We start from the raw sequence: 144,179 nt of genomic DNA, 5'->3' as shown, positions 1-144,179 counted from the left end.
CCTAGAATACATGGATGTATTTAGTAATGTACACCCTCTAGGTATACTCAGATTCGCTAAAAATGTTATCTTTATTAAAGTCATAGGTCAATGCAGCTTATTCATAATTTGGTGCACTTTCAATATCTTATAGATTCTCAACAACTCATTGCTCATACTTGATTGATATCGTTTACATGCATATTTTTCATGCCTTATAGTACAATGATATCACATGGCTTTATATACATTCATGCACACATAGCACTTCATTGGTTTCTTAAACTGCAAATTCATTTATCAATATATGTATGCATGTCTCTTCATGTCTTACCGTACATCATATATAAATATATGCAACACAATAAATTTGTGCTCTCATAGTACTAAATCGGTTTCTTAAATCATGAGCTTATACATGAGAATTCACATGTACAAGCATGCATTTCATTACTCATAGTGCATAGCAACACATAAATCATCATAATGCATACCATAACATCATATTACATGTCATAATCTCATGATACATGCCATATCATCATGTTGCATATCATTATTCATTCAAGCATATAAACACAATATGCAATCCATTAGCCTTGTAGTAGAAAATTATACCATATGAATCAACTCACTAGTTCATTTTTGGAACCATGACATAACCCAAACAAGAGTTCCAAATTCTTAACTGCATTGACAGGATTTATCAACCAATGCAAATACTGTCATGGCCAGTATACAATGAATTTAAATCTTAGAATTTTACTGTAGATGCACATATGTGTTAGTTGTCTACCAGCATTAACCTAGATCCAAACTCATTCTAAATCAGAAAATAACAAATCTTTTATTGAAACCTATTTTCTGTTCATAGAATAGTCTTATCTTGTTTGGCCTTACCGAAGAAACATCAAGCAACAAATTTTAAAATGAAATAAAATTTATAAATTATATTGTAGTTAGTTAGGTGTGTCTGATACAAGGTTCAAAAGAAATCAGGTCAAAACTCCATACCAGTTGGGAACTAAAATTCATGCACTACATCCTATTCTTGTTCTTGGAGAGATTGTTCCAAAAATTTTAGGTTTTGGAACAAATTTTTATGTTTTTTAATTCCTAAACAATAATAAATCAATACATAAAATTTTTATCTTGTGTTGCTCAATATATAAAATAAAAATATAAAAATATTGTCCATAAACATTAAACGGTTTGAGAGAAATAAAATTAGCAAAATCATGCAAACTTTATAGATTTTTATCAGGACAAAAATCTTGTCCTCACTTGGAAATGTCGAATCTCTCAATCCGGACCTCAAACAAACCCATTTTTTTTAAACTACTCCTACATGTCTAAAACAACTTTTTAAAATTTAAGAATTTTTAGTTTTATTATTTTGGAGAACTATAAATTTCTTTCAGACTGGTTGGATTAGAAATAATTGGATGTAATACATTTTCAAAAAATATATAAATAATTCTATATTTTTTATAAAGAAAATACCATAATCATGTATTTCATGATTTTGATTCAATATAAACACATCCTATACATGCATGTACACATCCAAGTATACTGTAATAACATAAATAAAATTCATAATATGAATCAAATGCAAGATCCAATGTATTTGTATAAAAAAACATAATTTTCTAAAAAAGAATCAGTTTCACATACATGGATCATATTCCTGGATTTTTAAATCAATCATAAACAATGAATATCAAATCTAACATAAGCCTAATATATATGTGTTGTACATGAATAAATCTAATGTAAAACATAGAACATAAATCATATAAAATGTTTTTTCAAAAGAAACCTTTGAATCAAGCTATACACCAAAAATGATTTTTTGGTAAAAATGGTTTTAAAGGTTTTAATGCCCCATGGACTGTATAATATCAATCCCTACCTCAAACATGGTTGATTTACATGTTAATATGCATATAAGGATCTTATCCCAACATGCACATAGTCTTTAGCATCATACATATACTCATAATTAGAGTGCACCTACCTCAAAAGTTAAAAACTAAAAACCAAAAACTGAAATTATAAAACTAGTGAATCACCCTACTTGATGACCACCATCTTCTTCTAGTTGCACCAGCAATGAAAGAACAATTACACCAGCTCCAAAAACATCCAAGAGGGGCATAAAATAGGGAGAAGAAGAAAGAAAAGAGAGAGAAGTAGGGAGAGAGAGAAAGAGAGATAGCTAAATACCCCCATAGGGGTGGGGGAGGGAGGCAAGACCTCTTTATATGGTCTTTCCTCATAAGACCCTAGTTCAAAGAGAAAATCCCAATGAAACATCTCAGCCAATTGAGATTCCAATAAGATTAGGTAACCATAAATGATCTAATTAAGAAATAATGAAGTTATTCCAAGTTTCATAACTAAGGTAATTAGTTAGGTAGTTTGACTTTGAGCTACTTATATTGAAATATAGAAAATAGGTGGGGACAGCCTACCCTTATTTGAGTTGGGCATGAACTCCACCCTCTAAGGGGCCCACCCAAAGGGCGTCCCACCCTATGGGTCTCACCTTGAATTCAAATACCAAATTAATTCCATTTTTATTCTAAATTAAATCTCCAACTTAAATTCAAGTTAAATTGAAATTTCAATTTAACTTTCAAGTCAAATCCAAATTCAATACCACATTCAAATTCATTCAAATCCCAAATTTAAATTCACATTCAATTCAAATCCAAATTAAATTAAATGTCATATCCAAGTTTACATTTAATTAAATCCAAATTCAATTAAACTCTAAATTCAAATTCATGTTTAATTAATTTCGAATCCAATTAAGTTCCATTATAATTGAAATTCACATTAAAATTAAAATTAAAATTGAAATTAACTCTTGAATTAAAATTCAATTCTAATGAAATTAAATTATAAATTAATTTAACTAAGTAGGACACCTAATTAATTGGGTTAAGTAGGATTCCTTTTTCAATATCTGTGGTTCATTTAGAATATCTAAGATCCATTTCATATGAAGTCCAAATTCTAATTCTATATAAACTCCTAAAATAAATTTCAATTCAAATAGCATTTCAACCCAATTTTGAGACATGAAAATTCATCTTTATTTATTTAATAATTGTAGAAAATTTATAAGTATTACACAAACTCTAAGAACTTCTTCAAATCAAACTACCACTCCCATGTGGTAGTGTCCTTACCCCTACTGTCCCACTCTACAAGATGTTTCTACATCATATAATTGTACTTGCAGAGTCTCTTGGTCTTCAAAATTATAATGGGTCGGGGCTTTCTATCCTTATCATAGGGAGAATCTAATACCATTGGCGACTCACCATGGAACAACTTGAGGAAAGAAATATGAAAGACAGGCTACCGCTTTATTCACAATCTTCGTCTGTGAGTGTTGAACGATACTATAATTCAATTTTCTCCCACTAAGCTTAAAATAGGTGGTCTAAAATTGACTCAAGAAGATCAAGTTTTGATCACTCATAATGCTTCTTATCATCCCTTAGAGCTTCACCCTGTGGCTTACAAACTATTTGGCCGCAACCCAATGAAATAAGCGTACTTGAAAATTTTGCCCATCACTACCATGATGACTTCTTTTCACTCACATGAAGGTAGAGCTTCTACAAAATTCATGAAAATATCTTGTCACTCTTGCTCAGAAATCAACAACGACCATAATAACCTGGATAGTTTTATCGCCTCATACTTATTGGCTTGACAAACTACACATTGTCGTACATATTCACATACACAAGCCTTCATGCCCAGCCAATAAAAGAGGGTCGTCATCTTCTAGTACATCTTGAACATGCCCCAAAGTCCGCCACTATGGGTATCATACATTTTATGCAATAAAGTTTGCATCATGTCACATTTCGATGGAAGGTAGATTCGTCCTTTATAGAACAAGATCTCACCTCTAACCATATAGTTAGGGTGACTATTCAGGTTTATACCTAACTCACACACAGTCTTATGGATCCCACTAGGCTCGTTTGGACATTACATGTCTAACTCCATACATTACGTTCAATGGTGATAAGTATGTGTAAAAGCATTGATTCCGTAAAACACCAAGAAATAGCATCAATGACTTTGTTTTCCATGCATTTCTTGTATTGAACCTCGAAGTCATTTCCCATGAGCTTTGCAACCCATCTCTGCTAGCTGACGGTGGTGATATGCTGCTCCAATAAGTATTTGACTGTCACGTGGCGATAATGCGAGCTTGGCGTATGTCTAACTTCAACTTCTCAAAATTATCGGTGGCTTTGTCGGTCCATGCAAAGCTATCCTTCAAGAAGGAGGTAAGGGGCTAGACTATAATACCATAGTCTCTCACAAATCTTTGATAGTACCCAATCCGCCCAAGGAAACCCCAAAGTGCCCGCATGATTTGTGACTTGGGTCATGCTTGCATTGCATCTAATTTGTCTAGATTGGCTTATACACCTTCGATGGAGACAATATGGCCAAGGTAGCTCACTTGTTCTTGTCCAAAGAGGCACTTGAACATCTTAGAATATAAGTGATACTCTCGTAGGGTGTTGAAAAGCTCACACACATGCTTCATATATGTGTCCTAAGAATGACTATACACCAATATGTCATTGAAAAGAACAAGCACAAACTTTCATAGCATGCATTTGAAAACATCGTTCATGATAGCTTAAAAAGTTATAGGTATATTGGTCAATCCAAAGGGCATGAATAGGAACTCATAGAGACCTCATGAGTATTAAAAACTATCTTATGAATGTCATCATAGAACATATGCACTTGATGGTACCCTTAATGGAGATCTAGCTTAGTGAAATAAGCGGTCTCATACAATTCGTCAAGTAGTTACTCGTTGATCAGGATTGGGAACTTGTCTTTTACAGTGATGTTATTTAAGGCCTTATAGTCAACACAAAACTTTCATGTGTCATTCTTCTTCTTTACCACGAGCAACGGTGAGGAGAAAAAAACTCACACTAGGATGAATGATTCCTTGGCCCAATATCTCTCCCACAAGCTTTGTTGATCTCATCTTTTGGGGAGTGGGTGTACTGACAAGGTCACACGTTCATAGGTCTTGTGCCCTCCTTCAAGGGTATATGATGGTCTTGGGACTGTTTAGGAGGCATCCCATATGGTTCGACAAATAAATTAGAAAATTCAGTCAACAAATCTACCATCTCGTAAAAAATGTCTAAGGGGACCGAGGTGTTTTTCAGCTCCATCATTTAGGCGACGAGCAAGTAGGCATGATCATGCATATATTTTGCATTTTATTCATCTTTATTTATGTATGATCTATGATAAAATCACATTCAAAACCCATCTTTATCATTATTTTCAAGGTTTTGTTTTAAATTAATTTTTTCAAGAAAACACCACATTTTCTAATTCACTCCTGCATTTTTAGTGTTTTTATTAGTTTTAGAACTCGCTTAATTGTAGTTTAGCTAGATTAGGTTGTAATTAGGTAGTTTTAATTAGTTTAAGAAGTGTTGACTTTTAGAGAAATATGTTTTTAATAAGAGCCTCTCTTTGGAAATTATTAAAAATTTATCAGACTCTTTTTAAAAATTTATGTTTTAACCTAATTATATTAGTATAAATAGTTGGTTTTCATTATGAGAAAATGTTTTTCCCTCTTCTAAAAAAATCCCCCCTTTGCTCCCTCTCTCTCTTCCTTCTCTCCCTTGTTCTCTCTCCTTGCTGATTTCTCCCTCTCTCTTCTTCTTCTTGCTTCTCTCATCCAATCCATCGTCGACAACCTTTTATTTTTGTCGGAGAGGCGTGCATTCAGCTGGGATTAACCATCTTCTCTTCTAATCCAATTTGTCGAAAGCGGATCATCTGGTTTGTTTCTTCTCCCCTGTTTCATCGTAGTTTAGTTTTACATAGCATAAAGGATAGCATTACATGTAGTTTTAGTTGATTCTTGCATATTTTGCATATTCATATGATTTAATCTAGATAGTTTAGTTTTCTTGTGTCTGAAAAAAGTATATATATATATATATTGTTTTGATATAGGTTAGCCATTTTATTGATTTAAGCATTGAATAATCTTGATTTAGGTAGATCATTAGTTTAACATAGTTTTTTTTATTTGTTTCTTGATTCTTGAGTAGTTCTTGATTAGTTTTTGGTTAGATCTAGTTTAGAATAAGCCTGCTTTATGTTTTTTATATATTATGTTTTTCTTTATATCCATTAAATAAAGTTGTCTTTTTTTTTCTTTTTTAGTCGATTTGCTTTTCTTGATTCAGTTATCATTTTTTAGTAGCTCAGATTAAAGTTTGTTTGCTTTCTTTTATTAGTTAAATAGTTAGTTTTCTTTTAATTTCAAAAATTTTCTTTTCATTAATTAGATTAGAAATAATGGTTTTCATTCATTTACCATTTTTAGTTACTGTGTTTAAATTTAGTTAATTTGGTTAGTTGCGGTTTTTAGTTTCAATTCACGTTAAATTTCATTTTCTCAGTCATTAGATTAGGATTATTTCTTTAGTTAATGTTAGTATAGAATAAATAGATTCACATTAATTAATTTAATTAGCTTGTTAAAGTAGTTTAGCTGATTTCCATCTTTTTGCAATTCTTGATTTTGCCTAATAGTTAATATTGTTTTTTTGTTTTTATTTTATGTATTGTTTTGGCTGTAGCTTAGCATAGTTCTGGATTATTTTAGTTAGTTTAAATCATATTGAATTCATATTATTTGTTTTAGAGTTAAGTAATTCTTAGTTAGCATGCATATTTAGTTAAATTAGGATAGCTAATTTTCACTTTTCTTATTGCATTTGATTTTTTACAATAGCTTAGGTTAATTTTATGTTTTAGTTTTATTTATTAGTTCTGAAAAATCATACAATATTTAGTTCATGTTAATTTAGTTCAAATTTGTTATCAGTTAGTTTCATGAATTAGTTAATCTATAGTTCTTAGAAGTTAGTTTTTTTATTGTTAGTTAGGTTGTTTTGCTATTTTGTCATCTAGTGCTTTAGGTTGTTATTAGTGGTTAATAGTTAGTTCATGTAGTTAGTTTGTTTCATGTTAGTCATATTCATTTTTTGTGATTTTTCCTCATATTTACATTTGATTTTCTCATAGATTTCTTTTTCTACTTTGTGTTTTGTAGGGAAACATTTAAACATGCAGTGAGCCCCTTTTCATACCTTCAAAGTGCTCTATGAGGTCCTTTCAAGCCCTCAGAGAACAAAAAGAAAATATGACCTACACATAGAAGGGGCAAGGAAAAGATGGACTAAAGACTCAAATACTAAAAACACTTTCTTTTATTTTTAGAATAGGCTTTTATTTTATTCAATTTAATTCATTTAGGGTTGTAATAAGGCATTTATTTGTATTTGTTTAAGCCCTCTGCAAAGGCAACACTCTCTTATTTATTTAATTAATTAATTTTTATTTTTTAAGGCAATAGAGAGTAGTTTAGATTGTGTGCTTGAATACAAAGTATTTCCTATTCTCTGAGTTCGACCAGAACTTCACCACTTGTGTGAGCCAATTTTTATGATTTGATGCACGATTTGCATAAACATTTTTACTGAAAATATCTTTTTAAAATACTCTATTAAAAAAGCTGCATCAAATTTTTGCCACCATTGTCGGGGATTGAACTCGAGTCACCTGCGTGACAGGCGAGAATACACGTTTGCCCCAAGATCGAGCATTGCACACTCGATAGTCATGTTTCCTATAACACATAAGATAATTGATGCCCTAGGATCTTTGAGCTTAGGTGGGGCTTGGTGCCAAAACACGGAGCTCACCTGCTCATTCAATAAGATTGTTTTAGGCTACAACTTCGATTTCCTCTTCTACGTGCAAAGTTCTTTGAGGAACTTTGCATAGTTAGGCAACTGTTGGATGGCATCAAGCATGGGAATGTTTATGTGAACTGGCTTGAACATGTCAAGCATCTCGTGCATGTGCGCCCCCTGCTTGCCAAAATCATGCAGTTTGGCCAAGGCCTTAGGAAAAAGGGGCTCTGAGAATATACAGAGAAGGCACAAACCATGGGCCCGCCTGTTCTCCTTGAGCCTGGTGGAGGAGATCGACTGGTCAGTAGGTGTGGCAGTGGTCTCGCCAACCGACTCCAGAGTAGGGTGTAATGTCTTCCCACTCTGAAGGGTTATAACAGAGTTGACCTGCTCTTGGTGGGACTCTGTGAGGTGCAGGTCGTGATACATGGGTTTCTTACCCTTTGAGTTGATGACAGACTGACAAGGGAGGCTTCCCTCGCTTCATCTGCTCAAGGCCTCAGCCAACTATTCCATCTGGGTCTCTAGCTTTGCTATCGATTGTGTGTGAGAACTGAGGTTGACTTTAATGTCAGAAAAGGCATCGAGCAACTTCTCCTAAAAAGATGGGCCATATGTGAGCTTTTGAGGAAAAGGCAAGCTAAGCTAGGGATGGGCCTGTAAAAATGTGGGATGCGGGTAACCTTGTGGGAGGTTACCCTGTTTGTCCTGTGTCTGAGGAGGCATATGGGGTGGTTCTTGTTGATTTCTCCACGTAAAGTTAGGATAGTTTTGTCATCCTGAGTTATAGGTAGATGCATAAGGGTCGTGCACCAGTCTGACAAAACCTTGGGCATCATTCAATTGTTCTTGAACAAATTTAGGATAGAGTGGTGTTGTTGGACACTCAAAAACAAAGTATGTAGGACTAGCACATAGCTCACACTTTTCCTATTGGATTTAGCGAAGTTGGGTTGGCCAATAATTGATCTACTTTCTTGGTCAACTAGCCCACTTTGATTTGCAGATCATGTTCGGACCCAACTTCATAAATCCTTCTCTTCTTAGGACCACTAAAAACGGGTGTGGTCCTATCATGTCACGAGGACCGAGCATGGTGCATGGTATTTTTGCTCAATATATCAAATAGGACACATTCCCCATCCTCTCTATTAAGCATGAACATGCCCCCACACGAAGAATCAAGCATTTGCTTGTCCTTCTCGTTCAGGCCATTGTAAAAGTATTATACCAGTTGCCAATGGGGCACCTGGTGGTGAGAGCACTTCTAGAAAAAATCTTTCATCCTCTTCCAAGTCTCATAGAACTGTTCTCCTTCAATCTAAGAGAAACTGGTAATAGCCTTACGAAACTAGTTCATCTTACCAATTGAGAAACTCACACAGCATGCATTTCTAAGTGGTAATCTGAACAGTATCGAGGGCCTTCAACTAGTGCTTGGCTTTGTCCTTGAGAGAGAACAAGAACAACGTCAACCTCAACACGTTATCCCCAAAATTATTGATCTGCACCGTAGAGCGGATCTTGAGGAACTTGCCAAGATGATGGTAGGACTCTTTGTTGTTTAGGCCATAAAAAGATAAAAGCATTTAGATTATGTTGGCTTTTATTTCAAAATGATTGTCTCCTACATCAGGTCTAGTGATGTAGGAGGTGGGAGTGTAAGCATTGGGAGTGAAGTACTCCCTCAAAGGAAAGGATAATTGTTGATCCCGAGCCATGAGGCCGAATCAATGGGCTCTCTTAATAAGGGATTCAGGCTCCTCAACTATCTAAGCAAGCTCAGAGTCAAGCAAGTGTCGCCCTTGCATGCACTTGGGGGTAGACTCGTGCAACAACCATCCTAAAAAAATGGTTTTCTACCTACCTAACGTGTAAAGCGGCCAAACCACAACAAACCATAAAACAGGTAAAATAAAAATAACTAGAAAGCAGTAAACAAGCACCATGCACTTGCACTCAAACATATATTATGCAAAAAATAAACTATGAGCACAGTACCAATCATGCGCAGTCACCACTAAGAATATCCTAATAGGTAGGTCATGCAAGAAAGGTAAGCTGATATCTAAGGTGTGCAAACATGTGGTTCTAAACCTAAATAATGAAAAAAAACTAAATAATCCTAAATAAGCAACAAGTAAACTAAATAGTCCTAACTAAAGAACATAAAGTAAACTAACAACCTAAGTAAAACGAGAACAAACAATGGCAATAAAGTGAATACTCATATTAATTGTCGTTCCTCGACAATGATGCCAAAAATTTGATGCAGCTTTTTAAATAGAGTATTTTAAAAAAGATGTTTTCAATAAAAATATTTGTGCAAATCGTGCATCAAATCATAAAAATTGGCTCGCACGAGTGGTGGAGTCTCGGTCGAACTCAGGGAATGGAAAATACTTTGTATTCAAGCACATAATCTAAACTACTCTTTATTGCCTTAAAAAATAAAAAGTAATTAATTAAATAAACAAGAGAGTGCTGCCTCTTCAGAGGGCTTAAACAAATAAAAATAAGTCCCTTATTACAACCCCAAATGAATTAAATTAAAGCATATTCTAAAAATAAAAGAAAGTGCCTTCAGTGCTTGAGTCTTTAGTCTATCTCTTCCTTGCTCCTTATATGTGTAGGTCATGTTTTATTTTTGTTCTTTGAGGGCTCCCTAAGGACAGTTTTGAGGGCTTGAAAGGACCTCATAGGGCACTTCAAGGGTATGAAAAGGGGTTCACTGCACGTTTAAACGCTTCCCTGCAAAACAATAAATCACAAAACACAAAGAAGAAAAAGAAATCTACTAAAAAATCAAATGTAAATATGAAGAAAAATCACAAAAAATGAATATGACTAACATGAAACAAACTAACTATGAACCACTAATAACAACCTAAAGCACTAGATGACAAAATAGCAAAACAACCTAACTAACAATAAAAAAACTAACTTCTAAGAACTATAGATTAACTAATTCAAGAAACTAACTAATAACAAATTTGAACTAAATGTTGTATGGTTTTTCAGAACTAATAAATAAAACTGAAATATAAAATTAACCTAAGCTATTGTAAAAAATCAAATGCAATAAGAAAAGTGAAAATTAGCTATCCTAATTTAACTAAATATGCATGCTAACTAAGAATTACTTAACTCTAAAACAAATAATATGAATTCAATATGATTTAAACTAACTAAAATAATCCAGAACTATGCTAAGCTACAGCCAAAACAATACATAAAATAAAAACAAAAAAACAATATTAACTATTAGGCAAAATCAAGAATTGCAAAAAGATGGAAATCAGCTAAACTACTTTAACAAGCTAATTAAATTAATTAACATGAATCTATCCATTCTATACTAACATTAACTAAAGAAATAATCCTAATCTAATGATTGAGAAAATTAGATTTAACGTGAATTGAAACTAAAAACCACAACTAACCAAATTAGCTCAATTTAAACACAGTAACTAAAAATGGTAATTGAATAAAAACCACTATTTCTAATATAATTAATGAAAAGAATTTTTTTTGAATTAAAAGAAAACTAACTATTTAAGTGATAAAAGAAAGCAAACAAACTTTAATCTAAGCTATTAAAAAAATGATAACTGAATCAAGAAAAGCAAATTGATTAAAAAAGAAAAAAAAGACAACTTTATTTATTGGATATAAAGAAAAACCTAATATATAAAAAACGTAAAGCAGGCTTATTCTAAAGTAGATCTAACCTAAAACTAATCAATAACTACTCAGGAATCAAGAAACAAATAAAAAAAACTATGTTAAACTAACGATCTACCTAAATCAAGATTATTCAATACTTAAATCAAGAAAATGGCTAACCTATATTTTTTTTCAGATGTAAGAAAACTAAACTATCTAGAGTAAATCATATGAATATGCAAAATATGCAAGAATCAACTAAAACTACACGTAATGCTATGCTTTATGCTATGCAAAACTAAACTATGGTGAAACAAGAGAGAATAAATGAACCGGACGATCCGCTTCTGACGGATTGGATGAGAAGAGAAGATGGTTAATGCCAGCTGAATGCATGCCTCTCCGATGAAAAGAAAAGGTTGTCGGCGATAGATTGGATGAGAGAAGCAAAAAGAAAAAGAAGAAGAAGAAGAAGAAAAGAGAGGGAGAAATCGGCAAGGAGAGAAAATAAGGGAGAGAAGGAAGAGAGAGAGGGAGCAGAGGGGGCATTTTTCAAAAGAGGGAAAAACGTCTTCTCATAATGAAAACCTACTATTTATACTAATATAATTAGGTTAAAACACTGATTTTCAAAAAGAGTCTGATAAATTTTTAATAATTTCCAAAAAGTGGCTCTTATTAAAAGCGTGTTTCTATAAAAGTCAACACTTCCTAAATTAATTAAAATTAGTTAATTACAACCTAATCTAGCTAAACTACAATTAAGAGAGATCTAAAACTAATAAAAACACTAAAAATACAGAAGTGGATCAGAAAATGCGATGTTTTCTAAAAAAATAATTTAAAACAAAACCTCAAAAACAATGATAAAGATGGGTTGTTAATGCGATTTTATCATGGACCATGCAAGGTACTTTGAGTACCTCATATAAACTTCAATACCCCCTTATGTTGTACTTTATCTACTATAGAAAGTCTGATAGCAGTAAGTCTCATCTTCCCTCCACCCTTTTGACATCTTCATATTGGAGAAGTCTGAGGCTACTTTTCTCAAAAGTTTGTAGCCAATGCTTTCTAAGGATCATGTCCACACCTTGGATATGTAAGACGTATAGGTCCACCATAAATTTTAACTCTTGGAGATACAAACACACATTGGGATAGATGTCTACACACTTAAAGTTAGTCTCGTTACCAAACATAACATCAAAGGAAGGGTGTTCCTTGAATTTGCACCTAAGTTCCCAAACTATGCTCTCACAGATGAAATTATGAGTACTATGGGTGTCGATGAGAACATTTACCTCCGACGAGCTAAGGCAGTCATGGATCCTCATGGATTTGTGTGTGGAGATGCTCGAGAGTGCATGGTAGGAGATGTTGTGGTTGGGCTCCTCCTCACTATCTATCTCATCAAGTGGTTAGTCATTTGATGGTTCTTCATCTTTGAAGTATGATTCTACCACTTGGAAGATGTGGTAGTTCATGAAAGTGTGGCCTTTGAACTACTACTCATTGCAGTTAAAGAAAAACTTTGTCTTCATGTTGTGCTCATGAAATGGGCTCCACTTTACAAGCTTACATCACCCTCTTGAACGAACCAGGCTTGTTTTGGCCTCCCAAAGAATGACCGCAACTATCAGTAGGTCGGTTCGGCCTTCGCATAGCTCGGAGTCTCTTTTGCTTCTCATCATGAAGCTTGGCCACCCTATAGGTCTTGTCAAGACTTCTTACGGTTATAGCTAGGACCTCAATACAAAGCCTTATGCAGCCTAATGACATAATACCTAAGCAAAGTCTCATTGTCGACTTAGGGCAAAAGTGTGCACAAATTCTCAAATTTCACTTGGTACTCCTCCAAACTGCCCTATTGCTTAAGATTTTTGAGCTCTATATAGTGATTCACCAAAACTGTGGGCCCAAACCTCTCTATAATATGATCGATAAACTCCTCCCAAGAGGGGCTTTCCGTGTACAAGATTCAACCATTTATACCATCGAAGGGCTTCACCTTCAAGGTGAGCGACCACTTCGGTAATGCATACCTCGGGGGGAACGTTGTAACATATGAAAAAGTGCTTGAGTTTAAAAAATAGTCACACATATTCTTACCAGCAAAAGATGGTACTTTGAAGCGAGGTTTCTTATCCATGCCTTGCATGAAGTTGTGAGGCAGCTCACTAAGAATCAAGTAGTTTGGTCCTTCCCTGTGCCCACCAGCAAATATGAAGCCCTAGGGCCCTTGTTTTCCCTGTATATTGAGTGGAGGGCCTCGATGCAACCTATGATCTCTGCAATTGACTGCTCTATACATTTCAAATGGTTACCTTGCTCCATGCTCATTTGTTGTTTCCAAAAAAGTTTGCCTTGAGTTTGTTAAAAAATCTCTTGAACTTATTCCTAATGCTAGTGGATTTTTTGTCTTATCAAGATTGAAGGGCGGAGGCTTCATTTGGATGTGTTCACTCTTATACCACTCTATAAAACCTTCAGAACTTCTGAAGTTGATAATTCGAAAGAAGGCTCAAAGGGTAAGTCTAGATTTTTAACGGATATATATTGTAATTTTAGCTCGATAGACTTAAGATGATCGAACCTAAGATTCTTTGATCGTGGGACCTACTGAAAATGGTGGGGAAGAGGTTTAAGGTTTTTTATAGTTGTAGATTGGCCAAAACAATAAAAATAGGGTTAAATGACTAAAACAGGTAGGTGCAATTTAGACTCGATAAGTGTTTCATTGTAGTTTTAGTCCAAAACTGAGAGGCTTTGGTCCATGGATTCTAGGTATACCTAGGAACGTGTGTGAGGGTTCGAGATATGAACTAAATACAAGGAAAGGCTGTTGATGGTCAAGGGTTATTGGCTTAAAAAATTTAGGTATTTTAGGTACTCGACAATATACAGTTTTGGGTTTTGAGGTTTAGTAAGTCAATGAAAGCTATTCTAAGGCTAAAGAAGGGTTATAGAGGTACCTTGGAGGTCTATAGCAGGCTGGGATGGGGTTTTCTATGTTTTGGAACTCGAACCCATGATGTGCAATGCGGAGACACCACTTGGTTCACCGAAAAAGCAAAAAGAAATGGTTTGGGACACTAGGGAAGCTCAAGTACCCTTGGGGGCCTAGTTCGCTAAGGTCATGAGAGAGGACAGAGTGTAATGCCTCTGATATATGACTAGAATTTTAAAGTAAATGTTTTTTTATGTATGGCTTTATATATGGCATTGCTTCAACCAAACTAAGCTCTAGAGAGTCAGCTAGTGCACAAGTGCTAGCATTTAATAGCCCTTTAAAACCAAGTTCGAGAAAGAGATATTCAATGACAAGAACCATTTATCAAGAAAATAGAAAGAGCATGGAAAACGTGAAATCGAGAATGCTACATACACAATATCAAACCAGCAAGTAATCCAATAAATTTTATAAATTTAAAAATCATCATTCACACTGAATTAAATTAAATTATTCATAATAGGCAGTCTCGAAACCAATGAGTCAATCTTAGAGTCTAGTGCCAAACACCCATAGCATCCCAAAACAAGGTCCAACTAGTCCAGTTGTCAAGTTTGAAAAAAAAATTATCCAATCAAGTCTCCTAACCTAAAAAGGCTATTTGAGGGTGAAAACAATGTCCCCAAGTATGAAAAATTCATGCAAATAGTGCACAGACTAAGATATCATCAAATAATTTTAGTTATTAATTTCTTAACTATGATATGAATTAATCACAGCTAGATACAATTTTGATAACTAACACATGTACATTTAAATAATATCATTTATGAAATATTTAACAATTCATACATTTATATCACATTTATGCATGAACTTACGAGAATAATTAAAACAACTCTTTTATGCATAATTTCTTATCTTTATTATTACCTTTTTTACTTAAATGATGTATGCAATGCTTTTAATTATATGTACAACACAAGATTGTTTTTCTATTAAAACACATTATATGGGTACTACACAAATCCTTACAAGATCAGAAGCAACAACCCAAAATATATTTTCAACCAATTTTTAACTTATTAACCTGACATTGCACATCTTCATCAATACCGAAGTATGGGGCGATCCATTATCGATAGAGTCTCCAACCCGCTAACCTAATATATCATTTTTTTCTTCAACTTAAGTCCATACATACCACCCTGTGTTTATAGTAGTAGCCTAGTCTCATTTCTCTGTGGTAGAGAAAAACAACATTTTATGCTATAAACAACTTTTACGGAGCCTAGAGTACCACTTACACTCTCTTTGTAAACCCCAAGAGAATTAATAAAATTTTTTTATTTATTTAATTGTCTTGCTAATCATGTCTAATCACAGTTAACCACTCACAGGGTTAATAGCCACCATTCGAGTATAAGCATAGACACCTTTTTAGCACAAGCATGCAGAACTTCAATTAGGCCTCATTCAATAGTTAATCAAGTTTAATCAAATTCTCATAAATGCAATTTATACATGCATTCTCATGCTCAGATAAGTCAAACAAAAAAAAATTACACATGAAATAATTCAAACTTTGCATCAACACCTAAGTCACCGCCCGTATGCATTACAAGATTCATTCAATCATACATTCAATGCACATAAGTATATTATCATGCTTCACATATTCTATGTCTTATTGCATATAAGCATATCATAACATACTATGCAACACATTTTAGTATTATAAGAGAAAATTACAACATAACAATCAAATTATTACTCAGATTATAGAAAAATAAATTTTTTATATTTTTAATTTATTTTATTACCCAAATTTTGCACAAAGAATATGATATTTTCGTTTTCTCAAGAGGTTTTGTCTATTGATATTTTGTTTCTTTTCTCATGCACGACACTTTATCTGATGATTGGGCATCCACTGTTACACCCAATCGTGTGTGTGTATACAAAAATAGAAACCTATAAAATACAAAACCTATTAAATAAAATATGATAGTAAATTTTTGGTGTTTTTTTTTAAATTCTGACCCCATAGATGTGTTCAACACAATTGATTTACTAGAAATTGACACTTAGATCATGCATTTTGGATACAAAAAAATGGTATTTTGAGCCTAAAAAATTTATGAAAATTATAGGCTTTAGACTTTTTAAACCTTATAAAAATCTATCCATGCATTAGAATCAAATGTTCCAAGAAGTGATTCCGATAAAAATAAACATATAAATCACATCTTGAGAGAATTTCGAAAAGATACTAGAAATTCATGAAAATCCAATAACATGATTCATTTAGTAAGTTTTGTATTTTGTAGGTTTACATTTTCCTATATATAGTCACTAGAAAATGAGAAATAGAAATATGGGCATTTTCAACATTTTTTTGCAAATCCAACCATATGTATGTGCTTAACATGGTGAATTTGCTAGGAATCAACCATTGGAACATGTATTTTTGATAAAAAAAATGTAACTTTTGAATGCTTGAATATTTATAAAGATTATGAGTTGTTGATATTAAAACCTTAAAAAGAACTTGTTTATGCATCAAAATCAGATGATTTAAGAGCTGGTTCTTTATAAAACCACATATGATTAGATTCAAGAGAAAAGAAAAAAAAATCCATGAAAATCATGTTTCACACATTAGTTCTCATATTCTAGTGACTTTCTCTCTATATATAGTGTAATACATTTGTGCTAAATGAAATATGCTCAATAGGTTTTTCAGTTTTTCAGTGCTTTTTTCACTGTTCTGGCCCCATAAATGAGTTGGACATGGTCAACTTACTAGGAATCCACACCTGGATCATGTGTTTTCGATAAAAAAAATGATATTTGGAGCCTCCAATTTTTTATAAAAATTTTGGACCATTGACTTTTTGAACCTTATAAAAACCACCCATGTATCGGAATCGAATGGTTCAAGAGCTGATCTCTATAAAATCAAGTACATATATCACATTTGTACGATCATAATTCAAAAATAAAAGAAAAAACCCATATATATGTGTGTGTGAAAATGAAAACGTGTACAATGGGCATGGTGCTAAATAAAACATGCTAATCAATTTTTTATGTTTTTTATGAAATTTTGACCCCATAGATGTGTCAACATGATTAATTTACTAGAAATCGACACTTGAATCATGCATTTTTTATGAAAAAAATGGTATTGGGAGCCTAAATTTTTTATAAAAGTTATAGGCCATTCATTTTTGGAAACTTTATAAAAACCTATCCATGCATCAGAATCAAATGCTCTACGAAGTGATTCCATTAAGAACAAGCATATAGATCACATTTATACAGTCGGAATTTTAAAAAAAAAACATAAAAAATTATCATGTTTCATTTAGCACTGTGCCCATTTTGTAGGTTTTCATTTCTCTCTCTCTATATATATATATACACACACAAGAGAGAGATAGAGAGGTGTGCACTTGTTTGCACCAACCTTGAATTGTCCAATCAATAATTGTTGAAGAAAACTAGAAATATGATCTCTATATCATAGTTAGGGATGCACAAGGAGCTGAGCTAGTTTGGGCTTGGCTCAAGCTTGATCCATTTAAGCTCAGCTTGAACTCGTTCAAAAAATAAATGAGCCGAGCTTGAACACAAATCCAGCCTCGACGTGGCTAAACGAGTCGAGCTTGATCAAGTCGTTGAGCTCGATTAACCTCAAAAACCTTCATAAAGCTCACATAAGGTATCTATAAAGTATGTTTGCAAAGTAAGGCTCAAGAGTCACTGCTTCCTTAATGGGTATGGCGTTAGTCAGTTTCTGAAAAGGTGATTCACACCTTGTAACTTTTTCTGCTAGATAATCTAGCAGTTTTTAGTCTATGTAAATTTTCTGGGTCATAACAATGACAACACATAGTGTGGCATAATGGTGCATCATTTGTGAATTGTTTTGAGTGATCGAGCTTGAACATAGGCATCTTGATGCAAGCCTAATCACAGTGACAAATCTTGCGAGATTTATGAAAATCTCGTGAAAATATCATGAGAAATTATCCGAAAGTTAAAAACGGTAATTTCTCATGATATTTTCAATTTCTCGCTAGTTTTTTGTAACGGCCATTTTATAGGGAAAAACTGTGGTTTTTATTTGTAAATATTTTTTATTTATATTTTTTGTAAAAAATATTTTTTTGTATTTTCAATTTATTTTATTACCCAGGTTTTGCACAAAGAATGTGATATTTTCATTTTCTCACGAGGTTTTGGCTGCATGTATTTTGCCGTTTATCTTTTGTCACTATGCTCTATATATGCTCTACAGGGTTTGCTTCACAAAAAATAGTTTTGAATAATAATTAAGATGTGTAAGAAGGGAATAGACGTTTTTGATTTTTCAAATTTCAATTTTTTGTTTTTTTATTCTAACCCCTTATATGTGTGATTTATATGAACCGTTTAATAGGATTCAGTTCTTGAATCATCCGATTATGTAATTGAAGCAAGTTTTTATAAGGGTTCGAAGTCAACAGTATAAAATCTGCATAAAGTATAAGTTTAAGGCTTATAAAATCACAATTTTGTACTTAAAAATACGATCCAACACCCCCGATTGCAAATAAATCATGCTGAACATATGTAATTCATATTTGAAAAAAGGAACTTGAAAAATCCATAAGTGTCCACCATATGGATGGCAGGAGAACCAATTTTCATATATAATAAAATATCAAAAACAGTTTTTAAACAAATCTACGTCCTCATGTCCTGTTTTGAAGTTACATCTCGTGTTTCTATCAGGTCCCGGCTAGTATGTCTAAAAAAAAATAAAATTAAAAAAGTTTATGTTTATCATAAATACAATAATAATCATGTCATCCATTTTTTATATTTTGTGCTCATGTATGGGCAATTGCGTAATTTACGGAGTTAGGAAAAGGAACTGTCTCGTCCTCGTCCTTCACCGAAAAATCAGCTTACATGTTGGAGTTTGTCTTATATAAAGAGAGAGAGAGAGAGAGTTTTGAGGGAGAAGGGAGAGGGCAGGGCGTGGTGAAAAGTACACAATAAAACAAGTGGCAGAAGATGAAGCTTTTCTCTTTCTTCTCTCTTTTTGCAGAACTGACCACAGTGTAGGTAACCATTTCACTCATAAATTACATGGTACTGGAACGCATCCATGCATGAACCAACGCCAAGCATCCACACACACAAAGTAAACAACTCTCTCTCTCTCTCTCTCTCTCTACGAATTTCTTTTGTATCAATATAGGAATAGGACTGCTAGAAATAGCTATGACAAAGGGAATGGAATGAATGAGGTGATGAGAGAATGTAATCTTCGTTGGAAGAAATATAATAGCATTTGCACTTGCTTGAGTCATAATTGCACCATGTATGTCAAAGTCTCCCAGTGTCTGTCCTCCACTTTGGCTTCTCTCTCATCAACCATCTTATACCTGTTACTACTGGTTGAATGCATGCATTAGTTCTCTCTCTCTCTCTCTCTCTCTCTCTAGAGTGACACTCTTAGGGGGCACTCCTTTTGTCCATTGGGCCTTGGCTCATAGTCGAACAACTGCTTCCCTTTGTCAATAGGCTGAACTCTGAACTCGTACATATGGCTCGACCATTTGGGCGCACGAAGGCTTGGTTAATTGTGACGAAACTCCATATTTTTTTTGAAAGAATAATATTATTGAAACAATAAAAGGCAACCAAACGATGAGATATCATTTGGTTGTCAGAACAGTACAGCGAAGAGAGAAGAGAGAAGCAGATGGTCGATTTTCAATCCACTACATGTTGTAAAGCTCCTACTTGATAACCAACTTGGATTAATGAACTTCAAATAGTTGAGTTTTACAATAATAATCATTCTTGTATTATAATAGTCATGATGCGTAGTGCTTTTTGCTTTATTTTTGTAGCTGTAGTTCATGTAATGAGACAGCGGGGCTCTTGTGATGGAAATTGTACCAGGCAGTGGCAGTAAGAAAAAGGGAAAATAAAAAAATTATTTTACGTATTCCTAGGAGAACATGATGACTGGGATCATAACTTCCGCAACAATAAAGTTGCTTGCATATAGCTCATCTACATACATGAAGGTGGAGTGATGGCGTTTAAGATGTGTATCAAGTGGTTGCTTTATGGATGGTCAGAAACTTTGTCCCGCACCAAAATAGAAGTTTTTTCAAATAGTTCATACTAAAGGTTTTATTATTGCAATTATTGATGAATAGTCACTTTAGACGATGAGAGAGAGAGAGAGAGAGAGAGAGAGAGAGAGAGAGAGATTAAAAAAAAATGGAGGTGATCTTTTCAAAATCTAAACTTATGATTAGGTTGACTCTTCCCCATTTCAAAATCTATCAAAGCATCAGGTTAATTTATTATTACTGCAATTAATGATGCATAATCACTTCATAGCACGTGCGAGCATGAGAGAGAGAGAGTGAGACTAGTTGAAGGATGGATGAACCAACTTGGCTTTGGTACCCATTTACCAGCTTACAAAGAGCTTGTTAAATAATCATTAAAGATCTTGCAACCACCAGTGCGATAATTCTAAAACATTTTTTTTTTTGAATTCTGGAATTCAGTAAAGTCTTATCGTGACTTAATACTGTGTATAAACTTCCCTCTTAAAATAATCTAGATCCTTATTCTAACAGCAATTGTGAAAGCTCCCAATAATGAAATCATGTGAAAATTAAAATTGAGGAACTTCTCTTTCTCTCTCATACATTACGCCTATGCACATGCATGCATGTCATTCCAATCGAACGAGAATTGGGCCATTTTGAAATGAAAATTGCCAAATGGCTGTGCTAACCATAAAAAGAATGAATAATCCCATTCAAATTTGTACCTTTATTCATCACTGCACAAAACTAATAGATGCTACAGTCCTATCTAGGAGAGCAGATCCAGTGATTGGCAAGGTACTGACACATGCAGAGGAATGGGGCAGAGGACAAGGCATCCACCCCCACCTCATTTCAAAATGTTGCCCTCCATCCTCGCCTTCATCCCCACATAAGTTTTGATTTTAACCTCCATTCCTGGTTCATTCTCTTTTTCATGTCCTCCATCATGGGTCCAAATGGGGTGAGGCGGGGCTTCATTTCCTCGATTCTTCTTTTGTTGTCGTCTTCTATCGTTAGAGGAAGGAGAAGAGAGAAATGGGAACTCGTGTGACTTGTTAGAGAAAGAAAAGAAGAGATTCAAGAAAGGATTTTATGATAGGGTTATATATATATATATATATATATATATATATATATATATATATATATATATATATATATATATTAATGAGAATGGGGGATGGGGTGGGGGAAGAGTAGGTCCATCCCCGCACCGGTTTTGATTTTAACCTCCATTTTTAGTTTCATATCCTTCATCCCCATTCCAAATGGGGGCAAGGGCCTCGTTTTCCCCAATCTACTGCCATCCCTATCATTTTAATAAATTAACATACCAACAATTTTCCAAATTTGCCGGTATGTTTTAGAGATTTTGGGAGTAAATCACCCTTATTGTTATGCAAACCAAAAACAAAAACAAAACAAAACCACATAAAAAATAGAGAAGAACAAGGAAAAGGTGGTGGTTTAGCACTGAAGCCTACCTCGATAGGCAAAAGAAGAGCGGAAATCTACTAACCAATGTTAGGAACATAAAGGTAAGATACAAAAACTCTGAAAATCCCAAAGCCTTAATATACTCAATAATGTTCTTTCCAACCTCAAAGACAGCTGGCTCTCCCCCAAAAGAAAGAAAACCTTAAAGTGATATGTGAAAAAATTACCAAAACAGAGCATATATCAAGTCTTTCGCTGCCACCACAAACCTCAATGAAATTCTCATTGCACATCTTTAGAATATTTGTCCGATTAAGTCATGGATCGGAGTGGGTGTATAATTCAGTCTTTGAGTATCAACAGTTTATTAATACCAGCAATTTTTTGTTGATGCCAACTTTTTATGCATAAGCCAAAGCTTGGTGACTTCATGGGTTGAGGGGTAACCTTTGAAGTTTTATGATTTGCAAGTACAGCAGGATAAACCAGCACATCATTATTCATGCCTTGGAGACACGTGTCACATTTTTTTTTGGGTCTGAGTACCTGAGAAACGTCTTCATTGAATTTTTTTATGTTAGTTGTCCTTACTTGAGAAGCCAAATGTCATAACCCTCGGATTTAGTGGAGATTTGGTCATTTGTCTTAAAGCAACCCAGACAAGCAATCATTTTGATACATAGCTTTCATCAGTTATAACTAAAACGTCATCAAAGTAGAAAAATAGAAAAAGCTGTCAGATTAATAAAAACCCCAACTCAACTCAAAAAAATGTTTGCCAACAGACGTAATTCAGGCACATTTACAGGGTTATGAAAATCTGCAAGGAGCAACTGAGTGCATTGTATGTGGAAATTGCCATCTGGCTAACAAGGCTATGGATATTGAATTTCTAAGAGAGACTAATCAGAACCCCATTTTGCTAAACCAGAAAAAAAAAATTACTTATTTCAAGATAAGTTTTGGTTTTTTCAACTGTAACGACTACGACATTTGCAAAAGAGCAGATCAGGGTTGAACGTGAGCCGTTATGCACAGGAATCACCACATAAAAATAATTTCTCATAACCTCTTGCCTTTCCTTGGTTTCTTGTTTTTGAGAAATATGTGACTGTATGTACTTACATGAATTTCTCATCATTCTTAGAACTGGCCCTAGGGCTATTCTTATATTCCTAAAAGAAAAATGGAATATTGGTAGATGTCCAATGGAAAAGTTCCTTAAACCCTAAGGGTCACAACCCTTGACACTAAATTGTTAAGGCCTTGGATAAGGATGCAACCATTGGAGTGGCCTCCCAATGGTTCTTATATCCACATCTTTACCTCTCTCACTTGACCATAACGGACATTATGTGTTACCAAGCTTGCTCCCACTTTTGAGTTTTGCATTGGTATAATTTGTAGGCTTGTCACACATTATGAGGATTTTCCATGCATACATCATAAGGCTTTTATTACCCGTATGCTAGTCACATATTCCTTGTGAGATTTTTATTCATAGTTAATTGAGACTTTTTTTGACTCACATGCCTTAAAAACCATTTACTTTCAGTCTTACGCAATCACTTTTTATATCATATAGAGGTAAACAATATACTTGCTATTTGTTTTTCATTTTCATATCATGCACCATAGTGTTAATTTTCAAATTATGTGACGTAACCTACATGCCATAGAATTGTGATATTAGTTGTTACACATCATCAATATACTTCTCATGAACATGCAAAATTTTACACTCATCCCAAACTTGTCATTCTATGAATAAAACATATTTTTCATTATATCCTCAAGATATATGAGTTCTCATATTAACATGCATATTAAGGATTAAAACTTATTCATATATAATATAATTTTTTATGACATCTTGAGGTCTTTTTGCTAGCATTTCACCATCATGATCTAAGTCATGTTTATCTCACATAGATATATGAAATTTTTAATCATCCTTTTATCATAACCCTTAGTGCAAATACTGTATCAAACTTATGTATTTTAATAAAGCAAACATGCACATAATTTTTTTTAGAGTACCACTATGATGAATTTTCAGCATTATTTTGCTAATACATCATATATCAACAATATTGTCTTATATCATATAAGCTCATATGTGTAAACTGGTCAACTGGGGTTTCTTATGACTCTTCCATGACCTACAAATATCTTGTGATAACATTTTTATATAGTTTGTATTAAGTTATATTCTGACTTACATATCACAGTTACAAGCACGTTAGTGGGAAACATTCATCACTTTCATGGATCCATGACAAATATACATACAATTTTGCTGGTAAACCAAACTCTCATTATCCATATGTATCATTCAAAACAACAACAAAAAATCAACATTGTGTGCATTTCCAAACATGTATTTTTATTTATCACATATTTGCAAAATATATTCTAATCAGGTCTATCACTTCCTAATCATTTTGGACCAATAAATATTCAGATCCAAATCATTAAGAATTGGACTATCCAATTCATATCGTACACAATGCATTAGCCTTATGATATTCAATTAGCTTTTTATATAACAAATCATTTAAGGAGCTTAATCTACGATGATTATTTATCATCATTATTCACGTAAAAAAGCAAAACTTAATCGTGCTCCTACTTTTTTCATGCATATCACTTTATCAATACAAAGCATCACATGTCAAACACATATATTACTTTTTAGGACAAACCACAAGTACTTTAATAAATTTGATATGAATTAAACCAAACCCGATGGGACACTACAACAAACCAGCGGATTAGCGATGACCTAAATTCGTCGTTAATCCATCGCTAAACAGCTTAGCAACGGATTAACGTCAGATTAGCGATGGATAGCTTCCATCACGAATTTTTCAATGCTAATAAGCGACGACATATATCTGTCGCCCATTCCGTCGCTAAGTAGCGACAAACTGTATTTGTCGCCAGTTCCATCACTAAATTACGACAGAATAACGAATCACAAAATTCATCGCAAGGCCGTCATCACTAAACGATGACTTCGGTTTGGCGACTGATTTATAGTCGTCGCTACATTCAACGGTAATATTAAATAGCGACGGTCATATCTATCGCTAATCCGTCGCAAAAAAATATATATATATATATATTTGAAAATTAAATATCGAGATAAAATTTCTCGTGATACAATTTATATTTTCTGTACAATTTATATTTCCTGTAAATAAAAAATAAAGTACACATCAAAATACATATAAAAGAAAACTGAAACAATTAATCGATCCACCATAGAATTCGCAAGTTCTAATTATTTACAATTTCACATTTACATTTTTAAAACAAAAAAAAGGTAGAACAAATTCAACACATAAATCTAATCATCGCCAAGATTTTGTGCGTTCACTTGTTCAGTGTCTCGATCTGTCCCTTCAGCTCCACTACGCTGATTATCGCCAGCAACCTACACAAGAAAAGAAATGTCAGTATTGATAAACAAAATATACTGAAATATAGCCTACTCTATATGTGATTATATCATGCGCATATGTGTTCTAAGGCAGTAAAAAAACTTTATACATGATTCTATCATGCGCATATGTATTATAAAGCAGTAAAAAAACTTCATATGTGATTCTATCATGCTCATATGTGTTCTAAAAGAGTAAAAAAACTGTATATGTGATTCTACCATGCTCATATGTGCTCTAAGGCAGTCAAAAAGTTGTATATGTGATTCTACTATACTCATATGTATTCTAAGGCAGGTAAAAAACTGTATATATGATTTTATCATGCTCATATGTACTCTAAGGCAGTAAAAAAACTGTATATGTGATTCTACTATGCTCATGTGTGCTCTAAGGCAGTAAAAAAATTGTATATGAGATTATACTATGCTCATATGTGCTCTAAGGCAGTAAAAAAACTGTATATGTAATTCTACCATGCTCATATGTGTTCTGAGGCAGGCAAAAAACTGTATATGTGATTTTATCATGCTCATATGTACTCTAAGGCAGTAAAAAAACTGTATATGTGATTCTACTATGCTCATATGTGCTCTAAGGTAGTAAAAAAACTATATATGTGATTCTATCATGCTTATATATGTTATAAGGTAGTAAAAAAACTTTATATGTGATTCTATCATGGTCATATGTGCTCTAAGGCAGTAAAAAAACTTTATATGTGATTCTACCATGCTCATATGTGCTCTAAGGCAGTCAAAAAGTTGTATATGTGATTCTACCATGCTCATATGTGTTCTAAGGCAGGCAAAAAACTGTATATGTGATTTTATCATGCTCATATATACTCTAAGGCAGTAAAAAACAGTATATGTGATTCTACTATGCTCATATGTGCTCTAAGGCAGTAAAAAATTTGTATATGTGATTCTATTATGCTTATATGTGTTATAAGGTAGTAAAAAAACTTTATATGTGATTCTATCATGCTCATATGTGCTCTAAGGCAGTAAAAAACTTTATATGTGATTCTATCATGCTCATATGTGTTCTAAGACAGTAAAAAAACTTTATACGTGATTCTATCATGCTCATATGTGTTATAAAGCAATAAAAAAACTTCATACGTGATTCTATCATGCTCATATGTGTTATAAAGCAATAAAAAAACTTTATATGTGATGCTATCATGCTCATATGTGCTCTAAGGCAGTAAAAAAACTTCATACGTGATTCTATCATGCTCATATGTGTTCTAAGGCAGTAAAAAAACTTTATATGTTATTCTATCATGCTAATATGTGTTCTAAGGCAGTAAAATAACTTTATACATGATTCTATCATGCTCATATGTGTTATAAAACAGTAAAAAAACTTCATATGTGATTCTATCATGCTCATATGTGTTCTAAGGCAGTAAAAAAATTATATACCTGACGGGCTCCGAAGCTCATGTTGAATACAGACGAAGTTCTTTTGTCCTGAAAAAAGTTGTGCAACTCATTACAGACAATCTTGGGAATGACTTCATTTAAAAAGTTCTGCATTTTGTCCTCAAGACGCTGACAGACACCATCCCAAGACATAGCAGGGTCATTAGGACGTTGAGAGTTGATGCTGGCGGGAGAACTCTGTGGGCCCGGGCTGCAGGAGACAACAACTGGTGTGGTGTTCATGTTACTCCCAAACCCGAACACACGACCCTTTTTGGGTTCACCGGTTGCAGTCACCCATGCTGCAGGATCAAAAGGCGGATGTTGAGTGGAGTCATCGCCATATCGTTGTACCATTTGCTGCTCGTATGACTCGTACAATATAATGATTAGAATATGAATTAATAATTAAGAATTACAATATTTGTGATAACATAATTTATAGTAACTTGTTTATTACAATGTTTATTAATAAAATAAATACATACCGATGTCCCTCTCGCCTTCTCTGATACAAACTCTCCCGTGGTCTTACGCTTATGTATTTCAATAAACACATCCTTGTATGGCACAATGCCTCATTTTTCTGCTTCCTGCGAAGTGAAATGATAAAAGATTTAGTTAACAGGTTTGCAACAATACTTATAAAATTGACAATATATATATATATATATATATATATATATATATATATATATATTGATGAGTTACCATTTTCTTCTGGTGGCTCCCAAAAGTCCTAGATCCACCTGTGTGTAGATGGGCTTCAGGCATTTTCGCCTGGTTTTGTGCAGCCTTCGCTGAGCGGTTTCAAAATGTATCTCCAGCCCACTTGTCACGCATTCCCTCCCAATAATCTCAACTGATAGTAATAGGGTCATGACCCTTCCACTGTAGTGGATCATCTATTCCGCCAGATGTTTTTTTTTGTTGCAGTCTTCATATTGTGCAGCATGTCTGCAAATCGATTGGCCACCTTCTGCCACACCTTCCTTGCATCATGTTCTTCCATCGTAGTCGCGAAGCGATTCGAAGCCTATATATATTTTCAGAAAGTTAGTAGACATAACTATAACAAAAAATTAAATATAAAACACATTAACTATAACAAACAATTATATACCGTGAATGAGGACCACAATCTGTCTATCACTTCTTTTGGATACTCTTTTCATTGAGCGATCGATCTTGATAGATGTTGAAGTAGTGAATTCCTAATATCGCGTACTACTTCTTGTGGCTTAAACCTCATGCTGCACATGAATTGGTACACAGTAAATATCAATATATAATATTTATAAGATATGCAATAAGTGAAAATGAAATACTTACGGTCGATTATCGATATACATTATTCGAATGAGTCTTCTTGTGCCAGACTGAGAATACCCTGCATCCTGTGTTGGCTCCTGACTTGTATGATCAATTGGTGTAGGTGGGTCATGTACAGGCGAAACATCATCTGTAAAAAAATACGTTAGAAAATCTCAGAATGCACATTTTAACTAATCAAGTATCCAATTAGTTAAATGATATACCTATCAAAGGAGCCCGTGAAGATGAAGGCTGAGACTGGATACCACTAGATGAACGACTACTGTAATCTCCACGAACCATATCCTAACAAATAAAAAATGTCATGCAATACATTCAAAGTGTTTCAAATCATTCACATCAAGTATTTCAATACATTCAAATAATTCAAATCAAGTATTGTAATACATTCAAATCATTCAAATTATTCACATCAAGTATTGCAATAATACATTCAAAACATTCAAATCATTCACATCATGTATTGTAATAATACATTCAAAACATTCAAATCATGCAAATCAAGTATTGCAATAATACATTCAAAATGTTTAAATCATTGCAATACATTTTTATATATTCAAAACATTCAAATCATTCACATCAAGTATTGCAATAATACATTCAAATCATTGCAATACATTTCTATACATTCAAATCATTCACATCAAGTATTGCAATAATACATTCAAAACATTTAAATCATTGCAATACATTTCTATACATTCAAATCATTCAAATTATTCACATCAAGTATTGCAATAATAAATTCAAAACATTCAAATCATTCACATCAAGTATTGCAATAATAAATTCAAAACATTCAAATCATTCACATCAAGTATTGCAATAATAAATTCAAAGCATTCAAATCATTCACATCAAGTATTGCAATAATAAATTCAAAGCATTCAAATCATTCACATCAAGTATTGCAATAATACATTCAAGACATTTAAATCATTGTAATACATTTTTATACATCCAAATCATTCACATCAAGTATTGCAATACATTAAAAACATTGTAATACATTCAAATAGAGGTTTGTATTACAAGATTTTGCTCACTAGCTCAAGAATTCTTCCTTATCACTTGTTTGACTTTCATATTCTTCTTCTTTTTTTTCTTCTTCATGATCTTCTTCTTCATTGTTTGCCCATCTACTTAGTATATCATTTGAATCACATTCTTCTATGAATGTTTCATCGACCAATGGCGATATAACATGCATATCATGCACAACATTGTGACCATAAGAGAAGTCATAGATATCATCAGATTGATAGTAATCACTCTCTTCAGTTAACTTGTCTTCTTGTAACTGATCATACTCAGGGTATAGTTTGGACTTCACCGTGCAAACTGCCCACCATTCATTTCTATCTGACTTTTTTGTACTCGAATATGAAGTATAATAAACTTGTTGAGCTTGTGAGGTTAATATGAATGGTTCATATGTTCCAAACCTTGATTTATGATTCACTTCCATAATGCCTAAGGCTTTGTCGACACTTGTTGTAGTTGGATCAAACCAATGACACTTGAATAAAGTTACCCTATTATTTATGCCTAAGTAAGTCAACTTCATTATTTCCTCTATAACACCGTAGTAATCATGTTCATTTTTATCGTAGCTACTACCCTTGACACACACGCCACTATTCATCATTGATTTGTTTATACCGTAGTCTTTTGTATAGAATCAATAACTATTTATGATGTACTCGTTGTAACATTACACAACTTTGGTTGGACCATTTTGTAAATCATATATTCCTTGATCTTTAACATCACCATGGCGGACCTACACACAAACATAAACAATGATTGTGATCACGACCAATTAAGTAACTTAGTGTTGTTTACAAGTACATAATTTATGTGAGCGTCCTTACCAACTATTTCAACAACTCCACAAACTTAGTTTCATGTTCTTTTTGTACTTCTGCATCAATGAGATGCGAAACTTCTTTTCGCAACTCCATATCAAATCGTATGCAAACCACAAATACTTATATTACTGAACCATGCATGCATGTATAGCACATAAAAGGATTTAGAATTATGTTGCGTCTACATATACTTACTCGATGTATGGGTCGATCGCTGAGCAATTAAAAAGAATATAGATGTGTGCTGCGTCTTGCTCTCGATCTGTCAAGAGTCTTGATCGGCAACTACCAAATGCATGCCCAAGTAGTTGAAATATCGACAGTTTGTCAGCTACAGTTACTTGTTCTTCATCATTATTATGAGGCGAGCATGTGTAACGTGTTGGAATGTGAGGTTCAAAGTACATAGATGAGAAATTTGAAATCTCTTCTAAAGTGTACGCCTCACAAATAGAGCCTTCTACTCTTGCTTTATTGCGAACCTTCTTTTTGAGGTCAAACATGTATCTATCAAAAATATATATTTCAAATTTGAAATATCTGTTATTGAAGAGACAAATATAAGAAAACATATACCTTTCAAATGGGTACATCCACTGATATTGCACAGGACCACCAACTCTTAGTTCATATGGCAAATGTATGATCAACATCCGAAGACTTTGGTCCCATTCAGATAGTCACCAAGTCTCTTTCCAACAATTATGATTGTCATGAAATTAGCCCAATATGCATAATTTGTCTCATCTAATCTCACGGGGACAATCTGAATTCCTTATCCTTTCTCCATACCTCATATAACCCACAACTACATATTAATGTTGCACACAAAACAAGTACAACAAATACAGTAACGACCCCAAACTAACCCTAAAAAAAATACAGAATTTTTTTTAACGAATAAATAACTTTAAAATATTACAAAAAAGACATCCCAGAGATTCAGAGTACATTAAAAATTTCATATCCACAAACCACCATACATTGCAAACATAAATTTATTCAAACTATAAATTTAAATTGAATGTAATTTAACTAAGTAATCCAATTTCAAGTTCAATAGGTTCCAAAAAATAATAAACTCTTATAACAGTCAGAATCTGCTCCACCAAATCATAAATCATCACTCCCTCCAGCAAGCTAATTCTGCCATTACTGAGTCTCAATACCTAAAAAAGGTTTTAAAAAAAATAGGGTAAGAACCAAAGTTCTCATACAAGACCGTCTAAAAATTCAGCAGTAAGGAAAGTAACATAAACCAAATCAAACATATGTTTAAGAAGGCCCTAACATTCAATTTACATCTCCTCCCTCTTTTCCTTTTTAAATATGCATGGGGCGATTAAATGCTCATATCTATAAAAAATGGAAAAACTTCAGAATGAAATAAAACAATGTTGTTTATATGAAACTTACCTTTAGACCTAACTAGAAAAGCTGATGTGAATGATACTGCAACCTTATCAGAATATAGCAAAAACAATTTATGGGAATTGTCGGAAGGGAAAGGAAAAAATGTTGAGGGTTCTAAAAGGAAAAGGGTTAGGATTATTTTCAGAAATAAATAATAAAAAGAAACAAAATGAACATAAATGACTTTATATATGATTCAACAAGAATGCGAATATACAAAAATTTATAATTCAAAAATTCATGCAAGTCATATATTTGTTTATCTCTTTGAGAATCAGTTACTAAAAGATGTAAAATCCATTAAAAAAATGGACCTGAGTCGGATCTGAATTTGACCCAGATCCAAACCCCATTAAACACCCTTCATGCCTTTAAAAAGGCACAAAGGGCCTCTGCCTCCCTCTTCTCTCTCTCTCTCTGAATTTGCCTTCCCTCTCACCCTCGCCCGACCCTCCACTTCCGGTTGGCGACCTCCGACGAAGCCCCGCCTGGCAGACCCCCCTTTCGGCAGCTCTCTCTCTCTCTCCCTCTGCTACACTCTCTCTCCCTTACTCCTTGTGTGTGACAACGATGCCCAGCCACTGCACCCAGCCTCGCTAGAACCCCGTCTCACCAATGACCTCGAGCCATCTTCGACCTCCATACAGGTAGCCTCTCTCTCCCATCTTTGCTGTCTTTTCTTCTTCTTCTTCTTCTTTTGCTTCTTTTTCTTCTGTCTTCTATTTTTTGGCCAGCCGGTAGGGGTGATGCCCCTACCACCTCGCTTGTTTCAGGCAGGCAGAGGCAAAGCCCTTGCCTCCTTGATTACTGGCAGGCAGGGATGAGGCCCCTATCGCTTGCACTTTCTGGCATGTAGGGGCGTCACCATGCCTTCGCTTTTTTTTTGGGGGGGGGGGGGGGGGGGCAGGGGCAAATCCCCCTACCATTTTCGAATTTCTGTTAGGCAGAGGCTTTTCCTCTATCGCTCTATGTTGCATTAAGCAAGGGTGAAGCCTCTACTGTCGAAACATTTCGGCAGGTAGGGGCAAGGCCCCTGTCTCCTCTGATATTTCGGCAGACAGGGGCAAGGTCCCTGCTTTCGCTAACTTTATCGGCAGGCAGAGGCTCACCCCCTACCTCTTCTGAACTTCTCAACAGGCAAGGGCTTCGCCCCCTGCCTCCTGTTTTTTGGCAGGCAGGGGAAAGCCCCTGTCTACTTTCATTTTTCTCTGCAAGGAAGGGTGCGCCACCCTCCCTTTGTCCCTTTTACCAAAGGGAGATTGCTACTACACCCTCCCCCTTTGTCAAGCCGATGGCTGGCAGACAGGGTTGTGCCCCTCCTCCCTGCCCCTTTTTGCTTTCAGTAGGTTGGCAGAGGTGTGCCCCTGCCCCTACTTCTTTTGTAGACTGGACAGCGGGCAGGGGCTGCGCCCCTATGTGATCATCGCAAAATTTTTTCTCTCGTAATATTCTCTCTCTTCCTTCTCTTTTCCTTTCCAACCTCTTATTTTCCTCCTTTTGAAGGGAGAAAGATAAAAGACAGAAAGAGAGAGAGAAGAGAAAAGAAAGAAGAGAAGAGAAGAGAAGAGAAGAGGAATTCTTTTGCGGATTTCACTTGACCTTAATTTTGAAGAATTTTTAAATAACTCGCCTCCGTTTTTGAAATATTTGCGGGAAAACTGGGAGACGGGATCCGCTCGTCGGTACGAGATTCGACCATTCCTGGCGCCTTTACCAGGGGTAATCGAACCAAGGGTCGAATTAATGCCTTTTGCTTTGCTAAGAAATTATCTAAGTATTTATCCTAGGTCAAAAAATGCACAATGAATCATGCTTGTGCAAATGCAAAGATGTATGCTCTTTTTGAAAATGTTTTGAAAAATCCCAAGTGAATCCGATAAAGTGAAGAAATGTTTTCTAACTTAGAACTTAAGATTAAAGTTCTAAGTTTTTAGAATAATCAGGAGCTTGGGAAAAATAAATCTGGCATTTGGAAATTGATCTTGAAGTCTTGAAATAAAAAGAGAATGAAGGAAATTTTCAAAGTCATAAATGGACTTTGAATTTAGAAGTTTGAACTTGGATGAATATTTGGAATGGAATTGAATTCCACTTTTGAAGTTTTGATTTTAGAAGGAAATGTGGGAAATCTAAAGGAATTGAGGAATGGGATTTGTAACAGTTGGAATTTCAAGATGAAATCCGAATCCAAGTTCTGGATTCTGAATAGAGTTTTGAGTTTATTTTTGGATTTAGGATCTGAAATGGGAACTTGATCTGAAATCTGGAATGAAATGGAATTGGTTTTAAGAATTGGAATTTAAAGTGAAATTTGGATTTTTGAATTTTGAATGGAATCGGATTCAAGATTTGGAATCCAAGATGACATTTGGATCCGAAATCTGAGATCCAAGATAGGGTTGGACTCTGGATCCCAAGATGGAATTGGATCTGAAGTCTGAGATCCAATGTAGGATTGGGTTCTGGATCCTAGAATGGATTTGGATCTAAAGTCTGAGATCCAATGTAGAATTGGTTTCTGGATCCTAAGAATTGGAATTTGGATCTGAATCTGAGATCCAATGGTAGAATGAGGATCTGGATCCTAGAAGAAATTTGGACCTATGATTGGAGATCCAAAGTGGAATAAGGATTTGGATGGAATTTGGATCTGTGATGGGAGATCCAAGGTGGAATAAGGATTTGGACCCTAAAATGGAATTTGGATCTGTGATGGGAGATCCAAAAATGGGATAAGGATTTGGATCCTAAATGAAATTTGGATCTGTAATTGGAGATCCAAAGCAGAGTTGGATTCTGGATCCTAAGAATTGGAATTTGGATCTGAATCTGAGATCCAAAGCAGAGTTGGATTCTGGATCCTAAGAATTGGATGTTAGATCTGAATATGAGATCCAATGGAATGAGGATCTGTATCCTAAATGGAATTTGGATCTGTAACTGGAGATCCAAATGGGATAAGGATTTGGATCCTAAATGGAATTTGGATCTGTAATTGAAGATTCAAAGTGGAATGGAGTTTTATACTTGGAAATCTGGATCCAAGTTGAGAGTAGGATTTGATCTTGGATTTGGTTTATAAAAAATCTAAATGGGACTTTTGAAGATGAATCTGGGTCTTGAAAACCCAGATTGAACTTAGGAATGTTTGGATTTTGAGATTCAGAGTCAATCTCAACTTTGATTTGAAACTTGAAGAAAACTTGATTTTGAATCAGAAGATGGATTAGAAATTTCAAAGTTATATTGAACTTTGAAATTGGATGTTGAATTTTGAGTTGGAATTTTGGAATTTCAAAATTGATTGGAGAATTCAAATTTATAAATGAACTTCAAAGTCAATTTGAACTTTGAATTTTGGAGTTTGGATTTGGAATGAATCAAGAAATATAAAGATTGAATTTTGAAATTTCAAAGTCAATTTGGACTTTGAACTTGAAATTTAAATCTTTGAAATAAGATAGAAGAATGAATTAAACTATAGACTTTAAGAAAGATATTTGAGATCACTTGGATTTTGGAAAAGGATTTTGAAAAATATGATGTAATTCTATCCTATATGATGAATGAATTTGAATAAGTTTGAAATTGGAATTTGAAAAGCTATTTCATTCTTTTAAATGAATTAAAATAAGATTGAAAATATAATACATCCTTGACTATGGTCATTGAATGTATTATATGATAATCTATATTTAAATTCAAAAGAAGAATAAAATACATTCTAGTGCTCTTATAGAATTTAAGATGAAATTAACCCTCAATATACCCTGACTATGGTCATTGGTATATATGTTGAATTAATTTTTAAATTAAACCATGATAAAAGAGGAAAATATTTTAGGAAGATATGATGAATTTCGAAAAATGGATCCAGTGTGGATCCGGTGTTATTTTGTAAAAGATAAGAATGCTAAGTTTTGTCCACACCCTGACTATGGCCATTGATGTGGATCATCAACTTAGTATTAATTACCTCTTACGAAATGGTGCACGTGCCATTCGTGTTTCACCATTGTGAGAATTTGAGAAATAAAGGAAAAATGTATGAGAACAAGCAATTTATAATGTCTATAATGCTCATCCATTCTATCTAGAACTGGAAATATAAATATTTTCATTATATCTAACTATTACATTATAAGGATGAATTCTGAAGAGATGGAAAACATCTATCTTGAAATAGGGAAATCCATAATCCTGCAAAATAAAGTTAGCTGAGAGATTCATATATAAAGGGACATCATGCTGTAGGCACATGATGGAATAGATACTAAGATGCACACTGAGCTAACTAAGCTTTATGATGCATATAGAGATTTTGCAGGACCTTTAAGATGCCTATGGGAAAGTGTAAATGCTTAATGGAAAAGGCTCTATGTATGCTTGGAAGACTACAACAGTATTGAGAAGGTAAGCCACGGACTGTCATGAATATATGAGGTGGAGATGCAAAGGAGCTATGTTTGAAGCGTGACTATGAGACTGCTGGGCACTGCTAAAAAGGGGTGGCAGCAGACATTATGATGTATGCACAGGGGATATAATGTGTGAAGTAGTGATGCTGGGTATAACACAGGGCTATAGGGCATGGAAGCATGGAAGTATAGGTGTAGATTGTGTGTGATATGGTGAAGTAATGAGGGAGGAATCTGGTAAGGTGCTAAGGCTTCAATTGAATGACCTTATCAGTCGTACCCTTTTTTTAGTGTATTTCCAGGGAGCTGCTCCATAAAAAAAATATATATCTATTGACAAGGTTAGGCCTACAAACAGAAATCAAGGAGCTTCGCACGGATGTCTAGCTTTATATTCAATGCTGGTTGTCTAGGGATGGATCCGAGTACCCATATGACAGTATTCTGTTTCAACACATGCAGTTAGGAACATAGTTTAATGTGGCATCATCCCTTTCAATCTTGTATTTGACAAAATAAAATTGCAATTTTAACAGCACAGTCATGAGAAAGCATGACCAATGATATTCCCTTTTTTTTTCTTTTTTTCTTTTTTTATTTGTCCAAGGTATTAAAACCTGGGACTCATGCTTTGAGTTCAGTATCATCATCATTGGCATGAGTAGATATGTTTGTAAACCCATCCTTTATCATCATCCCCTGACTCCAACTTTACCAACTAGAATATGAACTGCCATTTCTCACAATTTTCACCAACAAGGCTAGCTATGATAGATATCAGAATATGGATCATGGTCGATATAGATTTCATTGAAGCTTTTACAATTTATGCAATGAAATCAAAATGTCAATCAAAACAAAATCCTTCTCTATCATTCGATTGAAGGATGAGATCTTTCAAGCCAGAAATGGATGCTAACTAAAAATTACGGGAAAGTCAATTCCTCACCTGTGATAGTGAAATGGATCGGCAGGCATCAAGGGTGCGTACCTTTTGTATTTTTGGTTGTCCTCCTGGTAATCAAAGGACCCTACTTCAACTTTGGAGATGAAGTTCTTCACTTCGTACCTATAACCAGATAAAACAGTTAGGATGTTTATGATGAACTGTGGTTTTTGCCTTCGCCCTAATGACGAATGACCTCAATGGCAACATATTTGCCCCTCGCTCGCAGTCAGAATGCTAACTCTTGCAAGTCTCGGCATGAACAGATTTGACCGACAGCAGGTTGGATACACAAAACCTTTATTGGTGAACCTTTATTGGTGAAGGCATCCTAACAGAGTTCAGGTAAAATTTTAAAGTTATCCTACCAGCTGGGGATAGGTAATCTCAGATTACTAAGAAATGAATGATATCATACAGTTTCTGCAGGAAATTGATTCATCGACCCCTTGTTCTGATTCTAAACTCACCATCCGATGTGTAGATTAGCAACTGATAAAGTGCGAAGGAGCATATACTGTTACCAACGCATGCTGAATCAAATCAACCTGACTAAAGATGAACTTATACATCCCAAACCAAACCATGAATTCAATAATAATTCTACCACGAATAATTTTTAGAAGAATTTAAACCTCATTGGAACATTTTTTTTTATAAGCAACTGATCTTTGGAATAAGACATTCAAAATGGAATACAAGATGACGATGCATTAAGAATTTCCGATCAAAGCTTTAGAAAGGGCCGAGTTCCAGGTTTCAATCATTATCAAATATATGATTAACAGACTTATCACTAGGAACAAGAGGGTATTAGATCTAAAATGGCAAAGCATGCCTAGGATGAAGGTGATGAAATTAAACTCAGAGAGAAAATGATATGTCATGAACTCAAAGGAGAGATGAACAGAGAGTCGGATGTAATTTGAAAATGCAGATAAAAAAAGAAAAAGAAAAAGAAAAAGAAAAAGAATAAAATAAGACTTACTGTGTACATTGATGCAACTTGCGAAATGTAAGGGATGCCCCGAGAAAGAAAAAAAAAATGATGCAGGGGAGCTCGTGCTCTGTAAAGTATGATATTACACTGTTGCTGCTGATGTGTGAATAAACACCTATTTAATGAGAATGAATCATGAAATAACTGGCTTCTCTGGATGGCTAGATGGTAAAACCCTATGACGTGGCTCCCTCTGATGGAACCAGAACCAGATGAACCGTATCAACCTTACCCTTTGAAGTCATTGATAGTCATGACCTTAAGCAGACTTGGGATTTTGACATGGCAGGCTTGAACTATCGATTTGCAGGTAAGGGTATATACAGAGACATTTAGTTGCAGAAAATGAGCTGACTGCAAGAGCCTTTGTAATCCTCGGAGATGCCCAAATCGATACACCACCATCAGAGACACCTATCAAGATGGCTCCAACGAAGATTTCATTATCATCATTGTTAGGCATTGGCACTAACAGGGGCTCAGAACCGACGAAATGAAGACATAAGAGGCGATGGGTTATATTTCGCAAGAACATAACCATAACCGTATCTCATCAATTCCAAAGGTTCTAACACAAATTAGTAAAAGAACGAACACAATGAAACGAAAGGGGAGCACCAAAATAAAATTATAATAAACAAGATAAGTTAGGCAAAGTTATTTGATGAAACAAATCATTGCAATGAATCGAAATAGCCACAAGCAATGAAATTCAATGACAGGTAGATCGATAGGAAAATCAAGTTAAGATTCAAACAAGCTACATGCAACCAATGAATCTCGATGGCCTAAGGAAAACGAAAATGGACAATTATAAACAAAAAAATGTTGGAATACAATGATTCCATTGATGTTGCACCGTGCAAATCGATTGGCTATATGCCAATCGGGTTTTACAATATGTGCGATTGTTGAGATAAAATATGAAATCGAAAAAGGAGAACAGGATCAGAGGGGAAAAGCATTCTTACCTGGATTGCTGTTATTGCTAAGATAGGAAACCTTTCAGTCAATCAAAGGAGAAGCGTAGATGAGGCTGACTTTGCTGCAGGGTTGATTCTCCTTCGGTAATGCTCAAAAAGAAGAAACAGAAAGGTGTGAAGAATGAAGCAGGAGTTCTTCAGCCGATCCCTGCGAGGATACAGACTAATGGGAGGTCTGGCTTTTACATGGTATTGTCACTATCCCTCCGATATCCTTAACATCCTATGATTCTGCTGAGATTTTCAGAAGGTGGGGTTTCCTTCAAGCCCTACGCAGAAGGAGCCCTGATTGTAGCAGGGAGTTTTGAGATGGATACTGCGCTCGACTGTAAGGCTTCCTGTAGCTTTGTTACCGGAATAATCAACCAAATGACAGAAGAAGAAGAGGAAAAAGGGAAGAAAGAAGCAGAGGAAGAAGGAAAGGCCGGGTGGAGGGGTGAAGCGTGATCCCTAGGGTTTCCTCATCGTGCCCCTCTTAAGGAGGGGGACGAAGGTTCGGGAGGGATTCGGTTAGAGATCGACGGGAGGAAAGGGGGGCGATCGGTGGAAACGGAAGGTGGAGATGGAGAGAAAGAGCAGAGAAAGAGAAAGGCGATAAAGAAGGGTGCGGCCATCCTCTTTCCGAGGTTTTCCCCAAGAGAAACCCTAAGAAGGCTCCTTTTGTGAAAAAAATTTGGTTTTTCCAAAAAGAGGCTCTGTTTAAAAAGATTTTTCATAAAACGTTTTTAAATTGATTTTTTTGGCAAAATTGATTTTAAAAAGCTTAAACCCATTTGTTTTTCTCATAACTTTCCTAATTTTTTTGGTTTTTTGCATTATCTTTCAATTTTATATATATATATATATATTTTTTTTAAGTAAAAATCCTAAGATTTGCGAGAAAACAAAGATTAAAACTAAATTTTTGTGTTTTTGCAAAAATATTTATAAAAGGGAATTTTTCTGAGAATTTAAAAGCTATTTTGAGAAAATTTCTTCAGAAATGGGTTTGGATCCGGTTTTTTGAGGAAATACGGATTTAAAACACTGGATTCGGATCCGGAATTAATTTTGAATATATCAATATGAAATTTAATTCAAAAAATCTGAAGAATGACTGAAATTTGGCTTTGAAATCGCTTTGATTTTCTCAGAAGACGGGGTTAGGGGCAAAAAGGGTCATTTTGCAAATCTTTGAAAAATTTGGGGTGTTCACACCCTACCCCCTCCCTTTTTGTTTGTTGTCAGGTTTGCAGGCAAGGGTTGCACCCTTGCCCCTTCCCTCTCTATTGCTTTGTTTCCTTCTTCCTTATGTCATACTAAGTGTATTTACTTTCGCAACTTGCATGATGAATACCGCTAGCGCCCCGCGGCCCGAGTCCCTCGTTACTTACCCGTGAAGGCAAGCGCAACCTCAAAACCCTCAAAGTAGGGGAAAGTTGCGCAATGGACTTTGGACGAATTGAACTAAGTTTAAACAATTAAAATGAGAATTCAAATATGTATATATATTTATATAAGTACGCTTTTAACTCAAGGATGCAGTTTTGCGATCCTTGTCCTTTTTACTTTTTGTCATTTACTTTTGCCGCCTCACTTTAGTGCACAGGCTATTTACTTTACGCATTTATTTAGTTTGATACGCGGTTTCACGTATCAAGCATTGCTTTTTGTCGTTTACTTTTGTCATTGCGCTTCTATGCATAGGCCATTTACTTTATGTGTTTATTTGCTTACACATTTATTTAGTTTGATACATGGCTTTGCGTATCAAGCATTGCTTTTTGTCATTTACTTTTGTCGTCGTGCTTCTGTGCACAGGCCATTTACTTTACGCATTTATTTAGTTTGATACGCGGTTTCGCGTATCAAGCATTGCTTTATGTCATTTACTTTTGCCATCGTGCTTTTGTGCACAGGCCATTTACTTTACACATTCATTTGCTTACGCATTTAGTTAGTTTGATACGTGGCTTCGCATATCAAGCATTTCTTTCTATTATTTACTTTTGACATCGCGCTTCAGTGCATAGGCCATTTACTTTTTGCTTTTATTTGCTTACGCATTTTATTTAGTTTGATACGTAGTTTTGCATATCAAACATCGCTTTCTGTTATTTACTTCCGCCATCGCGCTCTAGTGCACAGGCTATTTGCTTTTCGTATTTACCTGCTTACGCATTTGTTTAGCTAAGGTACAATTTTGTACCTCATGCACTGTCTTACACATTTACTTGTTGGTGTATTTATTTGGCCGAGGGACGGTCTCGTACCTCATGTTTTGCTTACGTATTTTTATGCTCATTACACAGTTTCGCACTTTGGAGGTCGATTGCACCTTATTGTTGCATCATAATATGCACGGGCTCGCTTTTTGCTTACTTGCACTTCTATAAGTGCAACCTTGAGCGTATACTATTTTGCTCATTTGTTTTAAAAGACATGACTCACACGTATGCATTTCAGTTCTCTAAAAAGAGGTTTTTTAGGCGCAAATCCATTTTTTAAATACATAGTTTTGTAAAGCAGAATTTGAAAGTCTTTTTTGTTGCGAGATAGCAACCAAATCTCCCAAATCAACGTATTTGGGAGAGGTGTTTTACAACTTTGGTTTTGTGCATCCGACATAACTCGAATGACCCCAATTAGGGGCACAAACATGTGTTTTGTTGTGGTTCTTTTAAGAAACCCTTACCCCATTTATCGAGACCAGTATCGCGAGCTATGTGCCTCATGCGATTACTGCGATAGATGAATGAGAGATCCATGGTGATCTCACCTTGTGCATGTTGCACAATATTGTACCCATGGTTTAAAAGACAAATCATATCAAAATAAAATATTTGGTTACAACATATTCTAATTATGCTCTTTTTCAAAAGATGCAGGTTTCCACATGGGAGCTATAATTCTTGAGAAAAGGATTTTTTGTTTGTGAGTTCAACTTTCCAAATATATAGTTTTGCAAAGTAAAGTTTGAGAGCCTATAAGTTGTGAAATAACAACTAAGTTTTCCCAAGTTGGCGCATTTTACTATTTGAGTTTCCAATACAACTCGGATAACCCCCGGTTAGGGGCATGGGCATGAGTTTAGGCGAGGTTTCTACTGAGAAACCTATATCATTAGTAGTATCGCAAACATGCGCAGCATGCCGATGCTATGATATATGGGGTGAGAGATCTGTGGCGATCTCATATCCTGCATTTTACACCATGTTGTTCAAGTGATTAAAAGACAAAATCTTGTCAAACTAAATATTTGTTGCACCACGTCTTTTGCGAAACAATGTTTTTGGGGTTTCTTTTGAGAAACTCATACCCCTCTCATCATAGTCGTACTTCTAGACATGTACAGTATGTTTTTACTACGATGAGTAGGATGAGAGGTCTGTGGTAACCTCGAAACATGTAGTGGGTACTCTGTTGTAATCACATAATGATGATATTCGCCTCCATAGGCAAGATGCTTGTATTAGTCTAAAGGATCAGAGCATGTCAAAATTAACTAGAATGAGTACATCGTGTATTTTTGAAACACATTAATATGAGTGTTTCTTTTGAGAAATCCATACCCCTCTCATCGTGGTTATACTTTTAAATGGGTATATTGCATACTACGATGAGTAGGATGAGAAGTCTATAGTTACCTTGAACGTACAATGGCACATTATTGAAATCACATAATGGTGATGTTTTGCCTTCATAGGCAAGATGCTCGAGTGAGTTGGAAGACCAGAGCATATAGAATGAGATATTTAGTTAAGTAACACCTGACGTACCCATTCGACCCGTTGTTTTTATCAAGAGAGAGGATAAATTGGTACAAAACTCTGATGGACAGGTTGTTAACAACCACTCATCGGGCAAATGACTCGGTGACCCAGTCATCAAAGTTAGGAGACGAGACTACCAAAAATTATCCTAGGTGATAGATCCCATAGACATCTGCAGAAGTAGGATGCATCTGTAGTCTACGAATGCCTTTAGGGAATTCTCTCTCGATCATTGGTCGTCTCCTTAGGATCGAACTCAACTAGTTATTCGGGGTAATGAAAAATATATGGCATAATAGACTCCTAAACTAGTTTCAGTTGTTTCTACGTATTGTGCCTGTAAGGCCAACTAATATCGAAATAAAGTTATCTTGTTCACAACACATGTTGACTTTGAGCCTCTTGTGTTATATAACCGCTTGTCGTGCAACTGCTGACATCTTGAAATTAATGAATTGCTTACGTCTTGTGATCAATGTAACTGCTTATATTTTGTGATGGATGAACTACTTACCTTAAGTTAGTTAATGGCTTATTTGTTTGCATAATCAATTATTCATGCCAAAGATAGCTTACATGCTTGAGTTAATCAACTAATCATGCTAGTTAAAGCATATTGCTTGTTAAAAATTGCTTATTTCGATTTCATATTGTCTCACTTATGCACCTACCAATTTTTTGTGAAACCGACCCATTTTATGGGCATAAGTGATGATTAGGTTTGTACAGACTGCAATTGCACGATGACGTGATGAGATCAAGATGAGACTCTTTCCCTAACATTTTGCTCCTAAGGACATTTCTGAAATTTTGCATAAAGGTTTCCTTGAGAATTCTTCTTTTGTATAAACCTTAAATTATTAAAAATTGCATTTCATAATCTATTTGGTTTCATAAATATACGGAGTTTCAAATCTGTTGTGTGAAGAAAAGTTTGCGTTGTAATGCGCCCAAGGTCCATTGAGTTGTTATTTCAAACACCCTTTTTCGCTGAACTACTCTTTTAAACTCTGTAAAATGATCAATTTTAAAGCTTTCAATTTTTTTATAAAAAGTTACAAATGGATTTTAGGGCATTACAAAAGAAGATTCACACAGTATCTCATGAATTTCGGTATCTCATGAATTTTATACTATATAAGCGAATTTGTTACAATATTTGCGAAGTTATGAGATTTCAGTAACAAGAGGTTTGCATGATATCTCATAAATTTTGTACTATATAAGTGAATTTAATATAGTATTTGCAAAGTTATGAGGTTTCAGTAATAAGAGGTTTGTATTGTATCTCATAAAGTTTGTATTATATATGCAAATTTAGTCTGGTATTTGCAATGATACTAGGTTTCAGTAACAGAAGGTTCACACTGTATCTCACACATTTTGTACTATATATGTGAATTTAGTTTGATATTTACGAGGTTTCAGTTGAAAACGAGGTTCACAAATTTGGTTATGCAAACTTTGTACTATATATGTGAATTTAGTGGATTATTTGTGAAGTTTCAATAGATTTCAATTACAGAAAGTTGGAATATTTGATTATGTAAACTTTGTACTATATATGCAAATATAGTGAAATATTTTTGAAGTTGTGATAGGTTTCAATTACAAAAAGTTTACATATTTGGTTATGTGGCTTTTGTGAAGTACGCAAAAAAAACGTGTGAATCTACCTTTTAGTAAGAGTTTGCAATACCCAAAGAGTGTATCCATATATATCTCAAACTTTAAGAGGTTCTCTCGTGCAAAAAAAAAAGTCTTAAAGAAGTCAAACATGGGTGAGTTTGGACATGGGACGAATTTTAAAAATCATAGGGTATTTTGGAAAATATGTCATTTTTGTCGTATGATCATTTTTCAATTAAGAAACTTGTTGATCTTATTGAACTACTAAGTTGAGATATTAATTAAGTATTTAGATCCAATATCCATTACAAGATATTTAAATAAAAAAAAGATTCAAAAACTAAAACGGATCCTACTAGATCTTATAGACCTGAATATGTATCACTCCTGCCCCGCATCAGAGGCAGTGCCAACCCTAGAAGGCTTTGCTAACAAAGAAACAACTAGGTTGTGCTTGATATTGAGATCAATACAGAAGTAACACCTGTCTTTGCTAGTGTGACCCCACTAGCCACTTTTATGCAAACAAGACATCACATGTTGCAGGTATGTAAAGGGTTTAGATTAGGGTTGGACATGGCTAATATCATACCCGATTAATCAGATATTAGTTAATCGGAGCCGAAGTTAGATTCAGATCCTGACGAAGAAAAAGCTAAATATCCAGATTCTTACATGTAATCAGATATGAATATCCATCAAATTCAATTAACCATCAGATTTAGCAAAATACAAAACCATATCCCAATCCGTTTAAAATCTGATATGGTTTTGGCTTATAGAATCTGATTAAATGGCGTTGGATTCAGTTGGGATGTCGGATAAAATCTGATGCATTGACATCCCTACATCCTGCATGCGAACAAGAAATCACATCCTGTATTGACATTTTAGCATGTTATTGTAAAATGATGTTTTACCTGCACTGCTCAACCGAAGCTCTAGCAGCACTAACAATGCCCCGTTGGACTATGACTAGTCCCAGCCCCATCCTTGACCCACCGAAAACCCAGACCAAACCTTGTCAGGTTCAGGCTAGGCTTGGTTTGAATCAGGTCAGGTCTTGTTCTTTGAAACCTGATTATGTCTGGGATGGAAGCCAGTCAAGCACCATTGACCTAACTTCTCACCCATACCTCAGTACAGGCAGCTCAAACCCGGACCATCCCAGACCGAGTACACAATTATCAGTTGACATCTGAGCCAGCCGATATCTCCCTCATTGGTTGCTAACGAGCTGCACTTCAACATGTTGGATCGGGTCAATCCAGATTGAGTTGTGGCCAGCTATGCTAACAATGACTGTAGGGTAGGGGCAGGTATGGTTACAATTTGGGTTTTAGACAGAACCATACCCAATGTATCCAAGTTCAGGTCAGTTCAAGCTAGGGCTCAGGTTCAGTCCAGGTCAGGCCAACTCATCAGCTCTTGTGTTGGGGCTTACTATAGTAATAAGCATGGACGACTTATGTTTTAAATAGACAACCAAATATTTATTGTTTGTTAACAAATTTGTATTGGGCCAGATCTGGATCCCAGATCCAATGAGGTCTGTGAAATGACAGCCCAGGTAGACAGCACTTTGGCAGCGGTAGGCATTAGACCTGCCCACACTGGTGATCACTAATTTAAGAGAACATTGAAGAAGAACACGTTCTCAATATTAAAAATGTTAGCATTATTTCTTTCAAAAAAATTAAAGAAAAAGGTGAGAAAATAAGGCTTTCTGCAAGCCTCAAGCCGATCACACAAACCCCAATGTCCACTGAACTGAGTGAAACGTGAAACAAAACAGAAATAAAAACATCAGAAGATACATCCACCTGTGCAAATGGATACAAGCCTGCCTCTCCAAGAGGAACGCCGTGGAGCAGATTTCATGGACAGAGGCGACATCAAATAACACATCCACCTGCACACACGCATACTGCAAAAGCCGCTCCCCAGATGAACTCGTGGAGCAAATTCATGGCTTGCACTCCACACCAGAAACCTCAACAAAGCAAACAGGGCAAGCCTAAAGAAGGAAACCAAAATCAATCAGGAAAGATAATGTGTGTGTGTGTGTGAGAGAGAGAGAGAGAGAGAGAGAGAGAGAGAGAGAGAGCACCCTCGCCTCAATCGCTTTGTAGCAGTTGAAGTCTGGGTAAATGGTGGCATGTCCTCTTTAATTTGTAGCATCATTTTTTTTTCATAAAAAAAGTAATTTACTTTAGTGGCAAGCTTTTTTATTTCAGAAAATTTGAAAAGCTAGGGATCTTCATGCCAAATTATTAACTCCATATCTGGAGTGGTTGTACAACATGGGACACACGGCAACACGTCCGGTCAGTCTTGTCCATGTGTGGGGCATGAAACGGCTTAAACATATTTAAGACCTGCTCATTTAACACATAAAAGGTGAACGATAGCTACATTCCTAGGTTCACTGCTCGTCCGAAATCATCTGGAGTGTGCAGCAATACAGTGATACAGAGATCTGGGAATGCACAGGACAATACAGTAAATGCAGAGACAAGGGCAGCCTACTGGTTCTAGGCGAAATGAGAAAAAGAGTTTGACTGTACTGCTATCGATGCAAGAAAACTACTGGTAGACCAGGCAAATACTCGATCCAGAAAAGGCACACCACTCAACATAGAAAGATTCTTGAAGTTTGGGTCTGCAGTACAGGCATACTGTCACCATACCGCATGAATAGAGTGGCATCAATTTCAATATATAAAAACAGTATTTCAACAATAGTTAGGTGTCTCTCCTAAATCTAAAGCCAAAAAAAAAAAAGAACCTTGTTGATGCTTAGCCATCTGGAGACACAACTCGCATGGTATATATGCTTGCAAGGCAGCGTCATGTGCATATCACCTCTTCTATAGTTCATTTGGCAGATTACACACCTGCAAACAAGTCATTGGCATAAAAAAATTTGAGGATTTTCAAAAAAGATTCTGAAAGCTCCAACATAAGTTTTGCGAAACATAAACTATGTAAACAAATTAATTGTTGGGAACAAACCTTCTCAAACGAAAAAAAAAGTTGGGAACAACAAATAAAGAAATGGTTTCTCATGAGCTACCAAAGATATATCAAACCTACACTCGTTTGCACCAACTACAAGTGACATCATCTGTGCAATACTACAGTATTCATTAGCCACTGGAGATATAAGGGAAAATAAAGGCACATGCATAAGGGTCAGTGGAGTATGCATATAATATATGACATCGCAAGTTAACTAGAATGCATATAGGAAAGAAAATTTGGAAAGAATAGATATTACCATATTACCAATAATATACTGAGTTTAGGTTCTTAAGCTCCATTGTTAACAAATTGGTAAATTTGATGAGGCGTTCACCAACATAGATAGCACTAAGTGGATAAAGTAGGCATAAGTTAATGTTATTGAAATGCCTCTCTGACAGGAGGAGCGTTTTTAGATCATGACAGTGCCTACGATATAGGGTAGCCTTGAATAAGATGCAGAAGTGACAAGAAAAGAGAGGCTGCCTGGTTGACATGTATGCATTTAACTTGAATGTTTGCAACAATGAGGAAGACAAAGATCAATAAGCACATTAAGAGGAGTTTAAGAATATATAAGAGTGAAGAAAAAAATAAAAAGAGACCACATAAGATTGTCTGAAACACCCGCCTGGGTTGCCCGAGTAGCAGCAGGCCTGGAGAGAAGGTGCTGACCCCTTCATCTCAAGTTTAACTCTCATCGAGTGTCTGGGCATATAACAGTGAGACTTGAAACTCCACTCACATGAATGAGAGATCACTAGAGGAAAGGGAATTATAAGCAGGCACATTAAGACAGGGAGTCTTTGATTCTGTTTTTGGCTTTAGTAGGAAGGAACAAGGAAATGACTGATTGTCTGTGCTTGCTCTTTGAAGATGCATTTATTGTGCCAGCTAGTGCATCATCTAAAGCATGAGTATGTAACCATTTACACATAATAATGTGTTGAAGATGTGGACCATGTGTTCATACTATTTAGGCCTAGAGCACAAGATAGAACCAGCACTTTCCAGTACAGGAGCTAGAGGGAGAGAGTTTGAGTATGTGACTTCAGACAAGGACAACCCTTTTAATGGTGTCCAACCACAGCAAGCAAGCAGAGCCATGCAGACAACATTTAAGAATAATTTATCAAAAAGAATTCCATTAACAGCTAGGATAAAGAATACAAGGTTCGAAGAAATTTTTATAGTACCAAAGGGATCGATCATTCAACATTAGCTCATACAAGTTCTTTAGACCTATATGTGTATGCATCGTGGTTGAAGCAGTAAGCATGTTTCGTCCTCTTTCCAAGGACACACATATAAGCTCTGTAAATGAAACTCCATGTTCATTAAGGGCCTTTTAAACATCCGATTGAAACTTAGTTATATTTAGTGTTCCAAAGCCAATACTTTCTACTTTACATACATGCATATGTTTACATGATTTCCAGGGGGAGTTCATTCATCTTTTTAATTTACTCTCCAACAATTAACTACCAAACGTACTTCCTAATTGTGAATGCATTTAAGAGGCACCATAGAAATGTTTCTTTCAGCTTTCCATTATCAAATATTCAAGATTAACCTCAACCCACATACACAATATATGCACAAGCACACTTTTTAAAGGGATAGGGTTCCATGGCCATGATGCAGTTGTTAAATTATATGTATATATATATATATATATATATATATAATAATAATACCCGATAGGGGTATTTTGGTTATTTTACATAGTTGTTTCTAGAAACAACTATTTAAATAGGTAGTCTATTTTTATCTTTTTTTATTTTTTCTTTCTTTTATTTTCTTTCTTTATTATGCATTGGGGGTCCCACAATATCATGTGGGAGCCCCCAATGGCTCCCTTTTGCCCATTCATTTTGTGTATAAATAGGGGTGTTTCAAGCTTTTGAGAGCTCCTCTTCATTAAATCTATTTACTTTTTATTTGTGTAGCCTTTTTCAAGGCTTGTTGTATTGTCCCATAGTGGACTTCTCTCTTATCTATATCTTGTGCCTTTGTGTTTGTCCATTCTTGGACATTGTGAATGCATTAGCATTCTTATATTACATTTCCACATACTTTATTACAGCAGTTAGATTATAGAATGCACGCACAGTATCATGTGCAAAGATGTATGTGCATTATGTTATGAGGCCATATCTACCTTGAATCAACAATCTTTTACAACAGATGACATTTGTTCACGCATAGATATCTAAAGTTGAGTTGCCATTCACAAGAGCAGAAGGAACTTTAGTATTAAGACTTATATCGCCATTAGGAGTGTAGACATCCCTTAAAAAATATCTAAGGATTACAATTTCTACTCCACCCAAAGTTATGAGAAAAACAGAAGAAGATCACCACATTGCATCAAATTTTTCTCAAAAACACCCTCACGTTTTGATAGTTAACAATATTTTCACAAAATAAGGCACAGACAATTTTGAGGAACTTTAATTTCATGCAACTTACGTGTTTGTAAAGGATAACCTGATAGTTTTATAATGTTTCCAGTTAATCATTTCATCATATCCCATATAGGATTCTTTGTCAAAAGCCTATTGCTATTGCAACCAAAACAGTAAACCATAATGGCTATGAGATGGCTTAAAGTTGTGGTTCTTTTCATTCCTAATTGACCAACATAATTCTTTCCTGAATGAAGAATAGTCTGCCCTCCAATGCCAAAGTTTCTAATTCTTTGTCAAAAGCCTATTGCTATTGCAACCAAAACAGTAAACCATAATGGCTATGAGATGGCTTAAAGTTGTGGTTCTTTTCATTCCTAATTGACCAACATAATTCTTTCCTGAATGAAGAATAGTCTGCCCTCCAATGCCAAAGTTTCTAATTTTGTTAAAGAAACCTTATATATGAAATATGATTATCCACATTATTAGCCTGCAAATTGGAAATAGGCCAAACACATGAGCACCGAGGAAACTGGACTGTAGAACAAAGTTGAAAATATATGGCTTCGTTCATTAAGGTTTGCATATTGCTTGAGCCATCCATAATGGCACATTAGTTTCCTCTTGAACACATCGGCCGAGATTCAATGCTATGTTTATGTGATCACGTGAACTTCATGTACATTTATATTGATGTCTTTATATAGGTTAAGAAGTATATCAAATGTTATCAGCACTCTTGGTTGTTGAAAAGCACGCATGTAAATTTTACTCAAGCAATTCCTTGTCTTGACTATTCCATGTTAGATATCTATTCAGCTACAATCCCCCATCCATAAGATTACTCATACTCTCCATCACTTGGGTACGGGTGCGGGTACAGGTACGGAGGGTATGACACGGTAATTTAAAAAAATATGGGTATGGGGACACGGCTATATATATATATATATATTGTGTAGGTCCAATGCAAGATCCATATAATGGTTTGTAGGTCCAATGCAATTTTTAGTAAAAGAGGGAGAGATTTTAGCAAAAAAGGGAGTTGTGGGATGAAATTTGAATAAAGGAGGGATGCATAGGTAAAAAGTGAATAAAGGAGGGGGTGTTCGAAAATTTTAAAAAATGAATAAAGGAGGGAGGGTTTGCGGTAAAAAGGAGTCTCCCCCACCACCTCACCGCAGCCCTCTCTCTCCCTCTTGAGCAGATTGGAAGAAGAAAAAAAAGAAGAGGAGGTTGAAGAAGAATCCCAGTACTCTCTCTCTCTCTCTCTCTCTCTCTCTCTATATATATATATATATATATATATATATATATATATATATATATATCGTCTTTCCCCTTTTGAATTGAGACTGCTAGAGAGAAGGGGAAGACGAGAGGCAGAGAGGGGGGAAGAGCGAAACCAAGGAGAGCGAGAGAGAGAGAGAGTTGAGGGTTTCGGGGAGAGCAGTGACAGCGAGGGAGAGCAGTCAAGGGTTTCGGCTTTGGGGTTTCGAGAGAGGGGGGGTAATATCGAGTGGGGTGGGAGAAAAATAGTCCTGCCCCTTTGACTTTCATTTGAACAAGGTAAAGAAGGTCGGGTCTTTGTTGGACCCAACCTGACCTGCGGCGAATCCGCACTGCGCCCGGTACCCATACCCGTGTCGATGTGTGTCGACACGGGTACGGCTAGTGCTTAGCTGTGTCGCAGTTACATAGCTCATACTTGTCAATAATAGTAGAAGATTATTCCCTAGGAATAAAGATGCAAAAAAGGTATATGGCTTAAATTGTAGAAAGAGTCAACCGATGCCATTCTTCATACAAAAGTATGACAGCATGTCAAAGAGCACCCATACAACCATTCTCAAACCGTGGTGTTAAAATAGATTGAAGAAAACACAATACCTTTCTCGTGTTTTTTTTCTTGAAAAGAAGCCGCATTTGTATTTTGAAATTGGAAGTGAATAAATCATCTCCTGTGACAGACCTCTACATTGGGTGCCAACTGCCTCACCTAGATCTAATAACTCCTGCATTGTTCAGTCAAGAAATGCTTATGAGTTCAAGAACCAGACTGTAATAAAAAATCATTATAAAAGAAATGATAAAAGAATTAAAGTCAGCTTAACTATCAAAATAGAATTTCAAAACCATTTCCAAGCAGTAGACTAAGTACCTTATGGCCATAAACAGTAAAAGAGATGATGCAGAAAAATAACAATTTAGGAAAACAGCATTATTGAAGAAACTTAACAGTTTCTGTCAAAGATTTAATATCTTTTATGTATACACGGAAAGGGGTGGGTGTGCACGGTCTATGTGTAGAAAAAATGAATGCACCACTGAAAGCCATAGTTTTCAAGTGATCTGACCTCACGGATGTGTTGAACATGGTCCATTCGCAAGGAACCGGCCCCTGGATCGTGTTTTTTCAATGAAAAACATAATCTTTTAAAGTTTGAAATTTTAAAAAATTGTGGGCCATTGATTTTTCAAACCTTCAAAAACCTTGCATACATGTCAGAATCGGACAATCTAAAAGCTTATTTCCACTAAGTCAGCTCTGTAGAACACATCTGTACATTCAGATTCTTAAAAAGTTGAAAAATTGGTGTAAAATGGGCATGCACACTGTGCACATGGATAAATCTGTGCAAACCCACCCCTTTCTAGACACACACACACAAAAAAACATATATAAAGGTAAGATTTGGTTAGGTTGCCATGATGTTTGAATGACTCTTTTTTCATTTTTTTTCATTTTGTTGTTTTACATGAAACTAACCTTACTGATGTGATCTGCACGGTTTGCTTAGTGAGAATCAAATCTTGGATCATATGATTACATCTATGGTACCCGGACACTCCATTTTGCCCTCCGTACCCGTGTCGACACGCTTATCCCTGTGTCGACACCAAGACATGCCATTTTACCCTCCGTACATACAAGTTTGTGCTTAACTTATCATTTATAATTATATTTTCAGATTATAAATTATATTTTCAGTATATAATATATATTTTAGATATAACATATATATATATATATATATATATATATATATATATATATATATATATATATATATATATATATATATATATATATATATATATATACAGTTGTGTCCCCATACCTACATTTTTTTGAATTGCCATGTCGTACCCGCACCCGTGCCCATACCCAGGTGACATAGGATTATATGTATACAGGATTCTATGAGGCTTCAAAATCTACGGCCCACAAGGTGCAATATCTTCTCAGCTCATAAAATCATATGTTCAGTAAAAATATATGATTCAAGAGCCGATCCCTGGCATTTGGACCATTTTGTACACATCTATGATGTCCAATTGGATCAACACAACCTGCATCTATGGTTTCTAGCTCACTCGGATGGTCAGGTTGCCATGACCAAATCTTACCATATATATATATATATATATATATATATACACAGAGTACTTACTCCCTTTTATTAGCTGTTGGATCTTTTGAGATCCAATGGCTATGATGCATGCAGAAATAGAGATGGGAATCACTTTAAATATGCATGCAGCTACCTTAAATGGTACCTGCATGCTTTGGAAATTCTCAATTATTACCTTAAATGTCTCTCTCTCACAAAAGGATAAATGCATGGATCTCTCTCTCTCTCTCTCTCTCAAATAGATGCATACGTGGATCTTGGACATGGATGATGGCATGTGAGCACATGCATCCATGTCCAACGAACTCTATTGGTTTTCTAAAAAAAACTCTTAGTTTCCAATCTCTCTCTCTCTCTCTTGAGGACTTTCCCCATCCGAATCAATCAGGGTGAGCAATGTTCTTGTGTTAGATTACCATTTCCATGTTTTTGCTACTTTTGATCTTGTAGTATATGCCTAAACCATTTTCCATTCATTAGGTTCTCCAATTTTTTATTTTGTCTTTCATTATTTCTTTTATTCTTTTCTTTTTCTTATTGAATTTGGTGATGTAGGCATTACTTTTTTTTTCTACCATATCAGAATTTGTTCATTGTTCACAAGTTCAACAGACTGCCTGAGTTGCTTTACTTTTTCCTCTGCATTAGAAATCATGGACTACAACAAAAACAAGAAAAAGCCTTGAGCTTTCATCATGTTGTAATCAATGATAAGCATCCATACAGCTTGCAAAGAAATTTACCCAGTAGAAAAAGGCAACACAATAAAAACAATAGGAGATATTATATTCCAGATGACTTGAACTGAAACTTGGTAGAATGCACGTGTGATTATTGTCCATGTATGTAAGCTTTTTTGACACTAGAAACTTACTGGAAGATAGATTTTTAGGCCAGAGTCTATACTCCAGATTCTAGACAAGGACTAGCCCATATACATGTATGATCATACGCATGTATGTATGTCTATATGTAAATGGATAACATTGGAAGAGGGACTGACTGACAAGGGCACAAGATTCTCATGTTAATTACCTACCTCTTCACTCACAAAGAGTAGTAATGCACGATGAAAATTGGCATTTCAAACAAAACTTGGTTCAAGGATCCTTAGCTGAAAAAAAAAAAAGATGATTTGTACTGTCTAACATCATATATCATCTAATTCATGCATATGCATCAGTCAAGCCACAACTTTTTGAATATTAAATTGAGAGGTACCCTACTTACACAACAAAATATTTAATTTCAAGCTTCAAATCAGAGCTGTACACATACATAATAAAAAGTAAACTGTATAAACTGTTATTAGTTTGTTACTACCTGAACATGACCCCTTCTCTCGTAAACCACAAATGTTGCCTCATGTATGGATCAATAACATAGTCACCATGCATGGGTAGGCCTCCACTGATGGGGCTCTGTCTGTTTGGTAGGAGCAGTTTGTGCAAGCCACCATGTGATGGGACGTTGCAAATTCGAACCCTACTAGTATGGGTGGTTGAATAATTGCTGGTTGTATAGGCAGCAGTAGGGCTTGTCTACTGGAAAGGAGGGGGGCCTTAATCCCCCAACACATAGATGCATGCGTGGATCTTGGACATGGATGATGGCATGTGAGCACATGCATCCATGTCCAACATATTTTAGATATATTTTGCATGTATTTTTTTGTAATCTTATTTCTTCCAGCTTGCCACCATATTCTGTGATAAAAGGAAGACCTTACATATAATGGCAAATGAAAAAAAATTCAAAAGCAATACATCATGGCACCATGACCATACATATAATGTGATACGATTTTTTTAAAGATTACGCTAAGGGGTAAATGAGGTCTAGCTGGACTGTTATGTCGCACTAACATGGCCAAAGGGTTCTACTCGAAAGCAGATCCAGTGATTGGATCAGGTCGCTCTGACACCAATTCGATGCTAATATGTTTGGTTGTGCACCCTTCCACATTTTAGGTTCTCATTGCAGTTCATGAGAGAGACAGGAATTCTCATTTACGATAAGATTACGAGTACTTTTCACATATAAAATTTGCCTTTTTTCTTGTTATAGAAAAATCAGATATATCACATTAGGAATGTTATGGAAAGTTGGAAACAAAAAGGATTTTGTTTAGACAAAAGGTTAAGTCATCATTCTGAGGGCATTTTTATTAGGGAGCAATCAAGGTACTGTGATACCCTAGTGAAGGCTCATGGGACTAACTATTTCAGTCATCTCCATCCTCTGCAACAATACAACATACCCTAAACAAGGATCCAAATGGTTATTCTAGACCATTGTGACGTGCCTCACACCTTACCAAACATGTGTGCACATGCCTTGTGAGTAAACATGGACAACCTCACTGGAGTTGATAAGTTATGCAAGGATAATTTTTTAACAAGGTATAAGCCTTCATGTAGATGAATGGATACTTGACTTCTTAATTACCAAAAAACAACAAGATTTTTCTATTTCAAGAAATGCGTAAAGTGCTTTCACTATATCGAGTAGTTAATTATTTTATGGCCAGAAAGGTCATTCCTTGCTAAAATAACAATACATAATTCTCTCAATGTGATCGTGATAATTTGATCACCAAGTCAACAAATGATGTTTTTTTGTTCACAAACAATTTTTTTTAATTTTGATAACATAGACCCTAGCCCAAGAGATGCTAAGCAACAACTGATAATGATATTTTTTCATTTTCTCTCTTATATTTCATTAGAATACCATTATGTGTATATCCTATCTTTAGAAAAAGGTGAAAAATGCGATTCCAATGCAGTCTTGGTTGAATTTGAACGTGCTTTCAGCTTTTCAATTTAAGGTGACACCCAACGTACCCATCAAAATCTGTAGTGAAGAGGATGAGAGAGAGATTGGAAACTAAGAGTTTTTTTTAGAAAACCAATAGAGTTCGTTAGACATGGATGCATGGGATCACATGCCATCATCCATGTCTAAGATCCAATGTATGCATCTATTTGTGTGTGAGAGAGAGAGAGAGTATCATTTAAGGTAGCTGCATGGGAAAGGACGAGAGAGAGAGATCCACACATTTATCCTTTTGAGAGAGAGGGCCATTTAAGGTAACTGCTGGGAATTTCCAATGCATGCAGGTACCATTTAAGGTAGCTGCTGTTAGAATAAAGTTTGCATATGCGTATGGATCTGGATCCAGTTCCATACGCATATTATATGAAACACATGTTAAATAGGATCTCATTAATGGCATTCTTGTAATATGTGTATGTTTTTACTTTATAATGTTTAGGGTTTTGGAGGTCGTGTATTGCAGTGCCGCCCCAGCCATTGTGAATTTCTCTCTCTCTCTTTCACTCTCTCTCTCTCCTTATTTCCTGTGAATGAATCTGATATGGTATCAGAGCTTAGGTTAATCCTGTGCGTGAAGAAGTTCTGAAACTTGACAGATCGTGATTCTTCAGCGTGAACAACAACCCCAGCGTGGACAGTAACAGTTCCAGCGTGAACAACAGATTTGTGATTCTTCAGCGTGAACAGCAACCCTAGATCGTGATTCTTCAGCGTGAACAGCAACATCAGCGTGAACAGCAACCCAAATCGTGATTCTTCAGCGTGAACAGCAACCCCAGATCGTGATTTTTCAGCGTGAACAGCAAACCCAGCGTGAACAACAACCCAAATCGTGATTCTTCAGCGTGAACAGCAACCCCAGATCGTGATTCTTCAGCGTGAACAACACCCAGCGTGATCATCTTCTCTTTATCTTGACCATCTTTTCTTCTGAATCTGAAATCTCATCTTCTGAAAGGTGGTCCCTTTTTTTCCCCCTTTTTCCTTTCAGCGTGCTCATCTGGCTTTTTCTTTTCTGTTACCCATTTTTATTATTCTCGTTCATTGGCATTTGTTTATCTTCTTCATTCCATCGTCTATGTTGATTCCATCTTTTCCTCAACATCAACGACTGTTTTTCAGACCTGTGTTGGTTCCATTTCTCCTTTCCTTTATTGCTCTTTTAGTGTTCTTTGTGCAACACTTTTGGTAGTACAGGTATTTTTCCTCTATTCATCTTGTTTGCTTATTCATCGTTTCACTGCTATGGATTTCTCTTCGTCATCTGGTCCCTCTGCCAATTTCTTGAGTTAGCTCGTTACTGAAAAACTTACTCATTCTAATTTTTTGACCTGAAAGAGGCAAATCCTTCCTTTTATACGGAGTCAGGATCTCGATGAACATTTGGGTGGTTTAGTTCCTATGCCACCACGGCTTATTTTGCAGGAAACCAAGGATGAGAAGGGTGACACAATTACCATTTCTATTAAGAATCCAGAGTATACAGCTTGGAGGAAGCGGGATTAGTCTTTGGTTGCTTATATTACGTCAACACTCTCTCAAGAAGTGTTGGTTACTCTTTCAGATGATTGCACTGCGGCAGATATGTGGAGTAAGTTGTCTCAGACATACTCTCAGATATCAGAAGCCCGAGTTATGTACTTAAAAAATGAATTTCAAAGTTTGAAGAAAGGTTCCATGACCGTCATGGAATACATAGGCCGCTTGAAGAGTATTACTGATCAATTGACTGTTGTTGGAAGTGCTATTGCAGATAAAGATAAAGTTCAACAACTTCTCAATGGATTGGGTCCTGATTTTGACATGTTTACCACAGCTTTATCCTGCCTTCCTCACTTGCCCACTTTTGACGACCTCCAAGCGAAACTTCTCCAGCTTGAGATGATTATGAAGCAAAGGGCAGAAGGAAATGAGTCAGCTCGTCCTCATTCAGTTTTGGCCATGGACACTTTTGTAGGTTTTGGACGAGGGAATGGAGGGTATCAAGGAGGCAGAGACCGCGGACGTTTCGGGCAGGGAGGACGTGGTATCTTACCTACACCTAATATTTCAGGGGCTTTTAATACAGGGAATCATAGGAGAGTGCCCACTTGTTTCTTATGTAACAAAAAAGGACATGTGAAAGCTGATTGTTGGTTCAATCCACAGAATAGAGGAAAACTAAACAAAATTGAGAATAAATCAACTACTGTTGTGGACACAAAAGTGTCATTCACAGATGTGCAACAACTTTCGTTATCAGCATTGTCACAGATGACGATCAAGCAAAATGAACAAGGCGAATGGTATGTTGATTCAAGTGCCACCACACATGTTAAGGGTAATACGGGTAAGTTATCTCACTTATTGCCTTATTTTGAAAAAGGTAGTATAGTTACGGGAGATGGAACTTATCACTCCATTAGTCATACTGGCAATGCACATATCCCTATGTCAAAGTCCTCACTTCATTTGTCAAATGTCCTTGCTCCTAATATTAAAAAGAACATTGTTTCTGTAGCTAAACTTGTTGACAATATGAATTCTTCCGTCGAATTTACTCCCTCTTCTGTTTATGTTAAGGATCTACGAACGAAGGAGACGTTCGCTAAGGGGGAGCGACAAGGAAACATGTACGTCTTCAAGGAGATTCCTCCAGTGTCTTCGCCCTCAGTCTCAGTCCTCCAGTTGAAGTCGTCCAAGCATTCTTCAGTGTCTTCGCCTTCAGAGTCTTTGTTTTTTCCTTCATTGGAAGTTTTTAATTCATCTCATTGTAATAAGCCAGATATTTGGCATAGTCGTTTGGGACATTGTAGTCGAGGTTTCGTTGAAAATCTTGTATCTGATGGTCTCCTTCCAGAGTCTAGTTTAAGTTCATTTTTTTATAATGATAATAAATGTTCTTCATGCGAACTCTGCAAAAGCCATGTTCTTCCTTTTCATATTATAAATAAAAGAGCTTCAAAGTCATTTGAGATTATTTGTTCCGATGTTTGGGGACCCGCACCTATTCCTTCTCTTTCTGGCAGTCGTTACTATGTTGTCTTTATTGATTCATATTCCCGTTATACTTGGATATATTTCTTAAAACACAAGCATGAAGATTTTCAAATATTTCGAGAATTTCATTCGATGGTCAAAACAAAGTTTGCTTATGATATTGTGCATTTACAATGTGATGGTGGAGGAGAGTATTCGTCGAACGAGTTTATTGCCTTTCTTCGAGATAAAGGAATAAGCCGACAGGTTTCTTGCCCTCATACTCCTCAACAAAATGGGGTTGCGGAGTGGAAACACAGGCATATTGTCGAGAGCGCGATGAGCATGTTACATGATAGCAATGTGCCCGTTAGTCTCTGGACAGAAGTTTTTCACACATCTGTTCATATCATAAATCGTCTTCCTATGGTACTCTTGGATCGGAAATCTCCCTATTATACTTTATTTGGTCAACATCCCTCTTACAATGAACTGCGTGTTTTTGGTTGTGTATGTTATGTACATATTGATTCATCTCTACGAAATAAGTTTCAGGACAAGGCTGTCAAGTGCAGATTTGTTGGGTATGCAGATGAATACAAAGGTTATCGATGCTATGACCCTACTACAAAACGTATTAGGACCTCCAGAAATTTTGTTTTTGATGAACAAAATTTTCAGGTCAATGACTCTGCAGTGTTGCCACCTCGAGAATTAGAAGTATATGATTCATGGATGAGCGCAGATCTTTTTGCTAATACAGGAGAAACATGTCGAACAAATTGTCCTTCCTTCGGCTTGAGTAGGGAGTTGAATGACTCACAAATGCATGGTGAATTATCTCCAGTTGAGCCACCCCCAGTAGAACGTTTCTCTGGACAGATATACACTAGACGGGACAAAAATACAGAGCCGAGGAATGTGGAGGAAAGCATTGTCGATGATTCAGCTCAAAGGCCGTCACGCATTAAGCATCCTATTCAACGATGGGTGAGTTATGAGACCTTCTCCCTTGATTTCCAGTTGTTTATGTCTCAGCTCACAAAACAGGATGAACCCACTTGTTTTAATCAAGCTCTTCAATCCCGTCATTGGACTGAAGCTATGAATGAAGAAATGGAAGCTCTTCATGAATGCCAGACTTGGGAAATAGTCCCTCGGCCAGAAGGAAAGAATGTAGTTGGCTCAAAATGGGTTTATAAAATAAAATATAAGCCTGAAGGAAGTATTGACAGATATAAGGCGCGACTTGTTGCTCGAGGATTCACACAACAATATGGTGAAGACTACGACGAAACTTTTAGTCCCGTAGTCAAAATGGGTACTATTCGTATCATCATATCCCTAGCAGTCGATCAAGGTTGGAGCCTTAGCCAGATGGATGTTAAAAATGCATTTTTGCATGGAACTTTAAAGGAAGAAGTGTATATGGAGCAACCACCTGGTTATGCCGAGAAGGATCCTATTGCCTGGGTGTGCAAACTAAGGAAATCTCTGTATGGGTTGAAACAGGCGTCTCGTTCCTGGTTTGAAAGTTTCTCTATGCAGATTCAGAGTTATGGTTTTAGAAGATGCTCTCTGGATCACTCACTCTTTATTTACCAAAAGGCAGACATTGTTATACTTCTTCTTATATATGTTGATGACATTGTGATCACTGGGAGCTCAAATAGTCATGTGCAAGACGTGAAACAGTTTTTAATGAAAACTTTCAAGATGAAAGATTTAGGGGAGTTGCGGTACTTCCTTGGTGTGGAAGTTGACAGACAACAAGACACATTGACACTCATGCAACAAAAATACACTCTTGACCTTCTGGAAAGAGCCGGGATGACGAATTGCAAACCAGTCAGCACTCCTAGTGTATTACATCAAAGGCTGAGCTCTGAAGATGGGCATCTTTGTGTCAACCCTACAACGTATAGAAGTCTCGTGGGGATGTTACAGTACTTGACCTTTACCAGACCTGATATAGTTTATGCTGTCAATCAGGTATCCCAGTTTATGCATGCTCCAACGGAGGGTCATATAGAAGCTGTGAAGCGCATTCTACGCTATTTAAAAGGAACTATAGGAGACAGACTTGTTTATTGCAAGAACGATAATCTGCATAGAGGACATGCACTTATCACTTATACAGACGCAGATTGGGCAGGGGATCCAGATGAGAGACGATCTGTCTCTGGATATTGTGTTTATATTGGGCACAATTTAGTGTCCTGGAGCAGCAGAAAACAAAAGGCAGTGGCACGATCGAGTACAGAGGCTGAATACAGATTGATGGCTGCAGGCACGGCAGAAGCCACATGGATTAAACACTTATTGAGTGATCTTGGGGAGACAATTATTCGATCATTTCTTTTATGTGACAATCAAAGCGCAATAAACATTGCATGTAATCCTATCCAGCATAGCAGAACGAAGCACATTGAGATTGATCAGCATTTCATACGGCAGAAAGTCAAGATGAAGGAGATAGAACTACGTCATGTTCGAACAGAAGATCAAGTGGCAGACCTGTTTACCAAGGGATTAACAGGACGTCAATTTTGGCTATTGAAGAGCAAGTTGTACATGCTCCAAAATCACGTACAACTTGAGCGAGGGTGTTAGAATACAGTTTACATATGCGGATGGATCTGGATCCAGATCCATACGCATATTATATGAAACACATGTTAAATAGGATCTCATTAATGGCATTCTTGTAATATGTATATGTTTTTACTTTATAATGTTTAGGGTTTTGGAGGTCGTGTATTGCAGTGTCGCCCCAGCCATTGTGAATTTCTCTCTCTCTCTTTCACTCTCTCTCTCTCCTTATTTCCTGTGAATGAATCTGATAGCTGCATGCATATTTAAAGTGATTCCCAGCTCTATTTCAGCATGCATCACAGTTGTTGGATCTTTTGAGATCCAACGGCTAATAAAAGGAAGTAGGTGCTCCGGGAGCACCCTATCATTACTATATATATATATATATATATATAGAGAGAGAGAGAGAGAGAGAGAAACAGAGAGACGGAGAGGAGTGTGGCTAGGTAGAAACTTAGAACTCATTCATTAGGCCCCTAAAAAGGGCACAGTTGCACGTGTATTTGAATCTAACATGTAATGCGTTTGTCATAGATTATTTACTAAAAGACATTTTACATTGAATCGATTAAAAAAAAACTTGAACCTTTTATCATTAGGTTTTAGCATAATATGAGCCATTGATTTTTCACCTCTATGAAAAGCACATATGGGCATGAAAAATACCAAATCTAATATATGTGTTCTCGACTGGATAAACTATAACAAATACACATCTATAGATTTAGATTATGCAAAAAGGTACCTACAACTACACACACATGTATATATATAGGAAAAAGGATATTTTGTGCCTACCAAGCTTTGATAGGGGTTTTCAGGTTGTTTTTCAAAAATCAGACCCTACGGATGTGTTCTGCATGATTGATTTACTAGAAAATCACACTTGGATAATGTTTTTTTGAGAACAAAATGATTTTTTAAACATTGATTACTTTTTGAAATTGTAAACCGTTGATTTTTTAATCGTATAAAAACCTAACTTGGTGTTGGGATCAGATGATCCAAAAGTGGATTCCCACAAAATCAAGCATGTAGATCACATTTGTATGGTCAGATTTTAGAAAAAATAGAAACAATCTTTCCAAAGCTCGGTAGGCACACGGTAGGCACAAAAAAGCATCAGGCACCCATCCCTTACTCTATATATATAGAGTAAGGGGTAGGTGACCATACAGATGTGATCTACATACTTGATTTTGTGGGAATCATCTGATTCCAACACCATCTATACGATCAAAGTTTAAAAATAAAACAAAAAAACCTTGAAAAACCCATTTAGCATGTTTCATTTAGCACGAATGTATTACCCATATATACTACAACTGTTCGTGCATATGACCACCATGCATTTCCTTGTAGCTCTAGGTTAAGCAGTCCTTGAATTCCAAGAGAAGTTGCCTTTTAGGCTATTTGTTCCTTGGTCGTCAATAGGGCATTGATGAAGACTGGTCGGGGATGATGCACGTCTCTCAAGTTGATTTCAAGCAGATCATCTACAGTGGCCTGCACACCATCTTCTGATTCAGGAGGTGCCGGAGGGAGGTCAAATTGGTCCTCCTCTCCTTTGACTTCACACACTTCTGGGCAAAAAGGAATTTCATGTTGAGACTCTCATTGTAGGTCTTGCTCGCTTACAAGTTTAATCTTTACTGCTTGGTTGCTTTGCTCCCTCACTGTATCGGTTGTTCACCCGGCCACCACCTAATAGCTGCCAGCCCAGAAAGCAAAGGAGCATAAAGCTTACTTCATCTTTTTTCCTTTTTGGTGGCTTTGAGATCTCTCTTTTGTTTAGGGTTTTGTATGAAAGAAGTATCTTAGATCCAGAAATGCCCATAGGAATGGTTGAATCAATGATGGATAAAATAGAAAGGGTTGTATCAGATCGATATGCTGATTTGTTTTCTGCCCCTAATGGGATGGAGAACTAGTAACCTATGTCCCTTCATCTTTCTAAAAAGAGGCATGTGGAGTGTGGAGTCGACATTTAGAAGGCTCTACTTGACTAGCTCGCGTCGTTCCAACAATCGACGAGGAGCACCTCAATATACGATTGTGCACAATAACTGGGAGTCCTATTACACCTAAGGCTAACTTCCATTCACCAAACCTAGGTTCATCTCGTGTAGTGTTTATATCTGAGTTACCAAAAGTGCCATATAATATGGGGAAGCACGTTTCGAAAGCACGAAATGTGGCACTTTCGAAATGTGCGGGGAAGTGCCAAAAAAAAATGGGAAGCGTGCTTAGGGATGGCAGTGGGGCGGGGCGGGGCAGGGGACAAGGTCTCCACCCCTGCCCCGCCTCAAGATTAGAACCTCCATCCCCGCCTCCATCCACGGCAAGGATGGATTTTAACCTCCACCCCCGCCTTCATCCCCGTTTCATGTCCTCCATCCCCGGTTCAAACGGGGATGAGGCGAGGCGGGGCGGGGCAGGGATGAGGCGGGGATTAGGCAGGGATGAGGCGAGGATCAAGGCGGGGACGGTGCGGGGAAAAGGGTACGTCCATCCCCAAACGAGGATGGATTTTAACCTTTGTCCCCGCCTCCATCCCCGTTTCATACCCTTCATCCCCGGTCCAAACAGGGTGGGGCCCCGCTTTCCCCCGATCCACTGCCATCCCTAAGCATGCTTCCCAATTTAAGAGAAGTGTACTTCCCAATTTAAGGAAAGCGTGAAGGGAAGTGTGCTTCTTATTTTTTTATGTTTTTTTTATTTTTCTTACTTTTTTCTCTTTTTTCGCTCCTCCCTCATTTCCTATGTCGCTTCCAGTTCGCTTCTTAGGTCGCTTCTGAGACTATTCCTAGTTCGCTTCTAAGTCGTCTTGCGCTTCCCACTTCCTAAAATTTTGGAAGTGCCTCGCTTCTCGCTCTCGCTTCCCCGACTAGCAACTCTGGTTTATATATATAATCCAAGGGAAACCACCCATCACCAACGGCACATTGGCTGGCCTCCGGTTGGTAATGCCCTTGAAGTTCCCCTTGGCCACCGGAGAGTACACCTAGCTTCGACATTGCAGCAAGGGACACTACCCATGGGTTCAAACTTGTGATGTCCCATCAATTTGGTGACAGTCACAAGTCGCCCCTACCAAATGAGCAGAGCCTTTGTGGGCATATATATATATATATATATATATATGTGTGTGTGTGTGTGTGTGTGTGTGTGTGTGTGTGTGTGTGTGTGTGTTTGTGTGTGCAAATGACTTAGGAAATTTCATATTTTTAATTTTATTTTTCCAGTCCAAATGACCCTATGGATGTGATCTACTTGTCGTTTTTAGTGGTAACCGGCTTTTGAATCTCTAGAATCTGACATGTGTACAAGTTTTCTTGGTGATGCAAATATGGACACTTGTAAATGCACCAGTTTTTTTTTACTAAACAAAAACATGTTTTTTTATTGAAAATACACGATCCAATAGTTTTTTGCCACTAAATCGAGTATTTTGAACACATCTATGAGGTTATATTGAGTCAAAACAACTTGTGTCATGAGATTGCAACTAGATTTTACCTATAATCAATTGTGTTAAATATAAACCCATATATATAAGATAGGGTAATGGATTCGTGATAAATGAATTGTTTTATTGAATTTTTGGTATTTTTTAGAAATTCCGACCGTACAGATGTGTTCAGCATGATTGATTACTAGAAATCGACCCTTGGATCATGCATTTTAGATGAAAAAATGGTATTTGGAGCCTTGAAAATTTATGAAAATTGTAGGCTGTTAATTTTTGAAACCTTATAAAAACCTATCCATGCATTGGAATCAAATGCTCCAAGAACCGATTCCTATCAAAACAAGCATATAGATCACAACTATTATGTCAGAATTTAAAAAAAAAAAACACACAAAATCCAATAGCATGTTTCATTTAGCACCATGTCTGTTTAGCACCTTATATATATGTATATATATATGGGTGCTTCTATGGTGGTACCATACCACCATAACTTATGGTGGTGCACACTTAATTTACATAGATCTAAGCTCCAAATGCAAAATCTAACGTTTGGATCATGTTTATCATGTTCTACTTAATATTTTTGTGTTAAAATTAACTGAAATATGATGTTTTATGCCATTTTTATGCCACCCTTATTTTCATGAATTGTGAGCCATTGATTTTCATTGTCTCAAAAATGAGATCTTATGATGTATTAGACATGATAAAACCTTATAACATAGTAAATAAACCATGCTAAACACATTTGTATGGTTAGACCTATAATTTGGTGGTTAGATTCATACAAAGAAGAGTGTGGGCCACCATATGGTATCATGGTACAAAATCACCATATATTTTAATTATATATATATATATGGTGGTTCTGAACCATTATACCATAAGATGGTACACACTCTTGTTTGCATGGATCTAGCCACCCAATGTTAGATCTAACCATATAGATGTGTTTAACATGTTTATTTACTATGTTATGAGGTTTTAGCATGTCTATTACACCACAAGATCCGAGTTTGGAGATGAAGAATTAGCGACTCATAGTTCATGAAGATAGGGGCAGTTTAAAAATGGTATAAAACATCATGTTGGAGTTAACTTATACACATGAAAAGAATAAACAATACATTTTAAATATGATCCAAAGGTTAGATGGTTCACTACCAGAATAGAAGCTCTCTCTCTCTCTCTCTCTCTCTCTATATATATATATATATATATATATATATATATATATATATATACATATATATATATATGGGAAAATATACGGTAGTTCTGTACCATGATTCCATATGGTGGTACACACTCTTGTTTGTATAGATCTAGACTTCAAATGGTAAATCTAACTGTACATATGTGTTTAGCATGGTTTTATCATATCTAATACACCACATATATATATATATAGAGAGAGAGAGAGATGTATCTTCTAGACTATTCATGTCCCAGACCATCCAAGACCCCTTTAGAAAATATACTTGCATGTGTTTTTTGTTTAATCTAAAAATTCTAAACCCATAGATGTGATCTTTATGCTTTATTTAGTAGAAAAACATGTATTAGATTGAGCATTTTTGATGTTTAGATGTGTTTTTAGCTCAATGAAAAACCAACGGTATATATTGCACCTCAAACATGATTAACTAAAAAGCATGAATTTTTGTTAAATTGATTTGATCAAAAGCATGGTTTTTATTAAATAAGCAATGATAAACACATCTATAGGATTTGGATTAAGCAAAACACTTGCACAAATATGTTTCTTAAAGAAGTATGTGATGGTTTGGGAGATAAATGGGCTGGAACATACACTATGTATATTTTGACAGTCAAGATGGGGTTAAGCAGATCCCCACCAGTTATAGAAAGTATCATTGGGTTTTGAACTAGCAATGTCCCAACACAAGGTGACGTTGCTCCTACCAAACAACCGGAGCCCCCATTGATATATATATATATATATAAAGAGAGAGAGAGAAGGGTAGGTGCCTGACGCTTTTTGTGCCTACCGAGCTTGGATAGGGGTTTTCAGGTTGTTTTTCAAAAATCTAACCCTACGGATGTGTTCTGCAAGATTGATTTACTAGGAGATCATACTTGGATCATGTTTTTTTGAGAAAAAAATGATTTTTTAAGCATTAAATATTTTTTTAAATTGTAGACTGTTGATTTTTTAATCTTGTCATGAAGAAACCACTGAACTATAGCCATGAAAATCGATTTCAACCACCAATGGCTTTATCAAATTCAAAACAAAAGTTTTGAGATCACCCTCACTAGTTCGTACATGACAGATCCAAGAAAAATCCTTCAGAGAAAACGCCAGAGAAACTAAACACTTTTGAGCATTTCTTCGTTGAAGACAAATCATATTAAGTGCACTCCTTTTTTCTATTAGATTAAAAGTTTCCTGTAGCAAACCCCATCCCTGGGTTGAAACCCTTGAAATCGGAACACATTATATCTTCTGGATTTAGTATAAAACCCATTTGATTCCTACAAACTTTATTGTTCAAACTTGAAAAAATAGTCCATTGACATTGATAAATAGGATATCTCTCTTTCATGGCTTTAAAAGTTTAAAACCACTATTGTCGTTCCAAATATCCAACTGTAAGTAGACTTTCTTTTGCTTTTCTAAGTATTCAACTAGTAGAACTTTTTAATTATATATACCCTTGGTCAGAAAGATTTGATGCTTATATATACCACTGCATGCCCGATATGAACCAACCATTGCACTTCCCGTCAAGATGATAAATCAGTTGAAGGGTCAATGTGTCAATACATTCTTAATGGGGATCTATCACCACTAACCATCAGTAATCCACTGCCATCATTACACTACTCGCAGCTGGAAGGTGCTGAATCCTACCTTGTTGACTCATCACCTTTTTCTATCTGCATTCTGTTCTTTGATAAATTACAAGTTGCTTGTTCAAATGGTATTGCTTAGAGAAGAATGGACAACTATGAAAAGGCTGTTATTTAACATATACCATAAACATGAATGAATGCCAGTCACATTGTTTTTTATCTTTGGACTGTGTATATGGTTCACATAGAAGTTCTCATCAAACCTTCCAAAGCATAGAAAGCATAAACTTTTTGGTTCTTGGATGGACTAAAAACACAAGAACTTATTAGTTTGGCATATGCTCTTTTTATAAATTTTACAGAAAAAAAAATACAGTGATGCACCTTTTGCATCGAGTGAAATTAATTACTTAATCTACAGCATAAAATAACTAGGACTGTAGACATAGCTAAGGGCACCAGTATCACTTGTCGTGAATAACATAGCTACCCTAGTTTCAAAGAAAGCAATTTGTTGGGTGTATTTAGGCAGGCACAATTGCTTGATTCCATTTCAGCAAAGAAATTAAGGTCAAGTGAGCCATGCCTACCTGTTCCATCACTTTTGAAGAAGAAAACTTTCTTATTAAAGTTAGAAAAAATATGCATCACAAACTTCCTAAACATGATTTTGTTACTCACAATAAATTTAATGAAAATCATACAACATAAATTCAAAGGGATTTGGCCACAGAATACAGATATCATGCGCAGTTCTACCCCTTGAAGACATAAAACACAGAGTTCATCGTCTTCACCAAAATAATAACCACAGGCTGAAGAAATGTGAATCCTATCATCAATAGGAGAGAAATCAAATGATTCCTTATTAAGCAATTTGAAAAGTTGTTTCACCACAATGTGCTACAGGCTGGTGCCAAAACTACTTTTCAACCTTTATTTATTTGTTGCTAAACAGCCTAGGTATTTGAACAAAGATCCTTTTAATTAAGAGTTTGCCTCTAACCGTCCAGTAATCACATGATAACCTCAAATAGACAGGGCTAACATATGGTGTGAACACAGAAATCTGCATCCGTGTATAAGCAATGTAACCAGAACTGGTATAAGCACTTCACAACTTCTCATGGACAATTTGATCATGTGATGAGCTTGAAAATAAGGGCATGTGCATCCTGAGCTTAAACATTGTGTTTCCCATATCAGCATAAATCTACCACAACTGGAAATCATCAGACAAACTGAAGCTGAATCGATCTGATCTTTCTGTGAAATTTCAAGACTGGGTAAGAGTGCACCTCAAGGAGATTGTTGGATGCAGTAACATCCAAGTATAACGTTTATAAATAATTTATCCAACTCCAATAGATTAATTGTTCTTTTACTCACAAATCCACAATATAGATCTATTTTTCAGTAGTCATAGCATCCATATCAATATAACAACAAGAGTAATACATCAAACTCTAACCAGGGAATCCAATAAAGCATTTGTAACATACCTCATATGTCATGTTATCAGGGTCAATATTGTCTTCCCATATTGCCTGCTATCCTCAGATACCAAGAGAGAGAGAGAGAGAGAGAGAGATCAAAAATACAAAATGATATTTTTGGCAAGATTTAAAATACAAAAATGAAACAGTCAGCAGATAATAACAGAGTGCTGAGTTGACAGAAATGTTTAATAGATCAGCCAATTCAACAACTCGGTTGCAGACTAACGATAACTCAAATAGGTTGCAAATTGGTGTTAATGCAGCAGCAATCAAAATAAATTTCAAATAGGCGTTAATGCAGCAGCAATCAAAACCAATTTCAAGTAGGTGTTAATGAAACAGCTTCAAATCACAAACCAGTGCAACGATATAAAGAGAAGAGAAATATTCTGTTGCAATGTCTGAGTGGGGGATTACAGAGATTTAATCACGTTCAGTTTCACTACAACAGTTTCCAAAATGTTCAGAAATTAATTTACTGATTCAATTTTCATAAACAGAAATATGAAAGCAATTAATTGAACCTTTCACATACAAATCCAGAAATTTCAGGAACAGTTCAATAAGAACAGGAAAGAGAAACAAGGAGAGTGAATCGGTTTTCTTAGCTCCCACAAAATCGTTCCCAAAGCGCTACAGCACACAGACCACCACTTGGCTAGGTCGATCCAGACGTCTTCTCACGAGCAAGCCAACAAGGCCGCACAGCGAGGCTAAGGGAATTCGACGGCGAAGGATCTCCTCACTCATGATGACTCAAAGGGATTTCAAAATCAAGACAACAAGCTACGCAACCACCACTGCTCAGCTGGGAACAACGACAGCAACTCGAACTGGTACGCAGCAGCTCCAACGCTCGCCAGTCACTAGCTTTGACACCAACAATGAGGACGTAATGAAGAGAACGGGACGTCCTTCATGCTCAGTCACAAGCTTCACACTCACAAACTCACTCAAGTACTCACACTCAAGATGTTCTCATCTTCACTTCACAGAAAATTTTTCAAAAATGTAAAGAAAAAGCTCCATTCAAGTTTTTTAGAAAGGCTTTTAAAGGAAGGAGACCCTCCCTTGCTCTCATTGGGTCTCATGAGAGGCCAACTTTCTTGAAAGCCAATGAGAGACAAGTCAATTATTTTTGTCTCACTCTCCTCCCCTTTTGGCCAATGGGAGGCTTCTAAGGCTGTTGAGAGTGGCTCATTTAAGAGGCCACCTCCCTTTTGGTCATTGAAAAACTAGTGAGGTGGCCTCTCTTGGATTTGACACTCCAAGCGGCTACCTCCATTTGGTCCAATGATGAGGATCCACTCGTGGGGTGGATTGGATTCTCTATATTAAAAAATTAAATTGATCAAAGTCCAGATCCTTTGCTGAAAAAATTTTAAAACTACTCAAGTAATCCCTATACCTTTTAGTACCCAAAATGGATCCTAATGGGCACTAGAACTATCTGAATCCGTAGAATCCAGCTCTTACTAAAAAAAATATAAAATTTTTTTTTGTAGTTCAAAAAATTCTCACATTTAAAACTAAATTATTTAAATAAATTTTTGAGATATTTATGACAAAAAATCTCAAAAAATGAAAAAAGTGAAAAGACAAAATACCTTTATACCCCGTTTTGTCCCAAATGGGTTATTTTGGACTTGGGTATGTGATGGTATGTCTTCCTGTAGCAGGTCTTCAATAGTGGATCGCCCTCTAGCTCCTCGCATGTGTCAGAATGATTCAGATGTGTTGCATCAATAGAGAAGACAAAAATGAGGCTGCAATCTCATGTTTCCTCAACCAGGGAAATCATGAGTCAATTCTCCTTCGAAAATAGTTATAATAATTGATGTTACAGATTTGCCCTTACTAAATTACAACATCTATATACATTAAAAGGGCAATAATGTAAAATTGTTAAAATATAAACATAACCCTATATTAGATCTAGATTGTTAAAATACATGTAATTCATATATATATATATATATATTTATATATATATATATATGTAATACCCGATAGGGGTATTTTAGTCATTTCACAAGTACCCGATAGGGGTACTTGTTTTTCCTCTTTTATTTTCCCTTTTATTTTTTGTAAAACATATTATTTTATTTTTATGTTTTTTGCTCACACAAAAGGGGCCCCACCATGTAGTCGATGGGGCTCCCAACGGTCACATTTGTGACCGTTGGGAGCTCCCAACGACTACATGGGGAGCCCCTAGGTGGCTCTCCTTTTAAGGCCTCTTGGCCATTCTCCCTCTCCCTCTCTTGTGTATAAATAGGGGTGAACCCCTCTTGTATTCTTCACTCTAGAGAGCTCTCTCTCTTTCAATAAGAGACATTTATATTTTTATGTTGTGTTGTCTCTTGTGGGTTTGGGTATTAGCCCCTTTTGTTTGCTCATTAGTGAATGTTGTAAGTGCTTAGTGCAATCTTTGCTTTTCCGCATATTTCATTACATGGTATCAGAGCCTTCTGTATGCTCTTCTTCTTAATATAGCTAGTTGTGTAGCTATATTTTTTTCGTGTTGTATCTCTCTTCTTTTATCCTCTTGTGAGTGATTATTATGGAAGGAGAACAAAAGATTGATCTCTCCTTCAAGCTCAATGGCTCCAACTACATGATGTGGGCCGCCGCCATGGAAAACAACCTCAAAGGGAAAAAGCTTTGGGGATACGTTATGGGCACCATTCCGGAACCACAACTCCAACTAACTAAGATGGAAGGTGATCAAGAAAAAGCTCTTGAAGGAGATGCCTGCATGAAAGCCATTGAAGATCACCAATCTAAAATAGAAGATTGGGAAAGTAAGCATGCCAAGATTCTTGCTTGGTTCATGAACAATGTGGAGCTCAAGATTTGCGCCAACATTGCCAAATTTTGGATGGCAAATGAAGCATGGTTCTTCATGATGTTTACCCAAAAAGACCTTGCTCGTCAATTCTTTCTTCAAGAAAAAATCCGGACTATCAAGCAAGGAGAAATGAGTGTTAGGGACTACTTTAGCACTCTTGGCCCTCTATGGGATGAACTATCTTTACTAGAACCAAAATGGGTTTCTAGTATAGATGTGGAGTTAAGGAGATAACAAATGGAAAAAGAACACTTTTTCCAATTTTTACATGGGCTTAGGCCCGAATATGAACAAGTTAGATCCTCCCTCCTACATAGATCAAAGCCTCTTCCCTTGGAAGATGCCATAGCCGAAATATGCCAAGAAGAAACCTGTCTTGGCATGATTAAAAGAGGAGATGATGTATTGGCCGTATCAAAACCCGGCAACCATATGAAAACTTACAAACCTCCACATTTTGGAAGACAAAATAACTATAATGGCAACTATAGAAAAGCCATTTGCCATCATTGTCAAGAACCGGGTCATATAAGACCTAATTGCCCTAAGTTCAATGAAGCACCAAAAAATAAGGTTGCTTCCGTTGAAGAAACTACTCAAAAGAAAGAGGAAGCAATCAAAGGAAAGGACTTTTTTTCTCTTGCTCAACTATCGGAAGCACTACAAACTCTACTCAAGATTCCATCAACTTCGGGTGCCGCCGTAGCTTCCTCCTCTCCTCCAGGTATGTCGTCTTGGATCCTTGACTCTGGAGCTTCCTTTCATATGACCCCCCTTGAAAATGAGCTTTCCGATTTATGTAATAATTATAAAAACTCCTATGTTTCAACTGCCGATGGTACATCTTTACAAGTAAAAAGTTTTGGAACCTTAAACTTTTCAAAAGATTTCTTTGTGCCAAACGTGAGAGTTGTACCTCAACTTAATTTAAATCTCATCTTTGTTGCTCAAATATGTGATCATGGATGTAAAATCTCATTCTCAACTAAGGATTGCTCTATACAGGATCTCCGGTCCGGGAAGCTGATTGGGCAAAGCCATAGGAGGGGAGATCTCTATTACATGAGCAACTTGAAACTCCCCACTAACTCTTTTTGTAACCATGTCCAAGATAAAAATATTGATATTTGGCATCAAAGACTTGGACATCCAAGTTTCTCAAAAATGTACTCCTTTCCATTTGGAAAGAAATTTTGTAATGAGAAACATTTTGTTTGCAAGAATTGTATTTTTGGCAAAATGAAATCTACTCCTTTTCCAAACCGAACTTTTGTGTCCAAAAGACCTTTTGAGTTAGTCCATTCGGATGTTTGGGGTCCTTCCCCCGTCATGTCTAAAGGAGGGTACTCCTATTACGTCACTTTCATCGATGACTACACTAGGTATGTATGGATCTACTTTCTCAATTTGAAATCCAAAGTCTTTGAGTTTTTCAAAAAATTTCATATGATAGTTAAAAATCAATTTTCAAGTAATATCTCTACTCTTAGATCCGATTCGGGTGGAGAATATTTATCAAATGAATTTCAAAACTATTTAGAAGTAAATGGAATTTGTCATCAAAGATCGTGCCCTAGGACTCCCCAACAAAACGGCTTGGCCGAAAGAAAGCATAGACACATCATGGAAACCACTAGGACACTCCTTATTTCCAAAGAAATTCCAAAGAATTTTTGGGCCGAAGCGGCCTTAACCTCAACTTACTTAATAAATAGAATGATATCTTCATCCTTACAAAATACATCTCCATACCAGAAACTATTTGAAAGAACACCGACTTCAATAGATTAAGAGTTTTTGGATGTAAATGTTTTGTCCTTACTCATAAACGGGACAAATTATCTCCTAAAGCTATTGAATGTGTTTTCTTGGGTTATGGAGAAAATCAAAAGGGTTTTAGATGTTTTGACTTGAAAAATAACAAACTCTATGTATCCAAAGATGTAACATTTTTGGAAAATGAAAATGGTTTTGTAAAAACTAAAGATATTGACGAAAGTGAATATACTTTTTTGTTTGATCTTCTATCTCAAGAAGATGAGACTCCTCAAGAAGAGGAAATCTCTAATGAGTCTTTGAATGACCTAGAGGAAAAACCTCTTGATAATGTTATAGATGAGAATAATAGACCAATCCAAACATATGTTAGGCGTGGTCAACAAACTCAGATGAGCGTCTTAGAAAAATACTTTCAAGGATCCAACATAGAAGAAACCTCCTTAAGGAGATCCAGTCGGATCTCCAATCCTCCTAATAGGTTTGTTTCCTATGAGTCCCTAACTCCAAGATATAGAGCATGTCTAATTGTGTTGCATTCATTTCATGAACCCTCACACTATAATGAGGCCAAAGATATTCCCCAATGGGTTGAAGCCATGAACTTAGAGCTTAGTGCCCTTGAAAAAGCAAAAGCTTGGGAAATAACTTCGTTACCCACTGGAAAGAAATCAATAGGATGTAGATGGGTCTTCAAAATTAAAACCAAGAGTGATGGTTCATTAGAAAGTTATAAAGCACGGTTAGTTGCTAAAGGATATGCTCAGGAATATGGTATAGATTATGAAGAAACCTTCGCACTTGTTGCTAGAATGACTAGTGTTAGGACTCTTATTGCTATTGCGTCAGTGAAAAAATGGCCTATCTATCAACTCGATGTTAAGAATGCATTTTTAAATGGTGAATTAAATGAAGAAGTTTACATGGATCCCCCACCAGGAGTATGTATTGGTAAAAATAAGATTCTCAAACTTAAAAAGGCATTATATGGTTTAAAACAAGCCCCAAAGGCTTGGCATGATAGATTTAGTAATGTAATGACAAGTTTGAATTTTCGTTCATGTTATACTGACACTGCTTTGTTTGTGAAAAGTGCAGGGTCTTCAGTAGTTATTTTACTACTTTATGTTGATGATATGATCATCACAGGAAGTGATGAGCAAGGCATTAATGATATTAAAAAGGTTTTGAAAGAAAATTTTGATATGTCTGACCTTGGTTTCTTAAGATATTTTTTAGGAATTGAAGTGGCGTACTCTCCTCGAGGGTACATTCTCTCTCAGATGAAACTTGCTGCTGACATCTGTTCCAAATCTGGTATCTCCGATGATAAGAAGACAGAAACCCCAGAAGTCATCAATGCAAAATTAAGGTTGGAAAATGGAACACCTCTCGAGGATCCTACTCCCTACCGGCAACTTGTTGGGTCTCTAACCTACTTATCCATCACACGGCCAGACATTGCTCATGCCGTCCACTCCGTCAGTCAGTTTCAACATGCACCTACAACCGTGCACATGAGTGCAGTCTTAAGGATCGTCAGATATATCAAAAATTCCATAACTAAGGGAGTTTTTCTTTCTTCTGCCTCGTCACTTGATTTAATTGCGTATACTGATGCAGATTGGGGAGAAAATCCCAATGACCGAGTCTCAACTACCGGATTTTGTGTTTTCTTAGGTGACTCTATGATTTCTTGGAGATGCAAGAAGCAACACAAAGTATCCTTGTCCTCGACGGAAGCAGAATATCGTGCTATGGCCACTACAACCATGGAACTTGTGTGGCTAAGAAGCCTCCTCAGTGATATGGGCATTGTCATCTCTACTCCTTCGAAGATGTGTTGTGACAACAAAAGCGCAATCTATATTGCAAGCAACCACACCTTCCATGAGTGTACTAAGCATATTGAGATTGACTGTCATTACGTTTGTGATGAATACCTAAGAGGAACCATAGCACTACCTTACGTCACATCAGAATACCAGTTGGCGGACTTCTTCACTAAGGCTCTTGCGGCTCCTCGGTTTTTGTTTCTCCTTAACAAGCTTTCGGTTATATCCCCGTAAAGCTTGAGGGAGGGTGTTAAAATACATGTAATTCATATATATATATATTTATATATATATATGTAATACCCGATAGGGGTATTTTAGTCATTTCACAAGTACCCGATAGGGGTACTTGTTTTTCCTCTTTTATTTTCCCTTTTATTTTTTGTAAAACATATTATTTTATTTTTATGTTTTTTGCTCACACAAAAGGGGCCCCACCATGTAGTCGATGGGGCTCCCAACGGTCACATTTGTGACCGTTGGGGGCTCCCAACGACTACATGGGGAGCCCCTAGGTAGCTCTCCTTTTAAGGCCTCTTGGCCATTCTCCCTCTCCCTCTCTTGTGTATAAATAGGGGTGAACCCCTCTTGTATTCTTCACTCTAGAGAGCTCTCTCTCTTTCAATAAGAGACATTTATATTTTTATGTTGTGTTGTCTCTTGTGGGTTTGAGTATTAGCCCCTTTTGTTTGCTCATTAGTGAATGTTGTAAGTGCTTAGTGCACTCTTTGCTTTTCCGCATATTTCATTACATAGATCACATATCCAACACTATCTGGATCTCATATCACCTTCCAACAACCTCCCTCAAGTTGTATGTGGTGATAACCATAGACAACTTGAACTTAAGATACCAAAACTTTTGATTTGTCAATCCTTTTGTAAACAAATCAACAATTTGATTTTCGGTCCCAACAAATTTGGCTTCTAATTATTCATTTTCAATCTTTCTTCTAATGAAATGTTGATCTATCTCTATATGATTCGTCCTTCCGTGATAGACAAGATTAAAGGATATCTTGAGGGCACTTTGATTATCGCAGAACAATATAGATTAAAGAATCCTTTCACTTAAGTCATTCAATAAAAATCTAAGCCAAGATCCAATTGAAACTGGATCCACTATGACATTGGATGGAGCGGAGAAAGCGGCGGAGCGGATTAACATAAGTGGACCCGGATCCAAGGAGGGGCCAGACGGCCCTAGTGGGACACACCTAGATGTCGACTTCCCCTTGAGAGGTGCCTAGATGGATGTGCACGATGGTTATGAGGCCTCTTAGGTGTTACCTCTAGTCAAGGGAGGTTTTACCTATTTTCGAAAAAAGACTATGAAATTCCTATTTGCTTTTATGAAATCTTGTAAAGGGTGATGGCTTTATGAGTTCCCTTGAGCCTATAAACAGAGGCTCCATTCTGAGGCATATGTAAACAAATATATAAAAAGGAGTCGAAGCTCTCTCGCTCAAATTCGTCTCTCTCTTCCCCTGGGCGTAGCCCTCTCTTCCCTTAGCCCCTAGGCCTTCGTCTGATCGGGTCCCTTCTTTGACCTTATTACGAGTGTAATGAAATGGTGATCTTCCACAAACGCAGAAAAGCTCACAATGGGTATCTATTGGAGACACTACAAGCACAACCCACAAAAGGGTATAAATGGAAGAACACAATAAAAATAATAAACTTTTATTTCTCATGAGAAATGCTTAAGAAGCATTGCATTACAATGGAGGGGATCACCCCTATTTATACAAGAAAAGGAAGAAGAGCGCTTCTTTAGAGTCGTTGGACCTAGTCCAACGGCTCTAATTATAGCCGTTGGGCTAGGTCCAACGACTATATATCTAGTCAAGTCCAAATGGGATCTTGACTAGATTCCTATTTCTAGTTCGAAATGAACTAGATAAAAATAAAAAGAAAGAAAAATAAATATTATATTATTATTATTATTATATTATTATTATTATATATTACATTTTAACACTCCCCCTCAAACTTACGTTACAATGAGCGAAAGTGTGTTTAAGAGGAAATGAAATCTAGGAGCAGCGGCGGATCAATGGTGCCATATAGATATTCTTCTCTGACATAGTGACAATCCATCTCTATGTTTGGTGTGTTCATGAAATGTTCGGTTGCTGACAATGTAGATCCCACTCTTCTTGTCACAGCACATTTGTGAAGCTTGTGTTGTTCGTGAAGTTTGTGTTGCTTCGACTTTCATGTCAGCTAACAGACGTCTGAGCCAAACTACTTCCATTGTCATAATCACCACGGCTCGATATTCAGCTTCAGTGGACGAGAAAGAGACCTACTTATTTTTGTACCGCCACGAAATTAAGAATTCACTTAAGAAAACGCAAACCAATGGTTGAGTGACTATTATTGAGATCACCTCCCCAATCAGCATCAGTATAGACAATTAAATCTAATAAGGATGAAGCAGACAAGAAGAGGCCTCGTGGAAGAGAGAACTTTATGTATCTAATAATACACAAAATTGCTCACATGTGAACAGAAGTAAGAGCATGTTGAAACTGGCTAGCTGTATGTACAACGTGTGCTATATCTGGCCTAGTAATGGAAAGATAGGAAAGTGCTCCAATAAGCTGCCTCTAAGGAGTGAGATCATCAAGATATTCTCCATCATCCATTCTTACTTTAACATTGATAACTTCTAGAGTGTCCACTTTCTTATCATCTATAATTTTAGACCTACAAACAATATCAAAAGCAAATTTAAATTGAGATATCAAATACCCACGAGGGGAATAAGCAACTTCAATTCTTAAGAAATATCTTAACAATCCTAAATCAGTCATTTCAAAATGAGTTTTAAGAAGCTTTTTAATGTTTTTAACTCCCTATTTGTCACCTCCAGTGATGATCATGTCATCCACATAGAGAAGAATAATAATAATTCCTACATTAGAATTCTTAATAAATAAAGCAGTTTCAGTCAAACAAGATTGAAATCTTATATCAAGCATAACATGACTAAACCTGTCACACCAGGCTTTTGGTGCCTGTTTTAGACCATAAAAACTCTTTTCTAAGCGAAGAGCTTTACCTTAGGGATACTAATACCAGGTGGACCTTTTATGTAAACTTCTTCAACTAAATTTTCATTAAGAAAAGCATTTTTCACATCCATTTGAAATACGGGTCATTTTCTAATAGAGGCTAAAGCTATTAAAGTCCTGACAGTGGTCATTTGGGCAACCGGAGCAAAAGTTTTTTCGTAGTCGATACCATATTCTTGAGCATACTCCTTGGCCACTAATCCGACTTTATACTTTTCAAGAGTTCCATCACTCTTGGTTTTAACTTTGTAAATCCACCGACAGCCTATAGGTTTCTTGCCTAGAAAAATATCTTGAATAGTCCAAGTGTTAATGCATCCAATTCTGCCTTCAAGGCTTCTATCCATTCTGTATAGTTTTTGGCTTGAGTATAAGATGACGGTTCTAAATATGATTGTATTAATGCAATATCTGTCTTATATGTGGGTGAAAAAGATTCGTAGGACACAAATTTTGCAAGAGGTCTAGAAATTCTAAATGATCTTCTGGTTTGTATTTCGGAGTATTTTTTTAATGTACATAGAAGATTGGATTCTCTACGTCTTTAATGTCCCTATGAGTTTGCCCTTCATTATTAATATTATGTTCAAAATCAATAGTACTTTCATCATTGTCTAAATCGTATTCATGATCACATTCATTAGATTTTGAAGTCAAATTTATCAAAAAAGAATATTCAGTTACTTCCTTGGGCTTTTCAAATTCAAAGAAACTTTTTTTTTTCAAGAATGATACATTTCTTGATACATACAATTTTTCATTTTGAAAATCAAAACACCTATAGCCTTTTTGATTATTTGCATAACCAAAGAAGGCACAAGGAATGGCACGGGGGGAGAGTTTATCATTCTTGTTGATGAAAACAAAACATTTGCATCCAAAGACCCTTAATCTAGAGTAATCAAGAGATAAGTTAACAAGTTTCTCAATTGGAGTTATATTTTTCAAAGAAGAATATGGCATTCGATTAATGAGATAGGTAAGAGTTAGGGCAGTATCTGCCCAAAAACCTTTTGGAACTTGATTTGCTATTAATAAAGTCCTAGTGGTATCCATAATGTGTCAATGTTTACATTCGGCAAGACCATTTTGTTGTGGTGTATGTGGACAAGATCTTTAATATGTGATGCCATGTAAATGAAGATAGTCTTTAAATTCTTTGAACATAAATTCTCCATTTGAATCAGTGCGAAAAAATGAAAATATCATTTTGAAATTTATTTTTAACCATTTTGTGAAATGTTTTAAAGTATAAAAAAACCTCATATTTATGCTTAAGGAAGTAAATCCAAGTATGCCTAGAAAAATCATCGACAAAAATTACATAACATGCATATCCACCTTTTGAAATGACCGGTGCAGGACCCCAAACATCTGAATGTATTAACTTAAGTGGTCTAGAAGAAACAAAAGTTCTATCATAAAATAGTAATCATTTTATTTTGCCAAGAATGCAATCTTTACAAGTAAAACATTCAGAATTATAAAATTTTCCTAAACTTGGAAAATGTTGTATTTTAGACATATGGGGATAGTCAAGTCTTTTATGCCATAAATCCAACTCTAGTTTTTGAACATTATAACAGAAAGCATTCTTAGGCAATTCCAAAAAATCTATATAATAGAGTCATCATTCTCTATAGCCTTCCCCAATCAACTTCCCTAACTAGTGATCCTGTACCCAACAACCATGAGAAGAGGAGTTATTACACCCATAATCAGATATTTGAGAAACAGATAAAAGGTTTAGATTTAGTTTAGGAATATATCTAACTTCTGGAATAAAGAATTTTTTGGACTTATGAAGTTTTTCAAAAAAAATTATTCCTTTTATTTCAAGAAATAGTACCATCAGCTGTGAAAACCTTTGACACACTTGAGTTATTGTTAAGACATTCAAATAAACTATTGATATTTATGAAAAGAAGCACATGAGTCAAGGAGCCAAGGAAAGTTACCGAGATCAAAGAAGGATGAAGCAGCTGCTCCAGTCGAGGCTTCAGTTGAGGAGGATGCTCCTTTGAGAAGAGGTTGAAGGATCTCCATTAATTGAGTCGTAGAGTCAAGTGCATCTTGATCTTTTGATTCAGATCCAACACATGTAACTTTCTTTTCTTCTCTTCTTTTTAACTTAGAACATTGAGGCCTATAGTGCCCCGACTGATGACAATGGTGGCAAATGACTTTTCTTTTGTCAAAATTGTCATTTTGTCTACCAAAGTGAGTCGGCTTATAAGTATGTACATAATTTTTTGGTCTAGATACAGCTAGAACGAAATTATCTTCATGCTTTGGAGTATTCTTTCTAAGTCTATTTTCCTCCATAGTCTGTAAAAACCCCTAATAAAAAAAAACGGTTTGGACCCGGGCCGGGTCGGGTCCGGACCCGACCCGGGCCCCCTTTTATTTTAGGGTTTTCAAAAAAACCCGAGCAGTCGAGCGCCGCAACCCCCCTTCTCCCCCTTCGTTTCTGGGTCGGATAGGGAAACCCATCGAGGGTTTCCCCATTCGGGTGCCCCCTGCGCCTTTAAGAGAGAGGATGGAGGGCGAGGGGGGGGTCACGCCTCCCTCTTCTCTTCTCCTCCCTCTCGCAGCCCTCGCCCCCCCTCGACGCCGGTCTCCTCCCTGCTGCGCACGTCGCCGACGCCGGCCACCGACTCCCAAGTTAGTGCTCCCTCTTCTCCTCCTCACCCCCTCCCTGTCACCTCACCGGCAGGCGGCTCACAGCCACTGTCGCGGCCTCCCACCGCCTCCCTGTGTCACTGGGGCCCCTGTCGTCCCCTTCTCCCTCTGTGATTCGCCGGAGTGCCGGCAGGGGACCGGTGGCCCCTGCGGCACCCCTTTTTGCTGCCGACCTGTGCTTTCGGCAGGGGTTGGCCCCCCCTGCCGTCCAGTGCTGTCGGCAGGGGTTGGCCCCTTGCCGACCTGTGTTGTCGGCAGGGGTTGGCCCCTTGCCGACCTGTGTTGTCGTCAGGGGCTCAGCCCCTGCCACTTCGTGTTGTCGGCAGGGGTTGGCCTCTGCCGACCTGTGCTTTCGGCAGGGGCTGGGCCCCCTTGCCGTCCAGTGTTGTCGGCAGGGGCTCAGCCCCTGCCACTTCTCGCTGTCGGTAGGGGCTCAGCCCCTGCCACTTCTTGCTGTCGACAGGGGTTGGCCCCTGCCGTCTGGTGCTTCCGGCAGGGGCTGGCCCCCTGCCATCCATGTGCTTCCGGCAGGGGCTGGCCCCCTGCCATCCTTATGCTTCCGGCAGGGGCTGGCCCCCTGCCATCCATTGCTGTCGGCAGGGGCTCAGCCCCTGCCACTTGGTGGCTGTCGGCAGGGGTTGTTCCCCTGCCGCCACGCTATTTGTTTTTGACAGAGGGCTCAGCCCTGTCTCCCCGCGGCTGTCTGCAGGCAAGGGCTCGCCCTTGTCGTGTTTCGGTTTTCGGCTAGCAGGGGCACACCCCTGCTGCCTCTCTTTTTCTCCTATAGGCAGGCTTGTTTTCTACTTCTCCGCATTATAATTAACGTAGCACTGTTGCAGACCTCGCATCGGACCCCTCGCTCTGGCTCCGCGGCCCGAGCCTCGTATCATCTACACGCGTAGACGCACGCAGCTGCACGACATCCCGAGGTAGGGGAAAGTCGCACGAATAGTATGTATGAACAAAATAAAATAAGACTTCTGAGATAGAATAGTTATACTTGTGTATCTGAAGAAATATTGACTGGTCAAAGTTTACTCTTTGTGATTCTTTTGAAATTGCATAATGTAAATTCTTTGGGTAGACTCATCAAGTAGTTTAATTGGCATGCCTGTTTACGTGTAAGATTACTTAACTGATAATTGTCTATTTTGCATGATTACTCCTTTGAAAGTGCATACTTAAGGTAGACTTTGTGAATAAACTCAGAATGCACTGCAATTGCTATTGTAATCGAACCTTAAGGCAGGTACGGTATGAATGTTATGTAAGATCATGGAGTGTATTAAAGTGTTAAATTTACACTTTATTGATTTTGATGTGATAATATCGGCCTCCACAGGCCAATTGCTCAGAAAAGCAAAACATGTCATGTAGGAACCAAAGAAATCATAAAACATTATCGTAGTTGTACCTCTAGGAAGGTATGATCGTACTTTTGGACAAGTACGTCCCATGTGGGTTACGATGGTGGGTTGATGAGGTTGTAGCAACCTCGATGAGTGCAATTAGCACATTGCTGAGATCACATAAATGGTGACCATTTCGCCTTCACAGGCAAGATGCTCGAGTGGGTCTAATGGACCAGAGCATGTAGGATGGGGCGGCGGTTAAGAAACCCCCGTCGTACCCATCCGATCTTCACGGTTCATCAAGGGAGAGGATGGATGGTACAAAGACTCTGATGGACAGGTTGTTAACAACCACCCCACGAGCAAAAGACTCGGTTTTCCCCAGTCATCGGAGTTAGGGGAATTGGGATTACCATAAATTATCCTAGGTGGTAATTCTCAGGCACTTCTGCAGAAGTTGGATGCATCCATGGGCCACGAATGCCTTTGGGGATTTACTCTCTTGGTCACTGACCGTCCCCTTAGGAGCGGACTCAGTCAGCCATCCGGGTTAATGAAAATACCTGACATAATAAACCCCCGGATCGGTCTCGGCTGTTTCTACGTTTCGCGTCTGTGCGTACCCACAGGCCAGTTAATATCAGAACTTAAAGAATATATTCATGAATAGATGTAGATGACTGAGACTTACACTGCTTCAACTAACCACTCTTTGCACTTATTACATTTGTTAGAATAGACTACAACTGCTTTAATTGCTTAAATATGATAACTGCTTATCTCATGAATATCCTGTTTTATTTTCATTCTACTTATCTGTTCGTGCACCTACTGGTTTGTTATGAAACTGACCTATTTCATGGGCAGGTGAGGAGTAGGACTTCACTGGCGGCCGATGGCGTGGTGCAACATGGATCAAGATTCATCTTCTTTCTGCTGACGGCTTAGCTCTGGGACTTTTTGGAGTTTTTCTTAGATTTGTTGAACTTTGGAATAAAATGCTCATTTTGTAATAAACTGCAGATTTTAATCGATTGTTTTATTTCTTAAATTCCTTTAAGATGTTGTACATGTGAATGATGGTTTTTCAGCTAACGTACCCAGGATTGTTGACTTGTGTTTCTTTCTAAATGTCTTCCGCTGTTTTTTTAAATATTAAACTTTAAATCTTTGAAAGGTTTTTCGATAAGGTTTTCGAAATCACAAGTCGAAATTTTGGGGCATTACAACTTGGTATCAGAGCCAGTTCAGAAAGAGGTGAATCTTGACTATTGAGCATCCCATCGCGCTGTAAGTAAGTCTTTAATATTTCATAGCATGTTTAGACTAAATTATATTCTTGTTTTATTCGTAGTACCGTTGGATATATGGATCCGTTTACTGGTTCTAATGGTAGTCGCGGTAGGAGCACGCGTAGTGTACGTGGCCGTTCCGTAAGGGGGAGGGGCGGACGTGAGATGTTCAGGGCTGGTTACTGGGCTAACCGCCCTCCTCTACCCATTTTTACGGATGAGCAAGGCTTCTCACTACCGATCGCCTACCAGATACCCTTGGCAGCAGCGTGGGCTGAAGTGCATGCTCGAGAAGGTGGTTTTGCGCCTTCACACATTCGGGTGCACCATCAAACACCCCAGGAGTCATCGAGAGATTTTGTTCCCTCTGAGTTAGCAGAGGAGTGCGGTTTCTGCGGAGAAACTGGGCACACCGTGAATGCTTGCCTCCACAAGGCCAAGCATGACGACAAGAGCGCATTTTCGACTGCAGACGAGCAACCACCACCTCCGGCAGACCTAGTGGGCGGTGTATCACCCACATACACACCTGCGACGGATTCTTCAGATTATAGCCTTGGCTCACCGAAATATACTCCGGCGACGCCCCTTTACGGGCAAGAGCCCTCCTACGAGGAGCCACTTCCCTTCACCCCTAAGCGCAGATTCAGGCGCACGGGCAATAGAAGGGAATATCTTAGGAAGTATTCTAGTCGTCCCTAAGGGGAGGTAGCACTTATCCAGTTTTGTTGGAGTCTGTGAACTCATTTATAATTATAGAATAGAACTTTTGCTCATGTACCAGCACAGCTGGATTCTAAATATTTGACTTTCGTAATAAAGATTTATGTTTTTGCCTTTGCTTCTATACTTATGCCTACTTGTACGTCTTCAGTATTTTTGACTTTAATCTTGGTTGCTTTTTGAGGATGGCGGGAAACTCAAGCCACAGCATGGCCGATGAGTTGCGTGAACAGAGGGGATTCATGATGGATACCCTCAACTCCTTAGCTGAGGCGATTCGTAACCAGGGTCGCCCCCATCAGGATCCAGGTTCCCTTGTTGGGAATGCACCAACCGCCACATATGAAAAATTTCTGAAGCTGGACCCTCCTACTTTCTCTGGCAAGGTTGATCCTGACTTGGCGAAGAGTTGGGTTAAAGAGGTGGAACGGGTGTTCCAAGTGTTGTCCGTTCCTGATGATAAGAAGACAATGTTCGGGTCCTTTCGTTTGAAGGACGACGCTCGCGAATGGTGGGACACTACGCGGGAGGTGCAGTTTCCGAGTGCTGAGGTGATTCCGTGGGAGGCCTTCCGAAGGGTTTTTCTCGAAAACTATTTCCCTCCTCATGCGAGGGAAAAGAAGAAGGTGGAATTTCTGGAGCTGTGCCAAGGAAGCTTAAGTTTGAACGAATATATCGCCAAATTTCAACGGTTGGAGCGTTATTGTCCTCACCTATTCGAGGATGATCATGAGTGGGCCGGGAAGTTTATTCGCGGACTGAAGGAAGGACTCAGGCATAGGGTTCTCACCAGTATGCCCGCGACTTTTTCTGCGGCAGTAGCAGCAGCCACCCTACTGAACGAGGATTGGGAGCGTTCAAAAAGTGTGCAAGCCAAGAAGTCAACCGCGTCAGGTGGTGAGCAGAAGAAGACCTTTTCCGGCGGCACAGGGCAACGACCACCTTTTCCAGTGAAGACTGAAGGAGGGAAGAAACAGTTTCCTCCAGCGAAGCGCCAACGACAGCAGGGCAACCCACCGTCCAGGCAACCGTCGGGAGATAACTGCCCCAGGTGCAAGAGGCCTCATGTGGGACAATCTTGTCCGCGGGACACTGGCGGATGCCTGTACTGTGGCAAGATGGGCCATTTCATACGCGACTGCCGGAAGAAAGCAGCAGATGACCTCAAGCGAACCGGCAACGTATCTCAGCCTCCTCGACCACCTCATCAGCAGCAACAGCGAGCACAACCAAGCAGTGGCAGAGAGCCGGGTCGAGTTTATGCAGCCACAGTCGATCAATTGACCAAAGGAGATCTCGTTCAAGGTACCATTCTTGTTGCTGATCAAGCAGCTTTTGCACTCTTTGATTGTGGTGCTACACACTCGTTTGTGACAGAAAAATTCGTAAAACAATTGCATATAACAGTAAAAACGCTTGATAATGCATTAGACATGTATAACCCCGTTGGAAAGAACACGGTTTGCACCACTTACATACCTGAATTGGATGTAGTGGTGGCAGAGCGGCACTTGCCTGCTTGTGCTATCCTGCTGGAGATGACTGAATTTGACGTCATTCTAGGCATGGATTGGTTGCGCAAGTATCATGCCAAGATCTTTTGCCGTGATGGCAAGATCGTTTTATCCCCTCCAGGCTCTTCGAGAGTAGAATTCAGAATCCCCAGACCTGTTCGAGCAAGCCGGATGATCTCGGCGCTTAAGGCACAAAACTTCTTGCGGAAGGGATGCACTGCCTTTTTTGTTAGTGTTATCCAGTCAGATCCAATGCCTATTCCCATCAGTGAGCTAGATGTTGTTCGCGATTACCCCGACGTTTTTCCTAAAGAGCTGTCGGGACTTCCACCGTCTCGTGAGGTAGAATTCAATATTGAATTGCTACCAGGTACGACACCAATCTCCAAAGCACCCTACAGAATGGCGTCAGCTGAGCTTGAGGAGCTGAAGAAGTAGTTGCAGGAGTTGTTGGATCAGGGATTCATTCGCCCCAGCGTTTCTCCTTGGGGAGCTCCTGTGCTTTTCGTGAAGAAGAAGGACAGGACCTTGCGGTTGTGCATCGACTATCGAATGTTCAACCAGGCCACAATAAAAAACAAGTACCCTTTGCCGCGTATCGAAGACTTGTTCGATCAGTTGCAGAAGGCCAAGGTTTTCTCGAAAATCGATCTTAGGTCCGGATACCATCAACTCAGAATTAGGAATGAGGATATTCCTAAGACGGCCTTTCGGACGAGATACGGACATTACGAGTTCACAGTCATGTCGTTCGGACTGACCAATGCCCCCGCAGCTTTTATGGACTTAATGAATAGGGTGTTCAAGTCATTTTTGGACACCTTCGTGATCGTGTTCATCGACGACATCTTGGTGTACTCAGAAAATCGAGAGCAACATCGGGAGCACCTAGAAATTGTGTTGGAAACCTTGCGAAATGAACGGTTGTATGTCAAGTTCTCTAAATGTGAATTCTAGCTCGAGGAAGTCATGTTTTTGGGACACGTTATTTCTAAGGAAGGAGTGTCCGTGGACCCTGCAAAGGTGGAGGCTGTACTTGGTTGGCAGCAACCAAAGAACGTGCGTGATATCAGAAGTTTCCTTGGACTAGCGGGTTACTACAGAAGATTCATTCAGGATTTTTCTAAAATTGCGTTACCCCTGACAAAGTTACTGAAGAAAGAGGCTAAATTCTTATGGGACGAGAAGTGCGAAGCGAGTTTTCAATTATTGAAGGAGCGACTTACCAGTGCTCCTATTTTGACCTTACCTTCTGGTAAAGGCGGATTCGTGATTTATACCGATGCCTCTGGGTCAGGCCTAGGGGTTGTGCTGATGCAGAATGGGAAAGTGATCGCGTACGCTTCTCGACAACTTAAAATTCACGAGAAGAACTACCCAACTCACGATTTAGAGTTAGCTGCAGTGGTGTTCGCACTGAAGATATGGAGACATTACTTGTATGGGGAGCAATTTGAGGCATTCACCGATCATAAGAGCCTTAAGTATCTATTTTCGCAGAAAGAATTGAACATGAGACAACGGCGTTGGCTTGAATTCCTCAAGGATTATGACTTCACCCTCTCCTACCACCCAGGAAAGGCGAACGTAGTGGCGGACGCCCTCAGCCGCAAAGCACCAGAAGTTTCGATTAATGCCTTATTCGCTGGATGGAGGTTGGTCGAAGACCTAGCCTCTTGGGAACCTTTCGCAATCACTCAAGGTTCAATCGGTTTATCCCACCTTGTTGCTCAACCTGAGCTACTTGCGAGGATCATCAATGGACAGAAAACGGATGCACGCTACGAGAAGTTGATGGCTCAAGCGATACTGGCAGATACCCCTTTTCGTCTGAAGGAGGATGGAAGTATATGGTTGAGGGAGCGCCTTTGGGTTCCTGATAACCCGGTTCTTCGAGATGAAATTCTTGCGGAAGCCCACAAGTCTAGGTACACAATTCACCCGGGTAGCACGAAGATGTTCAAGGACCTACAACGCAGTTATTGGTAGAACGGTATGAAGCGAGACGTGGCTGAGTATGTCTCGAAGTGTTTAATGTGTCAGCAAATCAAGATCGAGCACCAGAGACCCGGTGGGGTCATGTAGCAGATAGAAATCCCTCTTTGGAAGTGGGAAGATGTTACCATGGACTTTATAGTCGGTCTTCCGAGGACGCGGAGGAAGCATGACGCGATTTGGGTGATCGTTGATAGACTCACCAAGTCGGCTCACTTCCTACCTATCCGTCTCAACCAATCGTTAGATAGTCTCGTTGATCTCTATGTTAGAGAGATTGTGAGATTGCACGGTGTTCCAGTCTCGATTATCTCTGATCGTGATCCTAGATTCACTTCAAGGTTTTGGGGACAACTTCAGTTGGCGTTGGGCACAAAGTTGAAGTTCAGCACTGCGTTTCACCCTCAGACTGACGGGCAGTCGGAACGTACGATTCAGACCTTAGAAGACATGCTTCGAGCCTGTATGATGGACTGGAAGGGAGAGTGGGATTCCCACATCAGTTTGGCGGAGTTCGCGTATAACAACAGCTATCATGCGAGCATCAGGATGGCCCCATACGAAGCTTTATATGGAAGGCCATGTCGATCACCTGTTTACTGGGACGAGGTTGGCGAACGAAGTTTGGAGGCACCTATAGTTTTGCAACACTATACTCAACAAGTGCAGATGATTCGAGAACGACTCTGTACCGCTCAGAGTCAGCAGAAAAGCTATGCAGATAGACGCCGACGAGAGCTTACCTTCGATATTGGCGAGATGGTTTTTGTTAAGGTATCTCCGACGAAGAGCGTATTTCGGTTCGGGAAGAAGGGAAAGCTAAGTCCTAGATACGTCGGACCGTTCGAAATCCTGGAGCGGATTGGAGAAGCAGCTTATCGCGTGGCGTTACCTCCGCAGTATGCTCAGATCCATAATGTTTTTCACGTATCCATGTTGAGGAAGTATGTTCACGATCCATCGCATATCATTCATTATGATGATGTGGACATTAGAAGGGACTTGACATTCGAAGAAAGACCAATGGAGATCGTCGACCGTCGTGACCAAGTGCGAAGAGCAAAAACCATTTCCTTTGTAAAGGTTCGGTGGCAACATCATGGAATTGACGAATGTACTTGGGAACCTGAGAACGATATTAGGGAAAAATATCCTGACCTGTATTTTTTATTCTTCAAGCTAATAAATATTTCGCGGACGAAATTCTTTTAAGAGGGGTAGGATGTAAAAACCCCAAATAAAAAAAAATTCGGTTTGGACCCAGGCCGGGTCGGGTCCGGACCCGACCCGGGCCCCCTTTTATTTTAGGGTTTTCAAAAAAACCCGAGCAATCGGGCGCCGCAACCCCCCTTCTCCCCCTTCGTTTCTGGGCTGGATAGGGAAACCCATCGAGGGTTTCCCCATTCGGGTGCCCCCTGCGCCTTTAAGAGAGAGGATGGAGGGCGAGGGGGGGGTCACGCCTCCCTCTTCTCTTCTCCCTCTCGCAGCCCTCGCCCGCCCTCGACGCCGGTCTCCTCCCTGCTGCGCACGTCGCCGACGCCGGCCACCGCCTCCCAGGTTAGTACTCCCTCTTCTCCTCCTCACCCCCTCCCTGTCACCTCGCCGGGAGGCCGGCAGGCGGCTCACAGCCACTGCCGCGGCCTCCCACCGCCTCCCTGTGTCACCGGGGCCCCGACAGGTGGCCTACGTGGCCCCTGCCGTCCCCTTCTCCCTCTGCGATTCGCCGGAGTGCCGGCAGGGGACCGGTGGCCCCTGACACCCCTTTTTGCTGTAGACCTGTGCTTTCGGCAGGGGTTGGCCCCCCTGCCGTCCAGTGCTGTCGGCAGAGGTTGGCCCCTTGCCGACCTGTGTTGTCGGCAGGGGTTCAGCCCCCGCCACTTCGTGCTGTCGGTAGGGGTTGGCCCCTGCCGACCTGTGCTTTCGGCAGGGGCTGGGCCCCCCTGCCGTCTAGTGCTGTCGGCAGGGGTTGGCCCCATGCCGACCTGTGTTGTCGGCAGGGGCTCAGCCCCTGCCACTTCGTGCTGTCGGTAGGGGTTGGCCCCTGCCGACCTGTGCTTTCGGCAGGGGCTGCGCCCCCCTGCCGTCCAGTGTTGTCGGCAGAGGCTCAGCCCCTGCCACTTCTCGCTGTCGGCAGGGGCTCAGCCCCTGCCACTTCTCGCTGTCGGCAGGGGTTGGCCCCTGCCGTCTGGTGCTTCCGGCAGGGGCTGGCCCCCTGCCATCCATGTGCTTCCGGCAGGCGCTGGCCCCCTGCCATCCTTATGCTTCCGGCAGGGGCTGGCCCCCTGCCATCCTTATGCTTCCGGCAGGGGCTGGCCCCCTGCCATCCATTGCTGTCGGCAGGGGCTCAGCCCCTGCCACTGTGTGCTGTTGGCAGGGGCTCAGCCCCTGCCACTTGGTGGCTGTCGGCAGGGGTTGTTCCCCTGCCGCCACGCTATTTGTTTTTGACAGAGGGCTCAGCCCTGTCTCCCCGCGGCTGTCTGCAGGCAAGGGCTCGCCCTTGTCGTGTTTCGGTTTTCGGCCAGCAGGGGCACACCCCTGCTGCCTGTCTTTTTCTCCTATAGGCAGGCTTGTTTTCTACTTCTCCGCATTATAATTAACGTAGCACTATTGCAGACCTCGCATCGGACCCCTCGCTCTGGCTCCGCGGCCCGAGCCTCGTATCATCTACACGCGTAGACGCACGCAGCTGCACGACATCCCGAGGTAGGGGAAAGTCGCACGAATAGTATGTATGAACAAAATAAAATAAGACTTCTGAGATAGAATAGTTATACTTGTGTATCTGAAGAAATATTGACTGGTCAAAGTTTACTCTTTGTGATTCTTTTGAAATTGCATAATGTAAATTCTTTGGGTAGACTCATCAAGTAGTTTAATTGGCATGCCTGTTTACGTGTAAGATTACTTAACTGATAATTGTCTATTTTGCATGATTACTCCTTTGAAAGTGCATACTTAAGGTAGACTTTGTGAATAAACTCAGAATGCACTGCAATTGCTATTGTAATCGAACCTTAAGGCAGGTACGGTATGAATTTTATGTAAGATCATGGAGTGTATTAAAGTGTTAAATTTACACTTTATTGATTTTGATGTGATAATATCGGCCTCCACAGGCCAATTGCTCAGAAAAGCAAAACATGTCATGTAGGAACCAAAGAAATCATAAAACATTATCGTAGTTGTACCTCTAGGAAGGTATGATCGTACTTTTGGACAAGTACGTCCCATGTGGGTTACGATGGTGGGTTGATGAGGTTGTAGCAACCTCGATGAGTGCAATTAGCACATTGCTGAGATCACATAAATGGTGACCATTTCGCCTTCACAGGCAAGATGCTCGAGTGGGTCTAATGGACCAGAGCATGTAGGATGGGGCGGCGGTTAAGAAACCCCCGTCGTACCCATCCGATCTTCACGATTCATCAAGGGAGAGGATGGATGGTACAAAGACTCCGATGGACAGGTTGTTAACAACCACCCCACGAGCAAAAGACTCGGTTTTCCCCGGTCATCGGAGTTAGGGGAATTGGGATTACCATAAATTATCCTAGGTGGTAATTCTCAGGCACTTCTACAGAAGTTGGATGCATCCATGGGCCACGAATGCCTTTGGGGATTTACTCTCTTGGTCACTGACCGTCCCCTTAGGAGCGGACTCAGTCAGTCATCCGGGTTAATGAAAATACCTGACATAATAAACCCCCGGATCGGTCTCGGCTGTTTCTACGTTTCGCGTCTGTGCGTACCCACAGGCCAGTTAATATCAGAACTTAAAGAATATATTCATGAATAGATGTAGATGACTGAGACTTACACTGCTTCAACTAACCACTCTTTGCACTTATTACATTTGTTAGAATAGACTACAACTGCTTTAATTGCTTAAATATGATAATTGCTTATCTCATGAATATCCTGTTTTATTTTCATTCTACTTATCTGTTCGTGCACCTACTGGTTTGTTATGAAACTGACCCATTTCATGGGCAGGTGAGGAGTAGGACTTCACTGGCGGCCGATGGCGTGGTGCAACATGGATCAAGATTCATCTTCTTTCTGCTGACGGCTTAGCTCTGGGACTTTTTGGAGTTTTTCTTAGATTTATTGAACTTTGGAATAAAATGCTCATTTTGTAATAAACTGCAGATTTTAATCGATTGTCTTATTTCTTAAATTCCTTTAAGATGTTGTACATGTGAATGATGGTTTTTCAGCTAACGTACCCAGGATTGTTGACTTGTGTTTCTTTCTAAATGTCTTCCGTTGTTTTTTTAAATATTAAACTTTAAGTCTTTGAAAGGTTTTTCGATAAGGTTTTCGAAATCACAAGTCGAAATTTTGGGGCGTTACATAGTCAGTTCCTCTATAGTATCAATGATAGAGAGAACTTTTCCACGATGTAAAAGAGCTGATTTAGTTGATTCAAATTTCGGCCTCAAATCATTTATAAACTGATAAAAATGTTTCATATAGAGTTGTTTTTGGCGAAGCTCGATATCTTTGGGACAATGTCATTTTGGCTCAAGAAGAGTCAATTCTTCCGAGAGTTCGGATAACTCATTGTAATATTCCCTAATAATTTTGTCTTTTTAAGTCATCGTCTGAACTTTGTCTTGCAAATTGCACACATATGCAATATCTTTAAGGGAATACATATTTCTAAGGTATTCCCAAGCTTTATCGGCATGCTCAAAATTGGCTAGACTAGAGCATTTCTTAATGTCAACGCTATTAATTAGTCATGACATAATTTTGACGTGCCGTATCATTCACTCATTCCATTTTTTCTCGTAGGTCGCCAAGGCCTTATTATTTTCTCCTTCTGTGAGAGGTACTTCTTTGTCATTCTCAATTTTTGTGAGAACTAGTTTTGGTTCCGAATTGGAACCATCCACTATACCCCACAACCCTTTACCCCAATTGTGGTGCTTCATGATTGAAGCCCACATCACATAGTTGGTGTCATTTAATTTCATACGCATGATGGTGACTTTATCATTGTCATTTATCTTTTACAAGGGTGAGAAAAGAAAGAAGGATAGGTGGGAGAAGAAAAGAAAATAAAAGAGAGATAAGAGGAGAAGAGAGAGCACAATCACAAATTTGCGTAGCCAAAATTTCCTCAAAATGCCTTCTTTAAAAAAGAGCACTTGAATCATGGACAAGAGGATGAATCGCCCTTTACTAAGGAGGCACAGAAAACGAGGTAAAAATTCACCAAGATCTAAAAAAGCTTCAAGGCTCTGATACCATGTAATGAAATGGTGATCTTTCATAAACGCACAAAAGCTCACAATGGGTGTCTATTGAAGACACTACAAGCACAACCCACAAAAGGGTATAAATGAAAGAACATAATAAAAATAATAAACTTTTATTTCTCATGAGAAATGTTTAAGAAGCATTGTATTACAATGGAGGGGATCACCCCTATTTATACAAGAAAAGGAAGAAGGAAGAAGAGTTGTTCTTTAGAGTCGTTGGACCTAGTCCAACGACTCTAATTATAGCCGTTGGACTAGGTCCAACGACTATATATCTAGTCAAGTCCAAATGGGATCTTGAGTAGATTCCTATTTCTAGTTTGAAATGAACTAGATAAAAATAAAGATAAAGAAAGAAAAGAAAAATAAATAAAAATAAATATTATATTATTATATATTATATATATATATATTACATTTTATATTTTAACAAGTCCCTTCCCTTGACTCGTCTCTCTTTTCAGTAAGGTCCAGAGTCCAGACCTTACTCAAGTGTGGCGGCTGGTCCCTAGTGGGACTGTTCATCACAAGAGGACCAAGGTTATGGCCAAGGCCCTCCATCTCCAAGGTGCGTCAAGCCCATTCGATGGACTCAAAGCTTACCGAGTGCAGTCGTGCATTTCGTGCAGTACAAGCCTAGCCCAATCGTGTCAACATTCGTAAACCATCCCCAAGAAGCTTACCTAAGTCTAGTTAGTGGTCCCAGGCTTACCTAAGTCTAGTTAGTGGTCCCAACCTTTGTCCAAAGCCACAGCCTATCCAAGAACTCTCCCAAACTGTGTGAACATAGTTAAGGCTCAATTTCAGCCTGCTGATAAACGCAAAATCTAGACCGACTTTGAATAGTTGTATTTCCCTATCCAGAATGAGTTTGATTCTCAAATTTGAACCGCATCTCTCTCTACGTTTCCTTATCCTCTCTGCCAAATCAGCCCCAAACTTTGAACCAGTTAGGAGAACCAACCTATTTTTCGAACTCTACCAAACCTAAAACCCAGTCTTGTCCTGAATGCCGGTTTCCTGTTCTCGGCCTCATAAAACTCAAACCCTACTCAAATTTTAACCAGACTTCCCCAGACGTGTCTAGATCAATCCTTGAAAATTTGAGACTTTTTTACCCAACCATTTAGGAGAACCGAACTTTTAAGTAAACCTATCAAAACCCAACTAAACCTGTTTTTTGTTTACCCTATTAGATCTATCCGAAATTGCTTTTTGGATCTAGTCTGAACCCCATGGGAACAGAACGACAGTGCTTGACCATGCTACTGCCTTTTGTTTTCTACTAAACCAAGAGACTAAATTTTCGCCAATAAAAACATGATATCCTGAAATCGATCTCCTCTTGTCTGGATCTCCTACCCAATCTACATCAGAAAATGCCATAACTGTAAGCATATCTTCTTCTTGCCCTCATCTCTTATAATATAAGTCATCTCTCAATGTGCCTTTGAAATATCTCAGGATTCTCTTCACAACTTTAACGTGAGTGCCTATTGGTTGGTGCATAAATTGAGATACTTGATTCACCGCATAAACAACATCAGGTCTGGTGAAGGTCAAATATTGGAACATTCTCACAATGCTCCGATATTATGTGTTCATTTCACCCCTGACGAGAAAGAAGCCTCTTTCATAAGAAAGAGGGCCTATTTCATACCTATTTCATAGGAAGTGGGTTGAAACAAACGCCCGTCTATTTCACAGGATAGGGAGGAAAGTGTCTTTCATATAGAAAGGCACTCTACTCAAGAAACTATTGGGCCCCTATGTCTCCATGTTTTCCCATGGGAAAGTGTTTGCCTGAGTGGGTGCCTGCAGTGGCATTCAGTACTAGACAATCAGCAAAAAAAAGATTGGCAATCCATGCAGGATAATACAAGGAACACCATTAGCGTTAAATATAAAAGTCAAAAGTTCTTGGATAACTAGTTAACCGTGTAAGATACTTAACAAAAAGGTCAACCATTATAATGAAAAAAAGCATACAAAAAAGCTATGATTTGGCAAAACCAAAGTAGAGGTGCTGGAGTTTTAGACAAAGGGACAAGATATCAATAGTCTTTGATATTTTTCAATATATGCAAGACACCTCATGCAAGTTTGGTAGATACCTCACCTTAATTGTCATTTGAAATATTGGCAAAGTTCATACTGCAGGTCTTAGTTACATAACCTACATACTAACTTACACAGGTCATACTTCCTGTCTCACCAAAATTATCCAAGTGAACCCCCATCCACAAGATCTCATACAACAATGTTTAAGATGCTGATTGGGCTCCTACTAGCATAAAAAGGAAATTTTGGGCCAAAGGTTATGCCCACTTAAACAGACAGGGAAAAAAGACGTGCATAAACAAGATAAACCAGGAAAGATTTGCATACAGCAAATAGAAAAGGGAAAGGCAGGAGAGAAAACTAAAGTGAGCATAAGATGTGGAATTGCAAAATGAAACAGGAACGCAGGTTGTCAACAAGAGCTCAACTAACTCAACATTGACTAATCCAAATTCAGTCCGCCAAAAGCAATCAGTTGCCAAACAACCTAGTAAAGCAATACAGAAACATGCTTTTAGGCACATATTTTGTAAAAATCGTATCTCAATTCAAAGACGCCACTCAGCTACTATTGTCTTACTGTGAAAATACTAAAATGAACAAAACTATAGGTTTTTTATAATGTCATCTGAGCAGTTTTCAAGCTCCAAAGGAGCAAATGACATGAATAGGAAAACCAATCATTTAAAATGGTCACACATCATAATGCAATATTCAAAGTTTGCAAAGAATCAAAGCATGAAAAAATCTAGATGCAGTAGTCTAGTGCTTTGGGTAAACAGAATAATCCTCCAGAGCAGCAAAATATATCCTTGCTTTGAATGTAACATGTATAAATGATTCATTTAATGTGAATATAGGCACAGATATAAAAAGGAAACTATTTTATCGATGGTGGTTAGTGTAGGCACCTGGGAACTACTTGCAACATGGTTTCCTCGATTGCCTGCAAAAATTAATGTCAGTCAAATACCAAACCTCCAATTAATTTCAGGAAAACAATTGATATAGTGAACTTGCAGTAACAAAAGTTAGAAATAAAAGAAACATGAAATTCCAGGAAACCGCACCCCACCACAACTAAGATTCCTAGATAACTATGTGAGAAATGAAATTCCCAATGCTACAATAAAATGCCAAGACACTGCACCCCACAACAACTAAGATGCCTAGATAACTGCCTGAGAAGTGAAATTCCCAATGCTACTGTAGAGTTAAAAATTACTTTTGTTTACTGATAGAACATATCTCAACTAAATTCTTCCTTTCTCTTTTAATATTTCAAATGGAAACTTCAGAGAATAGATCTCAATGACAATACTAATTTCATTGCTAAACTGCTAAAGGTATGTTAGTAAAAATTGTGAAGAGAATACACATCAAATTTTTAAGGGAATAAGGGTGAATCCTCAAAGTGTAACTATCAGGTGTAATTTAGAAATTACAGAAATGTCTAGTGTTAAAAAAATTATTTGAAGAACTTGTAAGCATCCATTAGAAGTGGTGGATATTAATAACGCCCCTGCAATTCTCTCTTCTATGGGCATGTCAACCAAATTCCTTTGTGCAAATTAGAAGATATTGGCAACTCCAGAGACAATGACCTGATGTTGCTACTGCAACTTTTGGCCAATAGCCCACACTCATCAAAAGATTATGCCAAGGGTGCCAATCAAACTAATAAAGAAAAGAGAAAATCATGGAGAAGGGGTATTTGGCCCAAAAAAGATCCTGGGCAGATGTGTAATGACTACTTGTCAAGGATAGCTACCATAGCAATTCAAGACCCAGTTAACTTAGCAGTCCTGCCTTGAAAAGGCACAAAGCATCAACTTCAAACCCAAATGCTAAGTGACATAATGCATAATTCCAGAAAAGAAAATTCTTACTAGACATGTAACTTATTCATGAGCATGATCAATCAAAGACAAGAAATAGGGTTGTTGGCACCAGTGACCTTGGGTCCTATTTATGTAGACTAATCTAAGAAGAATTTACACTTAAAAGATAATATAGTTAATGACTCACTAATCTGGAACATTTCTTGATCAAAAGTTCCACTTTCAGATGATATAAAAAACTTAAACATGGAACAACTCAAGCGAACTTAATACATTTGCTATAAGCACATATGAAGCAGCAGCATCTCAAGAGTTAATAGTTACAAAGAAAATTCTATAATGACATTAGGTGTTTAGCTAGCATAGGAGAAACCCTTTCAGAATATCTAACCACCAAATGAGAAACAACAAACCCTAGAAGTAGAAACTCATGGCAGGAGGTGAGGAATGGTGGGAAGTCATCTGAGAAGCAGAAAACACCAAAGTTGATTTTTATTTGTCTCAAGCTTTGAAAGAGAAAGGAGAAATGAGAATAGCAATGATGATGATGATGACAATAACAAAAAGAACTATACTTTTGTTATGTACAAGGAAAAATGCTAACTTACACTCCTCAATATGAGCAAGACCATTCATCGAAGTCAATTCAGAGCTACCATTTTCATGCATCACAAGTGCCAGTGGCTCATCATAGCTTGCCACAGAATAATTTCCCCAAGTTCTTCGGCCTTCATCACTTCTGATACCATATTCATTCATTCCATAGACATAACCATGACTGTGATATGGACTGCTACTAGGACCAGGGTCACCAGGCAATCCCTGCTTGTTTGCATCCACATACAAAGGCCAGTATGAGTTTTCCTGCATATCATTAGTACCACAAAACATCAATACATACAAACAAGCAGATCCAAATTATCACCTAATCCCAGAAAATCAGATACATCATGGTCTATTCAGTTCAAGACAAACGCAATTTCCATGGGGTTGGGCTTTCTCTAAACTTGTGGCATCTTTGTCCTCCCTCAAACAGAAAAAAAAAACAAAAGATCATTCTCAGGTGGTAAATTCTAGGATCGCTTTTTCCTCATTAACGAGAAAATTTGTACTTTGAGACTGTTTTGCTTTTTTTTATAGGCAAGCTGGGGGTAGGCAGACCAGGGTTACCGGAAGCGCCTAGCTAAAAGGGGAAGCGCGCTTCCCCGAAGCGCGCTTCGGAAGCGTGGGGGAAGCGTCCCCCTTTTTTGGGAAGCGTGTTTCCCTTTAATGGGGGACGCGTTTCCCTTTAATGGGGGACGCGCTTCCCTTTAATGGGAAGCGCGCTTCCCATCACGCTTCCCCCACGCTTCCCCTGTTTTTTTCAATTTTTTTGTATTTTTTATTTTTTATTTTTATTTTTTTCGCTTCCCCCTCGCTTCCGAGACGCTTCCGAGACGCTTCCTAGGTCGCTTCCGAGACACTTCCTGAATCGCTCCTAAGTGGTCCCACGCTTCCACGCTTCCTAAAATTTTGAAAGTGCCTCGCTTCCCCGTATCGCTTCCCGCTCCCGCTTCCTCAACTGGCAACCATGAGGCAGACCCCCACCAGCTCATTATAAAATTATCAATGAGAATTACATATGAATGTCCACAGGATGCCGATCCAGTGGTTAATCTCTCCAAGTATTGCAAAGAATTCTACAGGAATTTATTACCTGGAAATTGCTCACCAACCTGAAAAAAATTCCTTTTAATTTCTGGCACCCAACCTCTTGTATTCAAGGTCATGCTTAGTGAGTAATTTATTGGTATATTAAATATGATGCATATCTTATAAAATGTAATATGCCCATGTTTACATGCATACACAAGCTAAGGCGAACCAAACAGCCTTATTCAAGCTCCACTCATTCAACATGACCAGACCATATTGAGCTGACAACAAGCTTTTTTGTAGGAGCCCAAACAATCTCACTACTAGGGGTGGCAATCGGGTCGGGTTGGCGGGTCAGCATACCTCAACATGAACCCGACCCGTTTATTAAACGGGTCGGTTGTGGCAAACACGAGCCCGACTCATTTATTAAACGGGTAACCCCACACGACACGGTTAACCCGTTTAATAAACGGGTCGGGTAAACGGGTTGGCGGGTTAGCGGGCGGGTTGGCGGGTCGGGTTCGGGTAAACGGGTTGACCTGCCTGCCTAACCCGTTTATTAAACGGGTTGGCATACCCCTAACACGAACCCGACCCGTTTAATAAACGGGTTAGGCGGGTCGACCCGTTTACGACACGAACCCGTTTAAGCCAAACCCGAACCCGACTAAGAAGTGGGTTGGCGGGTCGGGTTGGCGGTCGTGTCAGAAAATGCCACCCCTACTCACTACTGGTTCAAAATGAGCCAAGTTACAAGCGGCTTGGTTTGCTAACCAACCTTAGTAGCTTCCATATCTGATAAGAAAAGGGGAATAGCTTCATGTTCTATGCTATAAGAAACGAAAAACCTTTCATTTGTTTCATGGAACGTGAAGAAATACCACTTTCTTATGAATTTATCTTGAATCAGGATCTTTTGGCTCAACTTTATCCAAGTTTTGCAGAAGGAGTAACCTCGGAACTGCATAAGCCCATACCTACAATTCCCATTATTTTATGCAACTCATGAAACAATCTTCAATTCCATTGAATGGTAGTTTAAACCAGAGTTACCGGAAGCGCCTATGCTATAGGGGAAGCGGCTTCCCCGATACGCGCTTCGAAAGTGCAGAACGCAGCACTTCCAAAATGCACGGGGAAGCGCACGCTTATGATAGGATGCGCATCTCCCTTTAATGGGGTACGTGTACCCCATTAATGGGGTACGCGTACCCCTTTGATGGGAGACGTGTACCCCATTAAAGGGGGATGTGACCCCATTAAAGGGGGACGTGTACCCTTTTAATGGGGTACACATAAGCATTTTACCCATTTTACCCTTTTTTTAAAGAAAGATTTTTTTCATTAAGGGTAAAATGGGAAATTTAAAAAAATCGTGAAAAATAAAACTCGAAAGAGGCTTAGGGTTTTTTTTCTCACGCCTCTTTCGAGCCTCTCTTCCTCCCTCTCTCGCACAGGCGATTTGGCGACCTTATCCGACGACCTTTTAGTGCGACCTTTCTGACGACATTTCCGACGTTCGGCGACCTCTACCGACCGGCGATGACTATATTCAGGTACATTTCTATCCTTACTCACCGTCGGTCGCTCCTACCGATTAAATGGTCCAGTGTCGGATCGCGGTGACGGAGGCAGTTCGCCGCCTACGACGTCGCGGAAAGTTCACTGAACCTTATCATTTAGAGGAACTACGACGTCGCAGAATGTTATTGACAGGCAGCCTCTTTCCATCACATGCCAGTTTTTTGTGAAGTCCTGTTTTTTCTTGTCTTCCACTTTTAGCTTTGATAAATTTGATGTTAGTAATTTGTACTATTAACCGTTGTCAGTTACTGTCTTTTATGGCCTAAATGACTATATGAGCAAAGTTGTGTGTCATCTGCTTGCTTATGCAGACAGTTTTTTATATAACATGAAATGCTTGTTTGCAAGTTACTAAGGCTAAACAAGGATGGTTTATGCCTTGTCTTAGTTTCACTAAGAAAACTAGGAATCTTTGGAATTGACTACTTGCATGCTTTCAGGCATTATGTGCATGCTTGCAAGCATTGTATCCAATTCACAGTAATTAGTTTATTTATATGACACTTGTTATTTACTAATCATGGTTCGGAGTAAAAGATTTATTTAGTGAACAGGTCATTGTGTCATTTGGTTTTGTTAGTAAAATAGCATCATGGCTTATGTTTTCTGTGAACGAATTTGGATATCAGAACTGTGTGGAGCATCAAAGCAACAGGTCAATTTTTTCATTTCCAGTCGGTGTCAAACTGAAATCTTTGTTCTAATGTTCTTGTGTGTCTTGGTGGCTGCACTGCTGGGAATACGTGTGGTATTCTATGTTGATCTTTTCAGTCTGGATTTAATTCATATAGCAGTATTATTAATTCCATTGACTAGTTATTTAATTTCAGTTACCATCCATGTGGTGAAGCATAATTCTTTTGACTGTTGAAATTTCAGAAGTTGAATTCTTTCTGTATTACATGGAGTTATTCACTCTAAATGATGACCACTAAGTTTTTTAGTGTGTCTAGATTTCTAGATTAGCAAAAATGTATTTGTTGAGCCATCTGAGTTTTCACTTTGTGTGTTTAGAATAAAAAATGACTTCAAATTAATTACTATAAGTATTAGGGGTAACTTGTCCATGGGTAGTAAGAACTGGTACTTGATGTGCTGCATAATCGAGCTCTTTTGTCTGTTAAAATATGTGTACTCGTACACATATATGTATGTTGAAATATAATCCTTATATGTACAAGTATATATTTATATATATATAAAGATACGTATACATATATATATATATATATATATATATATGTATACGTATCTCTATTTATATATATATATAAATATATATATTTTCTTCCTAAAATACCCTCAAGGGTATTCTTGTAATTTGTCATTTTACGCATATTCCAATTGGAATATGCATGTAATTTTTCTTTTATTTTTTAGTTTCTTTTTTTATTATTTTTTGTGGTTTGCGCCACCTAGGGAGGCTCCCCAAAGAGTAATTGGGGAGCCCCCAACGGTCACAAATGTGACCGTTGGAGGCTCCCAACGACTCCTTTGGGAACCCCCTATGTGGCTCCTCTCTTGTGTTATAAATAGGGGTCTCCCCCTTTGTATTCGACACTCCTTGGAGGAGCTTATGCTCCATTGTATAGGGTTTTTACCCTCTTCTTATTTCTTCAATAATATTCAACTTATGACTTTAAGTCATATTTACCCCTTTTATGGGTTTATGTATTAGCACATGATGTGCTTGTGTTGTTCCCTTGAGTGGGTATATTCGCACTTAATGTGCATGTGTATGGGTTCATTATCGAACCTAAAGTATTCAAAGTCACTTTCTAACATGGTATCAGAGCAAGGTTGAGATCGAGTTGCTCTTTGGTGCATCGGGAAACATGGTATTCAAGAAGTTCTTAAAGAAAAATGGTGAAGTATTCATTTCTCTCTCTTTTCTTCCTTAAAGTTATTCGGTATGCATTCTATCTCTTTAAGTATTGTATGAAGAATTTAATATGTTCTTTTTTTTTTATGTGTACTCTTTGTCATTATGTCTTTTTATAAAAATTTGAGTTACTTGATACTCTATTGAATCTTTTTCGTATACATACTTTTTCGTATGTTTTTATTTGAAAATTTGCGAAAAATTAGATATATGATTGCTCAAAACTTAATGGGTCGGTAAAAATTTATGACCATGGAAGCCTTGAATTTATATTTTAAACCTAACTTTGTTCATAAGAATACCTTTTATATATGGTAAGTCATTAAAGAAAGGTATGTTAAGATTAAAATGTTTGTGAGATGTAGTTTTTCGAAAAATGCTTGACATATATGAAAAATTCCTTAATAAGTTTTGATTCACTTACCTAATGTGTCCTTTTTATATGAGCAACATTTAATTAAGAAAGTTTTTTTTCGGTTGAATTAAGTTTTAAAATAGTCTTATGGAATATGGTGATTTTCTTTGCATCTTTATACTCTTAAAAGATTTTTCAATTTGATTTAAAGAGCTTGTCTCATTATAAAATTTATGGTCTTCACTAATGTTTGTTGCGTACTTATTACATTAGAAGTTGGTAATAATCTATTAAGTCATGTTTTTTGATAAAACTTAAGAGCTTTTGAATTTTTCCTCAATAAATGTTTAATTTTATAGATTTATGCCATAGTACAATCTTACTTTATCATAAGGTTTTTTAACAAATATATTATTCTTCTTTGTTGGGATTTCTCTCACTTTAGTGGAGTTTCCCACTTCTTTGGGAATTTTGTGTGTTTTTTTGAAGCTCTCTTTAAGGAGCCTTTCGGTCCTTATAATCTTATTGTGAGTATATACTCTTTTATGAAGATTTCATAGTTGTTGTGAGAAGATTGTTTGTGAGTATCTTTTCCCTTGCATAATATCCTTCGAAGATTCATTAATACTTGTAACCCTTTATGGATCTTTTGAGATTGGTTGTGAGCATCATTTTTTAAGTTACAATAGTGGATTTCATAAGATTTTCAAACTTCACCATCTTTATGAATGCCTATATTGGCCTAAGTTTGTTATTTGCTCATTCAAGATTATTGTCATTTAAAAATCTTGCATTGCATAAAAGTGCATCTATTATCATTTGGTGTGCATTTAATTGCACTTTATATCTATCATAGTTGAGGCTTGTTTTTTATTTTTTGATTATTCCATATCGGATCTTACGCATGATGTTGCTTAATATTTCATAATTGTGTTAGTTGCATAATAAGTCTTTTTTGTATAAATGACTTCTTTTGAAGATTAAGCATAATTCGTGTTCATGCAAAATTGTCGTTATAAAGCATATTGTTGTGATTAATTATGTTGGACCTTTGAATCGGCCCTTTTTGTAAAATCACATATTTGGAAAATGTTTTTCCTAAGAGTTCATTGCCTTTTATGGCATTTTATCTTCTATCCATCACATGTTATATGATGCATCAATCCTTTTTTATGGCCTTATTATTATATTAGAGATGGTTGTTGAGGTGAGTTATGGGCACCTTGTGTTATGTCTTTTTATATTGTCCACTTGCCATATTATAGATGGTGATTGAGGTGAGTTATGGGCACCTTGGGACTCTAGAATGATTTGGTATATGATCTCTAATTATGAGTGTGTCACTCGTTTGTTTTTGGCCATTGATTTTATGGATGCTCTTATTTATATATAAATGTGATGGATATATGATGTTTGAAACCTTAAATGTTTTAAGGTATATTAAAATCAAGGTTTTGGGGATTATTGCTCAACCTTTTATTGTTTATGAATCATGTTAGTGCATTTGCACATTTATGTTTTGTGCTTTTGTGCACAAGTGTTCTTGGTGTGTGTATTTATTCCAAAATGATATTGTTATGGGTATTCTTTTTGAAGAATATTATTTCAAGGTTTTATTTATATGTTTTTCATTACAAGTTTTATTGCATCAAAAGTCTTGTCCTTTTATGCCCCTTATCTAAGTGTCATCATATGTAGACAAAAATTTTATTACACCTTCGTGTGTTGGTAGCCCTTTATTGGTTTTTTTTGTTCTCTTGGTCTTGTAGCTGAACACACTTGCCTTGAGTGTTATTATATGTAGACAAGGCACGTTGATTCACACCATGGTGTGTGATTTTAGCCTATGTTGGCATTTGTTTCTTTGTTCTAGTCGCTGAGATGTATGCCCATGGTTGGCTTCTTTCACTCATTTCAAGTGTCATCTTATGTAGACAAGAGACGTATTGTGTTTTAGCCCATGGTTGGCTTGATACTCTTGATCTAGTAGCTGAACATACTTGGTCTTGAGTGTATTTTTACGTAGACAAGAGATGTTTTTGGTCCATGTTGGCGGGTATTCTCTTGTTCTTGTCGTTGATGCACTCATTTCAAGTATTATTACATGTAGACAAGAGGTTTTTTGCACACCTTTGTGTGTGTCTTTGGCCTTTAATGGCATTATATTTATTCTTGATCTAGTAGCTTATACACTTGATTTATGGGCTTTTGGAGGACTAATGAGGTAGTTGTTTGTAATGGATGAACTATTATTGAAATTTATGAAATTTCATTCATATGTCGCTTTCTTTTAGATATAAGTGAATCATATATTTGATATGCATATTTTAAAATCAAATTGATATTTTTGGCCACTTTTGTATTTAATATGAAAAATGAGTTTTTTGTCATTTGAGTGAGATTTTTCTAAATGTATAAGGTTCTCTACTTAAATAACAGTCATTATTTTGCCTCCTAAATAGATTTAATACCTTTTGAACTCTTGTGTTCATTTTGTCTAAAGTATGCTTGGAGACTTCGTTTCTCTTGTTTGGCACTTCATTACATGTTTGGAGCATGTTCATTAATGATTCCTTTAAGTATTAATTCATTTCATGATAGTATATGCATATGCTCTTTATGGCTTTTTATGCTCTCATTCAATAAAGCATATGTAACTTATGCCTCTTCGTAGGCTTACTGTGGTGTCCCTTAGGGGACCATTGTGTTATTCCCCATTATGGGGTTATGGTTGTCCAATGTTGGACCTTATGAATGCATTATGCATTCTTGCAATTCATTTCCGTATAATTTGCTTCCGCTCACTCTTTAACATGATGTATGATTTTGAAACTTTGGTTTTCTAAATTTACTTTTCATGCTAAAATAAGTATCCTATCATGCGCTTCAAATTTCTATGCATATGTTATATTTTTGCACCATTGTTTTGCGGATGTGTCATCCGATATGGTTTCAATTAATCTTGTTAGAAATGTTCCATTTGAGTAAAGTGCAAAGATATGTTTTACTTGTTTCCTTGTTGTTATTCCACAGGATCTTGAAGATAGGATAAAAGGAAGTACCCCGGATGAATCGGGACATATGTTCACCATTAGAAGGCAATTGGAAGAAGGCATTTACAAGTTTCAATAGCATCCTTACGAAAGCCTCTTGGAGTCTTGCGCCTTTTTTCAATCTTTTCGTTTCCCCGCAAAGATTGAGGGGGGGTGTTAAAATATGTGTACTCGTACACATATATGTATGTTGAAATATAATCCTTATATGTACAAGTATATATTTATATATATATATATAAAGATACGTATACATATATATATGTATACGTATCTTTATATATATATAAATATATATATTTTCTCTTCCTAAAATACCCTCAAGGGTATTCTTGTAATTTGTCATTTTACGCATATTCCAATTGGAATATGCATGTAATTTTTCTTTTATTTTTTAGTTTCTTTTTTTATTATTTTTTGTGGTTTGCGCCACCTAGGGAGGCTCCCCAAAGAGTCGTTGGGGAGCCCCCAACGGTCACAAATGTGACCGTTGGAGGCTCCCAACGACTCCTTTGGGAACCCCCTATGTGGCTCCTCTCTTGTGTTATAAATATGGGTCTCCCCCTTTGTATTCGACACTCCTTGGAGGAGCTTATGCTCCATTGTATAGGGTTTTTACCCTCTTCTTATTTCTTCAATAATATTCAACTTATGACTTTAAGTCATATTTACCCCTTTTATGGGTTTATGTATTAGCACATGATGTGCTTGTGTTGTTCCCTTCAGTGGGTATATTCGCACTTAATGTGCATGTGTATGGGTTCATTATCGAACCTAAAGTATTCAAAGCCACTTTCTAACATTGTCATCTACATTCTTTTTTATTGTCAGCCATTTGTCCTTGTGAACTTGTCTCAGTATAAAGACAACCATATATGTTTTAACGGTCTTAATCTGTTGAGACTTGAGAGTTGAGAATCTGAGATGCATATTTGTCTCAGATTACATTTACGTCACCCAAATTCATTCAGTGTCAATCTGAATTTTTTCTTTCTTCATTGTGATGTTGTCTTTGTTTAACAATTTTTCATAAATGCAAACTTTTGAAAGAACTTCCTTTCTTTTTCTCTTTTTCTCTTTTTCTTTTTTTAATTTTGTCTGCTTCATCATAGTCTATGTCACAGGGATTCGGCCAGACAGGTGATGCACCCGTGTCGACGCGATGCGGGTGTGGCACCCGGTGCGGTCAACGCACCCAGGGTCAATTTGGTCCATTTTTTGGATTTTTTTTTTTAAATTGCCCTATGAAATGGGCTGCGGAATTTTTTTAAAAAAAAACTTGGGGAGGGGGGGGGGGCGTTGCCCCCTATAACCCCCGCCAGGGGCGGGCCCCCCGACCCCCGCCCGCTTACCACGCAGTGGGACCCGCAGACCCCCCTTATATATATATATATATATATATATATATATATATATATATATATATATTATTTTATTTTTTTTGCCGCACCCCCGCACCCGTACCCATGTGACATAGATCATAGTATATTATAGATAGATCTTTCACTTCTATGAATGATGCTTATGAAAGGAAATTGAACTCCAAACGGAACTTCAAAATCAAGCTCACATAAATATCTTTCACAATGAACACAAGGGTTCATTTAACACACTCACATAAATGCTCAAAGGAGTGCACACACCAAGAAGAAAAAGAAATATTTCATTAAAGTGGGAGAAAGCCACACTAAAAGTAATACAAAACAAGGGGGGAAAACCCCATATATAATACATGAAAATGAGGGGAGGAGGGGGTCATTGGGCTCCCAACAGCTCTATTTAGAGTCGTTGGGAGTCCAACGACTCTCGCCTTTTATGCTTTTTGACTTTGGTCAAAAAAGCATAAAGTCTAGTGATGTCCAAAAAAGTGTCCAAAAAGTAAACTAAAAATAAAAATAACTATTCTAATCCTAACTAAACTATGTAACTAAACTAAAAGAAAAAGATTACATATGATGATATATTACATATGAGATTAGATATGAGATTATATTTTTATTTTTTATTTTAACTTATTTAAAAATTTAAAGTGTTTTAGGTTGATTCCTATACTTTTATGATGCAAGTATATTTGTCTCTTTTTTGCTTCATTAATGACCATCACAAGCTACGATCACGACAATTATAATGACGATGATGATTCTTTGTACAATTTGGACTTGGAATATGAATTCTCTAGTGGTGTTGGGAATGACAATGCAAGAAAGAGCAAGGGGTCTTCTGATTGTCCATATCAATTTGAGGAAAGAAAAGAAAATTGTTTTGATGAGGAAGATGAAGAAGAATATGACTTGGATGACTACTATTCTAAAGATGACCAAGATGATGAACCACCTAGCATGCATAAAACAATAGTGTTATGGCGCCATGTATTGAAACAAAAGAAGAGTGGACAAGAAAAGCAATGTGAAACTCAGGTTTTAATGTACAGGCACTGCAAAAATATTTATCATGGGTCATATACTCGAGTTTTTGCACATCTCATGGGAGTATTAGACAGAGTGCCCTTGTGTTTGTACTTAAGGTTTGGATCCGAGTCCGGATCCAAACTACATTTGTGTAACATGTCCAACTAATATTGGACAAACTTGTAAATATCTGTAACTTATTAGGGTTATTTGTATTGTATAGCCATGTATTAGGTTTTACATTATATATATTGAAGAGACCACGATTTTTCCATAATGAAAAACCGTGGATAGCTGCAGCCCCATTCTTCTTCTCCCTCTGTAGACTATTGAATATTGATTTTGAAGGATTCTAACATGGTATCAGAGCAGATCTGATCCAAGGGCCAAGGTTTTCCAGCAGGTGTGTCTCTAAAGACCTTCTGTCTCTTATCTACTTTTCTGAACCTCTTCTCTTTCTGTGACTTGTTGCTTCCCTTCTAAAATTCCTTTTCTCTGTTTTCTAAACCTATTTTGCGTCAAATATCTCTAAAACTAGTTTGGGTTTACGTCAAACTGATTTGGGTCTCTGATATTGTAACAGATCTGACATTCGGTTGTGTTCGTATTCCCCTTCTTCCCAGATCTTTGTATCAGGTCTAATATCCACAAATATTCTAATGTTCGGTTGTGTTCGTATTCCCCTTCCCAGATCTGTGTATCAAGTTTAATATCCACAAATATTCTGCTCACATTCTGCTCAGATCTGTGTTAATCTTTCTTTCTATTTATGATAACAGATCTGTGTATTATTAGAGCACGTCTCCTTTTCTCAGATCTATGCATTGGATTAGACATCTGCTCATACTCTCCTTTACTTTTCTTTTCTGTTTTCTTTTCTGCTTTTATTAATCCTGTGTGCCGTTTCACATAATAAAAAAAATCGCAGTTTACCCTCCCTTGATGAAATTTGATTAGATCTGTTGTCTAATCAGATCGGATTGTGTTTGTCTTGTGCTCATTCCTAAAAAAAAGGACGAGCCTCTTTGTTGGTGATCTGCGACTCCTTACATACTGATTGCACACGTCAACATTATCCTTTTATTTTCAGTCAAAGATTTTTCTTCTCAAACGTTCCTTTCATCTAATTTTCTTGGCCAACTTATCTCCGAAAAAACTTACCAATTCAAATTTCTTGACCTGGAAAAGACAAATTCTCCCATTCATTAAGAGTCAAGGTCTTTCTGGGCACCTAAATGGATCCATCTCAGCCCCTCCAGAATTTATCATTCAAGAGACTAAGGATGAAAATGAGGCTGACTTTATACAACAGATACCAAATCCCCAATACGAGAGTTGGATGAAGCGTGATCAAGCTGCAGTTGCTTTTATCATCTCTACTCTCTCTCAAGAGGTATTGGTGGGAATTCCAGATAAGTGTTCAGCAAAAGAACTGTGGGTTAGGCTAGTGAAAACATATTCTCAGATATCAGAGGCTAGAATTTCATTCCTTCAACATGAATTTCAACTTCTTACCAAGGGTTCCATGTCTGTCATGAAATACTTGAACAAGGTTAAGACCATCAGTGATCAACTTGCCGTTGTAGGGTATGAAGTGACAGATAAAGACAAAGTCAGGCAAACCTTGAATGGACTGGGACCGGAATTTCATGTTCTCTCGACTTAACTGTTGTGCCTACCTGACCTACCACCATTTAAGGACTTGCAAGCAAAATTACTTCAATATGAGATGACTTTGAAGGGGATGTCACATGAGACTGGTGGACAGGTTCTTGCTACTGGAGTTTATTTTAGTCAAGGACGTGGTGATAATAATTTTGGTGGTGGCAGAGGACGAGGATAAGGTACTCTGGGGGGCGTGGGTTATTGCTGAAAGAATGAAACCCTAATCTACAGTGAGAGAAGAGAAGAGAGGGAGAGAGAAATTCCAGATGAAAGGAGGGTTCAGTCCATCGTGACTGCCCTCTCATTCTATTTAAAATAAAGTGTAAACATTAGGGTACGAAAATACCCTTTTACAAAATGATAATTTACAATACATGAACTGGATCTGGACCCGATCCATTATACAAATGGATCGGGTCAGACATACAATGAAGATAATAATGTCTTCTTTTCAGCCTCCCTCAAGTTGTGCATGGTGTTGGACCATGAATAACTTGTTCTTCAAAAACCAAAATCTATCCTTTGTTAACCCTTTAGTGAGGATATCAGCAACTTGTTCTTTTGTTGACACATACATGGGCTCAATCTCTTTGTCTTCAACCTTTTTCCTAATAAAATGTTGATCTATTTCAATGTGCTTTGCTCGACTATGGTGAATGGGATTGAATGACATGTTGATGGCACTTTGATTGTCACAGAGCAACAGTGATCGAGCAATCGGCTCTCCCACTTCAGTCAGAAGATGTCTTATCCATGTACCCTCGGCCGTGGCAGTGGCCATCGATCTGTATTCGGCCTCAGTGCTCGATCTAGCAATCGCCTTTTGTTTTCTACTGCTCCAGGATACCAAGTTTGGCCCAATGAAGCTGCAATAATCGAATATTGATCGTCGTTCGTCTAGATCCCCCGCCCAATCAGCATCAGCATAAGTAATAATCTCATGGCCCCCACCTGGATCTAATTCTTCCTTGCCTTTGTATACCAGCCCATCACCCACTGTACCCTTTAGGTAGCGAAGTATACGTTTGACTGCCTCCATATGTGACACACGAGGTTCATGCATAAACTGGGATACCTGATTAACCGAATATACTATGTCAGGTCTAGTAAAAGTCAGGTAGGTATTGCAACATGCCAACTAAACTGCGATACTTAGTGGGATCTCCATATATATCCCCTTCTTGCGAACTCAATTTCTGATGAATGACACTTGGAGTTGTTAACGGCTTACAATCTGTCAGGCCTGCTCTGCCGAGAATGTCCAGCGTATATTTGTGTTGAGTAAGGGTAAGTGTATCATTCTTGTTATCAACTTCTACCCCAAGAAAATATCGCAGCTCTCCCAAATCTTTCATCTTAAATCTCTGATTTAATAACTTCTTCACCTGCTCAATGTGGCTTTTACAATTCCCTGTGATGATGATATCATCTACATATATCAACAGAAGAGTAGTAACTCCTTGTTCATTGTGAAAGAATAATGAGTAATCCAGAAGAGACCTAGAAAAGCCATGCCGTTGTATTTCTAGAGAAAAACTGTTGAACCAGGAACGAGAAGCTTGTTTCAAACCATAGAGTGCTCTCTTTAATTTGCATACATATTTTTTGGCGTCTCGTTCTGCATACCCAGTGGGTTGTTCCATGTAGACCTCTTCTTTTAAATCCCCGTGCAGAAAAGCATTTTTTACATCCAGCTGACTCAATGTCCATCCATGTTTAATGGCTAGACTCAACACAATACGAATAGTCTCCATCTTAACAACAGGACTAAAAGTTTCATCAAAGTCTTGGCCTTCCTCTTGTGTGAATCCCTTGGCTACAAGTCGAGCCTTGTACCTTTCGATGCTCCCATCTGGTTTATATTTTATCTTGTACACCCATTTTGACCCAACGACATTTATGTTCAGTGGTCTAGGCACAATCTCTCATGTACCACATTCATGTAAGGCCTCCATTTCTTCATTCATTGCTTCTACCCATCTTCTAGAGCTCGCAGCTTGATAGAACATAAGAGGCTCATCCTCTTTACTTATGGATGTCAAGAATAACTAAAAATCCATTGAAAAATTTTTATAACTTACCCACCTGTCAAGCGGATGTCGAATCCGTGAAGATCTTCTGATATCCATTGGCTGCGAAACGGATGATCCAGATGGATCTGTGTTCGTACAAGGAATGAATGAGGGCTCTTTCTCTCGCCGAGTGTACACAATTCCCTTATACCTTGTTGGCTCCAAGTCATATGTGACAGTTTCCTTCGTTTGAGTCTCATTGGCTGAATCCTCATGTGGCTCATTTTGACTGCAATTTTCTGGACAGTCTACCGTACCGTTGGAGAAGAGTTCTGAATTTAACCATGGGTAGTATACCTCAATGCTGGAGCTTGAGTTATCAGTATCTACCATAGTTGAATTAGTATCCTGATCGGCAAAGTTCATTTCATCGAAAATAACATTCCTTGATATTTTGACACGCTTACTCAGGGGATCATAGCACTTGTACCCTTTGTAATCTTCTGCATATCCTATAAACCTGCATTTCAAAGCCTTATCTTGGAACTTGTGCCTGAGAGAGCTATCAATGTGCACATAACAAACAGACCCAAACACACGTAATTCATGATAATCAGGTTGTATGCCAAAAAGCGAGAAGTATGGTGACTTATTTTCTAAGATATTCATGGGCAAGCGATTTATCACATGAACTGTGAAGTGGAAAGCCTCAGTTCATAATGATAATGGGAGATTGCTCCCGTGCATCATGCTCATCGCAGTCTCAACAATATGTCGATGCTTCCTCTCAGCAATCCCATTTTGTTGAGGTGTATGAGGGCAAGACACTCTTCTCTTTATCCCATTATGTTGAAGAAAATTAACAAAATCACTCGAGGAGAATTCACCTCCTCCATCACACTGGAAATTAAGAATGTTGATAGAGAAATGATTTTGAACAAAAGAGTGAAATTTCTGGAACAATCCAAAAACTTCTGATTTGTGCTTCATAAAGAATATCCAAGTGTAACGTGAGTAACTATCAATGAAAATAAGATAGTATTTACTGCCAGAAAAAGAAGTAATTGGAGCAGGACCCCAGACATCTGAACAAATGACCTCAAATGGCCTTGAAGCTCTTTTATTAATGGAAGCAAAAGGTAAAACATGACTCTTACATAGGTGACAGCTAGAACATTTTGTATCAACGACTTCTGAACTCAGACTGGACTTAGGAATAAGATTATTCATGACAAGTTTTTCAATGAAATGACGACCACAATGGCCAAGACGACTATGCCAAAGTCTTGGCTTATTACTTTCAAAAACATTAAATATAAAATCAGAATCAAAGACTTGACGTTGGTGAGGCTTCAAGGATGAATAGTTGGAATGAATGAAGGAAGGATCTTCTTGGAAGATGTACATGTTGCCCCATCGTTGTCCTTCAGCGAATATCCTCCTCGTGCGAAGATCCTTGACATAAACAGAAGAGGGAGTAAATTCGACTGAAGCATTAGCATCATCAACAAGTTTTGAGACAGAAACAATGTTCTTTTGAATATTAGGAGCATGGATGACACTTGGAAGTTTAAGAGAGGATTTTGACATGTGTATAATGGCATTTCCAGTGTGTGAGATGGCATGATGGGATCCATCTCCTGTGACTATGCTATTCTTTCCAACATAAGGTGTAAGAGTCAAGAGCTTACCTACATCACTTGTAACATGAGTAGCTGCTCCGGAGTCAACATACCAAATTCCTTTGTCATTTTGCTTCATATTTAATCCTGCCAAAGCTGCCAACAGTAACTCTTTTACTTCTCCATCCCTTTTAGCCTCTGCTTGTGGAGCTTTCCCTTTGTTTTGGGGATTAAACCAACAATTCGCTTTAATGTGCCCTTTCTTGTTGCATAGGAAACAGGTGGGAATGGGTTGTTGTCCCTGGACATTGGGTGTTGAAAGAATGCCACGACCTCCATAGTTATTTCTCCCTTGGCCTCCTTTTCCTCGAAAGGAACTTCCTCTACCTCGACCATAACTCATTCCCATAGCCAGCACATCTTGTGTCCCGGAATTCCCATGGGAGGTTTCAGAGGAACCTTTCAGATTCATCTCATATTGCAATAATTTTGCACGAAGATCTTCAAACTTTAGAAGTTCTGGTAGACATAGTAAGGTTGTCGTCATAACATGATAGTCTGGCCCCAATCCACTCAAGGTTTGTTGTACTTTATCTTTTTCACTGACAAGACACCCAATAACCGCCAACTGATCTGTGATGCCTTTCATTTTATTCAGGTATTCCATAATAGACATGGAATCTTTCTTCAGCATTTGAAATTCTCGCTTAAGAAACATGATTCTTGCCTCAGAAATTTGTGAATATGTTTGAACTAACATATCCCACAGTTCCTTTGCCGAACAATCATCAGGAAGAGCAATAAGGACCTCCTGTGAAAGAGTTGAAGTGATGTATGCCACTAGCGATTGATCTCTCTTCATCCAAGCAACATATTCTGGATTCTTCTGAAGAACAACAGATTGTTCTCCTTTATCGTCCGCCTTTTCTTGCGAAAGGAATTCTGGAGGCGACGGGACTGATCCATCCAAGTGACCAGAGAGGTCCTGACTCTTTATAAACGGAATAATCTGTCTTTTCCAGGTTAAGAAATTGCAGTTATTCAATTTTTCAGAAACTAGTTGACCAAGAAAACTTGAGGACAGGCATGATTACCCGTGAGTAAATTCCATTTGATGAATATGATTGAACTGACACTTAGGTAAAAACAAAGAACTCGGCTAACTTCTTCAGATTAGGAAAGACAGATGGCTGCTAGCAGACAGTTCTCTTTAGAATCAACAAAAGATGCAAAGTAGAAGAAAGAAAATTACAGATTGACAGGGATTAGCAGGTAGCAGGAAAACACATATTCAATGCAGGGAAAATCAGCAAGAAAAACAGCAGGAGGAAATCACATATCAAGAGAGGTAGATTGGCAATGATTAGCATAAATTAACTGTAGGAAAAACAACAAGAGAACAGCAGAAATTAACCACGGATAGAGAGATGATCGAATTTTCTCAAAGGAAAGGGGGAACCTGATTTTATTAGACAGATTTTGTTGACAGAAACACACAGATGAAGGTTCCAGAATCACGCTGGGTATTCACGCTGATTCACGACCAGACATTCTCCACTGGGTATTCACGCTGGGTATTCACACCCAGATTCACGCAGATAGCCGATGAAACTTCCAGAATCACGCTGATTCACGACCAGACATTCTCCACTGGGTATTCACGCTGGGTATTCACACCCAGATTCACGCAGATAGCTGATGCAGATCCACGCTGATGCAGATCCACGCTGATGCAGATCCACGCAGATAGCTGATGCAGATCCACGCTGGGTTCTCTTCACACAGACTCACGCAGATGCACGCTATGCTTTCTTCACGCAGATCCACGCCCTGCTCTGATACCATGAAAGAATGAAACCCTAATCTACAGTGAGAGAAGAGAAGAGAGGGAGAGAGAAATTCCAGATGAAAGGAGGGTTCAGTCCATCGTGACTGCCCTCTCATTCTATTTAAAATAAAGTGTAAACATTAGGGTACGAAAATACCCTTTTACAAAATGATAATTTACAATACATGAACTGGATCTGGACCCGATCCATTATACAAATGGATCGGGTCAGACATACAATGAAGATAATAATGTCTTATTTTCAATTGCCTACCCCGAATGCTTCACCTCTTTATAATGTGAAAAATATACCCACATGTTATCTTTGTAACAAGCGAGGTCACATCAAAGCCAATTGTTGGCACAATCCGCAGGACAAGGGAAAGTCCCAAAAGGGGGAGAGCTCGTCAGGACGAAAGGAGAACTCTTCAAAGTTTGGTGAAGATGTGAAAGAGCTTCTCTTGGCCATATTGTCTGAACTTGATCTGAAGCGCGATGATAAAGGAGTGTGGTACATTGATTCAGGGGCAGCTACTCATGTCACAGGTAATGCGGATAAATTCTCTACTTTAACTCCCTATTTTGGAAAAAGTAACATCGTCACTGGAGACGGGTCATACCATCCCATCACGCACATTGAAAATGTTTCTATTCCCTTGCATAAATCCTCACTTCATCTTTCCAATGTTCCATGCCCCAGATATAACAAAAAATATTGTTTCCGTTTTTAAGCTTGTTGATCATACCAATTCTTCCGTTGAATTTACTCTGTCTTTTGTTTATGTCAAGGATCTACAAACGAAGGAGACGTTTGCTAGAGGGGAACGCCTGAAAAATATGTATGTCTTCCAGGAGGATCCTTCTACTTGTTTTCGACCTACCTTGAAGTCCTATCCTCAGTCTATGTCATCAAAGAATATTCATGTGTTGTGTTCAGTTTGCAATTTTCAAATAAATATAATAAGCCTGATTTTTGGCATTCGCGTCTTTGTCATTGTGGTCGAGTCTTTGTTGAGTGACTAGTATATGATAGTCTTATTCCTAAATCTAGCTTGATTCCTAGATCAGATAATAAAATGTGTTCAAGTTGTCAAATGTGTAAGAGTCATGTTCTTCTTTTTCATTCAATAAACGAGAGAGCTTCAAAGCCTTTTGAAATCGTCTATTCTGATGTGTGGGGACCAACTCCTAATTTCTCTAATTCTGGCAACAAATATTATGTTATTTTTATCGATAATTTCTCCCGTTTCACTTGGATATATTTCATGAAGAATAAATCGAAAGTTTTCTCTATTTTTCGTTGTTTTCATGCATTTTTCAAAACTCATTTTTCTTGTAATATTTTACATTTCCAATATGATGGTGGGGGGAATAATCCTCCAGGGATTTTATCAATTACCTCCAAGACAGTGGGATAAATCGTAGAGTATCTTGCCCGCATACACCCCAACAAAATGGAGTTGCAGAACGGAAACACCATCACATTATGGAGAGCGCCATGAGCATGATACACGAAAGTCGTACTCCCATAGGACTCTAGACAGAGGCCTTTTACTCTGTTGTTCACATTATTAATCACCTGCCCATGAAGCTTTTAGAAAATAAATGACCTTATTTCATCTTATTTGGGAAACATCCTAATTATGATGAACTAAAAATTTTTGGCTGCATGTGTTATGTTCATATTGACTCTTCTCTGCGAAACAAGTTTCAGGCTAAGGCATCAAAGTGTAGATTTGTCGGATATGCAGATCATCATAAAGGGTACAGGTGTTATGATCCTAACAGCAGGTGAATCAAGATATCTAGGAATGTAGTTTTTGATGAAAATGATTTTGGAGATGGAGAATATGCTTCTGCCCAAACCAATATGAAAGAGCTATTTTATGATCCATGGCTCAATGCAGAGTTTTTTTCTGAAACAAACAATTAGTGCTCTTCTTCTTGTGCTCAAGGAATATCCTGTCAAAATAGAAACAGTGGCATACAGGAACTTGAAATAGAACATCCTCCAGAGCTTAACAAGTTTGTTGGGCAAGTTTATAGGAGAAGAGAAAGGGACTCACTCTTGACTCCGAATGATATTGAACAAGAAGCCCCTACGTTTCATTCATCCAATAACATTACTTTTTCAGTTGCTAATACAGTAGCACTTCCGATCAGACGATCTGAAAGAGCTCGGCATCCTATTGAAAGGTGGGTCAGTTATGAGAATTTCACCATGGATTTTCAGTTATTTCTGTCACAGATTGAGAAAGAGACCGAGCCTAAACATTTTCATCAAGCCATTAACTCCAAAAAATAACTCCGCCTGTGTAGTTATACACTGCCGGTCCCAAGCCCGGATAAAGGAGGAGGGTTGCGGTAGGCCTGTGACAGCCAGCATAAAAACTTTGTCATATCCTATGAAAATGAACCAATATGAGAATTTCGTTGGGGCGTTCCCTACTGAGCGACGCGCTGTACTCTCTAGGCCCGGAGGCAGTGATAAATGTGCAAGGGTTGCTAGGTCGTCGCCCAGAAGCGACGCGTCACACCGGCGCCCGGGTGTGGTGTCAAATAGGCAAGGGTTCCCTCACTTTGTTGGACGGGTGGGGGTAAAGAAGTTAGTCCAAGACCATAAAATTAGGTTAGCCACTTGGAACATAGGGTCTTTAACTGGTAAGTTGGTAGAGTTAGTAGATGTTATGTGTAGGAGAAAGATTGATATTTTATGTCTTCAAGAGACCAAATGGGTAGGTGAGAAAGCTAAAGTGATAGAACCTTGGGGATATAAGATTTGGTATACAGGAATAAATAGGAATAGGAATGGAGTAGGGATTGTTATGAGTCGTCAGTTTATAGATAATGTAGTTGAGGTCCGTAGGAAGGGTGATAGAATTTTACTTATTAAATTAGTATTAGGTACGGATATTATTAATATTATTAGTGTTTATGCACCTCAAGTAGGTTTAGATGATTCCATTAAGCATCAATTTTGGGAAGATTTAGATGGAGTAGTACAAGAGACATCTTATGGAGAAAAGCTTTTCATCGGCGGTGACCTTAATGGACATGTAGGCATTAGTAGGGATGGATTTGAGAATATCCATGGAGGCTATGGTATAGGAGAAAGAAATGAAAGTGGAGAAAGGATTTTAGATTTTTGTTTGTCCTATGATATGATCTTAGCAAACACTTGGTTTAGGAAGAGGGAGTCTCACCTAGTAACATTTAAAAGTGGGGTTAATACGAGTCAGATAGATTTTTTCCTACTTAGAAAGAGAGATAGGGGTTGTTGCATCGATTGTAAGGTTATACTGGGAGAAAGTGTAGCTACACAACATAGAGTCTTAATTTTAGATCTTAGAATTAGACAATGCCGCAAAAGGGATAGACATAGGATAGATCCTAGAATTAAGTGGTGGGCACTGAAAGGAGCTAAACAAGGAATGTTTGTAGAGCAGGTAGTTAAGGAAGTTGATTGGTGTCTCGAGGAGGATTCAGAATCAATGTGGAATAAGATAGCGGGTGGTATGAGAAAAGTAGCTAAGGAGGTATTGGGTGAGTCTAAAGGCGGTGCACCACTAAGTAAGGATACATCATGGTGGAACGAGGATGTCAAATTAGCTATTAAGGTTAAAAGAGAGTGTTATAGAAATCTAAGTAAGAGTCGTGATAATGAGAATTTGGAGAAGTATATGATAGCAAAGAAGGAAGCTAAAAAAGTTGTTCGAAACGCGAGGGCTAAGGTATATAAGGAGGTTTATGACAAGTTGGATACCAAAGAAGGCGAGAAGGATATTTATAGGCTTGCAAAGATGAGAGATAGGAAATCGAAGGATTTGGGTATGGTTAGATGTATCAAAGATGAAACGCAAAGGGTTTTAGTCAAAGATGAGGAGATTAAGGAGAGATGGAAATATTATTTTGATAAGCTATTTAATGATAGTCATGCTCAAGATCTTGGAGACTTCTCCATTCCTTTTCATGAGATAAATCGTGACTTCATGCGCAAGATTCAAAAGAAAGAAATTGCAGAGGCTTTGAAGAAAATGAAATCAAGAAGGGCAGTTGGCCCAGATGGTATACCTATCGAGGCTTGGAAATGCTTGGGAGAGAAAGGTTTAGAATGGTTGACAAATCTTTTTAACTTGATTTGGCGAACAAATAAGATGCCTAATGAGTGGAGGAAGAGTACTTTGGTGCCTTTATATAAGAATAAGGGTGATATACAAGATTGCACAAACTATCGTGGTATAAAACTCATGAGTCATACTATGAAACTTTGGGAGAGGGTGATTGAGTCTAGGTTGAGGAAGGTTGTCATGATATCGGGGAATCAATTTGGTTTTATGCCTGGAAGATCAACTATGGAAGCTATACATCTTCTTAGACAACTTATTGAAAGATATAGAGAGAGGAACAAAGATTTGCATATGGTTTTTATTGATTTAGAGAAGGCATACGATAGAGTACCTAGGGATGTTCTCTGATGGACAATGATGAAGAAAGGTGTTTCTCTCAAGTACATTAGTATAATTAAAGATATGTATGAAGGAGTAGTAACCAATGTCCGCACTTGTGGAGGGGTGACAACCAATTTTCCGATAACGGTTGGGTTACATCAAGGATCTGCTTTAAGCCCTTTCCTATTTGCGATAGTGATGGATGAGCTTACGAGATCAATTCAAGATAATGTACCGTGGTGTATGTTGTTTGCTGATGATATTGTTTTGATTGATGAGTCTAGAGCTGGGGTTAATGCTAAGTTAGAATTATGGAGACAGACATTGGAAGCTAGAGGTTTTAAGTTGAGTAAGAGTAAGACTGAATATATGGAATGTCGGTTTAGTAAGCAACGAAGTAGTGATGGGAGTGTAGTGAAGCTTGGTGAGCAAGATATACCGGTGAATGATTATTTCAAATATTTGGGATCCATCATTCAAAAGTATGGAGAAATTGATGGAGATGTAAATCATAGGATAAAGGTTGGGTGGATGAAATGGAAAAGTGCTACTGGAGTGTTGTGCGATCGTAGAATACCATTGCGGTTGAAGGGAAAGTTTTATAGGACGACTATTAGACCCGCTTTACTATATGGTACGGAATGTTGGGCTGCCAAGAGACATCATATTCAAAAAATGAGTGTAGCTGAGATGCGGATGCTTAGATGGATGTGTGGAAATACAATAAAAGATAAGATTCGGAACGAAGAGATACGTAAGAAGGTAGGTGTTGCACCCATTGAAAATAAGATGCGAGAGAATCGTTTACGGTGGTTTGGACATATTCGGCGAAGGCCTAATGATGCTCCAGTTAGAAGGTTGGAGAAATGGGAAAATATATTAGTTAAAAGAGGTCGGGGTAGGCCTAGGAAGACTTGGATGGAGATGATAGGAAAGGATATGAATGCTTTGAACCTCACCGAGGACATGGCGTTGGATAGAAATGATTGGAGGAAAAGGATTCATGTGGAAGACCCAAAATGAATTTCTTTTTTGGTTCATATCGCTGGCCCCAATTGTTTTGGGATGAAGGCGTAGTTGTTGTTGTTTGTTGTTGTATTAACTCCAAAAAATGGATTCAAGCCATGAATGAAGAGATGGAAGCCTTGCACCAGTGTCAAACATGGGCAGTTGTTCCTCGACCCTCAGATAACAATGTTGTTGGGTCACGATGGGTCTACAAAATCAAATACAAACCGGATGGGAGTGTTGAACGATACAAAGCTCGTCTCGTAGCAAAGGGATTCACCCAAGAGTTTGGACAGGACTATGATGAAACTTTTAGTCCAGTTGTGAAAATGAGCACAATTCGCATTGTTCTTTCATTGGCTGTAGATTATGGTTAGAGAATAAGTCAGTTAGATGTGAAGAATGCTTTTCTTCATGGGGATTTGAAGAAAGAAGTATACATGGAACAACCACCAAGATATAAAGAAGGAGATTCAAAGGAGTATGTATGCAGATTAAATCGAGAACTCTATGGACTGAAACAAGCATCTCGATCTTGGTTTGAGAGTTTCTCCCTAAAAATTCAAAGACATGGTTTTTATCGATCGTAATTGGACCATTCTCTTTTTATTCTTCGAGATAAGGAGTTTACTACCTTCTTGTTGATATATGTTGATGATATATTTATTACAGGAAGTAGTGAGAATCATGTTCAAGTAACTAAAGATCTTCTGAGTCAAAGGTTCAAAATGAAGGACCTGGAAAACCTTCAGTACTTTCTTGGAGTAGAGGTGGATAATCAAGAAAATAAACTTACTTTGACCTAGCATAAATACACCTTGGACTTGTTAGAAAATGGTGGAATGAAAGATTGCAAGCCTCTTGTTACTCCTAGTGTGCTTAACCAGAAACTAAGTGTGCAAGATGAAGACTTGTATCATGATCCCACCAAATATCGGAGTCTAGTGGGAATGCTTCAATATCTTACTTTTATCAGGCTCGATATCACATATTCAGTCAATCAAGTTTCTCAATTCATGCATGAGCCAAGGACGCGACACATTGATGTAGTAAAAAGGATACTGAGGTACTTGAAGAGTACTGTTGGAGATGGACTGTTGTATACCAAAAGCAAATCCATGAATATTGCTCATGACATCATTGTTTATTCAGATGCGGACTGGGTCGGGGATCCTGATGATCGAAAGTCAGTTTCAGGGTATGGTGTTTTCATTGGTGCTAATCTTGTTTCCTGGAGTAGCAGAAAACAGAAGACAGTGGCTAGATCTAGCACGAAAGCCGAATACAGAGCGATGGTTGCTGCAACTGCAGAAGTAACATAGACCAGACATTTGTTATCAGAGTTAAAGGAGTTGATTGTTGGTTGCTTTTGCTTTTGTGACAACCAAAGTGCTATTCAAATATCTCTTAATCCTATTCATCACAGCAAGACCAAGCACATTGAGATTGATCAACATTTTATCAGGCAGAAGATTGAGGAAAAGGAGATGGAGCCTCGTTATGTTAAAACAGAAGACCAAGTGGCTGATTTGTTCACTAAAGGACTCACAAAGCGTCGTTTTTTGTTCCTAAAGAGCAAGTTGTCCATGATTCAAAATCATGCGTGCACAACTTGAGGGAGGCTATTAGATAGAGTGCCCTTGTGTTTGTACTTAAGGTTTTGATCCGGGTCCGGATCCAAACTACCTTTGTGTAACATGTCCAACTAATATTGGACAAACTTGTAAATATCTATAACTTATTAGGGTTATTTATATTGTATAGCCATGTATTAGGTTTTACATTATATATATTGAAGAGATCACGATTTTTCCATAATGAAAAATCATGGATAGTTGCAGCCCCATTCTTCTTCTCTCTCTTTAAACTCTTGAATATTGATTTTGAAGTATTCTAACAGGGAGCTCCAAAGGGACAAAGTATTGGGATTGCCTTTTGTCCTATAGTTGCAAAAAATGCAGAATTGGCAAGAAAAATTAAGAAGCAAGTTCGACGAGTGGAGCTTTCATCAAGTGCATTTGAGTTGAGGAGATCAAGAATTGATAAACCGAAGCCTATTAGTATGACTACATCTTTTAGTGGAAGCCGAAACACTGTTGATATTCGTGATGCCTTTAAAAATGTAGAAAGAGATAATGTAGATCATAAAATTATCAAATTTGTGTGTAAATGGTATACCTTTCAATGTGCTTCAATCATCGTATTGAGAAGATATGATATTTGCAGTTAGTAAAGTGCCTGAATATAAACCCCCATCACATGAAAAAGCGCGAACAACATTGCTTGACAGTGAGAAAGAGTGTGTTTACAAGGAGTTAAATGAATTTCAAGAAAAGTTTTAGTTTGGAGTCTCTATTGTCTCAGACGGTTGGACAAATATCAAAAACAAACATTTGATAAATGTACTTGCATCAAATTGTTTTAGCTCAATGTTCTTATATGCAAGCGATTTTTCTAATGTGCAACAATCAACTGCAAATATTGCCGAGTTTTTTAACACGGGATTTAAACTTGTGGGGCCTTCTAATGTAGTGCAAGTGATTACAAACAATGCAGCAAATTGCAAGTTAGCAAGTGAAGAATTAAAACAAACGTATAAGTATATTTTTTGGTCACCTTGTGTTGTGCACACACTTAATTTGATCTTCAAGGATTTGGCACATGAGTTTCATTGGTTGGGAGAAACATATTTGCAGAGTAAAGAAATTATAAAGTATATCACAAATCATTCAAAAGCACTAGCAATCTTTAGAAACAATAAAAAATTAGAGCTAATAAAGATAGAAAAAAAAGGTTTGTTTCACATTATACTACTTTGAAGCGCATGCTTGATGTGAGGGAGAGCTTGAGGCTCACAGTCATTTCAGATAGATGGAGCTAGTGAAAGCAATCATGCACCGATGAAACTATGAAAAAAAAGGTTGTTACAACAGAAACAATTGTTCTTGATGAAGAATATTGGGATTCTGTTCGTTTAGGATTATTGATTACAAAACTCATATATAAGATGATTAAATTTTGTGATCAAGAAAGACCCTATAATTGGTGAAGTGTATGAAGGCATGTACAACATGTTGGGGGAAATCAAAGACAATCTAAAAGGACAACCGGATTTGTATGAAAAGATTCATAAGATTGTCTTAAATAGATGGGATAGAATGAATGTGCCTCTCCATAGTCTAGCCCACATGCTTACTCCAAAATATTAAGAGTCAGGGTATCTTAAGATCCCAGCAGCATGAGGGGTCAAACGAGTTTCTCTTGGTAAAAATTTTATTATATCTATTTAATAAAGTTTAATGATTTAATTATTTTATTATTTCATTTGCATTTTCTTGTTATAGTTGTTAAACATTTTTTTTTGCAGAAAAGGATAATGATATCTTAGATGATGCAATGCTCACGCTTGAAGTCATATCTGCTGGAAATAAAGAGCTCTCTACACTTTATAGGTCACAACTTGTGGTTTTTGCATCAAAAAGTGGAAGATTTAGCCGAAATACAGCAAGAATAGATGCATTGAATCCTACAATGACCGTCCTTAATTGGTGGCGTTTTTATGGTAGTAATACACCTGAATTGAGAACATTAACCATTAAGGTTTTATCTCAACCTATTAGCACATTTTCTGCAGAAAGAGTGTGAAGCACCTATAGTTATATTCACAATGTTAAACGAAATAGGCTCAATGAAGATCGTGTTGATACCTTGGTGTATATTCATTCCAATCTTCGATTGATTGATAGGTATAATTAAAGTGTTGTACTTTTGTTTTGGTATTTTCTTTTTCTTTTTTTTTATCATTGATTATTTATTAGCATTCATATTTTATATTCTTGTAATAAAAAAGTGCAATAATCGCTACAAAAAAGACTTAGTCGAAAATGGGATATCAATCTGAAACTTTCTATTGTAGAAGAAAATACGTTGAGATTAGAAGACATGCGTTGGAGAAATTTGGATGATAGTGTACAACAATCAAGCACTATTTCCAAATCTAAACCCAAAGATGCACAACCAAGAGCTTCATTGCCTCCAATAATCATACGTACAAATGAGGTTGAAGAGGATACAAATCAATCCAACAGAGCTAGCAGAACTAGTGCAGATATACAAGAGCGACCATAAGTTCCTCAAGGCCGGATTGATTGTTTCTTTAGCAGAAGACCTAAGCAAGGTATGTTGATCTTGATCATGTGTCTTTTATTTTTACTTTCTTCTATATATGTATTTTTTATATTTTAAATTAAAGTTTTTGAATATTTTAATTTTTTAACATATTCATTATAGGAAATGAAGGAAGGAGCAGAAGACATGGTCATGGAGGACAAAGAGGACGTGATGATGAAGAAAGTTCTCGATCTATTACTGACCTGAAGGAGAAGAGAAAGATGACAGATTATTGATTGTTGACAATTAAATAAACTCTTGAATTCTTAATTATTCTTTTGATGATGTAATTAGAGTAGTCTAACTTAGAAACTTTTATGTTACTTTTTTGTCATGGTCTTGTAATATTTTGTTGGTTTGATATGTACTTTTTATTTTGAAGCTTGCATGATGAACTGAAGTAGTGGATTATGTTAATTTCAAGTTTACACTTTACAGTTTCGAACTTTATAACTTATAGTTTACAGGATACATGTTTTATTTTGTCAATGATAACATAAATCTTATTTTTTGATAAAATAAAAATATATAATTACATTTTCAATTCTCTTTTGATTCGCTTTCGCTTCCCACTCGAATCCTAGGTCGCCTCCTTCGCTTCCTAGGTCATTTTTGGTTCGCTTCTGAGACGTTTCCTGGTTTGCTTCTAAGTCGTCTCGCGCTTCTCGCTTCCTAAAATTTTAGAAGTTTCCCACTTTCCGTTCTCGCTTCCTAAACTGGCAACTCTGGTTTAAACTCTCTCAGTCCAAAATACTGAAAACATGATAAAGACAAATTACCCTAAAAAAGCAACAAACTAGCATAAAAGATAAGCCACCAATAAAAGCAAACCCAACAATACAAAGTATTCAAGCTGTCCACATCAATTACCGAACAATGTCATCAAAAAGTCAAGGAAAACAACCTAAAACCACAATTCTGCAACCTCCGTCGATCTAAACCAAAGATAACAATATCAAACGGTAACAATATAATAAACAAATTCTACCAACCTCATCGTGTGAAGTCAAGGTGGGCCAGAAATCCGCGTGAGTATAGGAGAGTCCTTCGAAAAGATCCATGAAACTATCCGTCACAGTGTAAGGAAACCCAGTGTTTATATAGTGGACATCCAGCTGCCTCTGGCCGTTCATCTTGGACCATCAACGCTTTTATTCGATCAATACAATCTGCATGGAAACAGCAACCGGGATTCTAAAAGTCACGAATTAAATGAAGTAAATAAATACGCAAAAGGATGATCACACGAAGAGAAGGGAACGAGATTAATGGGTCATAAATTCTGAGAAGGAAAACTTTGAGGGTATCTATATCCTAGAATTCAATGAGAACAGAGGATCACGAGATCTTTAAAAGCCCCGGTCCACCCTCAACAGAAATCTCGACAGTTTCCGTGACTCCGATCACCCTCCCGCCCGAAATTTCACGAGGGAAAGAAAACGGAAGAAACGGTTTCCTCTTTTCCCGGCACCGTTAACTCTCCGTCAAACCTCTCCTCCTAGTCCTCCCGAGAGAGAGAGAGAGAGGTAAGTCATTACTTATTAATGAGAAGAATAAATAAATAGAGGAAACCATAAATCCTTAAGAGGAGAAATTAGCGCTAAACTTCATCCTAACACAAAGATCAAAGGATTTACGACGTTTTTCCTCGAGAAAACGTCATCTACGAGTCCTTTCCATCGACTTTTCACGATCTCCGTTATCATTTACCGCTACATCCGAATTTTGATGGTAGGAGAAACGACAGAACGGATTCAGATGAGAAGTTAAGAAGCAGGGGGGAAGAATTAGCCCTAAAACTTCAGAGGACGCAATGATCGAGAATTGCATTTCATTGAATTGCTTTCTTTTCCGTTTGTCCTTTTCATTGATGTTGCTCTCCGAAATTCAACCGCTAGGAAAGTGAAACACCGTATTCCCATTTGTCGTCGCCGGAGAAACTGGCGATATTACAGCTTTGCTCGGAAAAGATGCTCATTTTCCGTCAACCTTCTCTTCGCACAACACGGAAAGAGAAAATAAAGATTTGTTCTTAGAGACTTCAATTCATCCCAGGCAGACAGAACGAGCGACCGAGAGAGAGAGAGAGAGTTTCTTCAACAAATAGGAAGACAGAAAAGAAAGAGATTCGCACCTCGTTCTTAGAATTTTCAATACAGATCAAAACAAAAGAAAAGGAGACATTTCGTTCCTATATATTTCTGCACGGAGGGAGAGAAGAAACAATCACGTTCCTAGAGATTCCTTCAACACAGCGAGAGGGAAGGAGAGAGCTGTTTCCTCCCAGAGTGCTTCAACGGCACAAAGAGGCACAGAGAGAGTCTCGCTCTTGCATGTTTCCCCGAAAAGCAGAGGAGAGGAGTGATGGAGAGACTCTCAATCTATCCAGAACAAACACATCGATTCCAGGAAAACGAAGTGCATGACAAGACCGAATCACGCTCAGAACGCCGAAAAAGAAACGCCTCGAAAGCCGGATCTCCGACGTTTTCCGACGAGAAACACGCCGCCGGGCCCCGTTCTCTCGGCATTCCCAAGGATTCCGGCAACCTCTCGCCCGTCTCTATCAAATTTCACCTAGGAAAAAAGACAAGTCTGATTCTGGAGCTCCGGAAACGAAGAGAGGACAGCGTTATTACCTCCGTCTCACATCCTCATTGTCCCTCCATTCCGCTCTCCCATAGAGCCACAGAGAGAGAGAGGTAGGAAGATTTAAGCCTGCATTTCGACCGTCAGCTTTTCTTCTGAAGTCTCTCCCTCTCTCTCTCTCTCTCTGAAGTGGAGACGAACGGCCAACGCTTCTCCAACTTTTTTTGTGTTTCTTTTGCTCTCTCGGGAAAGTTACCAAGGGCTCTTTGTGATTGAACAACAAGACCTATGAAAGTAAATTACGTAAATACCCGTTCCTTGATATCAATCCCGAAATAACCTTGCTTTGGGAAATGGATGGCCGGTATGAGCTCCGGATTGGATGGAAACAAGTTCCATTGAATTCATTTTCCAATCGATCTGGTGATTCAGGTGTTTGGATGCTTATGGAAAGTAGTTTGGTGGAATTTGTTTGGCGGTTAGTTGCAAGGAGCGTGGTTAGACACACAGGTAGGTGCATGTCTTGTAATTCCATTGTCATTGAGATAATGAAACAATGTTCAGTGACTGTTCAAGAGACTTCACTTTCCATTGGTTCGATTTTCACAGGTGCCTGTCTTGTAATTCCATTGAGATAACTAAACAAAACCACCACGGTGGTTACCCATGTGGTCAGCAGGGTCCTGTATCAAGCTGAAGACAGGTTCGAATCCCACTGACGCATGAGAGGCTGTTGTTGTTTTATCAAGATTGGGGCACGTAAGGCTGGGTGGTCGCATCCTCAGTTCAAGAGAATCCAATCTTCCCGGGATCATTTTCATGGAATGAAGGGTGTCAATGAGTCAGACTATTACCAGACCTGTGTGGGTCCAGACCTAGATCCAGCTTTTGAGGTAGTGGTACCGGCTTCAAACCAGGGTCCGATTGAACCTACTTAGTCTTGTAAGGATTACGTAAATCATATTCATTCCATACTTGGTAAAATAATATACTTTATGTTTTTAACCTTAAAAATTTGTGGATCTTAATTGAAACTTGGGTCAGACTCGGGTCTGGTATGAAATTTTCTTAAATCATTTGATTCTTGCCTGAATTCCTAGTCAGACCTCTTTATTTTAAACCAAGCTTGGATCTTATCAAATCTAGTATGAGTTGGATCCGGTCATGCCAACATATAATGAGCATGAGCTGAAATGAGCTAAACTCCAGCTGACTTTCTTACAAGGAAAAAGTGAAAACTGATAGTATTGTTACAGTAAAAATGACGTGTTTTCCTAAAAGCTCTACAATTTGCTAAAATCCGTCCGAATATCAAAACCACAAATAGCCAATTTTATTAGAACCCGTTTACCCTTCGCATGTGCAAAACTCACAAAGTTTGTGCGATATTTTGTTTCGCTCATCGGGTATTGCAAACTCCCATTTAAAATGAAGTCCATATATTTTTTTTGGACCTCAAAAAGTATGCAAAAAATTATGTTATTTAACTCGGCCTGTGTATAACTGTTTAGTTATGCACTGCCGGTCCCAAGCCCGGATAAAGAAGGAGGGTTGCGGTAGGCCAGTGACAGCCAGCATAAAAACTTAGTCATACTCTATGAATATGAACCAATATGAGAATTTCGTTGGGGTGTTCCCTACTGAGCAACGCGATATACTCTATAGGCCCAGAGGCAGTGATAAATGGGCAAGGGTTGCTAGGTCGTCGCCCAGAAGCGACACATCACACTGGCCCCCGGGTGTGGTGTCAAATAGGCAAGGGTTCCCTCACTTTGTTGGACGGGTGTGTGTTAAAGAAGTTAATCCAAGACCATAAAATTAGGTTAGCCACTTGGAACATAGGGTCTTTAACTGGTAAGTTGGTAGAATTAGTAGATGTTATGTGTAAGAGAAAGATTGATATTTTATGTCTACAAGAGACCAAATGGGTAGGTGAGAAAGCAAAAGTGATAGAACCTTAGGGATATAAGATTTGGTATACAAAAAGAAATAGGAATAGGAATGGGGTAGGGATTGTTATGAGTCGTGAGTTTATAGATAATGTAGTTGAGGTCCGTAGGAAGGGTGATATGATTTTACTTATTAAATTAGTATTAGGTACGGATATTATTAATATTATTAGTGTTTATGCACCTCAAGTAGGTTTATATGATTCCATTAAGCATCAATTTTGGGAAGATTTAGATGGAGTAGTATAAGGGATATCTTATGGAGAAAAGCTTTTCATAGGCAGTGACCTTAATGGACATGTAGGCATTAGTAGAGATGGATTTGAGAATATTCATGGAGGCTATTGTATAGAAGAAAAAAATGAAAGTGGAGAAATGATTTTAGATTTTGGTTTGTCCAATGATATGATCTTAGCAAATACTTGGTTTAGGAAGAGGGAGTCTCACCTAGTAACATTTAAAAGTGGGGTTAATATGAGTCAGATAGATTTTTTTCTACTTAGAAAGAGAGATAGGGGTTGTTGCATCTATTGTAAGGTTATACCAGGAGAAAATGTAGCTACACAACATAGAGTCTTAATTTTAGATCTTAAAATTAGACAATGCCGCAAAAGTGATAGACATAGGATAGATCATAGAATTAAGTGGTGGGCACTGAAAGGAGCTAAACAAGGAATGTTTGTAGAGCAGATAGTTAAGGAAGTTGATTGGTATCTCGAGGAGGATTCAGAATCAATGTGGAATAAGATAGCAGGTGGCATAAAAAAGGTAGCTAAGGAGGTATTGAGTGAGTCTAAAGACAGTGCACTGCTAGGTAAGGATACATCATGGTGGAACGAAAATGTCAAATTAGCTATTAAGGTTAAAAGAGAGTGTTATAGAAATCTAAGTAAGAGTCGTGATAATGAGAATTTGGAGAAGTATATGATAGCAAAGAAGGAAGCTAAAAAAGTAGTTCGAAACGTGAGGGATAAGGTATATAAGGAGGTTTATGACAAGTTGGATACCAAAGAGGGCGAGAAGGATATTTATAGGCTTGCAAAGATGAGAGATAGGAAATCGAGGGATTTGGGTATGGTTAGATGTATCAAAGATGAAACGCAAAGGGTTTTAGTCAAAGATGAGAAGATTAAGGAGAGATGGAAAGATTATTTTGATAAGCTATTTAATAGAAGTCATGCTCAGGATCTTGGAGACTTCTCTATTTCTTTTCATTAGATGAATCGTGACTTCATGCGCAAGATTCAAAAGAAAGAAATTGTAGAGGCTTTGAAGAAAATGAAATCAAGAAGGGTAGTTGGCCCAGATGGTATACCTATCGAGGCTTGAAAATGCTTGGGAGAGAAAGGTTTAGAATGGTTGACAAATCTTTTTAACAAGATTTGGCGGACAAATAAGATGCCTAATGAGTAGAGAAAGAGTACTTTGGTGCCTTTATATAAGAATAAGGGTGATATACAAGATTGCACAAACTATCGTGGTATAAAACTCATGAGTCATACTATGAAACTTTAGAAGAGAGTGATTGAGTCTAGGTTGAGGAAGGTTGTCATGATATCAGATAATCAATTTGGTTTTATGCCTGAAAGATCAACTATGGAAGCTATACATCTTCTTTTACAACTTATTGAGAGAAATAGAGAGAGGAACAAAGATTTGCATATGGTTTTTATTGATTTGGAGAAGGCATACGATAGAGTACCTAGGGACGTTCTCTGATGGACAATGATGAAGAAAGGTGTTTCTCTCAAGTACATTAGTATAATTAAAGATATGAATGAAGGAGCAGTAACCAATGTCCGCACTTGTGGAGGGGTGACAACCAATTTTCCTATAATGGTTGGGTTATATCAAGGATCTACATTAAGCCCTTTCCTATTTGCTATAGTGATGGATGAGCTTACGAGATCAATTAAAGAAAATGTGTCGTGATGTATGTTGTTTGCTGATGATATTGTTTTGATTGATGAGTCTAGAGTTGGGGTTAATGCAAAGTTAGAATTATGGAGACAGACATTGGAAGCAAGAGGTTTTAAGTTGAGTAAGAGTAAGACAGAATATATGGAATGTCTGTTGAGTAAGCAACGAAGTAGTGATGGGAGTGTAGTGAAGCTTTGTGAGCAAGAAATACCATTGAATGATTGTTTCAAATATTTGGGATCTATCATTCAAAAGTATGAAGAAATTGATGGAGATGTAAATCATAGGATAAAGGTTGGGTGGATGAAATGGAAAAGTGCAAATGGAGTGTTGTGCGATTGTAGAATGCCATTGCGGTTGAAGGGAAAGTTTTATAGGATGACTATTAGGCCCACTTTACTATATGGTACGGAATGTTGGGTTGTCAAGAGACATCATATTCAAAAAATGAGTATAGCTGAGATGTGTATGCTTAGATGGTTGTATGGAAATACAATAAAAGATAAGATTCAGAACGAGGAGATACGTAAGAAGGTAGGCGTTGCACCCATTGAAAATAAGATTGGAGAGAATCATTTACGGTGGTTTGGACATATTCGGTGAAGACCTAATGATGCTCCAGTTAGAAGGATAAAGAAATGGGAAAATATATTAGTTAAAAGAGGTCGGGGTAGGCCTAGGAAGACATTGATGGAGATGATAGGAAAGGATATGAATGTTTTGAACCTCACCGAGGACATGGCATTGAATAGAAATGATTGGAGGAGAAGGATTCATGTGGAAGACCCAGAATGATTTTCTTTTTTGGTACATATCGCCGACCCCAATTGTTTTGGGATGAAGTCGTAGTTGTTGTTGTTGTTGTTGTTGTATGCAGTATTTTTTGTTTAATCATAAAATTGTAAATACCTTAGTAAAATAGCATATTTTATACGCAAACCTCCTTTTTCCTTTCTTTAACCCTCACTTAAGTGTATGTTCGTATGTATCCTTTTGTGGTCTTCACTAGGCATGCAAAACAAGTTTTGTAAACCTTCTTATGATCGTAACTTTGCAAATACCTTAGTAAAATTGCATATATTTGGTACTTATAAAATACAATTTTCATAAGGAAAAATGTTTATTTTGTATTGTGAACATAAGGAATTTTGAGATATGACATATTTGCGTCTCTCTGCACAATTAGTCGTACAATCTTCTTATAAAATATGTGAATTTTCATATGAGCATCGTATAAAAACAATGCTAGGGTTTTATATAAATTAGATTTTTTGTGGTCTCCAACCAGTGAAAAATTATGGTCATTTTTTCAGGGCCAAGCATCAATAGTGAGAAGATCGGTAGCACTTCATTGGCAGAAAATTATCGACGATGAATGTTTCCTGTAATCGCATCTTATAGTATGGGTGGAATGAGAAACAATATTTTTGCAAGTTATTCATGAGTGTTGCAATTTATTATCTGAAAACCCGTTTTCATCAAGATGCAATGATATACAACATTCTTAAGGTCAAAGAGATGGAGGTACCTTTGCACATACTTTGTTTTCTCTTCATCAAATGGTAGTAAGAAGCAACATTCTTGTAAAAGAATGGAATGAATGCAATGTATGAGTAATTTTATTTTGTAAAAGAATGGCATGAATGCGATGTATGAGTAACTTAATCTTGTGAAATAATAGAGTTAATGCAATGTATGAGCAACTTCATTTTATGAAATAATAGAATGATTGTAATATATGAGCGACTTCATTTTGTAAAATAATAAAATGCAATATATGCACGACTTCATTTTGTAAAATAATAGAATGAATGCAATGTATGAGCGCCTTCATAAACATTAAATGAATGCAAACAAGTCTGTAAATAATTTATGTGAGGATGAGAAAGTCCGCATATATTTTATCAATAAGACCTCTCGAACTTCGCATAAAATATAGGCAAAAAATGACCAGCATTTATGAGGATGAGGAAGTCCGCATAAAATATATGTGGACTTTCTTATCCTCATATATATTTTTATATAGACTTCCTCTTCCTCGCAAATATTGGTCATTTTTTGCTTATATTTTATGCAAACTTTGTGATGTTCGTAAAAAAATTGTGTGAATTTACCTTTTAGTCAAAGGTTGTGATACAACTTTATTTAATTCATTCAAACTAAATATGGTCATACATATATTCATTATATTCATTTCATTCATTCAAAAATGAACTTGCTCATATATATATATATATATATATATATATATATATATATATATATATATATATATATATATATATATATTAATTTTACTCATTAAAAAATGAGCCTGCTCATACATATATTCATTAAAAAATAAATATATTATAAACATTCACTGTACATAGCTCAATATAAGAGGGTTCGACGCACTATATTGCACAGGGTCATTAATTGATGAAATAATGAAAGCCTCAATATTAGGAGGTGCATTCTTTGGCTTCTTAATGCTAATCGGGTTACTATTTTTATCCACAGACCCTCTCTTCTCTTGAGCAAATGTTTGAGGCAAAACTGACACATCTACAATCTGACTCTTGAGCTTGCGAATCATGTAATCCTAGACAGAGCATGCACTTGTTCATTCAAGGTATTATTTTCACTCAAATTATAACACCCAAAATTTTAACCCAAAAATACATAATTTTATTTTGACATAAGGCTTTATCAATGGTATTCCTCCAACCAAACTAAGTAATAGGGGACCAAATAGAACTAAGTTCGAGAAAGAGACAACTAAGGATAAGAACCCTTTATCAAATAAATATTGAAAACACAACAAAAAACAATCATTTGATTTTGGCTAGAAATTTCTGGCTGGTTACAGATATGATAACTCAACATGGAATTGGATTCGATTTCTACATTGGACTTGGCTTCAGATCCAACTCATGATTTGGTTCCAACTCAGGAATATAATATCTCGTTAGCAATAAAGCAATAACATTCATGAATTTAATTAAATTATTTAGAAAACATGATCAGATAAAATAACAATTTTTGATAATTTACAATGTTTTTCTAAAACAAATTTAGATCGAATAAATAGTCACTAGCACCATCTGCAACATCCCGCCATCACTTCAGCTTCCTACTCATTACCTAAATATGGTAATATAAGAGTCAGACTCATTAAGTCTCAGTAGAAAACACAATAATCATTCATTCATATATGAAACTAAGCAAACATGGTACCAAACCTCATTAAGAACATATATATTAAACATAATCATTACAAGGCATTCAATTGAACATGCATAGCCAATACATTTATGCAACGTGTCACATAATAAGGACAAGTATATGAATATGCATCTAAATTATTTAGGCATAAATCAAACAAATCTTAACCTTAGAAAATGTTAAGGTACATAAATTCATTTGGATATACTCGCAATCACATATGATATATAAACCAATGCATGATGTAGCTTTTATATTTTATACTACCACTTACTTTTGAATACATGAACGCATTACTTGCAATCAATTTAAGTTTTCTCATGAATCCCTTTGTGGGTATTGTCATCGGTAAATACAGAAGTTCAAGGCAGTATGAGGAGTATTTTCACCCACATACAATTTATATTTTATTAACTTGTGATACACATATGTTCTTCAGGGAGACATCGGGCATTATCACCTTAGTCATCCAAGTATTTTCGTCATCGGACATCCTCACCCTAGACAATTCTTGGTATCATCGAGCATCCTCACCCTAACCATCCAAGGGCATTATCACCCAAGTCAATTATGGGCATCATCACCCAAGTGGCCAAGAGCTTCATCACCCTAAGTAGTCACTACTTGGTATCATCACCATAGACAGTCAAGGGCATCATCATCTAAAATTAGTCAAAGGGCATTATCACCCAATTCAATTAAAGGGCATCACCCAAGTCATTCAAAGGGCATCATTACCCAAGTATCATTATTCAGTTCAAATATACACATCATCATGCATCATTCTCCAGTCTAAAGCGCTCATATCATCTTGCATCATTATCTATTTTAAAACATGCATATCATCATGCACTATTTTTTAGTTTAGAACATGCATATCATCATGGAACATTTGACTGGGCAATCACCCACTCAAAAACAATTGTGTACCAATATGTGCAATGAATCATATATATCATAACAACAATTTAAATAATGCAATTTCATGATTTTTATAAAACAATGCACTAATATACAATCTCAATAATCCCACATATTGCTCACCAACATGTCACATATCATATTCAAGCACTTATGGCTCCACATTGGTTCCTTAAACCACAAATTTATTTATCGACATGTGTATGCATGCATTTTCATGTGTTATAGCACATCAAATATAAACATATGCAATATACCGAATTTGTGCTCACATAGCACTAAATTGGTTTCTTGAACCATAAGCTCATCCATGAGCATTCACATATACAAGCATGCACTTCATGTCTCATAGCACATAGCAATAACATATATACCATAACATTATATTATATATCATAACCACATATTGCATATCATATCATTAATCAATCATAAAATCATAACATGCAATCCATTTAGCTTTGTAACGAAAAATTACAGCAAATGAATAAACACATATTCACAACTAAAATACACACACATTTAACATCATTAGGACTACACATTGTACTCTAACAAGTAGTGTGTCCATCTGGATCAGTTCTGAGAACAATTCATGTTTAAATAATTCACATTCTAAACCATGACATATATGCAAACAAGAGTTTCAATTAAGAACTGCATGGATATAATTTACCAGTCAATGCAAATTTTGCTATGACCAAAATATAATGAATTTAAATATAAATTTTTTAATGTAGATGCACATATGTGTTAGATGTCTACAAGTGAAAACTTAGGTCCAATATCATTCGGATCAAGAAGAAATAAATCATTTACTATAACCTATTTTTTGTTCGTAGAATAGACCTGTCTAGTTTGGCCTTACCAAAAAAATATCAACCAACAAATTTACAAACTGGAATAAATTCTATAAATTTTACTATAGTTATTTTGGTATGTCTAACACAAATTATAAAAGAAATAAAGTCTAAACTTCATACCAGTAGAGAATTAAAATTCATGCACTACAGTCTGTTCTTGTTCTTAAACATACTGTGTTTCAAAACTTTTAGGTTCTGAAACAAACTGTCATGATTTTTAATTCTTAAATCGTAATGAATCAGTGCATATAATTTTTATCGTATGTTCTTCAATATATAAACACATAAAAATATTGGTCATAAACATCAAATAGTTTGGGAGAAATAAAATCATAAAAAATGTGCAGCCTTCAGAGAATTCTGTCAGGACAAAATTATATGCTAATTTGCAGAGGTTGTATTTCCTAATACAGACTTTAAACGAACCCAAATTTATTTTTGAGACTACTCCTAATGTCTGAAACATCCCTCTAAAATTTGAGATTTTTTTAATTCACTATTTTGGAAAGCCATGAATTTCTTTCATACTGGTCAGAATAGAAATAACAAGACAAAATGTATTTTTAAAAAACACATAATTAACTCCATGTTTTTTATATAGAAAACACCATATTCATGCATTTCGTGATTTTGATTCAATATAAACACATCATACACATGCATGTATACCTTTAAACATGTTGTAACTATAAATATGTAATTCATATCATGAATCAAATATAAAAATGAATGTTTTTACGTACGAACATACATTTTTTCTCAAAACTGATTCTAAAAAAAAAATTGAGTTTGTGAAAACCTTCAACAAGATTTCTAATCAATCAAAACCACATTCATTCAAGGAATAGACAATTTCAGCATGCTAAATATAGAATCATCACTCACATCATTGATCTGCATTCATAATCACACACAAAAATATGTTTTTCTCTTAAAAATAGTTTTTAAAAAACGGATTTCAGTTTATCGAAAACCTCCATACTCCAAAACAAATCAAATCCTAGGTAAGTCTAGATTGATACTCATATACATATTTTTGGGAAACACATCTCAGCATGCTCATGCTCCTTATCATCATACATATACCCATAGTTAAAGTGCACTTAGCCCAAAAGTTGCTTAAAACAAATAACACCTCCAAAAAATGTTGAGTTAATGGCACCCTTCACCTTTTTAACCACCTTTTTCCACCATCTGTACCAATAACAGAGCTACAATCACCAACCTAAGAGTTCTCTTCGTAGGAGGCATAACGGAGGAGGAAGAAAGAACAATAAAAAAACTAAAGCATAAAAACAAAAGGGAAAAAATCAAGAAAAGAGATAAGAATATGGAGAGAGAGAGAGAGATATGTCTCAAGAGGAGAGTGTGTGAGGTAGGTGGAAGGAACCCCCCTCCTTTGTAGTTTCCTTGTGGGATTTCTCAATCACAAGGAAACTTCCTCTTTTTCTTCTCAATTAAATCTTAATTGAATCCAAATCCAAATCCAAATTAGCTCAAATTTTATTTTAATCAAATCCCCATCCAATCCAAATCCAATTAAATTCTATATCCAAATTCAAATTCACTTAAGTTCTAAATTCATATTCACATTCAATTAAATCCAAATTCATTTTGTTTATTCAAAAAATGAACATACTCATATATTGCATTCATTCAAAAAAATGAACATGCTCTCATACATTGCATTCATTCATTCAAAACTGAATCTGCGCATACATTACATTCATTAAAAAAAATAGACATGCTCATGCATTGCATTCATTGCATTCATTCAAAAAAATGAACATGATTACATATTGCATTTATTTTTAGAAAGGGCTCATATATTGCATTCATTCATTCCAAACTGAATATGCTCATACATTGCATTTATTTCATTCATTCAAAAAAATGGGCATGTTCATGCATTATATTCATTCATTTAAAACTGAATCTACTCATACATTTCATCCATTTCATTCATTAAAAAAATAAACGTGCTCATACATTGTTAGTCATCCTTGCATGAATCTATAGATCGAGATCCACATTGTTGGCATTCCTTGCAAGCAATTGCAACAACTAACTGATCAATTGTAATTGTTATTAGTTCATTGCTTTCTTTTTCCACTCATACCATGTAATCAAACTTTGACTTCTCAAACATACTTGTATGAAGTTTAAATCTTAGTTTTTGCCTAAGTATTGCATGTATAGTAGTACAAATATACCACAATCATATATGTGACAATCATATACCATATATTCATGTTGCTCTTGGTTTGTTGTTTCTAAATGAATTCATATGCTTCATATTTTGACCATACTGAACACATTCATGAGGTTTGATTTGCCCAAAACAACTTCCCCTACGAGGCCCAACTGAGGGTTCCTTAGCCACGAGGGTACCAAATGCTTTCCCATATATTAATTGTTAACTTACTTAAATATATGAGATTTCTTTTTTGCTGTCTAACTTGGAATGCTTGGTTGCTCTTGAGAACTAGAAAATAGAGTTTGGTTTCAATTTTGTGAATGTTATTTGATAATTATGAATTTTTTGTGTTTCAAAATTACTAATTTTCTGTTATATCGTTATATTATGCATCACTTGGAGAAATCTTTTTTGCAAATGATATTGTATGTACACTACAAGTCAAATTGAGGAGAAAAAGGTTGCAAGAGTGAGAGGCAACTGTTAAATCATCTTCCAAGAAAAAAGGGAGGACTTTTGATTTTGTTGATGTTTGAACAATCATTCCTCTTAGAAAGCTTATATACATCATTTGTTAAGCTATCAATATGGATATCAATCATTTATTAAGTTATAAATATATGAACATCAATTTATATTGATTTTTGTTTTAATATTGTCGTTTGTGTATGTTTGAGCTACACAATATGATATGTTGGGTTTATATTTATATAAAAAAAAATTAAAGCCAATGCCGATAATTTAAAATCAATTTTTTAAGATTACCGACAATATTTATCATCGGCTATATGAATGGTTTTCAATATGGATATAAGCGATGACATTTATCATCGACAATGAACTGTTTTGTTGTAGTTCTATGATGATAATTATCGTCAGTTTTAACTAGTATAGCCAATGATAATTATCGTCTCCTTTAATTACTATTACTTATGATATTATTATTGATTTTAACTAGTATAGCCAACGATAATTTTCATCAGCTTGAAAATATGGAAGATGATATTTATTGTCAGTTTTAATTAGTTTAACCAATGATAATTATTGTCACTTTTAATTACTATTACCGACAATATTTATCATTGGTTTTAACTAGTATAGCAGATGATAATTATTGTCGAGTTTAAATAATATAGGCAATGATATTCATCATCACTTTTAACTAGTATAGCCCATGATAATTATCGTCACCTTTAATTACTATTACCAACAATGTCCTAGAGCCGACCGTTTTACACCGACTATATCAAATTGTTGAATTTATTTTTATAAAAATGATGATATATGAATATCATCATAAATAATAAAATAAGCAACCATAAAAAGTTGATGATCGGGGCAATGATATTTATTGTCATTTATGTTATTAGCCACCACAAATCATATATTAACAATAATATTTATCATCCGTAATGACTTATTTTCTTGTAGTGATTATGTATAGTACATCTATTTATTCCTTGGACATGTGCTAACTAAGAGATGTATGGATGACCCTTGTGCATCCTATCAGTTTCCTCCTGAAACTGTCGTCATCACGTAAGTTGGAGTTTAACACCTCAAACAAGTGATCAAAACACTTAGTTTTCCCTTTATGCTCCAATGAGTATACTCATGCTACGTTCTTCACACGTATATCAAGGGCTAAAAAGATCACCAGTGTTCAAGAAAATTGCTCACATAAGTTGAAAATTAATATCAAATCTTGGCAATCCATTGCAGTGAGTGTCATCACCAAGACCACTTAAACCGTTCATGAAAATTCACATGAAAAAAGCAAGAAGAAAAATGCAAGATCTTCAGGATCACATGGCATGCACCATTCAACATATAAATCCAGTAGACAAGATCACGACTTATGATTTCTTATAAACCCAAGGAGAAAGAACAACAAACAAAATGTCCAGCTACTGCACATAACAAACATCTTCAAGAATGCTCACCGAGGTGGTATCCCATGTGCTAAGTGGGGTCCTGTGCCAAGTTGAAGGCCCAGGTTCGAATCCCTCTACCACATGGAGCTTAATAGATATCTGGTAAGGGCCTGCCTAACCCCAACTTGCCTTTCAAAAAAAAAACTTTGAAGTAGAAAGATCTTGCATATCCAAATAAATACCAAGTAAATAAGGTATTTGGATCAATTTGAGACCCTAATGGATCTCATTAAAGTAAAAAAATCATTTGGATCCACCTAAGGCCCAAATGGAATCCACTTAAATAAATACGATTTTGGGTTCACTTGGACCCAAATGGATCTAATAATATATATATATATATATATATATATATATATATATATATATATATATATATATATATATATATATATATATATATATATATATATATATATATATATATATATATATAAGTTGAATTTGGATTTAATGAGACCTAAATGGGTCTCACCAAATCAAAATCAAAATCTCCTATAACCCACATGGGTTGGGTTGGGTTTGGATCCAAGTGGATCCAACCCACCCCCTTTCACCTCTCTACCCCTCACATCCCCATTAAAGCCCTCCCATCAATCCCCCCTACCTATAACCCCCTCCCTACTTCCCCTTTTCCTCTCCTACCCACTTCCACTCTCCCCTATAAATACCCCCTTCACCCTTCACCCTTCACCCTTCACCCTTCACTCTCACTCACTTATCCTCTCCCCCTCCCACTTGACACCGTCACACATGACCTCTCTCTCTCTCCCCCATGGTAGTTCATGGTGGCTACCCTCCCTTTAGGTGAGTAGTAAGTCACCGGCACCACCACTAGTGTGCCTAGCCAACACCCACTCTACCTCTTGTTTTTCTTGACACTCTCTCTCTTCACCATTCTGAGCCGAGCATCTAATTCGAGTATTGTCTGTGTCATATCAATAGAATATAAAGGAAGAGAAACGAAAGTGTTTTCTACATATTGTGAAGCATGGCATGCACCATCTAAAAATAAAATAAAATGTAAAAAATTATAAGTTATCCATGCCTACGATAATCACTTCACTTGCACTAGTAGGTCATACATGAGTAAGATTATTGATTCTAATATTGAACTGTTATTTATCTGTACTGATAATTGCTTATTTACATGAAAAGACTATTATTTCATGTGTGTTTATTTCTATGTATATAGGTTGTATTCTTGCTGGAGGCTCATCTGACTCCCTACTAAAACAATTCTAGGTACTAAGTATCTGAGACATAGGGGTTGTGTGAAGTTGATATGACATCAAAGAGCCAATCATTTTTCTTTTCTGAGAACTAAATTTTTAGATGAATTTCACTAGTTGTTTTGAAAAACATTACTGTTATTGTAGATTTTATAAATTACTCAATCTATAGAATGAAATCATTTTGAAAAATGTTAATTGCCTTAAATTCAGTATTAATGTGATTGATCGTTTTGTAACCCACAAAAGGTTTTGACCCAAAAAGTTAAGAAAGTTTTCGCTGATAATTTGATTTGTTTTTTTTTAAATTTACGCATTTTTGAGTTTAAAATCTTAGGGCGTTACAAAAATACCTCACAAGATGGAGTAGTAGTGACGGTTAGCCTATGAAATGAAACATACATAGTCAAGAATGGCCAACTCTGAAGTAGAAAGGTCTTGTATATCCAAATAAATACACAGTATGCTTTACTAGGAACATTTGATAAAGAAATACAAATACATGTCTCTGTGCAATCGAGAGAGACAATGGTTAACACCTGAAACAATAAAAAATAGAAGTTGTGGCCATAAACAGACTAGAGTACATCAAACCAATGCCTTCACATCAATCAAAAACATCGCTAAAATACCCAACATGAATGTGTGAACTATTTTCAACTTCACTTCCACCAAACCGGAAGACCTCACAAGATGCAGTAATAGTGCGACAAGTTACAGTTTTGTACTAACAATTTTTTTGGCCACTAATGTGCATCAAACTGATGCAAAGATTTCGAAACGAATCCAATTACCTCTCTAGTCAAGAAGCAATAATTCATCAATAAATTCTCATCTATATAGAGTCAGAAGAACAAGTTCTTTTCCCTTATTATCTTGGCTAAAGATTAAGCATAAAAATTTAAGCTTTCGCACATAGACACAACTACGATACAATACGGCTCATTTCAAATCGCAAAATCCCCAAGAAACGGCTCCAAATCCTCTAAAACCATAAAAAATTTGACGGCAAATTGCATTGTATAGAGTTCCAGAACAATTATCATCATCTGCACCCAGTTAAGGATGCAAAAAAGAAAAAAATATTCCGAAAAACCAGATGCACTCGAAACAAATAAAAAAACGTAAACATTGAGAACAAATTCCCAACCTCAAGCACTCAATACAAATCGAAAAACCACAACAATGCAAATACCGCCGATTCAAAAAACAAAAAAAAGAACAAATTCCCAATTTTCGAAAGCGGATCGAATCGGAAACTGTAAACATTGCTATCTACATACAATTCTAGGCGAGAAGGAACCAAAGGAAGGAAGGTAGGTAATACCTCGTCCTCTGTAATGACGTGGTTATTGTAGATCATCCGGAGGAAATGGTACCGGTCGAGCAAGGCGTCAATGCTGCCGCCGGAGCCGGTGGCGGCGAAGTGGAGACGGTCGAGCTCCGATCGGATGGCCTTGTGGAAGAAGAGGAACATGAGAATCGGAGATCGGTGAGACGAACTCAGCAGACAGAGAATCGGACGACGACAATGACAACGGGGAAGAGAGGTAGTGGGAAGCGGACAGGGGAAAGGGAAGGGGGAAGAGAGAAGGGAAGGAGTCGGGCAGGGAGCTAGTTCAGAGGGTCGGATGGGCTCAGAGGGGAAGAGGAAGGAGAAGAGAGAGAGAGAGAGAGAGAGGGAGGGGGGGAGTGGGAGTCTTTTACTGGCATAGAGAATAGCTGCGCTAGAAAAATTAGTTTTTTCTGGCGCAAGCTTAACTTACGCCAGAAAACGATACTTTCACTGGCGCATATTTAAGTTGCACCACAAAAAGATCCCTAGACTGGCCCAGACTCCAGTTGCGCCCGCAAAACATTAGTAAAATGTTTTGCAGTGCAGGAAGTAAGTCAGTAAACCCCATTTTGCCTATGGTGACAATAACTCCAAATATAATAAATAAATAAAAATTAAAATCTAATAAATTGGGTCTCAATGGATCTTGGATCCTCAGTAACCCTCTGCCTTCTTTTTGCCTAGCAGATTGGTCTAGTTTCTCCCCCGCTACTGCATCATTCTCCTTGGGTTGGGAAGAGTTCACACGAACTAAAAGAGTTGGTGTTGGAACTTGGGTTTGATTTGGATAGAGGTTTTGAGTTGGATTCGATTGGATGTGGACTGGATATTGGTAAAATTGATTGTGCGTCAGACCTAGATT

The 144,179-nt window shown here is 37.3% G+C and overlaps 1 protein-coding gene across 4 annotated transcripts; it reads right to left on the bottom strand.

The window, feature by feature from the left end:
• Positions 1-45,903: 45,903 nt before the first annotated feature.
• On the bottom strand, positions 45,904-128,233 carry LOC149815914 (E3 ubiquitin-protein ligase BIG BROTHER-like). Of its 4 annotated transcripts, XM_089989096.1 has the most exons (9): positions 127,809-128,233; positions 127,304-127,746; positions 126,162-126,338; positions 98,105-98,360; positions 96,567-96,601; positions 69,231-69,278; positions 51,517-51,641; positions 46,980-47,088; positions 45,904-46,208 (listed from the first exon to the last, which is right to left on the bottom strand). In XM_089989096.1, the coding sequence occupies exons 3-9, from the start codon at positions 126,300-126,302 to the stop codon at positions 46,158-46,160; spliced, it is 765 nt and encodes a 254-aa protein (XP_089845222.1). In that variant the 5' UTR covers positions 126,303-126,338; positions 127,304-127,746; positions 127,809-128,233; the 3' UTR covers positions 45,904-46,157. The 4 variants fall into 4 exon arrangements, with proteins under 4 accessions (XP_089845222.1, XP_089845221.1, XP_089845220.1 ...); XM_089989095.1 differs by having other exon boundaries at positions 127,304-128,233; XM_089989094.1 differs by lacking the exon at positions 127,304-127,746.
• Positions 128,234-144,179: the final 15,946 nt, after the last annotated feature.

The sequence above is a fragment of the Nuphar pumila genome, chromosome 15 (assembly GCF_984573655.1).
Source record: "Nuphar pumila chromosome 15, dmNupPumi1.hap1.1, whole genome shotgun sequence".
Classification (NCBI taxonomy): Eukaryota; Viridiplantae; Streptophyta; class Magnoliopsida; order Nymphaeales; family Nymphaeaceae; genus Nuphar; species Nuphar pumila.
This window is presented reverse-complemented; position numbering and strand designations above follow the sequence as displayed.

Excerpts from the sequence above, each read along its gene's own strand:
- LOC149815914 (XM_089989095.1), bottom strand. The coding sequence starts at position 126,302 with ATGAACGGCCAGAGGCAGCTGGATGTCCACTATATAAACACTGGGTTT. Across the intron at positions 96,602-98,104 it reads TCTTGCTCATATTGAGGAGT|GCAATCGAGGAAACCATGTT; the intron begins GTAAGTTAGCAT and ends TAATTTTTGCAG. Across the intron at positions 51,642-69,230 it reads CTGATAACATGACATATGAG|GAGTTATTAGATCTAGGTGA; the intron begins GTATGTTACAAA and ends TGAACAATGCAG.